The sequence below is a fragment of the Silene latifolia genome, chromosome 2 (genome assembly GCF_048544455.1).
Source record: "Silene latifolia isolate original U9 population chromosome 2, ASM4854445v1, whole genome shotgun sequence".
NCBI classification, from domain to species: domain Eukaryota; kingdom Viridiplantae; phylum Streptophyta; class Magnoliopsida; order Caryophyllales; family Caryophyllaceae; genus Silene; species Silene latifolia.
In genome coordinates, this window is record NC_133527.1 from 91,771,708 (window position 1) to 91,915,886 (window position 144,179).

Genomic DNA, 144,179 nt, shown 5'->3' on the forward strand with positions numbered 1-144,179 from the left:
ACATGCAAAAACTCTTATATTCTCTCAATCTCTCTAAAACAAGTTTTTAGATTTACAAGCATTTGTTCATCCATTCTAATATCACAACAAGATTACTAGTGTAGTAATAGTAATAATATTAGAATCATTTTAAGGATACTAGTTTATTAATCTAGTTAATTAGTATACTAGTTTAAGGGACAAGTCTTGGGTGCAATGTAAGGAGGATCTCTACTTTGGGATTTTTGGAGGATCATCCAACACATTAAGCTCAAGAACAAGTGTAGTAAGGTGACCTTACTTGTGCCCATATTTTCGAACCAACCAACAATGTAAGGGACATTTTTTTTGTTATAAATCTCTTATTTTGTTATGCATGCACTAGATCAAAAGAACAAATAATTAAGAAGTTATATAGTTCACTATTAGAGGAGTCTAATAAGAAGTAAGTAAACCTAACACATACACATAACAACATTAAGCAACTCACAATTATATAACTCTGACCACCAGCGGTAGGGGTGACATATTTATTCAAACTTACAATTTTCTCTTTGATGTCCTTATCATATTCAGTTTCCGTCTTTCCATCTTAGGAGTGTGACCTTCCACCCAAGCGTCGTGACGACTGAATTTTCCAAGCTTTACCTACAATTCATTCATCACATTGATATCCTCTCAAAATATGTATGATACTATGAACATATATAACATCCGACTAAAACACCTAATAGCCTAATACTATAAGAATTATGTACTTATAAGTTTTTTCTTAATCAATCTATAACCACCTCAGGAGCCGTAAAAGATGGTCTTTTTCTTTGAAATGTTCCCCTTGTTCCTCTCGGTCATAGCCTTCATCAAATAAATTGTATCAAGAAACGTAAGCATGACCATAATTATACTTATTATTATTATTATTAAGTTACCTTAAACTTGTCAGACTGCCTATAAGCGATATAGCTATCCCAATGGTCTTGACTGACATACGGATACTTCTTTGTTGGTGGGTTCTTGTTCATCTCCCCGGTTTCCTTGCTCAACAAGTGCTTCTCAGCAATCTTTAACTTCCAAGAACTAAGGGCTTCATCTGTCTTTTTTTTTAGATACTTATCATAATTTTCGGGGACAACGTAAGGTAACTGCATATATGATGAGCATAGTTGGTACAAGTGTTTCAGCTAAAACACATATCAAGTAATAACTTAATTTCAGCTAAAACATTTATTATTGTATATACATACCTTTATTCTGTTTATTAGCATGGTGTTCTGTATTTTACTCAGTTCACTGATACACGGCGTACCGAGAGGGACATACTGTCTTACACAACAACCAATCCAACTCGCAAAATACCCGACATTCTCACCATATGTCTGGCCCTTATCTTTATCCCACTGTAAAGGATTAGGTATCTTGAATTTATTGCTTCTAGGGAAACCCTGTGGCGCTTTCGACCCGCAGTGTGTTGCAAATTATTCTCATCACCTGAGTCGTCGCCTGACGCATTTCCATCGTTTCTTTTCCTCTTTTGGACCATATCTAAAGGAGAAATTAATAAACAAATAATAACAATGCATACTTATAATAACAAATAAATCACTAGAGAGGAGGGTTTATTACTTCCTTAAAAAGGAGAATCCCGATTGATCTGGCGGCGGCAATGACGATGATGACGATGACTGCGACGGCGATAACATAGGCTGGTGGTTGAGGGAAAGCTCAGTGTTTGAGGATACTATGTGGGGGAGGGGAAGCTCAGAGTATATATGTGTGAATAATACAACACTTGCACGACCTTGTTTAATGGAAAGTAATAAACACGGTATAAGAAAAACCGTTGTATTTTGTTTCCAAACAGACAACGGTTTTGTTTAAAACCGTAATTTATTAGTATTATCTACAACGGGTTAGAAATAACCGTTGTCTTAAAGATTTTCATTTTGTTTGATTTTCCTACCAAGAAATAAAGCATCATTTTTATATACATAACAACGGCCTGAACCGTTATAACTGTATACTTCCTGAACAACGGTTAAGGCATAATTGTTTTATTTTATATTTCATTTTGTTTGATTTTACCGCCAAGAAATAAAGCATCATTTGGTTAATTCCAACTAATTACAATATGTTTCTCAAAAAATCTTGCTTATTTCCATTAATTTAAAGGATTATAAGTTTACACATAAAGAGTACAAACTACCACCATACATAATAAACTTGGTAAATAACAATTAGAAGAAGAAATTTGACAATTAACTTAAGCTATGCCTCATTATTTTTGAGTTCTACGATATCCAAGATTAACTTCTTGCATTCTTCTTTTGCCTTCAATAATTCACTGTCATTTCCCCGCTTCGATTCTTCAATTTGATGTAGTATACTTCTCACTTGAGTAGTCTCGATACCCATGCTCTTTTTCTCATTCACTAACCTGTTTATAACCTTCCTCTGCCACTCAGTTTTTGGTTCATCAACCCACTTGAAGTAATTGTATCCACGCATTTTAGTCTCGGGATTATAGAATTTGAAAGTAAGAAACTATATTCCCGGATTTTGCAAAGTCCAAGAAGTCCGCAATGCTGCCGGAACTGATCAATTATATGTCCCTGTTGAAATAGAGGAAGAAGAAGAGTTACCACTTGACATAATTTGTGTAATAAGAGAGAGAGAGAGAGAGAGAGAGAGAGAGAGAGAGAAAAGGTTATTTAAAATAATGTTATTCAGCAATTGCATAATTTAACACGGTTTGCATAAGAACCGTTGTAATTATCTTATTAATGTCTTCCAATTTCCATTTATTTTTAGAGGTGTTTATATTCTAACATGGTTCTTATGCACTACCGTTGTCATTATATTATATGTTATTGTTTCATGTATTCGTTTGTTCGCAAGTTATTTAAAATCTATGTTAATTAACATTTGCATGTAATAAAGAGTAGAACAATATATTAAAACGAGCATATTATACAATGGCGAAAAAAAAAACAGTACAACAAGGGAAAAAAAAAGAAACACAATAAAAAATAAAAAGCCACAAAAACAAACAGCTAACTAATTAGTAAATTAATTAAACACCCTAACAAGAGTTTGGCTAGGAGGTGGGTACTGAGGATAAACTTGATTATCAATCAACCTTACTACATCGGCGTCAAGACGGTGATCAAAATGAGGCACTTCTTCGTCTTCCCATGATTTTGGTATATTAATAAAAATGTACGGTATGAACTTTCTCATCAGATGAGCGTCCTCAGTGGTGGCAACCCATAAGTAAGGCCCAGCGTGTACATAACGATCCTTAGGGTCGTCGCCATAATAGTCACTTTTTCCCCTTTGATGGTCACGTGATGCATACCTTGCAGCGAGTTGTTTTGCTTGGCGAAAATCGTCAAGACCATCCCCTCGAAACACGATCAGAGCATATTCAAGAAACCCACGACCAGAAATCCAAGCCGAGTGGATTGCCCTAACATTTGAAAACCCATTCTCAATGAGGATGTCCCTCAATGGGTTAAGAGATTTAGAAGCTGGCTTCCCAGCAGCATCGCGTATGACTGGGATATTGTGAATTATGCACGTAATCGGGTTGATATAGCGGGTTACCGATTACTGAGGAGGTGCGACTGTGGATGATGAAGATGACGACATTCTTTTAATTATGATGTATGTATATGTAGATTATTTAAAAAGTGAAGTAGAAAGGTTAGTAATAATAAAGGGATTCTTATTGTTACTGCAAATGTGATGCTATTTGTAGTATAATAAAGCTATAATTAATTAGATTAATTTCATCCATACGTTCCATTCAAACTTGTATTAATTGTGCATGCATGCATGGGGTGAATAATGGTCAAACAACCAATAATAATAGGGCATGCATTGGTTAAACTACAAACTTTTCAGTTTTCACAGTGGATCTGAGGATTGGGGTTCAACACCAGGGCGTCGCGCTATGTTGCGGCTTTCAATCATCGCTGAATTCTGATGATTGTGGGTCAACATCGGGGTGGCACCCTATGTTCTGGCTCTCACTCATTGCTGAATTCTGATGATTCGGGGTTATCATCGGGGCGATGCACTGTGTCACAATTCCTGATCGTCATGTCGTCCGAAGTTTGCCAGACACTTTTTCCTTTTTGGTTACGGAGTAGGAAAGAGGGTTTATCGTCATGGTAACCACCTCTGCTTCCATTGTTACTCCTTTTCTTTTCATGTTGTTCCCTTTCTTTTCTGGTTAGAAGGATATGGAGTTCTTAGTTCGGTAGGTGGCGGATAGCCCCAATTCATTGTTTTAGGCCAGTTTCTTTATGATAAATACTTGTACAGGATCCTGTTTGTATGGTTAGTCGTTTGTATCAAATGTGTGTTGATGTATTTTGCGTGAGGCGGTCTGTATATATGTGTTTTTGGTTTGTAGTTTGTTTTTGTTTGGTTTTTTTGTGTTGTGTTTCGGAGAAGCACGGTCAACAGCTGATTCCCCAATTGCTTCGACATTTGTTCCTGCATTGTTAGTGTAGAAAATAGGCAACAAGTAGCACATACGCGTATACGTAAATTTGCAAGTTATTTGCTGAAAACCGAAAATACCCACGATGAATCGAAGTTAAAATTGAAATTGTTTGGTAAAAATAGTTTTGAAAATTCCGCGACAAAACGTCACATTTGGATTTTTCAAATGGAATTGTTTTGAAATTTTGAGAAGAATTAATTCGTGTTTGAATTAAATCGCATCGAATTTTGCCAAAATTGATTTGAAACTCCAAAATTAAAACTCAAACCGCCATGGATGAATTTCAAAAGAGATTTTGTAAGTGTGTTAATTTTGATTTTTGCGAGAGCAAGACTCGAACTTGCAAAAGCGTTTTTGCGAAAAATTGATGCCATGTTATCAATGATGCGGAAATGCGAAAATTTTTCGAAATTTTCGACTGACATGGAAAAGCTATGTCGCAGATCGGGGGGACTAGCCCTGCCCCCCTAAAAAGAAAGAATAGAAAAACCCGTATGTTTAAAGCTGCGTTTATGAAAACCGTGTCGGATTTCGTAAAATGCGAATCCAAGGAAATGTGAGTGTGAGAAAACACAAAAATTTTTGGGTAAGCCTAAAGAGGCGCGAGCCCTAAGGTGAGAAAAGAGAGGTGTTAGAAAGAAGCACAACTTGAGAAGGACGAGTCAAGGTGCGGATTTTTAGAAGCAGCCCAAAGAGGCGCGAGTCCCCGGGCGATGCAAGGGACCTCCTTCTTTTTGCGGAAAAAAGGTGTTCATTGTTTTATATAAATAGTGATGTTTGTGCTTCATTGTTTCATCACCCAAAACACGAAAAACAACTATACGAAAACCTTCTCTTCTTCTTCTTCAACAAAAATAATTCATGGATACTTTCGAAAATAGGTTCCGACATTGGTGTCGGGATTTATCGCCTCCCGAGAAGTATCAACTTATTGTAATGGGAGTTGGTCAATTGTTAGTGCTTCGTGAAGTCAAGGTGCAATCCTCATTCCTTGATGCATGCTCTCGCTTTTGGGATGCGAAACATCATGTTTTCGTTTTCCCGAAAGGTGAAATTTACCCTCTTGCCGAAGAGGTGCGTGCTATTGAAGGATGGCCAAGTTGTACTTCGGTGCTTCCTCCTACTCGGTTGTGCTATAACGAGAAGTTTTGTTCCATGCTAGGCTTGCCGACGAGCCAAGTGAACTTCTTTCTTGCTCCTCATGGTGTTGATATGTTGTCTCTTATCAAAATCTTTTCCGATCGCTTGGATGCTAATATTTCGGAGGTGGCTAGGAGAAGGGTCTTGCCTTTTGCCTAGCGCATGCTTGCCTCCTTGTTGATGCTTTGAATAAGGAGGGGCCAAGATGGTATGGTAGCATGACCGTTGTTCATGTTGTCGAGCAAATGGAGCATGGGTAGGATCCATCTTGGCTAGTGCTCGGTGAGACTGTTCAAGCTTTGGATAAGAAAGGCTCTTGTGGAGAAGTCCCTTCCTTTGGGTCCCCAAGGATCCTCCAAATATTGGTTATGGAGAGGCTAAGGTATGTTGAACCTCCGGTTGATGCTTCTTCTTACTCCTTTCGTCATCTTACCATGAGGAAGAAGTTTTATGCGGATAGATTTGCGTCCATCGAGGCCTATTGGACCTCCAAATTGGTGGAGGAGAGTGGTCATTATATCCGTTGGGTAGTGTTGTGGTGGCACTTGAGGTCCTTTACGGGGTTTCCTTCTCCGGCCGCTTGTTCTTGCTCTTTGATGGTTGTGGGCTTGAATGTTGCTTCCTTCATCTATCCGGAAAGGGTTGTGAGGCAAATGGGCTGTCAACAAAAGGTGCCCGGTCAAGAAACACTCGTCCAAGATAGTGTTTTTCGAAACTTCGAGCTTGTGGAGGCTTTTGAGAGGTGGTGGGCCAATGGGCCAACTTGAGAGGTGCCAAACCCCGCTTCAACGACATGGCTGACTCCCGCTTATGTTAAATGGTCAAGATCTCAAACCTTAGAGAAAAGGTCAAAGTTCCGCAGAGATGAAGTTACCGACTTGAAGTATAGGGAGGTTAGCAAGGCATACCGCGCCAATTATGACAACTTTGGCGATGATGTTAACCCAGATGTGATGAGGCCACCGAAGAAGAGGAGCTTGGGTCCCAAGGAGGCGTTGGGCCCGGCTTGGGCCGAGTATTGTGGTGTAAGAGCCCGGGTGCCATTGCCTTTGTAGATCTGTTGAGGATCCGTTTCGAGGAGGAAGCCTGTAATACCCGCCCTTTTAGGGACCCGTTGACCGACCTTTTGGAGCAGGTGAAGGTTCTTGGGAATGCGTACCAGAGATGCCTAGTGTCTTGTTAGGATATGAGGATGAGTGGTACTCGATAGAGTAGAGGTTACTCGATCGAGTAGCTTGGATACTCGATCGAGTAGGGGCCACTCGATCGAGTAGGTTGGTTACTCAATCGAGTAGCGTCATTACAGCGAGGGTTTATAATCGTGTTTTGTTAAAACCGCAAATCATTTCTGCCTCCTTCCTTCAGACATATATGTCGCCTCCCTCCTTTCCCTTCACCAAATATCTTCCATGGGAGCCTTTGAGGATGCTAGTGCCTTGAGGATGAGTTGCTTGAGTCGAGTAGCGGTCTTAACGCCGTTGTGAGATGCGTAGGTATGTCATCATCATCATCGTCTTTGTCTTTGTTGTTCCTTGTAGGGTTGTAGTGGTAGTAATAGACTTTTATGCTGTTTGTATAGGGGTTACGTTCTTGGTTGATGTCTTGTGGTTGATCGAGGAATTGCTGCGGTTGCCTTAAAGGTAGGTTCGCCTACTCAGTTTCTGTTGGTTGTCTAGTGTGTCGGTTGTCGTATCGTTAATGTATCGTTGTTGTGATCGTGTGGGTGATTCTGTATGGTAATTGGTTGGTGTGTGCTGTTTCATTGGTTGTTGTTATAGTGCAGCTGTCTGTGATTGATAGTCTTTGGTTCTTGAGGTGCGTCCTCGCCTGAGTGGAGTCACTTGCGGGAGTGGCTTCACGCGCTAGTTTCGCCCTCCGTGGAACCCGCCACGGGAGGGGATGTGCACATTAATGGGATAGGGTTATCGCTCAGTATGATGAGCGGGGCTTAGGTGGGAACGGCTTCGGTCCCCTAGTGGCAGGGCTGGTCCAGTGGACATTCGGTGACGGTGATTGGTTGGAGGGGGTGTGACTGATGTGTGTCTTAGCTGTGTTGTAATATATTTGATGTGACCATAATTAGCGCATATTTAGCCCCCGAATTAGCCTTGTTCCCATGCTTTTTAGTGCATATTTGGGTCATTTATTGTCTTTAGTTCTTTGTTTTGCATATTCTTTGAGATTTTGACCCCTTGGTAGGAAAGTAATAAGAATCTTGCATTTTCATGGCAAAACGAGACTAAATTGATTGAATTTAATGACCAATCATCAAGGAGAGACAAGATTAGAAGGCCTTTGTACATATTATAGTAGTTGGGCAATGACGAGAAAGGATCCTTGCATCCCCGAGGAAATCCCCAAGGATTTTACGAAGAAAAGGGAAGAAAAGAAGAAGAAGCAAGACTGAGGAGCAATCCGTGCGGATTGTCCTGAATCCGCCCGTCCTCCACAGCACAATTCGTGCGTCTTCCTTCAAAGACGCCCGGGCAGCAAGCCCAGAAGACACCCGGATTCCCTTGAAGACGCCCGGGCAGAGGCTCCTGAATCCGCCCGTCCCGTGCCTAAGACGCACAGATTCCAGTCCAGCACAAATCCGTTTCTTCAAGCTTTAAAGAAAGAAGCCCTTCCTTCGAAAAATACCGGCGTCTCCCTGCTCAATCTAAAAAGTGTAATTACTAGTTTAACCCTTAGTTAACCCTAATGCATCCACCTAATTTCCAGTATAAATACCCCATTAGTCTAATTAGAAGAGCAAGTTCTTCTTATCAATTATTAGAGTAGTTAATATCAATCGAATCTCTCTTTAGTATTGTAATCAACAATTAATCAAGTTTTAATACAAGTTTTATTTCCTTAATCTCTCTTTTGTTCATCCTTTATTTTGGGTAATTGAAGATTATTTGGGTTATTATTGGGAGATTGACAACCTCTCAATCAAGCACAAGTACTTCTTTTATTCTTTGCTTTATTAATGGAATCATTAGTAGGTATAATTCTCTTAATCCCTTTTTAATTATTGTTAATTACTTTTATTTATTCATCATGTTTCCTTTTGTTGGTATGATTGACAACCTTGCTAGCATGATCAACATGATAATGAGTGAGTAGTGACCTAGCTAGGGTTAATGGGTAATTAGGGGAAACCAACATGGGGAATGATTCATGCTTAAATTAATATGCTTTCATGGTTTATTTGCTTGCTTGTTTTGATCTCAACTCATGCACATGTTATGTTTGATGAAATGTGAGCCTATGAATCCTTGCATTTTTTACCCATCACCTATCTTTTCAATGAGACTTGTAAGATATAAACCAACTCGAGTCTCATTAGACCATGCATGTTGTTGAGTAGGAAAGACTAAGTCGACTTGTAGGTGTTGTACAACCTAATCGATTCGGCTCCGGGACCCAAACTTTCCTAGGATTGTAAGATATAACCCAACTCAATCCGTCACAACAATAATTGCTTGCTTTTAATTTGAGAACATGTTTGTATGATCAATTCCCATGATTCCTCTATGACCCCATGATACCCTAGTGCTTTTTATCAATTGTTTACAACCCTTTCACTTCATCTTGCTTATTTATTTTCATTGCTATTTAGTTAGTGACCTTCTACATCAACCCAAATTGTGACACCCCTAAGACACCACTAGTTTCAATAGAAATCTCATCTCAATTCCCGTCCCTTGGGATCCGACCTTTACTTGCCTCTTTACTAATTGTAGAGTTGTTTGTGAAGTTATAAATTGTGTTTGATTGGATGTGTGACGACCAACTCTTGTCCTATCAAAATGGCGCCGTTGACGGGGACGGTGTTAACTTGATTTAGATTTTCTTATATTGTTATTAGTTGTGTCTTTCTTTGCCTTGGGGAAGTAAAACTCCTCAAGCTTTGTTCTAATTGTTTTCAAGTTGTTCGATATTTTGCAAGATGGACCTTATAGATTGTTTTGTAGAGGACCACTTAAGTATACCTTTCTTCAAAGATCCCATGCAAGCATTGGAAGCCTTGGAAACAAGTGAGGCTAAAAATATGTATTGGGAGATCTTTTTGAGGCCGCTCTAGCTAACAAAGAACTTACTCATGCACAATCCGTATTGGTGCATAACATCCTTGTGGAAGCCTGTCAACCCATAGAAAATGAGCAATCCATCCTAGAAGATATTTTACAAGCTCAAGAGCAAGAGGAACCCATCATGGAATTTGAATATGATGAGGATGATGAGAATGAAGAACAAGTTGAATATGCTATGAGAATGGAATGTCTAATGAAGATGGAGCAAATTCTCAATGAAACTCCAAAGGAGGAAAGTGAGGTACAAACTCCTACTTTAAAACCCCTTCCCCCAAATTTGAAATATGCTTACCTTGATGAATCAAAGACCAAACCCGTGATTGTTAATGATAGACTTGATGAGAACCAATTGGGAAAATTGCTTGATGTGTTGAAACAACATGAGAAGGCTATAGGTTATAGTCTAAATGACCTTAAGGGGATAAGTCCCAACTTTTGCATGCATAGAATTCATCTAGAGGAAGACCATAGACCTACTATTCAACCCCAAAGAAGATTGAACCCCCACATACAAGAAGTTGTCAAAGGAGAAGTTATGAAATTACTTGATGCGGGAATCATATATCCCATATCGGACTCTTTGTGGGTTAGCCCCGTCCAAGTGGTACCTAAGAAAGGAGGTACCACGGTAGTGACAAATGAAAAAAATGAACTAATACCCACAAGAATGATCACCGGTTGGCGTATGTGTATTGACTATCGAAAATTAAACTCCGCAACAAGAAAGGATCATTTCCTCTACCATTCATTGACCAAATGCTTGAGAGGTTAGCCTCCAACAAATTCTTTTGTTACCTTGACGGGTATTCGGGATTCTTCCAAATCCCTATACACCCGGATGACCAACATAAGACCACCTTCACATGCCCTTATGGTACCTTTGCATATAGGAGGATGCCTTTTGGTTTATGTAATGCCCCTGCCACTTTCCAAAGATGCATGATGAGTGTCTTCTCCGATTACTTAGAGACCATAATGGAAGTTTTTATGGATGATTTTAGTGTTTATGGAAAGGACTTTGACTCATGTTTGCATAATCTTTCTCTTGTATTGCAAAAATGTGAAGATGTTAGTCTTGTTTTAAATTGGGAAAAGAGTCACTTCATGGTCAATGAAGGAATTGTTTTGGGTCATTTAATTTTGGAAAAGGGCATCGAGGTCGATAAAGCTAAAGTTGAGGTGATAGAGAAACTCCCACCTCCCGTGAATGTTAGAGGGGTGAGAAGTTTTCTCGGTCACGCGGGTTTCTATCGCCGTTTCATAACGGATTTTTCAAAAATAGCAAAACCCCTCAGTCACCTTTTGCTTAAAGATGCCCAATTCCAATTCACTGATGAGTGTGTTAAAGCCTTTAATAGAATCAAGGAAGCACTAATCTCGGCACCAATCATCCAACCTCCAAATTGGGAACTACCGTTCGAGATTATGTGTGATGCTAGCAACTACGCCGTTGGAGCGGTTCTTGGCCAACGGGTCGGGAGAGCTCTTCACGCCATCTATTATATAAGCAAGACTCTCGACTCCTCCCAAGTGAATTATGATACCACCGAGAAGGAGTTTCTTGCCATTATCTACGCTTTGGACAAATTCCGTTCCTACTTGCTTGGGTCCAAAGTGATTGTATTTTCAGATCACCGTGCTCTCCGACACCTCTTGATAAAGAAGGAGGCAAAACCAAGATTGTTGAGATGGATTTTGCTTTTTCAAGAATTTGACTTAGAAATAAGAGACAAGAAAGGAGCCGAGAATGTAGTGGCGGATCATTTGTCAAGGATCCGGTTTCATGATGAAAACGGAGAAACCCCGATCAATGACTCATTTCCCGACGATATTTTGATGGCCATTCAAACACAACTCGAAAGGCACATCACCCCATGGTTTGACGATTATGCTAATTATATTGTTGGAAAAGTACTCCCTCCAAATTTGAATCACAACCAAAGGAAGAGATTCCTATTCGAAGTGAAGAGGTACTTTTGGGACGACCCAAACCTCTACAAAGAATGTAGTGATGGGCTCTACCAGAGATGCATCCCTCAATGGGAAGTCCAAGGAATCTTGGAAGGATGTCACTCATCACCCTACGGTGGGCACCATGGAGCAAGGAGGACCGTTGCAAAAATTCTTCAATCGGGCTTCTATTGGCCTACAATGTTTCAAGATACAAGAGAATTCATCATTCATTGCGATGCTTGTCAAAGAACGGGGAATATCTCTTGGAGGAACGAAATGCCACAAAGGGGCATTCTAGAGGTGGAGATCTTCGATGTTTGGGGAATCGACTAACAAGGTCCCTTTGTGACATCCAATGGGAATAAGTACATCCTTGTGGCCGTAGACTACGTCTCAAAGTGGGTGGAGGCAATTGCCACTCCAAATGATGATGAAAAAACGGTCACCAAGCTCTTCAAGAAGATAATCTTCCCAAGATTTGGAGTTCCTAGAGCAATCATAAGTGATGGAGGAACGCATTTCCATGAGAAGAAACTTGCGTCTCTTTTGACCAAATATGGTGTTCAACATAGAACCGGCTTGGGATATCATCCTCAAACAAGCGGTCAAGTTGAAGTTTCAAATAGAGAGATCAAACAAATCCTTGAGAAAGTTGTGAACAAGACTCGGAAAGATTGGAGCACAAAGCTTGATGGTGCTCTTTGGGCTTATAGGGCGGCCTATAAGACTCCCATAGGAGCCTCCTCTTACAAGCTTGTTTATGTAAAAGCATGTCATTTGCCAATTGAATTGGAGTACAAAGCTTTTTGGGCAATCCGAGCACTTAATCTTGATCTCAAATTGAGTGGTCAAAAGAGGATGATTCAAATTCAAGAGTTGGAGGAATTCCGACTACAATCCTATGAAAATGCAAAGATTTACAAGGAAAGAACGAAATTACTCCATGACAAGAGAATTAGACAAAAGGCCATGCACAAAGGGGACAAAGTCCTTCTATTCAATTCCCGCTACCGACTTTTTCCGGGAAAGTTGAACTCTAGATGGATGGGTCCCTATGTGATAACCGAAGTTGGAAAATATGGAGATTTTGAACTCAAGGCGGAAGAAAAAAGCAAGTTCAAAGTCAATGGTCAAAGATTGAAGCCATACTATGAAGGAGCGTTCATTGGAGAGGTCGAGGTCACCTACCTCGGGCCTTCTCATCCTTGAAAGAACCATCAAAGGGAGAGTTTGGTGGAGTCCTCCCTAAACCACCACCTGTAAATATACTAACCCTCTAACTTGTATTTATAATTTTATTGCACTTCTTTTAATAATAAGCATGAGCTCTTTTCATGAGGGTAAGTGAGGGAGGGTCACTAACGAATTTTTATGAAGGAAGGAACCAATTTTCAAGTGTGGGGTAGCATATAGGAGAGGAAACAAAGTCAAAGGAAGAATTCACAGCTTGAACACGTGCGTGTTCCCTGGAATCCGGTCGTCTTGCCAGAATCCGGGCGGCCTGAGGAGAATCCGTCCGTCCTGCTAAGCTGAGAATTTGAAGATTTTGGGACTGAAGGAGAATCCGAGAGTCTCAGAAGGGAAGACGCCCGTCCTAAAGAAACCGGCCGGGTTTGCAGAAAGACGCCCGACTTTCTACCTGTGCATTTCAAGAAAAATCCCTGGAAAGGAATCCGCCCGTCTTCAGAAGAAGACGCCCGTCCCGATAAGAAAGAATTCGAGCGTCTCATGCTCGGGCCGCCCGTCTTTGTGGCGTCATATTTTTGGAAATTTAGCTGTGACAGAATCCGGCCGTCTTACCCTGAATCCGCCCGTCCCGAGAAGCCTGAATCCGAGCGTCTTCTGCTCGAATCCGCCGTCTTCCCTCTCTGATTTGACCCGTCTTTTCTTAATTAAAATTACACCCCACCACACATTTAGTGACACATCACCCTTCCTTCCTCTTGCATTATAAAACCGACCTCCTTATGACTCCCAAGCATATCCAAATCACTCTTAAACCCCCACAAAATCAAAAAGCCCCAATTTTCTAGGGTTTCCAAAGGCAACACTCAATCAACAAGGAGCATCTTTATTCCTTCACAAATCAAAAGAATCCAGCTCTATAATCAAGGAATGGAACCAAGGAGATCCTCTTTTAGGAATAAGAGGAGACCAAGGATGAGGGGAAGATCTTCTACCTCCCATGTCAACACATTAAGAAGGGAGCATGAAGAGATTGTAGATCTTACAAGGCTTGATGACTTCTCAAATGTGGAATTTGTCAATGATGTGCAAAGATTAGTCTTCCACCGGCTTCTAAGTAAGAACATTCTTCCCACTAAGTTTTTATATCATGATACCTTGAGGAAACTTGGGATTTATCACCAAGTGGAAGCTCTCTTTGAAGTATTTGGTCTCTCCACCCTTTTCCATATGTATGAGCAAACTTATCGATCTCTTGTGCTTGAGTTTTTGAGCTTTTTGAAGATTACAACCTTGAACAAAACAATTTGCATAGAGTTTAGGTTGGAAAATGTCCCAAGAATGATGACCCTTGTAGAATTCGCAAATGTGCTTGGGCTCAATGTTACGCTTAACCGAACATCGAAGCCAAAGAAATACAGTGTTGAGCCTTTGTGGAGGGCCATGACCGGCCGGGACTTCATACACAACAAGGAATGTCTTGCTTTTCATATTCAAAATCTAATCATAAGGGTCACTTACCGGTTCCTCTCGGGCACCCTCTTTGCTCGCCGAGATCCGGCAATCGTAAACCAATTAGACCTTATGTTTATGGAATCCTACCTCAATATTCAAGGAAGAAGTGCGTACCACTTCAATGCACCGCTAGTGTTACTCGAGAAATGGGCAAAGTTTAGGAATGGTGATGATGACGGGATGAAACACATTGTGAATGGAGGACTCATTACTAGGCTTGCAAGGCATTTTAATCCGAGATTCAACGAGAATAATGAGTATGCTCCACTTTCAGGAAACACGAGGATAAATGAAGATCTTCTTCTCATTCATCATCATTGGATAACCCTTGAGAGGGTTGATAAGCGGATCAAGTGGTTAACGAAAGGAAGCGATTCGATATATCTATCAATGACCGGCCTTCCACGAATTTCCCCGAGAAGAGGACCTTTGTCTCCAATCCCATCCTACCTCATCCCTCCAAACCCAACCCAACCAAGACAAGCACCACCTCCAAATCCCCAACAACAACAACAAGAGCAACAATCTCGAGATGAAAAGATCAAAGTGCCTCTCTACCCATTTCCTTATCAACCGTATAACCATCCCAACCCCTTCATCCTTCCCCGTGACTACTTTGTCACGGGAATTCTACAATATTTGCACTTCCGCCAATACGAAACTAACGTGGACATTTACTATGCACTCTATCCTCAATACCACGATATGGTTCAAAAGGGAAATATTAGTGAGGAAGGAGCATTTCCCTCATGGGCTCAAATGGACCTACTCTTCCCCAATTCGGAGAGGGCAAATGAAGGAGCAAACAGGAGACAAGAGGAGGGAAGCAACAACTCTTGCGGAGGGGACACGGTGGAGCTTGAAAGTGAAGAAGACGAGTTCATGGACCCAAGTATGAGTGATGCATCGAAGGAGATATGGGATAGCGATCTAGAAGGAGATGATGCCGACCTCTAGAGGATTACTTCATAGCTAGGTGGAGCGGGCGAGAGGCACCCACCTAAGTTTAAGTGAAGTTCCCTCATCTCATCTCTTTAATTTTTCAAGTTTCATGAATAGAAGTTTGTGTTTTGTTAACTTGTATATTTATTTATCTTGATCATTGTTAGAGTAGTCCTAGCACCATTGAAGACTAACACCTCGGCCCCATTGAGGTGTTCTCATTTTATTGTTCCCACCTTTCAAAATCAAAAATGACAAAATTAGTTTCATGCATTGCATAGTGTGTGCATGAACTACACCCAACCTTAGGACATTAGCAATAATGTCTAGATCGGTTTGGGGAAGTTAATGCATACACAACGGGAGGTAATCTAAATTATCATCTTCGTCATAAACAAAAACCATGCATCATGTAGTGTAGATTAGTGTAGCTTGAATTTAGTGTAGAAATCATGCATCATGTTTGCATAATTTCCCATCATTTTGGCCATTGAGGACAATGCCCATATTACTGTGGGTATGGGGAATTCTAACTTAACTTTTATTCAAAAATCCAAAAAAAAAAAATTGAAAAATTTCGAAAAACCATAAAAATTTGAAAATTGAAAAACCCAAAAACATATTTATTTCCTTTTTAGTGTAGTCATGTATTATTGTATATATGTGTTTGTTCTATCCTTGTTCACATTGATTGACTACGCCACATCCGAGACATGAGGATCATGAAGACTGCATGGTATGATCTTTCCAATCTCCTTTTTCCTCTTTATGTTAATGACTATGTGGCTTTATTTTGATTGATGCGGTATAACAATGTGAACTTAGGACTTGCATTTAGTTTATATGTCATATTAGTTGATAGAATCACTTGCATTAGGATGTATATAATAGTTGCATCATGACATATAGTTGCATTTAGATGAAATATTTTGAAAAGTGCCGAATTGAGAACTTTGACAAGAGCAACTAAACCATTACAAATACTTTTTCAACTTAAGACTTGCCTACTAGAATAGTTGTAAAACACCCTAGGTTGTGTCATACTAGTGTCTTTTGACCCATGACCCAAAGCCTAGTCAAAAGTTTGCATGTGAGTCACCTATTCCAACCCCGTGATGCGATGTGGACTTGGTTTACTTGTCTAGGTGACCTTGATTGACCTTGTGGTAAGGCAACCCAAAAATACTTTTCTATCAATAAGTTTGAAATGCTCATTTCGAAAATTTTGTTATGTGGAAGTAATTTATTGCTAAGGAAACCTCAAATGTTATGAAATGTTGAGAAATTTTAGTTTTTTTGATGGAGGCGTACCACTTCGATGTGCTTTGGAGAGGGATCCATTGAATTGGGCCCCCACACGGTTGTGAATTCAACCGCCCAGAGACAGAGTGACTATCACCCCGAAAAGCTATTGTCTAGAGGTTAACCGGTTGCCTAATAAGCGATTGGCGAAAGCAAAGGACATTAGCCCGGAAGGGACAAACCCCATCTCTAATTTTTGAAATGTGAAAGTTGAATGAGGTCAAATTTTGAATACTAGTAATATCCACCCTTTGTTTATAACGATTTGAGCATTTCATTCCCAAAAAGCCTTTTTGTCAAGCCACTTTGTCGAGCTTGGGACGATCCATGACCATTACTTTTGTAGAGAATTCGAGACTTGTCATGTCATATGCTACTAGCATCATAGGGATCATCATTCCACCACCATCCGATCCCTCTTGACGAAAGCATTTGGGAATTGAGGACGAAAGTAGTCTAGTTTAACATCATTTGGAGGTGATTTAGTGCCATCCTCTTGGCCTTAGTAATTTGTTGAACTAGTATTTGTGAAGGATTATATGCTCTTAAAATTGTTCTCTCTTAGTTGCCTCCGCCACTAGATGAGGAAGTGGCTATTCCTTTTGTAGATGCATCCATTATTTGATTTTGTGTGCTTAATGTTTGGATGTGTCGCCATTCTGGCAAGACCCACCTTGCCTTGCAAGAAGGTATCCTACCTCATGGTTGTCTTGTTGTGAGTTGAAGGGGCGGAGTGAGACCCGCTAATTATCTCATATCGGCTATGTTATTAGGATAGTTTAAATAATGGTCCTAGTCTTTACCACCTCTTTACTCGGGACGAGCAAAGGTTCGGTTTGGGGATATTTGATGTGACCATAATTAGCGCATATTTAGCCCCCGAATTAGCCTTGTTCCCATGCTTTTTAGTGCATATTTGGGTCATTTATTGTCTTTACTTCTTTGTTTTGCATATTCTTTGAGATTTTGATCCCTTGGTAGGAAAGGAGTAAGAATCTTGCATTTTCATGGCAAAACGAGACTAAATTGATTGAATTCAACGACCAAGCATCAAGGAGAGACAAGATTAGAAGGCCTTTGTACATATTATAGTAGTTGGGCAATGACGATAAAGGATCCTTGCATCCCCGAGGAAATCCCCAAGGATTTTACGAAGAAAAGGGAAGAAAAGAAGAAGAAGCAAGACTGAGGAGCAATCCGTGCGGATTGTCCTGACTCCGCCCGTTCTCCACAGCACAATCCGTGCGTCTTCCTTCAAAGACGCTCGGGCAGCAAGCCCAGAAGATGCCCGGATTCCCTTGAAGACGCCCGGGCAGAGGCTCCTGAATCCGCCCGTTCCGTGCCTAAGACGCACGGATTCCAGTCCAGCACAAATCCGTTTCTTCAAGCTTCAAAGAAAGAAGCCCTTCCTTTGAAAAATACCGGCGTCTCCCTGCTCAATCTAAAAAGTGTAATTACTAGTTTAGCCCTTAGTTAACCCTAATGCATCAACCTAATTTCCACTATAAATACCCCATTAGTCTAATTAGAAGAGCATGTTCTTCTTATCAATTATTAGAGTAGTTAATATCAATCCAATCTCTCTTTAGTATTGTAATCAACAATTAATTAAGTTTTAATACAAGTTTTATTTCCTTAATCTCTCTTTTGTTCATCCTTTATTTTGGGTAATTGAAGATTATTTGGGTTATTATTGGGAGATTGACAACCTCTCAATCAAGCATCAAGTACTTCTTTTATTCTTTGCTTTATTATTGGAATCATTAATAGGTATAATTCTCTTAATCCCTTTTTAATTATTGTTAATTACTTTCATTTATTCATCATGTTTCCTTTTGTTGGTATGATTGACAACCTTGCTAGCATGATCAACATGATAATGAGTCAGTAGTGACCTAGCTAGGGTTAATGGGTAATTAGGGGAAACCAACATGGGGAATGATTCATGCTTAAATTAATATGCTTTCATGGTTTATTTGCTTGCTTGTTTTGATCTCAACTCATGCACATGTTATGTTTGATGAAATGTGAGCCTATGAATCCTTGCATTTTTTACCCATCACCTATCTTTTCAATGAGACTTGTAAGACATAAACCAACTCGAGTCTCATTAGACCATGCATGTTGTTAAGTAGGAAAGACTAAGTCGACTTGTAGGTGTTGTACAATTTAATCGATTCGGCTCCGGGACCCAAACTTTCCTAGGATTGTAAGATATAACCCAACTCAATCCATCACAACAATAATTGCTTGCTTAAAATTTGAGAACATGTTTGTATGATCAATTCCCATGATTCCCCTATGACCCCATGATACCCTAGTGCTTTTGATCAATTGTTTACAACCCTTTCAATTCATCTTGCTTATTTATTTTCATTGCTATTTAGTTAGTGACCTTCTACATCAACCCAAATTGTGACACCCCTAAGACACCACTAGTTTCAATAGAAATCTCATCTCAATTCCCGTCCCTTGGGATCCGACCTTTACTTGCCTCTTTACTAATTGTAGAGTTGTTTGTGAAGTTATAAATTGTGTTTGATTGGATGTGTGACGACCAACTCTTGTCCTATCAATATTGGTAGTTGATTGTTATGTCTTGCCTCAGTTACTGACCTTGTTTGGTTTGTCTTTGTTTGTTTTGTTGTGTCTGCCGTGATCCCTTATGGTGAGCAGTCAATCTTAACAGATGTTGTCTTTGATCGTAGCTGGGGTTCTGGCAGGGATGATGATGCGTGTCTTTTATATAAGGTTTTTACCTCATTTTCACACGCATTTCTGTACTTTTTATGTAGCATCTAGCTACAAATACCCCCGAATGTTCTACTTTGGTTTGTTTTATGTAATTTGCAGGAATTGACCAAAGAGGAGCTAAATCGAGCCTAAATCCGTCCCATTTGCATGCATTTATGGAGAATGAGGAGCCGGAGTTTGGAAATCTAACACTTGGAAGACGCGTGAGCTGGATTCGGGAAGTGTTTCAAAGTCTAGCGTGCCTAATTAGCTCGATCGAATAGTTAACTACTCGATCGAATGCTTTATATACTCAAGATTGATCGATCGAGCAGTTTAAGGAGTCAATCGAGGAGATTTTGCATGAAGTGCTCGATCGAGTGGTTTATTACCACTCGATCGAGTGGTTTGGTGTTCATTTGCTCGATCGAGTAGTTTATTTCTACTCGATCGAGTGGTTTGTCCTGCTTTAGTTAATTCCCGCCTAATTATTTTATGGGCTTTTGTAATTAGTCCATGGATTAGGTTTTAGGATGGATTTTTTGTATAAGATAGAGGAGAGGGACTACGTTACTGCTCTCTCTTCGGACGTTCGTTTTACTCTACCTAAGACTACTGTTCTTGGATTTTTGTTCTTCCTTTACACTTTGCTACTCGGATTTGGTTTTGCGATTGGTATTACTATTCTACTTTTATCTTTAATCTTATTTATTGCTTAAATTCCTTCCCTCTTTTAATTGTTATCATAATTGCTTTAATTCAGTCCTTATTATTTCTATCGTCATGTTTAGTTTTAATTATCTATTTGTCATTATTGTTAATTTGATGGTAATGAGTAGCTAATTCTCCCCCTGCTAAGACTATAGGGGATCCATAATCATGAGGGAATAGTAGCCGATTTATTGGGTTAATGCGGGTATAATCACTGTTGTTTAAATGTTGCAATTAATTGTATCTGTCTGATTGTGTCGACGTGATTAGACATTTATACCTTAGTGATCCTTGACCTGGACCGAAAGGTTGGAAAAGGCAAGACTAGTAGCGAGCAATAGGGTATTTTAGTGAGGGCGAAAGCTAAGCTATTTACGCTCTAGGGTGAATTAAGGACCGAAAGGTGACATTCGTTACCCCTTAGACCGTATTTGCATTGACCTGAGACCTAGATTACTTGACTGAATAATTATGGTGAACCGACTGTCTTAGCTGTTTCTCCTTATCTGATTAATACCTTCCTCTTATTTTCTCTTCCTTATTCTTATTAGTTTAGAACATCACATTTAAAACCCCCCATTTGGTTACCTTGACGGACTTAGATTAAGCTATAATTTCCTACCTCTCTGTGGATTCGACCCGACTTCCCTAGCTATATTAGTTAGAGCCAGTTGGTATTTTGACAGGTACGCGACAGACGTGTCAAATTTTGGCGCCGTTGCCGGGGAGGTGGCGTAATTTTGTTGCTTTAATTAAGTTTGTCTCTCGTCTCAAGGAACTTATTCCTTGGGGTTGATCTCATTTCTGCAAAGTTTCGATTAGTTTTGCAGGTTAGTTGCTGCTTTAAAAGTTTATTTGCCAGGATGCCTACGATTACGGAGCATATAGAGCCATGTGGTAGATGTGGCACGGAAGGGCATGACCCTATCTTGTGCATGGAAAGTGTGGAGCGCGTTCTTGCCTATCAGAAATACAAGTAGGGAGTTCCTTTCTCTCAGCTGTATGAAGAAATAAAGAATGTCTCTACCCCTTCCACGGCAGCCCCGCGACCGGTTTCTCCTTCTACAATTGAAGAAATTGCCGAATTAAAATCTATCGTGATGAGCATATCACTGCAATCTGAAACGGTCATATCGGAGTTGAAAGAACAAGTCGCGCAGTTAACACTCGTGAAAGACCAAGCCAAGCTTCTACCAACATGCAATCCAGTCAGTGCAATGAATTTTCAAGATGGCCTTACTCACGAAGAAGACGGGGTTTTGATAGCTGAAGATACCTTAGAAGACGATATGGATGAATTCTTAGCCGAATTACTTGCTGCGTGTGCTGAAGACACTCGATCGAGTGATTTATCTACTCGATCGAGTGAATTAATTCATCCTATCACTCGATCGAGTGAAATTACAGGTCGAACGAGTAGTGCAGAATCTGATGTTGGTCGATCGAGTGATATTCTTACTCGATCGAGTAAGTTTGCTGAAGAAATCACTCGATCGAGTGATAAAACCGGTCGATCGAGTGAAACAGAAGAAGAGAATGGTCGATCGAGTGATTTAAGTGCTCGATCGAGTACTTTAAGTGGCGGAGATCTATTTTGCTATCTAAAGCCGCTACCGTGTCATCTTCCCCTGCTGTGGAGACGTCACGCATTGATAAGGGTAAAGGAAAAGTTGCGGGTTCGCTCATAGCTACCAGAGTACCCTTTCCAGGTCGTCTGAAGGACGCAAAGATCGAACAATGATGCTGATAAGTTTGTGGACATCGTGAAGAACCTCCAGGTAACCGTCCCTTTTTCCGAACTTGTTACTCAGGTACCTACTTACGCTAAGTTTATGAAAGACATTGTGACGCGTAAGAGAAATTTAAGCGAGTTTGAGAAGATTTCGTTTATGGAAGAGTCTAGTAATTTGCTTTTAAATAAGGGTCCACCTAAAATGAAAGACCCGGGCAGCTTTTCTATTACTTGTATTATAGGCAAGATGGTTATTGATAAGGCCCTTTGCGATTTAGGTGCCAGTGTCAGTGTCATGCCCCTTCTTGTCTGCAAGAAACTGAACATGAGTCATTTTAAAGTGACTAACATTACCCTATAGATGGCTGATAGATCTATTAGGAAGCCCTTAGGTGTCTTAGAAGACGTGCCTGTGAAAATAGGCAAGCTCTTTATCCCAGTAGATTTCATTGTTTTAGATATAGATGAGGACACCCGGACCCAAATTATCTTAGGAAGACCAATCCTTTGTACAGCTGGGGCTGTCATTGATGTCAGACAAGGGCGTTTGACTCTTGCAGTAGGGGATGACGCGATCACTTTCAGAGTTTCAGTCTGCCTAGTACTTTGGCTCGACCAATGATAGAGGATACTTGCTATTCGGTTGATATTATTGATGAGTCAATTTATGACTTCTGGTCGGGTTCTTTTATGAAGGACCCACTAGAAGCTCTTATGCTTTTTGATGAGTTTGCAGGTAGCCCAGACGACGATGACGCTGTGTTGGAATTGCTTGTTGATGATTTAGATGAGCATGAGGGAGAGCAAGTGGAACAAATGATTAACACTCTTTGCTCCATTGAGGTAAAGGTACCGAAACGTAAGCCTCTCCCATCTCATCTTAAATATGTTTTCTTAGACGATACAGAGCAATATCCAGTCATTGTTAGTGCTAAGCTTAATGATGATCAGCTGACCTCTTTGTTAGTCAGTACTTGAAAAAAACAGAAAGCACTTTGGGTTATTCACGGACGATATCAAAGGGATTAGTCCCGATATCTGTATGCACGGGATAGAGCCGAGGAAGATCACAAACCTTGCGAGACGGGTCCGCGCCGCCGAACCAGAAGATGCAGGATGTTATGATGGCTGAGGTAATGAAGCTGCTAGATGCAGGTATTATTTATTCTGTCGGTAATTCTAAATGGGTGAGTCCAGTACAGGTGGTCCCGAAGAAAGGAGGGACAACTGTAGTTAAGAATGATAAGGATGAATTAATACCTACTCGAGTAGTGACTGGTTGACGGATGTGCATAGATTACAGACAGCTGAATGCCGCCACTAAGAAAGATCACTTTCCCCTTCCTTTTATTGATCAAATGGTAGAAAGGTTAGCTTCTCATAAATTTTTCTGCTATTTAGACGGGTATTCAGGATTCTTTCAGATCCCTATCCACCCAGACGATCAGGCTAAAACTATATTTACTTGTCCTCAGGGCGTTTTTGCTTATCGCAAGATGCCTTTTGGTTTGTGTAATGCCCCTGCCACCTTTCAAAGGTGCATGATGGGGATATTTTCAGAGTATATTGAGTCTATCATGGAAGTTTTTATGGACGATTTTAGTGTATATGGAAGTGATTTTTCTAACGTACGTTAACCTTGAGAAAGTGTTGCGGTAGTATTGAGGTTAACCTTGTGCTGAACTAGGAGAAGTGCCACTTTATGGTCAACGAGGGAGTTGTCTTAGGGCATTTAGTTTCTGATAGGGGAATAGAGGTTGATAAAGCGAAGGTGGAAGTGATTCAGCAATTACCACCTCCTGTTAATGTTAAGGGGGTGAGGAGTTTCTTTAGTCACGCCGGTTTTGATCGCCGGTTTATCAGGGATTTCTCCAAAATTGCTAAACCACTTACACAGTTGCTTCTTAAGGATGCCCCTTTTGTGTTTACTGATGAGTGTCTTTCTGCTTTTAACAGGTTAAAGCAGGCTTTAGTCTCTGCGCCGATCATACAGCCTCCCGACTGGGACTTGCCGTTTGAGATTATGTGTGATGCGAGCGACTATGCACTAGGAGCGGTGCTAGGCCAAAGGAAAGACAAATCTTTGAACGCGATTTACTATGCGAGCCGAACTCTGGATGAGGCTCAAGTGAAGTACACTACCACTGAGAAAGAGCTGTTAGCTGTATTTTATGCCTTAGAGAAGTTTCGTACTTATTTAGTTGGGTCAGAAGTCACTGTTTTTACTAACCATGCAGCTTTGAGGCATCTCCTTGCTAAGAAGGAGGCTAAACCACGGCTATTGAGATGGATACTCCTTCTTCAGGAGTTTGATTTGCAGATTAAGGATAAGAAAGGAGATGAGAACGTTGTAGCTGATCACCTGTCGCGACTAATGCGATAAGAAGGGGAAGATTCTCTACCTATAGATGATTCTTTTCCTGATGATACTTTAATTGCTGTTATATCGTCTATTGTTAACCAAGAACCTTGGTATGCACATATAGCTAACTTCGTTGTCAGTGGCAAGCTAGCGCCTGACCTTTCTCATCAGCAGAGGAAGCGTTTTACGTATAACGCTAAGCGATATACGGGATGATCCTTAATTGTTTAAGGAATGTGTAGACGGTCTTTACAGACGGTGTATTCCGCATTGGGAGGCCAAAGTAGTCCTGGAAGGCTGTCACTCCTCTTCATATGGTGGTCACCACGGTCCATCGCGCACCGTGGCTAAGGTACTTCAGTCTGGTTTTTACTGGCCTTCTTTGTTTGCTGACGCTAGGTCTTTTGTTTCAGCTTGTGATGCTTGCCAACAATCAGGGAACATTTCAAAGAGACATGAGATGCCACAAAACGGCATCTTAGAGGTTGAGGTCTTCGATGTCTGGGGCATTGTTCCAAGGACCGTTCCCATCCAGTAAAGGTAACAGGTATATCTTAGTAGCTGTAGACTATGTATCAAAATGGGTTGAGGCAATTGCCTCACCTCATTGTGATGCCAAGACCGTGATAAAGATGTTTAAAAAGATCATATTCCCCCGATTTGGTGTCCCTAGGGTCGTCATTAGTGATGGGGGAATGCATTTTAAAGAAAAGAAACTCACTTCTATTCTGTCTAAAGTTGGTGTCCAACACCGGCGAGGTTTGGGGTATCATCCCCAAACTAGTGGTCAAAATGAGGTCTCTAACCGCGAGTTGAAAGAGATCTTGTCTAAGGTAGTTTCTAAATAACGGAAAGACTGGAGTCTTAAGTTAGATGACACATTATGGGCTCACAGAACTGCCTTTAAGACACCAATTGGTGCATCCCCTTATAGGCTAGTTTATGGGAAATCGTGTCACTTACCTGTTGAATTGGAATGTAAGGCTTGGTGGGCAATTCGTGAGCTTAATTATGATCCTGAGTTGTGTGGTCAGAATTGTCTTTTGTAGCTAGATGAGTTGGAAGAGTTTAGGCTTAATGCCTATGATAGCTCGCGCATTTACAAAGAAAAGACGAAGAGATGGCATGACAAGGGAATCCTACCTCGTGAGTTTCATGTTGGGCAAAAGATGCTGTTGTTTAATGCCCGATTGAGATTATTCCTTGGCAAGCTGAAGTCCAGGTGGAGTGGTCCTTATACGGTGACAGCTGTTACCAAATTTGGATCCGTGGAGCTCGAAGATTCCGAGGGTCATAGATTCAAGGTGAATGGCCAATATGTGAAGCATTACCACGAGGCGAATGAAGCAGACAATCGCGTTGAAGTCTTGCACTTCGACGAGCTTGACGAGCCAGTTAATTGATGCCAAAAAGGTCGTGCGGGACCTCTTAAACCAGCGCTCTCCGGGAGGCAGCCCGGACTGTTTTATTGTACTTTTGTTGAACCTTTTATTTTTCTTTAGCTTTATGCTGAACTTTAGAAGTTGTTTTACGAACTCCTTATGCTTTTCTAGCTTTGGAATGCATGTTTTGCAGGATCAAGTACTCGATCGAGTGGTTTTATGCTCGATCGAGCACTTTTTGGGGAAGTTTTCACTCGATCGAGTGATAATTGTCCTCGATCGACCAAAGTCAATATCACGCTTACTCGATCGAGTGGTTTTTCACTCGATCGAGTCCTTCCAATTGCCAGTTCACTCGATCGAGCTGTTCCAAGCGCTCGATCAAGGAGTTATGCTTCCCAGCCGCTGTTTTACGTCTATGGAGCTACTGCTTGACTTTCTTTGACCTCCCATGTTCATGGTCGCTGTGGGGAGGTCCCTCTTTATGATGTTTTGTAAGTTTTCCGACTCCACTTCTCATTTTCTTTTCAGTTTCCATTTCTTTCCCTATTCTTGGTACAATGAGGGCATTGTACGGTTTGGTTTGGGGAGGTATGCATCCATATCTGTGTCTGCATGTTTTCTTGCATTTCTGCTTGCACGTTTATTTATTCCCGCATGCATTGTTGCTTTTATTAACAAAAATCATAAAAATTCAAAAAACATTCACGTTTAATTTGAGTCGGAACGTTTGAACTTTGACGCTACATTGAATCTTTACTTGAGCCTTGCATACTCTTGACATTTAGTTGGCGTGATTATGTGCATAATCTACGAGTTTATGTTTTTCTCTTATCTGAACAAATAGACTTGATTCATTATATCGGCAAGCTACATTACATTCTGAGGTTAGAGTGTTATAAACTGGTGACATTCATGACCGGTTTTATTTAGGATGTGAGTAGTACTCTCTTTAAGGCATTTAACATCAATTTGCATAAGCATGAGTCTAGTCTTCTTAACACCTGTATGCATTCGGTTTGTGGATGGTGACACATGTTAGGAGAGGCAGTTCCCTTTACTTCATTCTACCCATGAGCTCCACATAGCCAAATTGCCTTTTTGTTCTTTTAACTACTTTATATAACACTTCCTACCCTAGCCGAGCTAGTGACGAGTAGTTTTTGGAATGTTCTATTGCAAAACTGTTATTTTATCTGATTTCAGAAGATGGTGGAAAAACTGAAGGGAATGAAAGAAAAAGAATTGTTGAAAAAATGAAAAGATGATGAAAAATGAAACAGAAAAGAAAAAAAAAGAGAACGAAAAGAAAAAAAAAGCGAGATAAGAAAAGAAGAGAAAAAAAAAAGAAAATACATCTCGTGTGAAGAAAAATGAGAATTGGATAATGATTTTCACTCCCATGTCTTATTTATATTTTATGGGGAGTTGACGAATTATTGGTGTTTTGAGAGTTTAGTGCATAATTTGTGCACCGTTTCATCTTGCTATATTGAGTACGAAGTTGGGATGCAGTTTATATTTGGGTCCGTTGTTGCTAGCCTGGCTATTAACTCCACATATCCAAATTCATCTTAGCCCCTTCTTACCCATTACCTCACTTACCCAAATGTAAGTCCTTGGCATGTGTCTTGGTCATTAGTATGGTTGGAATGCATATGTACGGTTGTAGAGATTTTATTCATGTTAACTGCATGCATGTTCTTATAGGTCGAGTTAGGTGAGTGTCTCTACTTCTTTCTATCTTTCACATATATATTTACCTTGTGCCTAATTTTGAGTGACGAGCGACCCGTGAGAGTCCGATATATTTTGAGTCTTGCAAGGTCGACCGTTCAGTAAGTTTGAAACATTGATTTAACTCGTTTGCACTTCTCATTTGCCACTTTGTCATTTTGTTGCATTAAATTAGTTCTAGTGGGTGATTTGTAGCTGATGCATTGGTCCCGTTCCACTGTTATTCCTTAGTTGCATTCATATTTGCTTGGGGACAAGCAAAGGTTTGGTTTGGGGAGATTTGATGCGTGTCTTTTATATAAGGTTTTTACCTCATTTTCACACGCATTTCTGTACTTTTTATGTAGCATCTAGCTACAAATACACCCGAATGTTCTACTTTGGTTCGTTTTATGTAATTTGCAGGAATTGACCAAAGAGGAGCTACATCGAGCCTAAATCCGTCCCATTTGCATGCATTTATGGAGAATGAGGAGCCGGAGTTTGGAAATCTAACACTTGGAAGACGCGTGAGCTGGATTCGGGAAGTGTTTCAAAGTCTAGCGTGCCTAATTAGCTCGATCGAATAGTTAACTACTCGATCGAATGCTTTATATACTCAAGATTAATCGATCGAGCAGTTTAAGGAGTCAATCGAGGAGATTTTGCATGAAGTGCTCGATCGAGTGGTTTATTACCACTCGATCGAGTGGTTTGGTGTTCATTTGCTCGATCGAGTAGTTTATTTCTACTCGATCGAGTGGTTTGTCCTGCTTTAGTTAATTCCCGCCTAATTATTTTATGGGCTTTTGTAATTAGTCCATGGATTAGGTTTTAGGATGGATTTTTCGTATAAGATAGAGGAGAGGGACTGCGTTACTGCTCTCTCTTCGGACGTTCGTTTTACTCTACCTAAGACTACTGTTCTTGGATTTTTGTTCTTCCTTTACACTTTGCTACTCGGATTTGGTTTTGCGATTGGTATTACTATTCTACTTTTATCTTTAATCTTATTTATTGCTTAAATTCCTTCCCTCTTTTAATTGTTATCATAATTGTTTTAATTCAGTCCTTATTATTTCTATCGTCATGTTTAGTTTTAATTATCTATTTGTCATTATTGTTAATTTGATGGTAATGAGTAGCTAATTCTCCCCCTGCTAAGATTATAGGGGATCCATAATCATGAGGGAATAGCAGCCGATTTATTGGGTTAATGCGGGTATAATCTCTGTTGTTTAAAAGCTGCAATTAATTGTATCTATCTGATTGAGTCGACGCGATTAGACATTTATACCTTAGTGATCCTTGACCTGGACCGAAAGGTTGGAAAAGGCAATACTAGTAGCGAGCAATAGGGTATTGTAGTGAGGGCGAAAGCTAAGCTATTTACGCTCTAGGGTGAATTAAGGACCGAAAGGTGACATTCGTTACCCCTTAGACCGTATTTGCATTGACCTGAGACCTAGATTACTTGACTGAATGATTATGGTGAACCGTTTGTCTTAGTTGTTTCTCCTTATCTGATTAATTCCTTCCTCTTATTTTCTCTTCCTTATTCTTATTAGTTTAGAACATCACATTTAAAAACCCCCCATTTGGTTACCTTGACGGACTTAGATTAAGCTACAATTTCCTACCTCTCTGTGGATTCGACCCGACTTCCCTAGCTATATTAGTTAGAGCCAGTTGGTATTTTTGACAGGTACGCAACATACGTGTCAGATGAGTCTTCACGAGTAACGTCAAGAAGTAATTATATAGCTTGGACGATTTATCTTTTATTTTAGTAGTTTGGTTGTATTACTTGTAAAATAATTTTAAATGTTCTTGTTTTGACCTTTGATGATTACTTTCCTCGGGCAACCGAGATGGTGATGCCCTTATATGCTAGGGAATGTCTTGTTAAGGCTCCTTGGTATGTGGGGGTGTCACAAAGTGGTATCAGAGAGACGATTATGGAAACTGTAACAAATGAGCCTAATGAATGTTGCGAGTCTAATAAAATGAACCTGGTGTATGTATATTGGGAGCCCCAGCTGATGCTAGATTTTGGGTGAGTAGGCGCCCTCATTCCAAAATCATGGCCCAATTGTGCTTAAGCCAGTCACTGGGTATGGGGATGTTGAGTCGGCAATTATGTGCCTAATGTGTATAGTGGTCATACTAGAATTATCCGTGGTAAGGTTTCTGCTGAAGTTAGCATGTGTGTAATGATTATGTTAGAATCATATATGATAAAGTTCCTAATGGAACTAATATGTGTGTGTGATGCTAATGAGAAACGTGAAAGGTTTTGCGCGATAAAAGTGTGTGAGAAGAAAGTACAAACTTGGGATAGGGTATGGAATGTAGTGATGGCCGTGTTTGCTTCAAATTGTTAGTAATGGTAGTTCTTATAAGAATCTATAAGTTTTATAATGATAATAATAATGATAGTTAAAGAGTTGTGAATATATGATGATAATTATCAAAATAATGATGGATGAATGTGATATATGAATGGTTGAAAGCTTTCGCTTGTGACATGATTAATTTGAGTAGACTAATTTGTTTATGCTGAGACACAGTTGCATTGCTAATAGACTCGGATGATACATGACAATTTAATGTTAAATGAGTGCTTAAAGCAATAAGATTATAAATTCATTAGTGAAGTTATAGACAAAGGATTAAACATGAAACGATATGTTAATGGTATGCGTGAATGTTTAATAGTATAGTAAATCATTTTGTACAATGGTTTCTATAGAATGGAGTGAAATATATCGTGGTTGGGTAAAACCGTTGCGTTACATTTGAATGGTAATAACGTGTTGTGAATGGTTATAGTAACCTGTCACGATTTCCGAATTCGTTTTGGAATCGACACGTGTTGTTGTTTGCAGGAATCTTAGTAAATCTCGTATTTCCGACCGTGTACCCAACCTTACTTGACCGAGTATGAGTGCCTACTAGACCAAGTAGACCTCACTCAATCTAGTTAGGAAGCTATGACGTCGAGGATGTAGGAATTTCCTACGGAAACTCGACCGAATAGCGCCTACTCGAACGAGTAGAGGGCACTAGAGATCGAGTGCCCGACTTACTCGATCGAGTAAGCTAAAGTACAGGAAAGTCCGCGGGTTCATAAACCCTTTTCTTACTCATTCTTCTTAATCTTCCTCATATTTTCGCAAACCCTATCCCCTTTTTCTCTCAAATTCCTTGCCTCTTGATACTTGTGGTGCTTTAATCCATTGATTTCCTTGCTTCTAATTGTTCTTTTACTTCCTATTTGAATAAGGTATGAATTTTCCACCTATTTTTAATGCTTTTAGTCAATTAGAAACAATTAGGGTGATAGAGAAATCTGAAAAGCCGATTTATGTGTGAGAAAATTTGCTTTTAATTGTTGTAATGTGATCTAGATGCTTCCCTTTTATGATTATTGTTGTTATAAAGTAAAAATCGAATTGAAATTGAGCATAAAGTGGCCGAAATTTTTAGGGTTTGATAAATTAAATTGACTATTAGTTGTCTATTACATGTAAAAGGATAAAAATTGAGTAAGGTATGTTGTTTATATCATGTGGGGAGTTGATTTTTGCGATTTTCACCCCAAAACTTGTCTTAAAGCCCCGTCTTAAAAGTGCCCCAAACTGAAATTCGTCTCATATAATTGGAAATTTGGGTTGTACATGAATTTATTTTGAAGATTTAAGTCCTTAAAGTTGTAGTAGTTGAGTTAATTCATGTTATTTATGTCAGAATTGCCACAGCTGTAGAGACTGTCTGAGCTAAAAGGATTTGAAGTTTTACTTGTAATTTGGGAGTTGTTGGTGATAGTGTGTACTTAGATGATTCTTTCATGATTAAATATGTGCACTTTGTACGTTTTGGTGCATATGTTTTGGTGAATTTAAATGGTATGTTGAAACAGATGCTGAGACTAAACTTAGGGACCAGACAAAGAAAGAGGGGTAGGGCTTCCCAGCCCGAAGTTGGGGAGGGGAGTGGACCGGTGGTACCAGCTGTACCAGAGTATCCGTCTGTGGTCTTTGTGGACTACGCTCAACGGGAAAGGTTTGTAGCCTTACAATCCCGTAAGATGAGACCGACTCGCTGTATGGACACGACTCTTTTAGAGGACCTGGGTGTTGAGACGGATGTCCGTCATATCTTTGAGACTTTGGGATTCACCGGGCTATACCGTTTACGGAAGCATTCGTATGCTTTTCTGACCCTTGAGTTCATGAGTTCGTTTAAATACGAGCCGGTGGAGTAGACTGTGCAGTTCCGCCTCATGAACACCAGTTTTGTTTTGACCATGAAACTTTTTGCCTCTCACCTTGGCTTGGCTAGCCTCCTAAGGGATCCCTTCGTGACATACCGTCTGAGTGTGGAGTTTGCCGCCTTATGCCCTATATCACCGGGAAATCAGCTCCCATCTCTAGCAACATGTTGATCAATGATGAGCAACATATCACCTTGAGGATCTTTCTCCGTGCCGTGTCGTGTCTTCTTTACGAGACGTCGGATATGAGCAAGTTTAACTCCCACGAGTTGTTGCTTTTGATGGCGTACCTCAACCCCGAGAGGACTGAGAAACTGACCTTTAATGCTCCCGCTTTGGTATGTGCCAGTCTTGCTTTGATGGCCTCCTCTAGCACTAGGTTTCTGAGTTGTGGTGTTATCACCACCCGTTTAGCTGAGAAGCTAACTTATTTTGAGGCTTCCTCGGAGTACACCCCTCTAGCCACCCCGTTCCCTACCATGGACAGAGATTACTTCCTCGACCTGAAATGGTTGAGAACTTTGGAGGATGGTAGTTTAGCATGGAGGGTGTGGGTAATGAGTTGGATGAAGATACCAGCTCCTGAGAACCTCCCACCGACATAGCCTTTATCTGCGGCAGTGGTAGCTGTCGATTCTGATGAGGAGGAGAATGAGGTGCGTTCTGCGAGGCAAACGTACTTCATCGACCCGGAGATCCTCCGAGTCATGCCTGAGCCGAGGAAGGGGGAGAATGTGAGAGCTGAGGAGGATTGTCCTAGGATAGGGAGAGGGCCACGCCGAGTGCGGGAGAGGATGGCCGAGACACAGCCATAGCCGGCAGCTCCACCACAGCACCCGTTTCCTTGTTACCCTTACCTTGAAACCCCGGAGACACGTGAGAGCTACCTGGCAGAGAGAGTGTCCTCCACCTTGACGCTCCGGAACATGCATGAGATGGCGTATACTCAGGGCATTAGGACCTCGGGACCGAATCTGGTTTGGTGGAGGGGAGTTGGGGATTACAGCGGGGTTTTTCACTCTTACGGGGTGGATGCGTCCACATGGGGGAGCACCTCAGTCATACCCCTACGGCGGTTTGACCCCTTGGTACGTGAGACCAAATGCTGGAGCCAGTGGTGATGCGGGTGTTGGCACATCAGGAGCAGGCTTGTCAGGTGGCGGAGGAGGTGAGGACGAGGTGATGGATGAGCAGCAGCAGCAGGAGTGATACTCCTTTTTCTCTTGTTATGTTTATCGATTGCGTTGGATATTAGTTATTTTGATTCGTACTTATTATATTCGGTTTGTATTGGTAGCCATAAGGCCGTACTTGCTTTTCCTAGACTTGTTTGCAGGATTTGTGGTCGGGTTATCATCCCGACTCACGGTTATGCGATCATATATATATATATATATATATATATATATATATATATGGAATAAGAAGTTACGTATGGAAAGTTTGTTGAGAATATATCATGAGCAATTAGACTTGAAACTCTTATTTACCATAATTAGTGATATAATGTTAAATATCTTTCCCTACTTAACTTCTTATCATGTGCCCTTAGGGCACATGTTAGAAAAACCCATATATATATATATATATATATATATATATATATATATATATATATATATATATATATATATATATATATATATATATAATGTGTTGTGTTAGGGAAGTTTTGGAGTAGCATTTGACCTGTGGCTACTCGACCGAGTGCCACTCACTCGATCGACTAGCTACAGGTGTGACAGTTAGAGGGTATTCTGATCTCGGGCTACTCGATCGAGTAAGGCCATCTCGATCGAGTGCCTAACCCACTCGATCGAGTAGGACTGTTATAGGCATTATTCGAAATTTTAAATTGTTTGCATGCTTTTATTTTTGCATATTTCAATATCTATCATGGTTATTGAAGGTGAGTAACATGTTTGGGTCGATTTAGTAGTTATGCTTGGGTCCGTGCTTGAATTATAAATGACATTTGGTGGGAATAGATGTGACACAAAGGTTTCTTTTATGGCATTCATTTTACATCCTCAACGTCTACAAGCAAGCCTAACTTATTTGTTATCGAAAAGACTTGTTACTTATTTCCTTAAATTTCCATACGTCCATTATACATATTATACGTGTATGTTTTTCATGGTCGTTGATAATCATTCTCATAAAGTAACAGGTGTATATAAGTTAATGTTAGTCGTGATTAGTGAGTAATGTCGACAAGGTGCAAAATGTGTCACGGTATGTGGCAGGAAAAAAAAATGGTCTGATGGTGAATTTCGGGGACGAAGTTCCTTCATAGAGGGGAAGAGTAATGTCGGAAAAGAAAAAGCCGAAATTATAATAATTTTTACTGTATGTTGTAATGTTTTACCGTATGTTTGTAATGTTTTATAATGTCACTGTTATATTATAAGCATGAAGCTATAATTTTTTTAATAGTTTTGATGGCTAATTTGTATGTTTAAGTAATAGTTGAGTAATTTACTGTGAGAAGATAGTCATAAAGTGATAAGGATGTCAAGAACGGTAGCGGAGTTGTGCGATTATGAGTCATGCATTGTGTGAATCTGTAATAGGATCGTTGTGTGACATGTTTTGTGTGGTAGCTTTTGGCCAGTGAAAGTATTGTCTCGTAGCTACGTTAATGCGTGTCTGAGGAGTACGGCGTAGTAGTATAATCGTTAGTCGAGTTGGTCGTGTTGGTGCATGTTGTGAGCTTAGTAATTCGAGTAGTGGTTTGCAGAAGCTTGTGTATGTGGTGTGTGTTGGACAGTGGATGATGATGACATAGTGGATAATGCCTCTAGAGGGTGGTGGACCTGTGTCGGGAGAGCGGGGGTGTCGACCTTGGGTTTCTTGTCGTGTCGTTTGGGGGAGGATGAGTTGAACTTTGGGGACGAAGTTCTTTTTAAGGGGCGAAGACTGTAATACCCGCCCTTTTAGGCACCCGTTGACCGACCTTTGGGAGCAGGTGAAGGTTCTTGGGAATGCGTACCAGAGATGCCTAGTGTCTTGTTAGGATATGAGGATGAGTGGTACTAGATAGAGTAGAGGTTACTCGATCGAGTAGCTTGGATACTCGATCGAGTAGGTTGGTTACTCGATCGAGTAACGTCTTTACAGCGAGGGTTTTTAATCGTGTTTTGTTAAAACCGCAAATCATTTCCGCCTCCTTCCTTCAGACCTATATGTCGCCTCCCTCCTTTCCCTTCACCAAATACCTTCCATGGGAGACTTTGAGGATGCTAGTGCCTTGAGAATGAGTTGCTTGAGTCGGGTAGCGGTATTAACGCCGTTGTGAGATACGTAGGTATGTCATCATCATCATCGTCTTTGTCTTTGTTGTTCCTTTTAGGGTTGTAGTGGTAGTAATAGACTTGTATGCTGTTTGTATAGGGGTTGCGTGCTTGGTTGATGTCTTATGGTTGGTCAAGGAATTGCGTGCTTGGTTGATGTCTTGTTGGTTGTCTAGTGTGGCGGTTGTCGTATCGTTAATGTATCGTTGTTGTGATCGTGTGGCTGATTGTGTATGGTAATTGGTTGGTGTGTGCTGTTTCATTGGTTGTTGTTATAGTGCAGCTTTCTGTGATTGATAGTCTTTGGTTCTCGAGGTGCGTCCTCGGCTGAGTGGAGTCACTTGCGGGAGTGGCTTCACGCCCTAGTTTCGCCCTCCGTGGAAGACGCCACGGGAGGGGATGTGCACATTAATGGGACAGGGTTATCGCTCAGTCCCCCACTGGATGTGCACATTAATGGGACAGGGTTTCGCCCTCCGTGGAAGACGCCACGGGAGGGGATGTGCACATTAATGGGACAGGGTTATCGCTTAGGTGGGAACGGCTGCAGTCCCCCACTGGCAGGGCTGGTCCAGTGGACAGTCGGTGACGGTGATTGGTTGGAGTGGTTGTGACTGGTGTGTGTGCTTCGCTGTGTTGTAATATATTGGTAGTTGATTGTTGTGCCTTGCCTCAGTTACTGACCTTGTTTGGTTTGTCTTTGTTTGTTTTGTTCTGTCTGCCGTGATCCCTTATGGTGAACAGTCAAGCTTAGCAGGTGTTGTCTTTGATGGTAGCTGGGGTCCTGGCAGGGATGAGTCTTCACGAGTAACGTTAAGAAGTAGTTATATAGCTTGGACGAGTTGTATCTTTTATTTTAGTACTTTGGTTGTATCACTTGTAAAATAATTTTAAATGTTATTTTATTGACCTTTGATGATTACTTTCCTCAGGAAACCGAGATGGTGATGCCCTTATATGCTAGGGAAGGTCTTGTTAAGGCTCCTTGGTATATGGGGGTGTCACAAAGCCCGTGCTAGGCGGGATAGTAAGAAGAACAAGGGGAAGATGCATCTCGAAGGCAAAGGCAAGGGTAGAATGGAAGAGTGAAGACCTCCATTACCCGCTTTATTACTATTTTTTATTAGCATTGTGTGTGTTTTTAATATATTGTATTAGTTATGTGTTGTGTGTTTGTGCTAGTATTACTATATATGATGTCTTAGTCGGTGTTCTAGCTTGGCAAGTCGTGGACTTGTTTAGCTTTATTTATTGTCAAGTTTGTAATAATTCATATTATTAATTAAATAAGAGGATTGCTTGTGCTAAAAAATGTTGCGAACATTTGTTGTTTCTCCATCCATCTCGTAAAGGTAATTCGGTTTGAATCACCCTAAACATTGCACATGTGAAGGGGATTTTTGTGGGAAGGGAGAAAGGCCTTTTTTTTATATTGAGGAAAAGGGAATGCTTCCCCTTTTTTCTTGAAATTCGTATGGGTCGTTGTTTTTGTGTGTGGGGGCGGTTGTATCCTTCTCGTGTAAGAGAGGATTGCCTAGGTATTCACCTTAAGCGGTGAAATCAAACCATGCTCGTAGTTCAAGTGTCTTGTTTGAGCAGGGGTGTGTATTTTGTTTGAGAGTTGTGGTTGTATATTTCTTGCGTAAGAAAGGACTGCCTACGTATCCACTTGAAGAGGTAAAATAAAACCATGCTCGTAGTTCAGGTGTCTTGTTTGAGTAGGGATGTGTATTTTTGTTTGGGTGTTGTGGTTGTATCCTTCTTGCGTAAGAAAGGACTGCCTACGTATCTACCTGAAGAGGTGAAATCAAACCATGCTCGTAGTTCAGATCTCTTGTTTGATTGTGCATATGGATGGTGCCTTTGATAGGTCAAAGGCTGCTGGAAACATGGCAAGGTACTGTAACTTAGACTCGATTAAACATGCAATTTCAAATTAGAACATTTTGAGGAATTGACTTGAAAGGGAGATTGCGGTCACTAGTTGTGAAACTAGTATTTCTTGAGTTGGTTGCTAAGGTTCAAGGGTAGTATTTCTTGAGTTGGTCTAGGTTTGTTGGGTTTATGAAGTCCTCCCCGTCTAGGTCACTCAATCTCACTGCGCCCCTGTGGACAGCGGGGGCCCACGGGGGCGCTTGGGAGAGAAGAGAAACAAGCGTTTGCATTTTGTATGGAGTCGCCACCAATTTTTATGGGAAATTGGAACAGTTCGAATACCTCGTGTCAGGTCAAGACACAAAGTAGTGACATGAACACTAAGCAATCGTTACCCTTAGCATTATATGTCTAGAATGACTCTCGTGGATGCCAATGAACACGGGTGTTCACAGATATCTGGAGTAAGGGGTGAAGGTACGTATTAGGAAGCTCTTTTGATCGAACACCTAATCCCGCCCACCTCGATAGCGGCCTCTACTAATGATTAGGGAAGTTATTCGTACTCAATATATCGTCGGCTATATGCATTCAATGCAACATCCAAGTTTTAATCCTAGCATGTGAGAATTAATACTAAGTCGGTGAACAATTAAGTTAGCAAACAATTAGGTCGAAGTAGGATTTAAGTTCAATTACATGTGAGAACATACAAATGACACACGAAATAATGATAAATACAACAAAAGAAAATTACAATAATGAAAATTACAATAATTACATTGGATTAGGCGATTTATGTCGAAAATACCTTTAAAACGGATAATTTGAGAAAAAGAATAAAAGAATAAAGTTACGAACAGATCAGAAGGTGATAATACGATTAATAGTTAATTAAATGTAAACTAATTAAACTAGGTCAAGGCAACAACGGAGTTCAGGGACAGAATTCAACCGAATAAAGCAGCAGAGAGCTGCGTCCTTTGAATAAAGCGCGCGACGCTGCGTCTGTTCATGACCTGAATTCTGGCTGTGAAGCCGGAATTGCGTGTTGTTAATACTCGTTTGTGAATTTAATGATTGATTAAAATATTTACTCGGATGAAAGTGATTAGTAGGTTATGTACGTATGATTAATGGTCATGAAAACAGTAAAACATGGATGAAACGGAATTAAACGAATTAATATAAGATTAATGAGAATTATTAACAAATTAACAAACTAAATCAATTAATTAGGTTAAATAAAACGGATTAATGACGAATATGTGATAGATATGACAAATAACAGATGTAAATATGCCAACGATGAATTCCAGAAACTCAATATTGATGAATTGAATCTCTAAAACCCGATTTGAGTTTAATGACGAAAACCCGCAAATATTGATTACTTGGGATTTAAGTCGAATTTATGATAAATTATGTGCTAATGAAAGATAATTAATATACATGTGAAATATCAGACCATTATGACGAAGAATTAAAGAACAAACAAATAAAAAGTAAACAACGAACGAGTTTACAGAGGACGAAGGAAGAAGAAAGGAAGCGAGAATGCGCGCCCTCACGAAGAGGCGCAGCAGTGCTGCGCTCCTTCGAAGAGAGCGCAGCGATTCTTTGCATCCTTTCTTGACGGTTAGTCTTCTGGAAATCCGTAAAAAAGAGGTTTTAAAGCATGATTTAGAAATCGGTTTTAACGAGGTATTTTCGACATAAACCTTACAATTGTGATACAATAATTAAAATAAAATAAATAAAAGAGAGATTTACACCCTCAGACTTACATGTAAAGAAAGTGCCCTCGTAAGAGGAAAACGATTAGATTAATTAAGTTGATTGATGTGTAGTTGGTCAAGTTGGTCGGTCATGCAAACGAGGCTGGTACTCAGAAGGATCCGAGCTTACGTGGTCGAATGTTCTAGCACGTAGACGCCAAAATGTAAGAACAAAAGTCTAGAATGCAAAGGGAGAAGAGAAGGGCGGACACTCGCGTGAGAAATATGAGGAGCGAAGGCTCCTATTTATACTAATCACGTGAAGGAATTAGGGTTTCGGAGACTCTTTGGAAGTGAATCTCGGAAAGCTATGAAGAAGATACGAAAATTACGCAGAAAAGGGCCTGGGAAGAGGCGCAGCAGTCACTGCGTCTCTTGGAAGAGGCGCAGCACCTGCTGCGTCTGTTCCCAAGTGGTTTCCTCCTGCGGACGAAAGATTTCTGTGTTTAAGTTATGGTAGGACGGAATAATTCGGTTTTCCTTAATATCTTATGTGAATATTACGGGAAATTGTTTACCAAAAGATAAAGATTGTGAAATATGGAATAGAAATATCCGGAACATTCCAGAACATTCTGACTCGGGATTTAACGGTTATCAGAAAATGGAGACGGTTTTAGGCCCGGACTCCAAATATACTCTAATTATTGTCAAAACGACCGTATCGGCACGTAGATGACAACTAAGAGGTAGACATTAATATTTGAGCAATCACTTGACGATAATCTTACGAATTGTCACAAATCGTTCCGCGTACCAAACATGCGGCCCAATCATCACCGGGTGGTTTGCGAGAGGTGCAGAAATGAGGTATCTACAGAGCCCCCACTTTGACTGAGGCTTGGACAAGGCAAAAGTCAAAGTATAGCCATCAGGTCAATCGAAGATTACAACCTGACGACTATGGCGACGCGAGGCGGCTCAAGGGGTCTGAGCCAAGGACCTGTCGTCGGGAACATTTTAGAGTATGTCGACTATCGGGGAGGGTCGTTTAAAGTCCATTAGACTACGTAAGGAGGCTCGCCAGCCATAAGAAGGGATCATACCTGAGACTTCTTCTCGAGATGCTTCCGGAGGTACATGGGAGCTATTGAGCAAAGATCAGGCGTAAGGACTAAATAAGGTGAGCAGCACGACAGATGCGGGAATTGCTGAAAGAAGGCTGCTTGGGTAGTCTTCGAGAAATAATTGCGAGTAGCAGGACACAGGCGGGAACTGCTGAGGAGGAATCTGCTTTGGTAGATGTTAATCTTCATGTCTTGAGAGGGACAGTACGTCTGCTTACTCTCGCTGGAGACATGATTGGGAATTATTCTTCATGTCATGAGAGGGAAAGTGTATCCGCTTACTCTCGTCGGGAAACATAATGAAGGCGTGTCGAATTATGTGAATGAATAAATGCTCGTTGTGACAAGCAAAAGGTCTTGGAAGAAATAAATAATATGCAACAGTCTGCTGCTGGCTTGGAAATGCGGGCCGGAATGAAAGAAAATCGTCAAACGGACCAAAAGGATAAAATAGCATTGGGGAAGAGGCGCACCAAAGATGGGCCCACAACTAACGAACTCATAACGAATTTTTGAAAATTCGTATGGAGGGAACACAAGGAAGAGGCGCAGCAAGAGCTGCGTCTCTTGGAAGAGGCGCAGCGCCTGCTGCGTCTATTCCCCAATGTGTTTCTTCTACGTAAAAACGCGATATCAGAGGCTTACGTTCATTATTATTTCGAAACACAATTTCACATATTCTCTCTCAAATCTTCACCATTTCCGCCAAGGTTTGATCCAAAAGCTTGCATTAATCATGACTAATCAAGGTATGTGTCTCATTCTTGCATTAATCGTCTATATTTGCTCAATTTTGAGTCGAAAAAATTAGGTTTTATGACCCAATTGATCGAAAATTTGGGGCTTTTCCCCCAAATGCATTTGCCTTGTCAAATTGAAATTAGAAATGGATAATTGGTAATATTAGGAACATAACAATGTATTTGTCTTGAATTTTCGTTGAGTTTTGAGCCTTTGAATGAATTTTGAGACGGTTTCACAGCTAAACCGTAAATTGCTTCGAAAATAACCTTAGGACTGCCCATTTGCGATGAAACTTGATATTTAGGATCCTTAAATGATGGGTAAAGTTTCTACCATCTCGGAATTTTGGTTTGTGACGGCTTTTTCAGGACACTTTTCTAGGGTATAATCGCCGTTATAACGAAATGCTGCCGAAATTTCGACTCGAACCTGGAACTTGGCTTCATATTAGGCTTGACTTGACCCAAATTACCACATGAGTGATCAGGTTGGTGAGAATGTGGCCAAAGATGGCGAGAAAAGAGTGATTTCAGGGCTTCCGAAGGCTCGAAAATCCCTTAACCAAGGCTTGTCGTCACGTGATGCGGCCTAAATTTGCTTTAATATTGCAGGTGATGTAGCTTCTACTTCTGGGAGAGCTCCCATGGAGATAGACGTTGCTACTGTCGAGGAGGCTTTAGAGCAGGCCTTCACCGCCGCGGTGATGGCTGCTGGGGACGAGGTCCACGAGGAGGAGGCTGTCGAGGAGGAGGAGGCCCCGAGACGGGCCAACGTTGGGCGAGGAGGTCGTCAGCTGAGAGGAGCTCCTGCGTGGGCTGAGACTTGGGAGAGTAGGCACCTGCTTTGGGCTGCAGAGGGTCACCTGTCCTACAGGACGGTGAAGAGCTTGGTAAATAGGAATTCACTACTCATTACTCATCCTCTTTCATTCATTTGTTCACATCTCTTTCAAATTTCATTAAAAACTAAAGATAGCTTTTGTTTCAAATTACAATAGGAGGTCGGGAACATCAGGTCGTTCTCGGGCTACACGACAGCGATAGAGCACTACGAGCGGCTGTCGGCGGAGGAGCGGGCCATGATCGAGCGCGGAGCGTTCGGTCCTTTGGTGCAGGCCTGGAGGGATATCGCGAAGAGGAAGCTGCGGGCTAACCTTAGCTTGGTACGCGCTTTCTTGGACCGATTCTGGGATACGACTTCCACGTTTCACATGCCTTTCGGTGAGGTGGGAGTCACTCTGGAGGACTACGGCATGATTTCTGGTCTGTCTTGTGGGTCTGAGGAGGTGGAGTGGCCGGAGACTGCTATGAGGGTGGACTCGGTCGAGGCGAGGAGGTTGATCGGCTGGAACTTGTCGCCGAAGGCTGTCACAGTGCCGGGTTTGGTGCCCAGCTCTTACGTTCGAGACTACTTTGCGGGAAAGATCCCGACGCTGGTGACGATTGACGGGAGGGAGACGGCTCCTCCTCCCCGTCATGCCCGAGCGAGGGGCTCGTTTGTGGCTCTGGTGGTTTCTGTCTTCGATTTACCTCGGAGACAAGGGCGAGAGGCTGTCGACGAAGCTTCTTCCCTTTCTTTCTTACCTGAGTTCTCTAGGGCGTTGGGACTGGGTCACTGCTGGTTTTGCGGTCCTCATCCGCTTCATGAGGGCCATGGTTCGTCCGGAGTTGATGGAGAAGGGGACTTCTCCCGGTGCTGTCGGACCTGGACTACTATTGGAGGTATGAACCTTCCTTTAGACCGAAATCAATTCCTTTTCTTATCAAATTACGAAAGATCGTCATTAACTATATTGCTTTGCAAGCGTGGGTGTACTCCTACTTCCCGGGCCTCGCGCCCAAGAGGACGGAGCCGCTGGAGAAGGCAAATCCCGTGGTGAGGGATTGGGTGATGTGCCGGACAAAGAGCAAGCGTTCTTCTCACAGTGTCTACCGGCGGGATGTGAACGCTCTTCAGCTGGACAGCGTAAGTATCTTACTTATATTCATTTGCTTCTTATATTGCCTTTTAATTGATCATAGGAATGATCCTTTGCTTATCTTGTCCCAGTGGGTGCCCAGGCCTTGGGCGGAGTACACTGACACGCCTCCTTTTGTGGCTGAGGTCCTTCGACCTAGGAGCTCGAGCCGACTGCTGTTGAGGACGTCGATGGGTCCTGTGTGGTACTTGGGCCAGCGCTTGGCTCGTCAGTGCTCTCGGGATGTGTTGACGGTTCCCGTCGATCCTCCCAGGACGATGTTCAGGGAGCCTTCTGAGGCAAAGAGGGAGGCGGACTTGGCTGGTGCCAGTGGTGACGCCCTCCTTCTTCCTGGCGAGGACTACTCGGCGTTCCTCTACGGGAGGTTGGCGTATTGGCCGGTAGTGGTGAGCATCTTTTACTCTTCCTCTTGATTTGATTTCCTTTTGAGAACTATGATGAAAGATCACCAATTAACGAGAAATATTTGACTTTGCAGGAGGTCGAGGCGGCGGACATCGAGCCCCCAGAGTACCTCGAGACCCTCGAGTACACTGACGCGACCGGGAGGACGACGATCTCCGAGCTGCGTGACTTTGACGTAGCTGTGATGGATGCTGGCCTAGACGATTGGCAGCATCTGATTCGGAGGATAAATCCTCTAACTTTGCATAACTTCTGTGTAAGAACACATTTGATTGAGTTTGTTCTATTGTTGAGAATTTCTTTTTGGAAACACAGGTTGCGCCGTCTCGGTTTGTGGCGTTGTGGAGGGTGGCCAACCGGCTGCGAGCTACTGCCGTCGAGGCACTTGTCGGCGGTCGAGGTCGTCAGGTATGAACCTTATGCCTATTCCATTTTTGAATTTTGATTTTCCAGCTTTGCTTGAGACGATTGACATGAGCCAATTTTGTTGTTGTTTACAGGGTGACTGCGAGCTGGAGCGAGAGTTGACCCAGTCTCGGGAGGAGACAGCTCGCTGGTTGAGGGGGCTCGAGGTTCGGGACGCCGAGATTGCCGTTCTTGCGGCAAGAGTTGCAGAGCTGGAGGGCGACCAGCAGTAGTTTTGTGTAGCTTTTGTAGACTTGCACATTGATTTTGGACATTTTTGGACTTTGTTTGGGGCGAGAGCCCCCAGTTTGTTGTACATTTCCCTTGTTTGGTGTATATAGGATGGCTTGAGAGCCTTTGCTGCTGGGTTGTGTTGCTTGTATCTGCAGGTTAGCTTTGAACAGGTTTGGTAGATGACGGTTTACGCCGTCATGCTGCCGAAATTTACATAGAAATCACGCGAAACATACATTTGTATATACATATGGCCTCAATTAGCGCAAAACTAGTGACTCGAAAGATGCAAAAATGCAAAAAAATGCAAAAAATTTGCCGGAAATGACCGGACGGTAGGGAGGGTTACCTCTAAAAAAAGAAAAAAACAGAAATCTATAAGTTAGAAATGTAGAAATGAAATTAAGAAATTAATATATAAATGTTGAAAATCGGTAAACCGAAAATTATTTTCTAAAATAAATGAATTAAATGAGAAATTTAAAATGAATTAAAACGAAAATTATTTCCTAAAAATGATGAATTAAAATTATTTCCTAAAATGAGAATGTGTGAGTGCGGTAAAATGGCGAAAATGTCGATGTCGCCTCGAAATGCGTGCCCGCGAAATTAGAAAATCTGAAACATGGTAACCTTCACGTATTTACCAAAATAATAACCCGTAGGAATAGGAAATTATTCGTCATGGAATTAGGAAAGATCCAACGCGGAAAATCACAGAAGGGAAGGGCGAGGAAGAGGCGCAAAGATGAGTGCGTCCCTTTGAAGAGGCGCAGCAGTCTTTGCGCTGTTCCCAAGGTGTTCTGCTCTGACGGATTTTTGGAAACAGAAATTAGTATAAATAGAAACGTCGATGGAGCTTTTATTCACATAATTCTTCCGTCTCTTCTTCGTCTAATTACACAAAATTCTCAAAATAATCTTTTCATCATGAATAATTTGGAGATTCGTTTGAAGGAATGGACCAACGAATTTTCGAACATGGAGAAACATGATATGGGTGCTTATAATTTCGGGTCTTTGTTGAGTTTAAAACTCATCATGGTTGTTAAACCGTTCTTGGATGCTTGTCTTGACTGTTGGGACCCAAAATACCATGTTTTTGCGTTCACTGGAGGTGATATTTGCCCATTTCCTGAAGAAATTGCCGCTATTGGTGGGTGGGACCTTGAACACTTGCCTGCCATTCCTTCCACTTCGCAAGGGTACAAGAGCAAATTTAGAGACTTGCTTGGGTTGACTAGACTTGAGGTGGACCGTCTAGTGACTTCGAAAGGCGTGAGGATGCTGGACCTCATAGATCGATTCATCAACAGGGCCGACCTCACCGTTTCTCATGTTGCTAGGCGGAGAGCATTTGGCTTTTGCTTGTTGCATGTGTATGTCTTCCAAGGGCATGTTGATGAAGACTTGAGAGGTGATCCCCGTCTTCTGGGCCTTGTTGAGCAAATGGAGCTGCGCAGGAGCCCAACTTGCTTATGCTTAGGAGAAATTCTTTTGGGCTTGGATAATAGGAAATCCAACCGTGATCTACCGTATTTGGGAAGCCCCGTCATTCTGCAGGTAAAAGACATTTTCTTCTTTTGTATTTCGTTTTCGTTTTTTTTCTTTTTCTTTTTTTTTGTTTGTTTGTTGTCTAATACCTGCTTTTGGTAGGTTTGGCTTATGGAACGGCTCTGATTGATCGAGCCCCCAGTTCATGTTCTTTCCTATCATGCCCGCTCGATTGCGATGAGAACAAGGTTGTATATGGTGGATTTCACTCGGGTCTGTGATTACTGGAAGAACAAACTGAAGAGCGATGATGGCCCGTTGATTAGGTGGGTCGTACCGTGGTGGCACCTCAAATCCGTCACTGGAGTGTCTTCTTTGGATCCCACTAGGTCCGTGCGCATTCCTTGATTGGAGTTTATGGTGTGCATCTTCCCGGAAAGGCTGATGAGACAAGTTGGGCTGAAACAGAGGATCCCGAAACTTGATACCGTCCCGCAGACTGCTATGACGCTTACTACAGAGAGCTGAAGAGAGTGGGCCATTAAATGGGCCCAAAGAAACATGTGGTTCTTGAATTTCTCCGCTAATGCCTTGTGGGTGTCGGATTTTTATCTGCGATGGAGAAAGGCTACTACTCCGGAAGAGCGCGAGAGATTGAGGAAGCACGAGCCCATTGACTACAAGGTGCGAGGTAGAGAAAGAGAAAGAGAAGCATCTGACAGAGGGAGAAGAAGAAGCCGGGTTTCAAGTTGTTCATCCTTCGAAGAAACCAAAGACTACTCCTGTCGCGGAAATGGTGATTAGCAAGAATGGAAAGTCTAGGCCTCGAGAAAGACCGTTGGTGATTAGGTCTGAAGTGGCGCAAGAGCGTCCGGCTCCAGGTTGTGACAAGAAATATGACAAGAATGACAAGGGCAAGGGGAAGATGGAGGAATAGCCCGAGTCTTTATTTATTATTTGATTATTATTATTATTTATTGTTGTAATAAAAGGTGGGGTTTTTAGAATCCTAGCCTATTCTATTTTTATTATGTAGCGTACTATTATTTTTAGAAAATGGATGAAATAAATGAAAAAAGGTTAAGTGGTTATGAAACCGTTGTGATTTTCTATTTATTATTCTTGTCGAATTTCAAATGCAATGCAAATGTCCTTCTATTTACATTTTAGATATAACGGGTTGAATCCTGTGAAGGATTGCCTACGTATTCACTTAAAAAAATGAAATCAAACCCTTACGCGTAGTTCGAGTTAATGTAAAAGAATAATTGTTCTAAGCAAGAGCTTGTAGTGAACTTAGAAAATAAGCATGAGCTTTTTGCTTACTCTGAAGGTGCAAATTTAGTTTATTTGATGATATGAGGATGACAAATTTGTCAAAATGCAAGAGCACAGTAACATTAGCTTATTTCAGCTTGGCCAGGGGCCGTTTATTTAGTGCCACAAGAGCGACACGTGGGGTTACGCGAGGCGCGTTTTTGTTCCTATTCTAGGCATAGTACCGTTTTAGTTGGTGAAGGTTTGTTGGGTTCCAAAACTCATTCCCATCTAGGTCTGTGATTCTAACCGCACCCCCTGGGAGTATGGATTTGACTAAAAATGGTCCGGCCCAATTAGGTTTGAATTTTCCCCGTGGGTCAACAGGTAGAAGAGCTCTAACCGATTTGAGCACTAAGTCTCCTTCTTTGATGTTTCTTGGCCTAACCCTTTTGTTGAAAGCTCGTTTGATACGTGCTTGATATGTTTGGACATTATGCAAGGCGCGTAACCTACGTTCATCCAGGAGGATGAGTTCTTCATATCTATCCCTCTTCCAATCGGCTTCCGGGATTTGATTTTCTAGTAAAATACGCAAGGATGGTATCTCTAGCTCGACTGGTTGTACAGCTTCCATGCCGTAGGTCAAATAGAAAGGAGTAGCCCCAGTGGGCGTCCTAACAGATGTACGATACCCCCACAAAGCAAAGGGTATCTTGCTTGGCCAATCTCTATAGTTGTCAATCATTTTCTTGAGAATCGTAACAACATTCTTGTTTGCCGCCTCTACCGCGCCGTTAGTCTGTGGTCTATAGGGCGAAGAGCCGTGATTTTTAATCTAGTATTTCGCTAGCAATTGCTCGGTCTCGGCGTGGAAATGTGATCCGTTATCGCTAATGATCTCGTGTGGACAACCATATCGACAGATGATGTTGTTTTGTATGAACTTTGCCACATTTTTAGCTGTAAGACTAGTGTAGGAAGCCGCTTCTGCCCATTTGGTGAAATAGTCAATTGCTACTAGAATGAAACAGTGACCTCCTGTTCCGGCCGGGGTTATCTTCCCGATTATGTCAATTCCCCATGCAGAAAATGGCCAGGGAGACGTCATTGTATAGAGCAATGAAGGAGGAACATGTTGTACATTCCCGAAGATTTGGCAATTGTGGCAATGTCTTACATATTTGATGCAATCGGATTCCATTGTGGTCCAATAATACCCCAAACGTGTGATTTTCTTTGCCATCATGGGCCCACTCATGTCAGGACCGCATTCTCCGTCGTGGACTTCTTCCATCACCTTTCGCGCCTGTGAATGATCAAGGCAACGTAGGATTACACCAAGAGGTGTTATTTTGTATAATTCTCCTTGCATGAGAACGTATTGGGAAGCGAGTAGGCGTATAGCACGTTTTCCCCTCTTGTCCATATCGGGTGGATAGGTACCATTGAGCTTAAAATCCAGGATTGCTTGGAACCAGGGTTCCTGCGCGATCTCTTCTTCATCGGTGATTTGGTGGACATAAGCCGGCTCTGACCGTCGTTCGATGCACAAAGGCATTTCCACCATGTGATCTGGCATATTAATCAAAGATGCGGGTTTCGCAAGAGCATCTGCAAATTGATTTTCTTCTCGAGCTAGGTGTAGGTAGGTTACGTGATCAAAGAATTGAGCGACTTGGTCTATTCTAGCCTGATAAGGTGCGAGGCTTTCGCTTCGAATTTTCCAAGATCCTGTAACTTGGTTGATGATCAGTGATGAATCCCCATGTACTCGGAGGTTTTTAATGCCTATGCTCACTGCCGCTTGTAATCCAATGAGACAAGCTTCGTATTCTGCAACGTTGTTTGTCACCTCGAAGTCGAGTTTGACAGCAATTGGTGTATGCTCGCCTTCAGGAGAAATGAGCAACACTCCTATTCCAAATCCTCTCAAGTTTGATGCTCCATCAAAGTAGAGGTCCCAGGAATCTACATCAGTTTGGAGTATATCCTCGTCTGGAAATGACCAAGTGTCTACCGTTTCTGCGTCATTGATTGGATTTTCTGCGAAGAACTCGGCGACGGCGCGCCCTTTAATAACTTTCTGTGGCACGTATTTGAGGTCGAATTCTGAGAGCATCAGGGTCCATCTTGCTAGGCGTCCGTTGAGGACGGGTTTCTCGAAGAGGTATTTGACTGGATCTATTTTGGAGTATATTTTGACGGAGTAGCTAAGCATGTAATGGCGTAGCTTCTTCGTTGCCCACACAAGAGCGAGGCATGTCTTTTCGAGTTGTGAATATTTGCAATCGTACTCCAGGAACTTCTTACTAAGGTAGTAGATAGCACTTTCTTCACTTCCTACTGTTTGAGCCAGCATGGCACCCATGGCTGTTTCGGTTACTGTGAGATATAAACCAAGAGGTTGATCTCGTTGTGGAGGCATGAGCACTGGTGGTTTAGCCAATATCTCTTTTATTCGGTCAAATGCCTTCTGACAATCGTCGTCCCACATGGTGTGGTCTGTTTTCTTGAGTTTCTTGAAGATAGGCTCACAAATCATTGTAAGTTTCGATATGAATCGACTTATATACTGCACCTTTCCCAAGAATCCTCTGACTTCTTTTTCTGTTTGAGGTTGTGGCATTTCAATCAGAGCTTTGATTTTGGAAGGATCTATTTCTATACCTCTTTGACTAACGACGTATCCCAGGAGTTTGCCAGATGTTACCCCGAATGTGCATTTCTGAAGATTGAGCCTCATGTTGTACTTTCGTAGCCTTGCGAAGAACTTCCGAAGGTTCGCAATATGCCCCTCTCTTTCCTTGGATTTGACAATCATGTCATCTACGTATACCTCAACTTCTTTTTGCATCATGTCATGTAAGAGTGTAGTTGCGGTGCGTTGATATGTAGCTCCGGCGTTGATCAATCCAAACGGCATGACCGTATAACAATAGGTTCCCCATTGAGTGACGAAGGCGGTCTTATGCATATCTTCCATGGCCATTTTGATTTGATTATAACCCGCATATCCATCCATGAAGGATAGTAACGCGTGGTCAGCAGTGTTGTCCACCAATATGTTGATGTGAGGTAGAGGGAAGTCATCTTTTGGACTTGCTTTGTTTAAGTCCCTAAAGTCAACACAAACATGGATTCTCCCATCCTTTTTGGGCACAGGTACTATGTTGGCTACCCAGTCAGAATACTCGGAAACTTTGATGAACCCGGCTTTGAATTGTTTGTCAACTTCTTCTTTAATCTTGAGAGCCCATTTTGTCCTCATTCGTCGAAGCTTCTGTTTCACAGGTTTGAAACCTGGCTTAATCGGAATTCTATGTTCAGCGATATCCCTGTCGATCCCTGGCATGTCTTTGTAGGACCAAGCGAAAACGTCTTTGAATTCGTTTTGGAGGTTTATGAAATCGGCCCTTTCGGTAGAGCTCAAGGTAGTCCCTATCCTAAGTTCTTGGGGTTCTAGTTCGGTTCCTACATTGATGGGTTCGGTATCTTCTATTACAGGTCCCCCTTCCCCTTCCTGTAGTATTTCTTTGGCTATGTAGGGAGGTATTTCGATCGAGTCTGGGTCTTGGTCATCCTCAGTATCATCATAAACAGAATTGCACTCAAGATAACACAAAGAGTAAGCAGAACCTGATTTATTCATATTAAAATTTGAGTATAGTTGAAACAAAGAAGCCAACTGATCCATGGTCAGTGGCGGCAAAGGGACATTGGTTGGGGCATTTCCCGAACTACTGTGACTACTCGAGGCTAAGCTAGGAGAAATAAAGGGAGTAGGGATGACGACAGGAGGAGACTCTCTAATGACTTCTCTAGACTTCGACTCTGACTCCGACTCCGACTAGAACTCATCGTCTTCTGGTTCTCCTTTGAACATCTCTCCTTCTCCAGTGGTGAGCTTGAAGAGTCTTCCTTGATTGTTGGTCCACTTGATCGATTTTCTCCATCCTTTCTGCTGACTTACGTTGGTTTCTGCAGTCCCAAGCGTGGCAATGATCTCATCTATGATGCTTTCGGCGCTTTTGATTAAGGGAAGATCTTGGAGATAGACATCTTCCTCGCTATCTGCCCATATCCCATTAATTACCTCTTCTTTTGAGGAGATAAGATGTGAGCAATCTAAGGTAGATTCGTCAATTGTAATCACTAGAACTCCAAGAGGATTCTGAGTGTTGTTGGGTTTACCTTCCGGCGGTATTGGCAATCGACCATCTTCAATCATGTCTTGAAGCACATTTTTCAACTTGTAGCATTTTTATGTGTCGTGCCCCTTGCCCCTATGGTATTCACAGTACGAGTTCTCGTCCCAGAATTTGGATTTCCTTTCGGGTTCGGGAGTAGGTCCAATGGGTTGGAGTTTGCCTTGCTTCATTAACCCTTTTAGAGCGTTGGAGTACGTGTCCCCAAGATTTGTGAATTTCCTTGGTGGGGTACTTTTCTTGGATGGCTCGAGAAGGTTAACTTCATTGGTTTTGCTAGTAGAGCCGTATGAACGACTTGTTAAACCTTGATATCCTCGACCTACCGTTTTGGACAAGAGTCCTTTACGGATGTCATCTTCAATCCTTGTCCCTAGTACGGTCAAGTCCTTAAAAGTTTTGATGTTTTGGTACCTCAAATGCTTGGCATAGATGGATTTGAGATTATCCACAAACTTCTCCACAAGCGTAGCCTTATCCGGGCGTTCAACCAGTTGGGTACTAGTCTTCCTCCACCTACTTAGGAAGTCGGTGAATCCTTCTTTGTCATTTTGGGTAAGAACCTCTAGAGTACGCATGTTTACTTGGATCTCGGCATTATCCGCATATTGTTTAGAAAACTCGATTGTGGCATCTTCCCAAGTAGCGACCTTCTTGTGATCTAAGGAGTAGAACCATTGCTTTAGGATGGTGTCAAGAGATGAAGGAAAGATCCTTAAGAACATCTCGGGTTTGATGCCTTTGATAGACATATAATCTTTGAAAGCACGGATGTGGTTCAAAGGGTTCTCGTGTCCCTTGAATTTAGGGATATCCGTCATATTGAAGTTGGTTGGCAATTTGGAATTGACGACCTCATACTTGCGATTGTTCTCCCTATAAATGTCATCCCCCTTAAGGTACATCAATTGTTCCTCTAAGTATTGGAGTCTTTTCTCAGCTATAGTCATCCTTATGAGAGGATTTTAATCCTTGGATTCATTATCGGAGTCACCTAGTACTTCACTTTCATGAGGGGGCAACCTTCCCTCTACGGCATAGATACGGCCCTTGATGAGCTCAAGGCGGTCATAGACTTGGTCTTGGGTAACTTGCATTTGGGCTAGCGCGGCTAGGATTCGATCATTACCATCTTGAAGTTGGTGGAGGTTTGTTTCGCTGGATCCAGGCATCTTGAAAACTGGATAAGAGATCGGCGACGAATCAAAACACGATCGACCATTCTAACACACTTGCTAAAAGAAGAAATGTTTTGACTCGTTCAGTGGGTGTGTGCCACTTGTGTTGAGTGAGCTTTGAAGAAAGACAAGGTTTTTGAAAATGTGTGTCCTAGTCAACTATAGTGTAGTTGTAGGAGTGGACTCAAAGTGAGGTTTTGAAATGGGCTTTGTGGCCCGAATTTTGACACGACAAACGGACAGAGTTTTGACTGGATCTTGCGCTAATTGAAGGCCTATTTCGAAATTTTGATTAAGAAAAAAGGGTTTTGATTTTTGAAAAATCGTCATGGTTTTGTTTAGAAATGGTGATCACGTAAGGTACAAACATTTATACAAGCATTATAACGAGATGCTGAGTGCATTTAAAAGGGTTTTGGTTTAAAGGGTGGGTTGCCATACCAAACCATCAAACCCGAAGTCTGTGGAGAGGCTCGTACCAAACAAGAGTAAGGCCGATTCCTAGTCCATTTCCTCAAGTAGTGAAGGCCCTTGATACAAACAAGAGTAAGTACCATGGTATGGATGACGTCAATCGCTATCCATCCTTAGGCCCAAATAAGGATTAGGACCGTTTAGACGGGACGATTGGTCGAATGGGTTGGGTTGGGCCTAGGAAGGCCGAGTGAAACGATCTAGGAAGACCGAGTTATGAAAACCGACAATTGTCTTATACAAACTATTCCCTAACCTTGTTCAAGTTTCACCCTTGAGACACGTAAGTGTATTATCCCCAGCGGAGTCGCCAAACTGTGGACAGCGGGGGCCCACGGGGGCGCTTGGGAGAGAAGAGAAACAAGCGTTTGCATTTTGTATGGAGTCGCAACCAATGTTTATGGGAAATTGGAACCGTTCGAATACCTCGTGTCATGTCAAGACACAAAGTAGTGACATGAACACTAAGCAATCGTTACCCTTAGCATTCTATGTCTAGAATGACTCTCGTGGATGCCAATGAACACGGGTGTTCACAGATATCTGGAGTAAGGGGTGATGGTACGTATTAGGAAGCTCTTTTGATCGAACACCTAATCCCGCCCGCCTCGATAGCGGCCTCTACTAATGATTAGGGAAGTTATTCGTACTCGAAATATCGTCGCCTATATGCATGCAATGCAACATCCAAGTTTTAATCCTAGCATGTGAGAATTAATACTAAGTCGGTGAACAATTAAGTTAGCAAACAATTAGGTCGAAGTAGGATTTAAGTTCAATTACATGTGAGAACATACAAATGACACAATAAATAATGATAAATACAACAAAAGAAAATTACAATAATGAAAATTACAATAATTACATTGGATTAGGCGATTTATGTCGAAAATACCTTTAAAACGGATAATTTGAGAAAAAGAATAAAAGAATAAAGTTACGAACAGATCAGAAGGTGATAATACGATTAATAGTTAATTAAATGTAAACTAATTAAACTAGGTCAAGGCAACAACGGAGTTCAGGGACAGAATTCAACCCGGAACAGGCGCATCAGAGCTGCGTCCTTTGGAATAGGCGCATCAGACGCTGCGTCTGTTCCTGACCTGAATTCTGGATGTGAAGCCGGAATTGCGTGTTGTTAATACTCGTTGGTGAATTTAATGATTGATTAAATTATTTACTCGAATGAAAGTGATTAGTAGGTTATGTACGTATGATTAATGGTCATGAAAACAGTAAAACATGGATGAAACGGAATTAAACGAATTAATATAAGATCAATGAGAATTATTAACAAATTAACAAACTAAATCAATTAATTAGGTTAAATACAATTGATTAATGACGAATATATGATAGATATGACAAATAACAGATGTAAATATGTCAACGATGAATTCCAGAAACTCAATATTGATGAATTGAATCTCTAAAACCCGATTTGAGTTTAATGACGAAAACCCGCAAATATTGATTACTTGGGATTTAAGTCGAATTTATGATGAATTATGTGCTAATGAAAGATAATTAATATACATGTGAAATATCAGACCATTATGACGAAGAATTAAAGAACAAACAAATAAAAAGCAAACAACGAACGAGTTTACGAGGATTAAGGAAGAAGAAGAAAGGAAGCGAGAAATCGCTGCGGCCTCACGAAGAGGCGCAGCAGTATGCGCTCCTTCAAGAGGCGCAGCGATTCTTGCTGCGTCCTTTCTCGACGGTTAGTTTTCTGGAAATCCGTAAAAAAGAGGTTTTAAAGCATGATTTAGAAATCGGTTTTAACGAGGTATTTTTGACATAAACCTTACAATTGTGATACAATAATTAAAATTTAATAAATAAAAGAGAGATTTACACCCTCAGACTTACATGTTGACGAAACGAGAAGGACTAAGATATCGATTAGTGATGCTCGACGCGAATGCAAAGAAAGTGCCCTCGTAAGATGAAAACGATTAGATTAATTAAGTTGATTGATGTGTAGTTGGTCAAGTTGGTCGGTCATGCAAACGAGGCTGGTACTCAGAAGGATCCGAGCTTACGTGGTCGAATGTTCAAGCACGTAGACGCCAAAAAGTAAGAACAAAAGTCTAGAATGCAAAGGGAGAAGAAAAGGGCGGACACTCGCGTGAGAAATATGAGGAGCGAAGGCTCCTATTTATACTAATCACGTGAAGGAATTAGGGTTTCGGAGACTCTTTGGAAGTGAATCTCGGAAAGATATGAAGAAGATACGAAAATTACGCAGAAAAGGGCCTGGGAAGAGGCGCATCAGTCACTGCGTCTCTTGGAAGAGGCGCAGCACCTGCTGCGTCTCTTCCCAAGTGGTTTCCTCCTGCGGAAGAAAGATTTCCGTGTTTAAGTTATGGTAGGACGGAATAATTCGGTTTTCCTTAATATCTTATGTGAATATTACGGGAAATTGTTTACCAAAAGATAAAGATTGTGAAATATGGAATAGAAATATCCGGAACATTCCAGAACATTCTGACTCGGGATTTAACGGTTATCAGAAAATGGAGACGGTTTTAGGCCCGGACTCCAAATGTACTCTAATTACTGTCAAAACGACCGTATCGGCACGTAGATGACAACTAAGAGGTAAACATTAATATTTGAGCAATCACTTGACGATAATCTTACGAATTGTCACAAATCGTTCCGCGTACCAAACATGCGGCCCAATCATCACCGGGTGGTTTGCGAGAGGTGCAGAAATGAGGTATCTACATCCCCGTATAAGGATTTTCTTGACCAGGTATGGCCCTGCCCAATTGTGTTTGAATTTTCCCCTCGGATCGACGGGCAACGGTGCTCGAACCGACTTGAGGACTAAGTCGCTTTCTTTTATGTTTTTGGGTTTGACTTTTTTGTTGAATGTCCGTTGTATACGTCGTTGGTATAGCTGGACGTGGTGCAACGCGTTGACTCGCCATTAATCTAGGAGTGTGAGTTGCTCGAACCTTCGACGGGTCCATTCCGCCTCAGGGACTTGACTTTCTAGTAGGATGTGTAGAGATGGGACTTCCAACTTCACTGGATGTACTGCCTCCATACCGTATGCTAGTTAAAAGGGTGTTGCTCCTGTTGGTGTTCGAATGGACATTCGATATCCCAGAGTGCGAATGTGAGTTTGCTCGGTCAATCGCGGTACTTATCCATCTTTTTTTATGATGGTGACAAGTGTTTTGCTTGATGCCTCTACCGCTCCGTTGGTTTGGGGAGGATAGGAGGAAGAGCGGTGTTGTTTAATTTTGTATTTGTCCAACAATGCTTGCGTTCGGCCCGGAAGTGGGAGCCTTGGTCGCTAATGATTTCATGGGGTACCCCATACCCACAAATGATGTTGTCGTGGATGAACTTGGCCAGTTGTCTGGCAGTCAAGACTGCATAGGATTGTGCTTCTACCCATTTGGTGAAGTAGTCGATTGCGATGAGGATAAAGCAATGTCCTTTGGTACCTATCGGGTTGACTTTGCCAATGATGTCGATGCCCCAGGTCGAGAAAGGCCATGGTGATGCCATGGAGTATAAAAGGGATGGTAGTATGTGTTGTATGTTGGCAAAGATTTGGTAGTTATGGCAATGTTTGACATAGTTTCTGCAATCAGCGTCCATGGTGGTCCAGTAGTAGCTTAACCGCATGATTATTCGGGCTAGCATCATTGCGCTCATGTGAGGGCTACATTCTCCATCGTGGACCTCTTCCATGACTTTCTTGGGTTTGTTGTGGTCAATCCAAAGGAGAAGAATCCCCTGGGGTGTTCTTTTGTATAGTTGCTCTTGGTTTATCACAAATTGTGATGCAAGTAAACGGATGGCTCTTTGTCCTCTTGTATTAGAGTTAGGAGGGAATTCGTTTTTGGTTTTGTAGTTGAGGATGGCTTGGTACCAAGGTTCTACATGGTTTTTCCTCGTCGTTGTTTATGGCACAGATGTGAGCTGGCTCACTACTCTTTTTGACACATAAGTGTTAGGTTCATAAACCCCTATTAGACTCATCTAATACATTTTATGAGATTATTCATTTTTATACTCATATGGATCTAGTTGCATGCATAACTAAATGATCAAAAATAAGGAGAAAATCACATTTCTTACATTGTTAATGGTTCAAATTTTTGGGGCACAAGTAAGGTCTCGTACCTTCACTTGTTCTTGAGCTCAATACATTTGGAATGATCCTCCATGATCTTCAAGTCTCAAGTATAGAGACACTCCTCCTAGTTCCACACAAGACTAACCCAAACACTAATACAATTACTAACTAGATAATATGTATTAGTAACCTTAAATATTAATTCTAATATTTTTATTGATACGTGCAATTTATATAGTCTTTTTAGCCTCTTATTACACGCATTTCTATGTCATTTTCATTGCTTTGTATTGCAAAAAGCCCCGAATCGGCTACTTTGGTTTGTTTTGTCTCGTTTGCAGGAATGGACCTTAAAGTAGTCGAATCGTACCTTGTTCAGTCCTCTTTTGCATGCATTTTAAGGAGATGAAGATTTAGAGCAGAATGCCGTACCTCGGGAAGCGTGAAAAAGGTCCTTGGAAGCTAACCAATGGTGTTCGAGATGTTTTCAGTGGCAAGTCACTCGATCGAGGGTTGTATTGGAAGCTTTCAATTGAAGGCCAAGTTTGTTCGATCGAAGGGAATGGCTGAAGAATCACTCGATCGAGAGGAATGAAATGCCTCGATCGAGCGACTAGTTTATTTAGTCAGGATTTATATCCCGTGTTTAGGTTTATTTTAGTTAATAAATGCTTTCCTATATAAGGGAAGACGTCATTAGGTTAATTGTCACATCTTATCATACTACTCTACACTTAATTACTCTTCTAATTACTCCTGGAACTTGTTCTCTGCCTCCTTAATTTTTCCGGATCTAAGCTTTGTAATCTTTCCATTCTCTTTAATCTCAATTTAATTCCTTGTCTGCTCTTAATTATTGCACTCTTATTTAATTATTTTGTTTATTAGTTTATGATTCATTCCTTTAATCTCTTTATCATGTCTATCATTAGCATATTCAATATTGTTGTTGTTATTATCTTCAATAACATGAGTAGCTAAACTCCCTTATGTTAGGATTAGGGGAGCCATGGTAGTGAAGTGACGATGTTGTGAATAGGCTAGACGATTGATTGTGAGAACTGTGTTATTAGCAATATAACTGTAATAAGTTTAGTTGAGTGCACGCTTCTAAACCCTTGAATCTGGTTAAATTCAGTCCTATATCGGAAGATTGGAATGAACAGACCTGTTATGAACAGTAGACTACCCTAATGAGGACGGAAGTTAAGTTAGTTGTAATCTAGGGTGGATAGCGGACCGGAAGGACCTTTCCTTTGCCCTTCTCACAGTAGATCGTCTGAACTATTTACGACTGAGTTCGTGAACTACCATGGTGAACCAAATTCCTGACATATCTCTCTTTATCTGATCACACGCTTTGTTTTTCTTGCTTTACTGTTCTTTCCTTTGCTTCTCTTACCTTAAACCTTTATTAGTGTAGAAACCAACTAAAAACCCCCGTTTGTTACTAGACAGACGTAATTAGCAGATAGATACATTAGCCTCCCTGTGGAGATTGACCCTACTTCCGCTAAATTCTGTTAGTCGTCTTAGGTATTATTTTTGGTACTAAAACGACGGTATCAAATTTTGGCGCCGTTGCCGGGGAGGCAATTAGCCTATTTATCTGTTTTTTTTCGTTTATCTCTCAGTCTCAGGGAATTTTTAAATTCCTTGAGACAGTTCTTATTTATTTTCTCTAGTGTTATTTATGCCCAGGTCTAACAGGTCAGAGTTGGCAGCTGATCCTGAACCGGAGTGGACCTTTCGCTATAGACAAAGACTGCTGAGAAAGATTCAAAAGGAAGGCTTGAGTAGTTTTGAGCCCGAGCTAGAACATTTCTTATTTGCAGAAGACCCGTCTTTTGAAGAAGACAAATCTATTTCTGCCGTTAGTCCTATGAAAATGCCTAATATTGCGATCCATTCGGAGCCTACAACTGCTTCAATCCCTAAAGGTTTCAATCTTGCAACCGAGGATGGGAACACATTTGACATTCGGCCTTCTTACATCAACTTGGTCGAAAGAAATATGTTTCGCGGAGTAGCTGGGGAGGATCCGCGAAAACATATGGAGGTGTTCACAGACTATTGTTCTACCATTCCCGCCACTAAGGGAGTGACCCAGGACAAGATTAAGGAAGTTTTATTTCCTTTCTCTTTAACTGATGGAGCCAGAGATTGGCTGACTGGCCTTGATAGAGCTATAGCAGGAATTAAAAATTAGGAGACCTTGGCTCTCACTTTCTACAAAAGGTATTTTCCTCCACAAAGAACTAATCAGTTCAGAGGAAAAATCACAAGTTTCAAGCAAACACCGGATGAAAACTTATATGAAGCGTGGAACCGGTTCAAGAAGATGGTACGGTTTGTCTCACATCTCGGTTTCGAGTCGTGGTACCTATGCAACCAGTTTTATAATGGGTTGTATGACGACCACCGTGCTATTTTGGATGTTGCATCAAATGGTCGATTTCAGAAGAATATAGATGATGACAAAGGATGGGGAATTATTGAGGAGATGGCTACCCATTGTGCTGAGTATGGGAACCCAAGAGGAGGAATAAGAACAGTTTCTTCTATTGATAGTGCACTTGTGTCTCAGCTGGAAGCCATGAATGCCCATTTTGATAAGCTGGAGTTGCAGAATGCTGGCAATCAACAGACGGTTCACTTGTTGACCATACAAGAAACCATCTCATGTGAGAGGTGTGGAAGCAATGATGGTCACACTACTGTTGACTGTCTAACTGAGAAGGAGCAGGTGCTTGCCTTTCATCAATACATGCAAGGTCAGAGTGGACTCCATCCTAATTTGAGATGGACTAGTAAGAATGTTTTGAATCCTACACTCCCACCGCAACATCAACAACCTTACATTCCGCCTCACAAAGCTCAACAAGGCTTTCAAAAGCCTCCATCCTTTCCACCACCACAACAAGGTGCTTCCTCCAGTAGTGTAAGTGAAATGGCAGAGTTGAAGTCAATGATTCTGTCATTGACAATTCAGTTGCAGAAGAGTGACCAACAAAAAGATGCATCTATAAAGTCACTTGAGTCTCAAATAGCGCAACTTGCCACTAATCAATCTTCAAGGAAGCCGGGTCATTTACCATCTTAACCTGACAAGAACCAACATGAGACGGTGAATCTGATAAAATTTAGGAGCGGTCTTTCCTACGAAGGACCTAAATTGTCGACTAATGAAGACAAATAAGACCCGAAAATTACTGTTATAATTCGTGAACAGTCGTCACTGGACGAAAGTATGCTAAACCTGAAGAAAATCCTCGATCTACTCATTTCAGGTGGTCGATCGAGAGGAAATGTTGAGGAAATTACTCAATCGAGTGAAATAGCTGTTCGATCGAGTAATGCTGAAAAGGATGACTTCGATCGAGTAAAGGAAAGTCTTCGATCGAAGGATATTGCTGATGAAAGTGCTCGATCGAAGGGAAAAAGAGGTCGATCAAGTAAGAATGATGGTGATCATGTTGAAACTTTGGCAGAAAGAAATAATGGCTTGGAAATTCCTATCACGGTCCCTTTTTTGATGCGATTGCAGAACAAGAAGGTCGAACAACAGTTCGGGAAATTTGCTGATATTTTAAAGAGCCTTCATGTCAACGTTCCTTTCGCCGAACTGCTTACCTAGGTACCCTCTTACATGAAGTTTATGAAAGAAATATTAACGCGTAAGAGGCATATTAGTGATCATGAAACGGTAGCTTTGACTGACATAGGGTCCGCCATAATTCAGAATAAGACTCCACCCAAATAATCTGACTCGGGTAGCTTTTCTATTCCATGCCATATAGGGACTCATTTAATTGATAATGCGCTATGTGACTTAGGAGCTAGCGTAAGTGTCTTACCATTATCTCTCGGTAAGAGACTTGGTTTGACCAAATTTCACTATACTAACATGACCGTGCAGATGGCCGACCGTACTATATCATGGCCACTAGGTGTCTTAGAGGACATACCTATAAAGATCGGGAGATTTTATATTCCCGTTGATTTTGTGGTCTTAGACATACCCGAAGATTCTTACACTCCTATTATATTAGGACGACCATTCTTATTTACTGCTCGCGCGGTAATTGATGTCGGGGGGAAGACCCTTACTTTTCAGGTAGGTGATGAGGAGCTGACCTTCTATAAGTCCAAAGCTTATAGGGCCCCTATGCAAGTTCAACGTTGCAATGCCTTACCCTCTATAGACACAGACACAATTTCTCCAGTTGATGATATTGAGTTTTGTGCTGCTATATTGACACCTCCGCCTCAGACTGAGAGCAATATGGATGAACATTCTGTTGTTTCCTTTGACGCAGGTACAAACAGGGTGGATATGGGAGATTCTGTCAGTCAAGGTACAGAGAAAGTCAAGCTAAGTGATGGGAACGCTGCAAGTGACACTGCCAAAAAGAATTACAAAGGGAAGAAGAAAGTGAAGGCGTATGTGGATGCAAACTATTCTTCTTCAATCAGTTCAAGTTCAAGCTTATGGCGATCCAAGAGGACGGTCCGCGATGCTGAAGGGACCTCCTCCAGTCATAAGCCCTCTTTTGGGCTGTAACAGTGTTTTGGAAGATAAGCGGGAAATGTCCCGCTGTAAAACATTGTAATTTAAATTTCCGTTAGACAATTTTTTTTTGTGTTTAGGCTTTTAGACAATAGCGTAGTTAGTTTTAGCATAAGACCGAATATAGACTGCGTATTTTTGTGAACTAGTATCTGTGGGAAGCATTTTTCTGTGTTTTTTATGCAGGTTATGGGAAGATACACTGCATTGGGATGCGTGCCAAAGCATTACAACTCGATCGAGCACTTTTTGTACTCGATCGAGAGAAATGCTCAGGAAAAGGATTCGATCGAAAGGGTTGCTGTCCTCGATCGAAGGGTCCAAAATGGGAAGTTCTCGATCGAGAGATGCTTTACTCGATCGAGCATATTGGAGGAGAAAGCTCTCGATCGAGTGGTTTCAAATCACTTGATCGAGTGCCAGATGCTTATAACACGCAGGAAGTCTCTTTCTTCCTTTTCTATTTTGATTATACTCCTTCATGTTCCTTTTATTGCGATAAACTAAATTAAATCCCCCCAAACCTCTATTTTTCTTCCCGTTTACCAAATTAGTCACCCACATTGTGTTCTTTGCCTAATTTTCGACAAAACCCCTCTACTTTCCTCTTCAAATTCATGCTCATTACGGTTTAATTAGGGTTTTAATGTTTGAGAAAATCGGGTCTCAATCCGATTATTTTGTTGATTTTTAATGATTCTTTTGCATCTATTAGTGGGTAGTCGTCAAGTAAGTCCTCCCCTTTGCTTTTTATTGTTTAATTTGACTGTTATTTGACCTTAATTAGGGCTTAGGGTTTCAAAATTTTCGACTTAGGGGAAAGTCGTGTTATCTTTGTTTTATTGATTGATAAAGGGACTTATTTGCATCATATGATGGATAGTAGTACCGTACCCTCTTCCAGTTCTACTGCTAGTCCGTCTGTTTCTGAGACGGTGGTCCCTGCTGCTGCCACCGTCACTAGTTTTGTTTCTACTGCTGCTGCTATCACTACAGCTTCTGTCCCTTCCGCGGTGTCGACCCCTGCTGCATCGACACCCACTATCACAGCTGCTTCTTCGTCCGCGTTGGTACATCGACCAGTCACAAGCCACGCTCCTGGACTGGCCGCTTCTGCTTTGGGTGCTGCTGGACGAGGTTGGGGATGAGGACGAGGTGCTCCTACTACTACTGCAGGATGCACTGCTGCCAGGTTCGTGGCAGACGACTCCTTGGAATCGCTTCCCGAGTTCCCTTAGGTACGTTTCGTGAACTCGCTTCATCGTAAACGTTTTAAAAATTTAATGCGATGTGACATTACTTCCACTAAGTTTTTGTGTCGGACTTAACTTGAGAAATTGGGGATTTACGAGCTTGTTGCTGAATTGTTAAATGGGACGGGGATGACTGGGTTGACCACCATGAGTGCACTGACTTACGAGCAGCTGACCCTTGAATTTTTCGGCTCTTTTACTTTCTCAACTAGTGTATATGCTACTGACCCGGAGAGTTCTTGTGTCTCCTTTAGACTATTTAACAAGACCACCACTTGGACCTTAGCTGAGTTTGGGAGGAGGTTAGGTTTGTCTTCTCACGGCCATCAGGACCCTCCTCGGAAGGTCCTGCGCTTACTTTTGCCTACTTTAGCACAGGCTCCCTATGACCAGCGGAAGCTGGTTCACGTTCAACATCCCCCGACCCGTTGAAGGAAAAGTAGATCTATATACTTAACATATTCATATATGTTTAATTTAATTTGTCATAAAATTAACTAATGATCTTATGCATGCAAACACTTAAACAAAATAAAGAAGAAACATCCATTCTTACATTGGATTTTCGGTTTAAATGGGCACAAGAGAGATCACCTTTCTCTCTTGTTCTTGTGCTTTTCTTAGTGGAAGAACTAAGATCCAAGTATAGGATCTCTCCCAAAACTTTATACCCAAAGCTTACTCTTAATAAAATTAATACTATGAATACTAGATAATATTAATTTTGTAGAAAAATGACCCAAAATAATTTGGTTTTAATCTCCCAAAACCGGTTGAGAGAGGAGAGAAGAGGAAGTATTTTTATCTTTCTAAAATTCTTAATTTTTGATGAATGAATGATACAACAACAACTAAAATGTTATGTATATGATAATGAATAATATATGGAAAAAACCACTTGTTTTTCCTTGAAGAAAAACCGGACAAGAGGAGGGGGGAGGGGAGCCAATGCATGCACTTATTTGTCTTCACAATGCACAATAGGGTTGCATGGCTAGATTAGTAGGTAATCATCATGCCCTCCACTAATACAATCAACATAATATTAGCTTAATCTTCCTCTAATTTTCGGCACATTAGATAACATGGATTCCATATTATTTTTGTCAATTTGTCAATATGTTACATGTCACATGTCACATAAAATTGCTATGTATTTTTAACATATGAAAAATCAACGTATTAAAAAATACGTCATATACAAAAATCGACTTAGTAATTCATAATTACTTGTACGAAAATATTTTACCAATTATAAATCACAACAATTTGTATTTATAATAATTCATTCAATTTCAATTGTTTCCTTAAACAATAATTTCATCTGAGTAAAGATGCAATTCGATTACTCAGACCGTATCTCATTTAATTAAATTCCAATGCGATACGTAAATTTTACTTCCAAAATCGTCCGTCGATTTTCAAGTAATTTAATTAACTCGTAACATTATACGATTAATTAAATGATCAATTAAGAGTGTTGCCCTATAGGTATGACCTAGGGGATCAATCGATCACCACCGCACGCACGACGAATGTCAAACTCTAGTCATCCAATCATTACCGATATATGTTGATCATTTGACAGTAAAAATTACTTCCCAATTGTATTCTTTATAATGAGATTTAAACATGTGATCATCATGATCAACAGTCGTGATCGCATTATTGTCGGAGGACACATATTCCAACAATCTCCCACTTGTCCTCGACAAGTGTGCGTCACCAATTCCCTTGTCCTATTACTATCTCCCACTCAATGCAAGGTGTCTTTCAGGTCGTACTTGCAAGTGATCATATCGAGAGTGGTTTCCTCGATCTGGAGAATAATTGATTGACCGGATTTATCCACCATGGATACATTCCGAGCGTGGCCACGCATTTCCAGTTCATTACTCCTTGAGTGGCCCTGAGATATTGTTATAACCCTGACTAGGGGTGGACAATTTCTATCGCACTCATTCCCTTCGACTAGCCACAGCCATCATAACCCAAAATATGCCCATTTGACCCCATTTACGAAGGTCGTAGTAACACAAATCAAAGCTAATCTGAAACTGTGCCATCTTAGGCGAATAGTCTTTAGTCAAAAGAATCGACTCATTTGAATACTATAGCAGCTCTCGCCACGACCACGCTATATAAATTTGCCAGAACTCTATAAGCGGTCATTAGGCCCGACAAAAAGTTCCTAACAGTCTGCCTATGTGATCGACTAGTCATCTCACATGACTCTATGGCACTTGAACTTGCCATGAATCGCATCACACTCTAGTCACTTCGAGACGTCACCTCATATAAGTGACTATGGGCAAATACAATGTTAATCCATGTTCACTTTAACGGGGTTCAATTGTCTCTACAACCCGTTTGGATATAACAATGTATAAGGTGAGTTAATAATAACTCAAACGACAAATATCGACATCAGACTCGGGTAGTCAATACCATATTACAACCTTGTGATGCATATCGTAAGTGTAAACACTTATTGATTGCAATAGAAGTTTAACATGCCATGTGTCCATGTGTTCAAACTTCTTATACTTGCATTTTCCTTTACATTCATGTTTTCTCTCATAGCATGAATCTTACCAAGTACACATCAAGGTTCCCGACCTTGGTTTCTGTTCTTTATCTTGAAAGAACTTCCTTATCGATTATCACATAACGAACGAATTTGTGGTGAACGATATAACTTGTACTGATCAAGTCGACTTGTAGGTGTTGTACAATCTAATCGATTCGGCTCCGGGACTCAAACTTTCCTAGGATTGTAAGATATAACCCAACTCAATCCATTACAACAATAATTGCTTGCTTATAATTTGAGAACATGTTTGTATGATCATATCCCATGATTACCCTATGATCCCATGACACCCTAGTGCCTTTAATCAATTGTTTACACCCCTTTTTAATTCATCTTGGTTGTTTATTTTCATTGTTATTCTAGTTTAGTAACCTTCTACATCAACCCAATTTGTGACACCCCTTAGACACCACTAGTTACAATAGAAATCTCATTTCAACTCCCGTCCCTTGGGATCTGACCTTTACTTGCCTCTTTACTAATTGTAGAGTTGCTTGTTAAGCTATAAATTGTGTTTTGATTCGACCGTGACCAACGACCACATCTTAATTTGTGAACACTTAGCGGAGTCGCATCAAAAATGGCGTCGTTGCCGGGGACGGTGTTTGTTTGACTTAGATTTCCTTTTTGTTATTAGTTGTGTCTTTCTTCGCCTTGAGGAAGTAAAACTCCTCAAGGTTTGTTCTAATTGTTTTTGAGTTGTTTGATATTTTGCATGTCTAGAAGGTTACAAGGTGATTTGTTACCTTTTGACCGTGAAATCGAAAGAACCTTGACGAACAATAGGAGACTTGTTAGGAGGAATTTGAGAGGTGTTAGTGAAGTTGTTCAACCCACTAGTGAGTTTGTCAATCCTTTCGCAATAGGAGGAGAAGAAAACCCATTACACAATACCCCACAAAATCCACCTACAATGCCAAAATTCTCGTCACACTCCGTACCCACCGAGGAGAATATACCAAATGGTACTCCTACACCGCAACATCTCACCGGAAATTTTATTGCCAAGTCCGCCTTCATCCAACTAGTTGAGAGGAGCCAATTCGGGGGAATGCCTAGTGAGGACCCTCATTCTCATATGGAAACCTTTTGCGATTATTGTGATGCTATCTCTCAAACGGGCGTGACTCAAGACCAAATTAGATGGGTCTTATTTCCTTTTTCCTTAATCGGCACCGCAAAGCAATGGTTGAAGGGCCTTGATAAGGCCACCCTTGGAATAGATTCTTGGAAGAAGTTAGCTCTAGCTTTCTACAAAAAATTCTACCCACCGGAAAAGACCAACATGCTAAGAGCTCAAATTACGGGTTTTAAGCAAAGGGATGAAGAGTCTTTGTATGAAGCTTGGGAGCGGTTTAAAGGTATTTGTCGCTCATGTCCTCACCATGGACTTAGCGAATGGTTTTTGGTACAACAATTTTGGAATGGTTTATATGAAGATTCTAGGAACATTCTCAATATGGGATCGAATGGAATGTTCACCGAAGTTGATGACAATCAAACATGGAACAAGATTGAGGAAATGGCGGTCCATAACTCACAATATAGTACACCTCGCAAGGCTACTAGAGGAGGAAGGCATGAAGTGGACTCCGTTACTCAATTGGGTGCTCAACTTAGTGCTCACATTGACACAATCAACTTGAAGTTTAAACAAGCTATGGCTAGACTTGAGGAAAACTCAAAATCATCGAAGCATCATGTTAATGCCATGACGGCATCCTCATCAATCCCAAGTGGGATATGTGAGAATTGTGGAACTTTGGGTCATGACCCAAGTGAGTGTAGGGGAACAACCGAACAAATTAATGGTTTCCAAGCTTACAAAAGTGGTACCCCTTATTCCAACTTTTACAATGAAAACACCATTTTCCATCCAAATCTCTCATACAAAAGCCAAAATGTTCAAAACCCTCAAACAACATACACTCCACCACCCATGAGAAACCAAAATCAAAGACCCTTTTACAATCAAAACTAAGGTTACCAAAATCAAAATCCATACAATCACCAAAATGACCAAGGTTTTGATGTCCAAAAAGCGGTCCTCCAAATGCAAAAGAACCAACAAGAATTTTTCACCCAAATGCAAAAAGATAGCCAAGCAAAGGAAACCACCATCAACAACATTCTAGCTCACACCAAGATGTTGGAAACACAATTGACTCAACTAGCATCTTCAAGCTCACAAAGACAAAAGGGGCAATTACCACCTCAAAGTAATCCCCCTAGACATGAAACGGTTAGTGCCATTCACTTGAGAAGTGATACAAGGTATGAAGCACCAAAGAAGCAAGTTGAGGATGAAGTTGTGGAAGCTAGTGAAAAGAAAGAAATTGTGCAAAACTCCAAAGATGGAGAATCATCAAAAGAAGAAAGTTCAAAGAAAAATGAAGACAAGGCCAAAGAGAAGGAGCCCATTGTGATTAGACTTCCTTTTCCAAGTCGTCAAGCCAAGCCCAAATTTGATGATCAACTTGGAAAGTTCATGGAAATTATGAAGAATTTAGAAGTCTCAATTCCTTTCACGGAATTAATAAATCACGTTCCGGCCTATGCGAAGTACATGAAAGATATCCTCACAAAGAAGAATTCGATCCGGAAACTTGAGACTATCGCCTTCACTAAGGTGAGTAGTGCAATACTTCAAGGGAGTTCACCTCCAAAGTTAAAGGATCCGGGAAGCTTCTCAATACCGTGTACCATTGGCGACACGACGATCAACAAAGCCTTATGTGATCTAGGGGCTAGTGTGAGTGTCATGCCATACTCGGTAAGTAAAAGGTTGGGGATGGGAGAGCTTAAATGCACCAACATCACACTCCAAATGGCCGATAGATCAACGAAGACACCGTTAGGGATATGGGAAGATGTCCCCGTGCGAATTGGGAAGTTTTTCATCCCGGTGGACTTTGTCATTGTTGATATGGAGGAAGATTCCAACATTCCAATCATCCTAGGAAGACCTTTCCTACACACCGCCGGTGCGGTGCTTGATGTGAAACATGGTGAGCTCACTCTAGAAGTGGGAGATGAAAGCATAACTTTTAATCTTGATAAGACCATGAGAGCTCCTCATTTGCATGAGCCATGTTTCATGATTGATCATTATAGCCGAAAAGATGAAAGGAAGAAATCGGAACTCCAATGGAAGAAGAAAGTTGAAGATGCTCCATTCAAAGAGCAAGTAAATTGTGACAAGGAGAGCTTGCAAAGCTCATCAAAATCAACCAAGGAAGAAGAAGATGGCCTCATTGGCCAAGAGAAGAAATTGGGAGAGTTGACTCCATCTAAGCAAGAGATTTTCAATGATCAACTCAATGAAGTTTGTGGTCTTGGGGACGACGAATTTGAAGGGATTTTTAATCCCTACTTTGGGCATGCCATCGATCATGATCAACAACAAGGGCCACGGTCTATTGAGGACCTCTACCATAATAATGAACAAGCTTTTGATTACTTCTTCAAGGTGTTGAGCAACATCAACAACACCTTGAACATGCCCCCTTGACATCTCATCAAGAATGAGAGTTTGGTGGAGTCCTCCCTAAACCACCACTTGTAAATATTTCTAACTCCCTAACTTGCATTTCAATTCTTGTATTGCATTTTTGTCATCTTTGGATTTTTATTTACTTTGATCAAAATAATTGTTATGTAAGAGAGAAGTGAGGGAGGGACTAACAATTTCAATTGATGTGTAGTGCTTTACCTTAGTGTGGGGATGGCAATTGCCTAGGCTATCCATGCCTTAGTAGTGCCCCCACAATGAAGAACACAAGACTTGAAGAAAGAAAGGAAGAATGATAAAGGGAATGCGCTGTGCACGGGTGGAACTGAATCCGTGTACACAGGGGAAGAATCCGAGCGGATTCCCAAGAATCCGCCCGTCTTACGCAATCCGAGCGTCCTGCAGAAAAGACGCCCGTCCTGAACTGAGCTGAATTTTGAATTTTCTTGACTGTTAAAGAATCCGAGCGGATTCCCAAGAATCCGCCCGTCTCGAAAAATCCGTCCGTCCAGGGAAAAAGACGTCCGTCTTTGCAACTGAGGAAAACAAGCAAATTTCTCTGGACAGAAATCCGCCCGTCTTTGAAGAAATCCGCCCGTCCCGTGTTCAGCGAATCCGAGCGGATTGTACCAAATCCGCCCGTCTTTAGGCGAGTTTTTGCAAAGGTAGAAGAAGCAGAATCCGCACGGATTGAGCCTAATCCGCACGGATTGCCCCTGCAGTTTTGAAATTTTCGGCCTCTTTAAAACCCCTCCCACCTTCATTCATTCATTCATCAATAAACACTACCCACAACATCAAAACCCTCATCCTCTCCATCATAAAAACAAAAACCCTCAACAACATTCACCAAAAACAAATCAAACCATCCTTCCAACAACAAATTAATCACTCCTTCTTCAACAAAAATCAAAACCAAGAACAAAATCTTCAACCTTTGAGTCGATTTTTGTTTTCATAAAGGCAAAGCCTTTCACCTTCAAATCGATTTGGGCATACTACAAATTGAAGATTTTTCACTCTTTTCTTGGTTAGTTCATCAATGGCAAGGACTAAGGGTGCAACAAAGGCACCAAAGGCTAAGGCACTCTCACAAAGGCAAAAGGCTCTTCAAACAAAGAAAGCTTTGGCTATGGTGGTAGCAACACCAAACTTGGAAGTGCAACAACAACAACAACCATCTATGGGAGCAACAACACCTTCTACTCCGGTAATTAATCAACTTTTGCATTATCCGGAGGTAACTTTTATTTCCGATACCCATAGAAATACCTTTGTCAAGTTTGCTATGAAATCTATTCAATCCACCAAATTCATATGTGAAGATACCTTGGAAAAATTGGGTGTTCTTGAACAAACAAAAGCCTTTTTCAAAGCCATGGGGTTGAAGAAATTGTTTGAAACAAAGGAATTGACATACCCCTCCCTTGTCTTGGAATTTTTAAGTTCTTTGAAAGTCACCAAAGTTGAGAATAGAGAAAATCTCGAGTTTCGTCTAGCTAATGTTAGTAGACGCATTACCTTTACGGAATTAGGTGAAATTTTGGGTCTTAGTGATGAATCGAGTTATCTTAAGCATTATGGAAAGTATGACCCCGAGCCTCTTTGGGAGGCAATCTCCGGGAAGAAATTTGAGGATTTTCATGCATGTCGTGCTCTTTTGGTCCATCATCCGGGCATAAGAGTATGGCACAAGGTTGTGGGAAATACCATAATTGCTAGGAAAGACACCAATCATTTCACAAGACTTGATTTTATTCTCCTTGAATCGGCTTTGAATATCGGAAGAATTCACACCAAGCCTTACAATTCTTTGAGGCTATTGGTTGATAGATGGCTCAATGTTGATAGTGGGAAGAAGGGCACTACCGTTATTGTCAATGGCGGCCTAGTCACGGTCCTAGCTAAGCACTTTGATCCTAATTTCAATAAGGATAAGAAGTACAAAGCAAAGGAAGGTGGCCATCTTATTGATATGCATATTATGATTCACAAGTTCAAGTGGGTTGCTCAAAACCCCCTTGACACTAAGTATGGATGGCTAACTAGTGAAGCTAGATCGTTCAAAGATTTGTCGCCTAAGCGTCCACCGAACCAATTATCTACTTCCCCTTTCCGAAGAAGCCGAGTATATCATTCAACAACAAAAGGGTGATCTTGAAACCCCCTCATCTTCCATTGTCATACCACCTTACCCCTTTGAGTATGAAGAGTTCAAACCGGAAGGAATTGAAATTGGGAAAGACTATGTGACTCTTCTCATGCAAACAATGCACAAGCAAGCCTATGAAGATCGGAAAAATGCTTATTTGGCTCAATATCCACCCCTCCTACATTTAGCTAGGCAAGGACTCCTTGATCCATCTTGTCCTTTGCCTAGTTGGGCGGATAGAGAAGTCTTATTTCCGGGTGCATCTAGGGACGTGGTGGCAGACAATGAGGTTGTTGGAAATGATGAAGAAGTTGATGATAATATTGAGGAAGAAGCAAGTGAAGAAGAAAGGGATGGTGAAGATGATGATGAGCAAGATGAGGAAGAAAGTGAAGAAGCAAATGACAAGGAAAGTGGCAATGTGACCACTTCTCATGAGGGAAGTGGTGATGATGATAGCATGATGGAAGATTAGCAAGCCTTGGAGACTCCTACACTCCCATGGTTTGTCTATATATCTCTTTGTATTTTATTTCATTTTGATCATTGTTGGAGAAGTCCTAGCAACATCAAAGGACTTACACCTCGGTACCATTGAGGTGTTCTTATTTTATTGTTCCCATTTGTAAAATCCAAAATAACAAATTAGTTTCATGCATAGCATAGTGTGTGCATGAACTATACCCATCCTTGGACATTAGCAATAGTGTCTCACTCGGTTTGGGGAAGTTAATGCATACGCAATGGGAGGTAATCTAAATTATCCTCTCCATCATAACAAAAACCATGCATCATGTAGTGTAGCTTAGTATAGATTGCATTTAGTATAGAAATCATGCATCATCTTTGCATAATTTCCATCATTTTGGCCATTGAGGACAATGCCCATATTAGTGTGGGGATGGGAATTCTAACATTTAACTCTTATTCAAAAACCCATAAAAATTGAAAAATTTCAAAAATCATAAAAATTGAAAAAATTGAAAACCCAAAAACAAGTTCATTTCGTTTTTATATATTGTCTTGTATATATTGTGTTTGTTTTATCCTTCTTCACATTGATTGACTACGCCACATCCGAGACATGAGGATATTGAAGACCGCATGATATGATCTTTCCAATCTCCTTTTTCCTCTTTATATTAATGACTATGTGGCTTTATTTTGATTGATGCGGTATAACAATGTGAATTTAGGACTTGCATTTAGTTTATATGGCATATTAGTTGGTAGAATCATATGCATTAGGATGTTTATATGCTAGTTGCATCATGGCATGTAGTTACATGTTAGAAAAATTTTGCGAAACCGTCTACTTGGAAAGCTTGACAAGTGTATATAAGCCCTAGTAGATGTCTTTTGTTCTTAAGACTTTGCTTGTTAGAATGCTTGTAAAACACCCTAGGATGTGTCATGCTAGTATCCTTTGACCCATGGTTTAAGGCCGAGTCAAGAGTACCTTGTGGTGTGATAACTCCTTGGCTACCGTTTATTCCAAGGTGACCCTTGAAACCATGCATCCATCCATCATTCATCCATGTTCTACCATATTTTTGTCAACAAAAGGGAATGGGCACAAAAACAAATCAATTTGAGTTCAATGAAATGAAAAGTGAAAGAAAGTTTGCAAAAAAGCATCAAATGAAAGAGGAGCAAAAATAGAACTCCTAAGCTTCAAATACAAGGCACCCTCGTTACTAATTGGGGTGACTTTGAAAATGTTCAAAAAGAAATGCAAAAAAAAGTTGTCAAGTATTGAAATGCCAAAAATCAAAAAGAAATGGCAAAGAAAGTGTTCTCAAATGTCAAATGCCACAAGAAATTGGGGGGAAAAACAAAAACAAAAGCAAACTCCCAAAAGTGAAACTCAAATATCTATTGATCCCTTTATCCATCATATCCATTTTTGTGCATGGTAGAGAGGGGACGACCCTTCTTCTTGTCTAGGCAAGAGGAGGAATTCCGCGATCCTCCAGTGTTTCTAACACCATATGGAGTCTACTCTTGACAAAAGCATTTAACGATTGAGGACAAAGGTACCCTAGCTTGACACAACTTGGAGGTGATTTATTGGTATCCTTCTAGGCTTAGTAGTTTGAACAAATTGCATCTATGAAGGATTGTGTACCCTTGAATTGCTTCCCTTGTAGATAATTTCCGCCACTTAGATGAGGAAAGTGGCTATTCTTTTTGTAGATGCATCCATTTTGTGTTTTTGTGTGCTTAATGTTTGGATGTGTCGCCATTTTGGCAAGACCCACCTTTCCTTGCAAGAAGGCATCCTACCTCATGGTTGTCTTGTTGTGAGTTGAAGGGGCGGAGTGAGACCCGCTAATTGTCTCATATCGGCTATATTATTAGGATAGGTTAGTATTGGTCCTAGTCTTTGTCACCTCTTTACTCGGGACGAGCAAAGGTTCGGTTTGGGGATATTTGATGTGACCATAATTGGCGCATATTTAGCCTCCGAATTAGCCTTGTTTCCATGCTTTTTAGTGCTTATTTGGGTCATTTCTTATCTTTAGTTCTTTGTTTTGCATATTCTTTGAGATTTTGATCCCTTGGTAGGAAAGGAGTAAGAATCTTGCATTTTCATGGCAAAACGAGACTAAATTGATCGAATTCAATGACCAAGCATCAAGGAGAGACAAGATTAGAAGGCCTTTGTACATATCATAGTAGAAGAGCAATGTTGAGGAAAGATCCTTGAGTCCCCAAGGAAATCCCCAAGGAATTTATGAAGAAAAGGGAAGAAACTAAGAAGTTACTATGCTGACTGACAATCCGAGCGGATTGTCAGCAATCCGTCCGTCCAGCCCGTGCACAATCCGAGCGTCCCGTGCCTGAATCCGCTCGGATTCCCCCTTAACAATCCGTCCGGATTCCCCAGAATCCGCTCGGATTCCACCGCCCAAATTCGTCCGTCCCGACCTTATTCCGCCTGGATTTCTTCACAGCAAGGATTGTCTTCTTCAAGCTACGAAAAGAGAAGCCCTTCTCTCAGAAAATACCGGGTCCTCCTTGATCAACTTAAAAAGTGTAATTACTAGTTTAGCCCTTATTTAACCCTAATGCATCCTCCCTAATTTTCACTATAAATACCCCATTAGGCTAATTAGAGGGCATGTTCTTCTTATCAATAATTAGTGTAGTTAATATCAATCAAATCTCTCTTCAATATTGTAATCAAGTATTAATCAAGTTTTAATCCAAGTTCTAGTTCTTTAATCTCTCTTTTGTTCATCCTTTATTTTGGGTAATTGAAGATTATTTGGGTTATTATTGGGAGATTGACAACCTCTCAATCTAGCAATCAAGTACTTCTATTATTCTTGCTTTATTATTGGAATCATTAGTAGGTATAATCTCTTAATCCCTTTTTAATTATTGTTAATTAATTTCATTTATTCATCATGTTTCATATTGTTGGTATGATTGACAACCTTGCTAGCATGATCAACATGATAATGAGTGAGTAGTCTCTTAGCTAGGGTTAATGGGTGATTAGGGGAAACCAACATGGGGAATGATTCATGCTTAAATTAATATGCTTTCATGTTTTATTTGCTTGCTTGTTTTGATCTCAACTCATGCACATGTTATATTTGATGAAATGCTAAGCCTATGAATCCTTGCATTTACTATCATCTTCTATCTTTTCAATGAGACTTGTAAGATATAACCCAACTCGAGTCTCATTAGACCATGCATGTTGTTGAGTAGGGAAGATTAAGTCGACTTGTAGGTGTTGTACAATCTAATCGATTCGGCTCCGGGACCCAAACTTTCCTAGGATTGTAAGATATAACCCAACTCAATCCATCACAACAATAATTGCTTGCTTATAATTTGAGAACATGTTTGTATGATCATATCCCATGATTCCCCTATGATCCCATGACACCCTAGTGCCTTTAATCAATTGTTTACACCCCTTTTTAATTCATCTTGCTTGTTTATTTTCATTGTTATTCTAGTTTAGTAACCTTCTACATCAACCCAATTTGTGACACCCCTTAGACACCACTAGTTACAATAGAAATCTCATTTCAACTCCCGTCCCTTGGGATCCGACCTTTACTTGCCTCTTTACTAATTGTAGAGTTGCTTGTTAAGCTATAAATTGTGTTTTGATTCGACCGTGACCAACGACCACATCTTAATTTGTGAACACTTAGCGGAGTCGCATCAAGAGTCTTGCAACAATTTGTCAAGATGATTGACCTAGTACTTCTCACAAGTCCTCGTATATTAGGAAAGATTACTTTTGAGCAACTTCTTATTCAACTAAGTATCTTTGCAAAACTTCTTATTTCTCTTTCTAGTTTGAAAGGTTTAGGATTCTCATAAATCCTTACATGTGTTGGGATTTTCATTAATATGTGCAACCTCTTGACACATATAAGAGCATTCTGACAAACACTGAAATCGCTCATGGGATTCTCCTCGACAATTCATGACGTTTCTATTATGGCTTACCAATGATCCATCATGCTCTTATGCATATGATTCATAATTGGACATGTGCATGATTATTCTAATGGCGGAAACATTAGTCACTAATAATCATGAGATCAACCGTTCTAAGGTTCAATGAACGACCATGACTGCTAATGGTAATTCCATTTTCATTTACATGAATAACCTATGTGAATGTTGATTCGACGTGTATCTCTTAATACTTATCCAACATCCCTTGATGTAATTGGATTCATCATAGTCCATTTTCATCCAGAATTGAAAACTCAAATCTTCCTCTATGAAGGAAGATATTAGCTCGTCATTCTTCAATGAGTGATGAGTTATAACCTTTTACAAGATGACTGCTCCCACTAAATTCCATGTCTTCACATGATAATTTCCTAACTCCCACTCAATTCCACATGTTTCGAAATTGACTTCTCAGTCGAAACTTTTCAAGAATTGAATATAAATTGCATTGCCAAGTTATTAAGATAGAACCATATATGTTCCCATCATATCCTTTCAAAATACCTATTTTGAAGTGGTCTCATCTTAACCTTATGGAAAGAGATTTTAATCTCTAACTCACACATATTATAATGATGTGTAGCAATGTCATTATTTAGATATAAGTAATATCTAAAACGCACCCTTCGAAATACCCTTTTCGGAAGGTGGTGTAACCATCTCATTTCCATAATGAGGTTAAGAAATGACATTTGCGTGGTTAATGCTTAACTTAGCTATTGAGGATATCGGTATATCAATCCTTGCAACTTGTTAATAACTTAGTAAGTTACTTTGATTCATTTAGTCTCTTAAATAAATCTCAAGGTTGAAACTATTGGTCAAAATTTTCCTAAACTTAGTCAAAAACCTTGTTAAGACTTTACATTAGTCATTTTTCTTCCAAAACTTTCTTTTGGTCTCCTCGTGTAGTTATCTTGAGAATATACTCTTATGATTACTTCACTTCGTCTCTTTAGTCATATAGAACTTACTTGAGACCATAGATCTCATCTATTCGGTATACTATATAAATAGATATACCTTCATTCAAATCATTCTTTCTTACGTAGATCTTCATTTACACAAGTACACAAATTTATCTTGTCTCGTGTATTGTGTCCTCATTTTTCTCCCACTCTATCTTTAGAATAAATACACTATAGATTCAAAGATAGCATATGAGACACAAATAATGATGTTGAAGTTATAATGAGAACTATCTCATAGATTGACTAATAGTTTTAGATTTCATATGTGTACTTGGTGATTGACATACCTTTAAGAGACTTCGTAGGCTCAAGGTTACTTTGTAAATGATCATACACAAGCCTTAAGCATGTGGACATATAATGAATCCCGTCATTATATTTGTCTATTAGATCACTTTAAGTTATATGTTTCTAAGAACAAGCATTTAAACATGGATTTTAGAACAAAAGGATAAAATGATAAAACGGGTGACATGGGTTGCAAACCAAGTCACCATAATCCAAAATACAACCAGTTATCCAAATACCTTTCCATGTCGAACACGGAAACTTAAGGTTCTAAAAATCCAAAACATAATTTAAAATAAGACAATAAAAAGCAAAGCTCCATGAAAGTTATTTCTAGTTCCTTGATGGTTTCTTAAGCTTGCTTTTCTTTTCCTTTGTCTTTGCTTGGTGGAGGCCCTATTTACAATAAAAAGGGAGATACATTATGTAACACCCCCGTTTATTTAAGGGCCTGAACTAGGACTCCTCAGATAAATGACGGTGTTACCATCTCGGTTTCCCGAGGTAGTGAATAACAAATAAAACTCCAAGGCAATTTATAAAATATTTTAACTCAATTATTACAAATTCTCTTTTTAAATTAAATTACAAAAACTGACATAAATAAAAGTGAAGTCTTCTAGATGATGATCTAGCACTAAGTCGTCTGATCCAATGTCTCACGCCCATCCAGCTCCCGTCCTATCTCTTAAACCTGTCAAGTCTGCTCCCCATAAAACGGTTCATCACAGGTGTTCACGAATACACAGGGTCAACCACGAAGTTGAGTAGGGAAAACGATAAAACAATAAAATATGATATGCATGATACTCCGCCACCTCCATCTCCATCTCAACTCATCACACACATCCCATATCTCCTTTCTCATATCTCATAACCCGGACAACCCAGCCATACCGATCCCCGGTAGACTATATATATATCGACCGTAGCCGATCTGCCAGCTCGCAGCTGAGGACACCAGGGCAAGTCCTGCAGAACCCGCCTGGGCCTTATCACAATCCACATCGTATCTCAACATCGTCACTCCTACACCATCCTCCAACTCCAATGCATATGACATGCTCAACAGTAATAATGCAACACAATGTGTATATTAATGAATGAATCATGCCAGCTATCAAAATATTGAAATAATATACTCAACACTAACAGTTCAGTCAACCCCACCTCATTACATGCAACACAACATCAAACACAACCACGAACAAGTCAACGATCTCAGCTTGGTCATATGAAACATAAACAAGTCAACTCGATTCAGTAATACGATAAGGAGTCAAGTGTGTTTCCCCTACCTCAAAGTGCCAGCAAATCCAACTAGGCAGTCAAGCAGTCTAGAAATAAGGCAATGAATTTGATTATCGATCCTTCACGAATCCGTCACCTAAAACAATTATAATATTTATTATTAACTACTAAATATAGAATTTCCCAAAATAGAAACTTTCCCGAAATAGTAACTTTCCACTTTAATCAGTCCCGACTCAAAACCCGACTTGAAGTATTTACCCGACTCGGGAATTAAATTAAGTAACTACTATGATAGATAAAATATTGAACGAATTAAACATTTTAAGAAAACCCGACTCAAACATAAAACAATTCAACAACCCGACTTAAACCCGTCTTTCATTAATTAAATAACTCGGAATTAAATTAATTAGTTAAACATACGACCCATTAACGAATTATAACGATTAACTATGGAAACCCGTCTCAAAAACAACTCGAATAACCCGTCATCACCCCCGTCCCTTCACACACGCTCACCCGCCACCACAGGCCACCACGTGGCCGTGACAACCACCAGCCCCAACACCCACTCTGACCCAGCCACCAGCAACCACCCCTACTGGGGTCGACCCTCGCCGGCGAGGTGAACCACGGCCGTCAACTGGCCTGGTTCAACCCCGAGCCTCACCAAACGCCCTATGTTCTCCTCCTGCAACCACCGCAACTGTTACCCAACCCCTGCCATACCACCACCTGTCTACTCGCCGCCATCCCACGAACCCAGACGACATGGCGCCACCGTCTCGACCTCCCCCTAGTCCACGGTGGCGCCACCCCAATTCTAATCGCCTAAACTCGCCTGAAAACGCACCTGTAACCCGTGTGTCTACCCCTGTCGACAACACCTCCTGCCGCCATTTGCACCACCCAAAACCACCCTAACAACCACCACTACACTCGTCACCTGCTACCCATATCCCCTACCCCGTCAACAACCACCATAAACGCTCTTATCAGATACGAAACAACCACCAAAAACCCCGACATAACAATGAAAACAGAAAAGGGTTTGGAGTGCTTACCTTGCCCACCACCACCACGGCCACCACGGCCACCCACGACCGTCGACACTAGTCCCTAGCCCTTCCTTGCTTTGCTGTCAACACTCACGGCCACACCCTCTCCCTCTCTATGCGTGAATACTGGTGTTTGGTGTTGGTGAAGGAGGGAGGCGGGTTGAGGTGAGGGGTGTGTATGGTTAGGGTAAAATTAGGTTAAAAACTTAGGTTAAACAATCAAGTTAGAAGGTAAATGGGTCATGGGTATGGGTAACGTGATATGGGTCATGGGTAGGCTATCGTTCAGTTAAGCCCGTCTCAACAAGTTTACGAGTAACTTGGTCTTACGATATCAACGCGACTAAACAATTAACTCGACTCAACTATTATCCCGACATAATTAGTAAAATAATATATATAGTAATTAATATATAATAATATCCGTTTAATTAATTATATTATATAAAATACGGGGTATTACAGTCTTCCCCCCTTAAAATGAACTTCGTCCCGAAGTTCGTTCCACTACCAAACAGATTTTCTAGCACAAGGATTCATGGACTCAAGCGGTTGAAACGGAATGTTACATTCTACCCTCCTAAAAGAAAGTTACGTCCCGGAACTTACTTCATGCAACCAATCACCACTCATAAACTCATGCAAACTATCGAGCACCATAACAAAGCGTTTTAATTACACAACATAGAGAACTCATCTTTATGGGTACCACGCAACGAAACATCAGCGAAACATCAGCTTGAACAAACTACGATCTACAACTTGATCAAAACCACAATCTATACACAAGTGGAACATAAACCTTAAGATTTTACAATCCTACCCAACTAAAAACATGGTTACGTCCTCGTAACCTCTTCTCAACTTTCATATTCCAATATAACAAAACACTGTCAACAACATGTAATCAGAAAGGAACTCATGACCAAAAAAATTGCACAGTAACATTAAAGTTGAAAACAAGGTTTTATTATGAAATTAACTGATTGTCAACAAGTAACGCTTATTACTTAGTTCATGCTTGACTTAAAACACAACATCGTACCAAAAGAACAACAAGAAGGAACCAAAGGTTTACACGGTTTCACAACAGACCGATCATGGTGTTACTAGCCCTAACCTAACGGTCCTTAGGTCGCGCTTCCTCTGTTTCGTGACTTCTATGTCATTCCCTTTCTCGGTTCACCTCTTCCCCGAAGTCTGGCATGGGTGGTTCAGTCGTACTTTCGGCATCAGGTACATTAGCGTAAAATTCGCGTCTCAGGTAGCCTGCTATGAAGTCAAAGGTATGCTCGGGCGGGTATTTGGCCCCGCCGCAGTAATTGGGGTCACGGAAAAGCCTCAGGCAATGGGTGGTCAACTCTCTCATATAAAATCGTTTGCTGTCCTTTAGTATGCCAGAGTCAGGAATAGAATCGATAAGGGTATACGCTCTTAACTGAGTATTAGTTAAATACTCAGGGTGCCCATTATGGCCATACATGTCCATGGCAGTGCAAATTCTCTCGCAATGTTCATTAAAGTCAGCATCAAGTGACATGTAACAGTCTTGCGGGTGTACATTGTAGGGATCCATCCTACAAAATGGGAAATTAACAAATTAAGACACAAGGGTGTTAAGACAAAGGATTCATCCTCGAGGTTTAAGTGTGCGAAAGTTACAAAACAAGTTTCCAGGGTAACTGTTGTAATATGGTCAACTCAAGATCATCACAATTCGCATTATCTACCAGAGAACAATCATTTTAGAAATATCAATTGCAAGAATACACGTAAACCAGCATACAATCTACATTGACCCCACCAAATTCCACTCCCAAGTCAAAACCGTTACCAATTCCGAATAATTGAAAAATCTGCTACTAATAACTCACCAGGAGTATTAAAATGTGCGGTACATGAGCATTACTTAAACACCTCGAAACCATAGAAAACATAACACGTAATCAAAACCTTTTTACTCATCAGACATACAACACGAATTGGCCCACTTGTTTGATATAAATTCTGAAACATATTCGCTAATAAAAGTAACAACATATGATCCATGCCAACGCAACACTACTTCCTTATCACACATGTGTTTGACATCATAGCAACCATATCGTTCAATTGTGTCCGGCAACTTAGTACCACTCATTTTCAGCAAAACAACCGATATCGCATAATTAGTTTAACATACATTCACCATCGAATACTTTGTAGAATTCTAGCTATAGTAAAAGATTAGCAACTTGGAAACTTCACTGATTTGCATGACTTAAATACTTAGGCAACCCGTAGACTCAATTAAATGTAACTATAACGACTATCATTTAAACCAATGCATATCATGTGAATCATCAAAGGGTTATCCTATTATAATTGTCAACATAGTTATCATAACAATCTTCATGTTAATATAATTGATAGTAACGACACGAGAATGTGAATATGCCAATTGTCGTGTTATATCAAACAGTTTCCTTTATATCATACCCATGCATTTGCAAGAATCCCTTTAGTGCTTTACGACATTGTAATAACGAACATATTCAATAACAAAAATAGCAACACTGTTTATTATCATGTTATAGGTTTTAGGTTCGACTGAAATAATTTAATACGATGAAGGCAATAAGTATAACTATAGGCGCACAGACTCACATAAAGGACTTTAGGACTCCGATGACATCCTACATGTGGGAACACTTAGACATAACCATTACTACCGTTCCTGTGTAAAATATTTAACATCATTATTGTAAATATTCATGCGAGTACATTAGGACATTTAACGCCATCAAATTTACCAAGATATGATAATATGGTTTTATGTTTATGTATACCCAACCACTATACGAATAAGATGCACACCCAGAGACATTACATCATGCCAAATGTATACAAAGTATGCAAACAACTGGACTCGTATAAACATTTCACCCTCGATTCAGAATCATATTAAGCTATCCAATTTTACTCATGCTATCATGCCAACAATGTTGTCAACTAAGTTTTAATTGTATCACTTGTTAAGATATATATAACTACTGAACATGCGTGCTACTATCATCATGTAAAACATTATAATTTCACATCACTAAGGCTCATTAATTAACCAAACAACTGTATGGAGACTTAACATAGAACGTACATTTTACAGGTCATGATTCACGTTGTAACTTTCAAAATCACGAATAAACAGCCGTCCAACGAAAACTTAAGTTATATTACTTTTCATAACATACAGAGAGTTAATAGTTCGTGATAAAAAGAAGGAGGTCGAAAGTTCAAGAATTCAATTTCTAAAGAATTTTACAACTCAGTTGGTCCAAACAAGTATGTGACAGCAATTGGTCCGAAACTTGGGTCAGTTTGCAAGGCTTACCATTTAATATAGAGACATCAAGAATTTGCGTGGCTTATCAATTTGAAAACGTGTGCGAAACCTCTAGTCAATGGAGTTGGAATTATGCAAAAATCATTTACACAATTTAAATGAGGATTTTTACAAAAACGTTGGTCAAAACATCACTGCACAGGAACTTCCCGACCACAGCCCACTAAAACATTTATTACTCTTAATCCGTATACCCTATAAGCATGAAACCAACGCCAAAAGAACACTAACTCACGAGGCTATTTCTCATAAAATTTTCATCCGTAGAAAATTAACAGGAAGGAAATGACAGCAAGATCAATTACAGAGCAAAACCAAACAAAACGGATTTCAACACTAAATCATTCATTTTCCATGTTCCAAGCTCTTACAACCATACTATCGATACTAACTCATCCTAACTTAAATCTCACACTTTTGTATTTACGTAAACATCTATCCCATAGAAGTCCCTTCGCCTCCCGACCTACCCCTTACATCTAATCACGATTGCTACGACTAGAGACAAGCAATTCAATGGTGTCTCTCTTTACTATCACGATACTATACTAGCATGGCTTTGGGGATCACATAACCACATATTACCAGACATAACAGCACTATCAACACGTCATTCACATCCATCCAGATAATATCATAAATTCGCAATTATTCTCACGCTCACGATTACCACAATCCAACGCTTCATTGATTATCCATCCAGATAAATATCAAAATTTCAGCACTAGGTCTCAAGGTATACATCCACTCGCTTATATCCAAGGTTTTCCTTCTAACTACCCCATTCACTCGTTTTCTCTTGGGTTGCCTGGTTCAAAACTGAGAGGGCAAAAGAGCACGCATTAAGGGCGCCTTCTTAACCGCACTGTGAGCTCCTAACAGTTTATTCCCAGGGGTTCATTTTATTTAGACACATCCTACGTTCATTAGGTTCATTGGTTTAGGCCTGAGGATCGTTCGCTCTGATACCACTTTGTAACACCCCCGTTTATTTAAGGGCCTGAACTAGGACTCCTCAGATAAATGACGGTGTTACCATCTCGGTTTCCCGAGGTAGTGAATAACAAATAAAACTCCAAGGCAATTTATAAAATATTTTAACTCAATTATTACAAATTCTCTTTTTAAATTAAATTACAAAAACTGACATAAATAAAAGTGAAGTCTTCTAGATGATGATCTAGCACTAAGTCGTCTGATCCAATGTCTCACGCCCATCCAGCTCCCGTCCTATCTCTTAAACCTGTCAAGTCTGCTCCCCATAAAACGGTTCATCACAGGTGTTCACGAATACACAGGGTCAACCACGAAGTTGAGTAGGGAAAACGATAAAACAATAAAATATGATATGCATGATACTCCGCCACCTCCATCTCCATCTCAACTCATCACACACATCCCATATCTCCTTTCTCATATCTCATAACCCGGACAACCCAGCCATACCGATCCCCAGAGACTATATATATATCGACCGTAGCCGATCTCGCCACTCATTGTTGAGGACACCAGGGCAAGTCCTGCAGAACCCGCCTGGGCCTTATCACAATCCACATCGTATCTCAACATCGTCACTCCTACACCATCCTCCAACTCCAATGCATATGACATGCTCAACAAGAATAATGCAACACAATGTGTATATTAATGAATGAATCATGCCAAATATCAAAATATTGAAATAATATACTCAACACTAACAGTTCAGTCAACCCCACCTCATTACATGCAACACAACATCAAACACAACCACGAACAAGTCAACGATCTCAGCTTGGTCATATGAAACATAAACAAGTCAACTCGATTCAATAATACGATAAGGAGTCAAGTGTGTTTCCCCTACCTCAAAGTGCCAAAAAAATCCAACTAGGCAAACAAGCGATCTAGAAATAAGGCAATGAATTTGATTATCGATCCTTCACGAATCCGTCACCTAAAACAATTATAATATTTATTATTAACTACTAAATATAGAATTTCCCAAAATAGAAACTTTCCCGAAATAGTAACTTTCCACTTTAATCAGTCCCGACTCAAAACCCGACTTGAAGTATTTACCCGACTCGGGAATTAAATTAAGTAACTACTATGATAGATAAAATATTGAACGAATTAAACATTTTAAGAAAACCCGACTCAAACATAAAACAATTCAACAACCCGACTTAAACCCGTCTTTCATTAATTAAATAACTCGGAATTAAATTAATTAGTTAAACATACGACCCATTAACGAATTATAACGATTAACTATGGAAACCCGTCTCAAAAACAACTCGAATAACCCGTCATCACCCCCGTCCCTTCACACACGCTCACCCGCCACCACAGGCCACCACGTGGCCGTGACAACCACCAGCCCCAACACCCACTCTGACCCAGCCACCAGCAACCACCCCTACTGGGGTCGACCCTCGCCGGCGAGGTGAACCACGGCCGTCAACTGGCCTGGTTCAACCCCGAGCCTCACCAAACGCCCTATGTTCTCCTCCTGCAACCACCGCAACTGTTACCCAACCCCTGCCATACCACCACCTGTCTACTCGCCGCCATCCCACGAACCCAGACGACATGGCGCCACCGTCTCGACCTCCCCCTAGTCCACGGTGGCGCCACCCCAATTCTAATCGCCTAAACTCGCCTGAAAACGCACCTGTAACCCGTGTGTCTACCCCTGTCGACAACACCTCCTGCCGCCATTTGCACCACCCAAAACCACCCTAACAACCACCACTACACTCGTCACCTGCTACCCATATCCCCTACCCCGTCAACAACCACCATAAACGCTCTTATCAGATACGAAACAACCACCAAAAACCCCGACATAACAATGAAAACAGAAAAGGGTTTGGAGTGCTTACCTTGCAGCCACCACCACGGCCACCACGGCCACCCACGACCGTCGACACTAGTCCCTAGCCCTTCCTTGCTTTGCTGTCAACACTCACGGCCACACCCTCTCCCTCTCTATGCGTGAATACTGGTGTTTGGTGTTGGTGAAGGAGGGAGGCGGGTTGAGGTGAGGGGTGTGTATGGTTAGGGTAAAATTAGGTTAAAAACTTAGGTTAAACAATCAAGTTAGAAGGTAAATGGGTCATGGGTATGGGTAACGTGATATGGGTCATGGGTAGGCTATCGTTCAGTTAAGCCCGTCTCAACAAGTTTACGAGTAACTTGGTCTTACGATATCAACGCGACTAAACAATTAACTCGACTCAACTATTATCCCGACATAATTAGTAAAATAATATATATAGTAATTAATATATAATAATATCCGTTTAATTAATTATATTATATAAAATACGGGGTATTACACATTATCACAACTTTGTATCATAATACCATAGTTGAATTAGAAACATAAAAGAAAGGATAGTCATTTACCTACTGGAGTAATCTTTCCAGCCTTAATATCACCAAGGTATTTGGAACAATTTCTTTTCCAATGTCCCATACCATTACAATAATGGCATTTATCAAGAGGACCCTTCTTGATTTTTGAAGTGCTAGCTTCACAAGTCCTAGCTTTGGTGAAAGTGGGAGCTTGCTTCTTACCCTTCCTCCCATTCTTCTTGAACTTCCCCTTACTCTTAGTGCTTATGTTAAGCACATCCTTTGGGGGGTTCACATTTAACCCCATGTCCCTCTCGGCTTGCACAAGTGACTTGTGCAATTTTTCAAAAGACACATCCTTGTCTTGCATGTTAAAATTCACCCGGAATTGAACATACGCTTTGACTTTGGACAAGGAGTGCAGAATCCTATCTACAATGAGTTCTTTGGGGATTTCAACTTTTTGAATTTTCAAGGTCTCGGCAAGCTCCATAAGTTTGAGCACATGAGGGCTAACCTTTTGGCCCTCTTTGAAGTGGAGATCAAAGAATGCCGCGGCCGCCTCATATTGGACGATCCGCGGAGTTTGTGAAAACATTGTCACAAGCTTTGAGTAAATCTCATTAGCATTGCCCATTTTAAAGGCTCTCCTTTGGAGATCCGCCTCCATTGCAAATATTAAGACATTTTTCATTGCGGCGGACTCCTTTTGGTAAGCCTCATATGCTTCCCTAGTGGCGGCGGTCGACCTAGTAGTAGGTTCGGGTGGAGAGGTCTCGGTAAGGTAACGAAGCTTGTCGTCACTTTGGGCGGCTAATTTGAGTTGGGCATCCCAATCGGAGAAATTTGACCCATTCTTTTCAAGTTTACATCGATCCATGAAGGATCGGAGCCATGATGTATTAGCGAGAGGTGTGGCGTTAGGGGTTGGTGTTGCCATTTGTTATGAGGAAAAAGAAGTGGTCTACAAAACAAAATAGAAGGAGTAAAACAAATGTCGTTTTAACAATAATACTCGTAAAAATTATAATTTAAACAAGTTTTATGCATTTTTCTAGTGATCTCTACCCAACTAGATAAATGATTCCAAGACCCAAATTCATATTAATTTGGGCACGGTGTGGCCGATACATCCCTTATTAATATAACTCGGTGGATTAACGCTTTAATCGATTCTACTTTTAGAACTCTTGGTCAATAACATTACATTAACATTTATCTTTAGCCCAAAACACATTCAACAAGGGGACGATGTGGCCGATAAAACCCTTATCGAAAAACTTTTGTTGAGTTCAATCCAAATTTCGAATAAATGTGTCCATGATCCAAACCCATATTAACTTAGGCACGGTGTGGCCGATTCATCCCTTATCAACATGAATTCGGTGGATAAACATTTATCACCCACTTCCCCTACGTAACAAGGTTTGTACCCCGGTGTGGCCGAGTGCACTCCCTCGCGAAATAGGTTTTCATGGTTTCTACTATTTGGTTAGGCTATGTCTCAATTAATTGTTTTAGCGAGAGGTCATGTCAATTTATTATCTATCACGTTTTAAGTGAACTAAAGCAGTGAACTACGATAATTTTAATTGACACGGTCGATAAACTCGATGAAAGAAGATGCATGTTTTAGTTATGGCGATTTAGCGATGCATGTGACATATAAATAAAATGCAAAACATAAAAATAAATCCTAGTATGGCCTTCCTAAAAATAGAAAAACTATTTAACTATTACATATACAGAAACCAACTCCATTGGTCCCTTGAACTTCGGTTGTGGCACGCATCTTGAGGTAACACCGTCTTTATGTATCGCCATCTTGAAGAAATTCGTCTTTGGGAACTCCGAAATGAATAAAATTACATAATTTCCTATTATACATTCGTAACTAAAATAAAAATAAATCTATTAAAATTACAAAACGGTGATACGAGATCACAATAAAATTACAACCGAATCGATATTCCCATACATTTCGGGAAATACCAATTAAAATCTATGGCCATACTAAGTAAAAATTACATAATTCAAAAATTACATAAATTAAATTATGACGATCATAAAGAAAATGCAGCATTATAATATGTATGAACATGCCCAATTTTATGCTAAATCGCCTTTAAATAGCCAATATCGTATATTACTCGGTTTTTACGGTTTTGCGTGATTTCAACATTTTATAATCACAAAAATTTCATAAATTCATATTTATGCATAAGTTAATTACCCTAACCTCTTAGGACTCAAAATTTAGTCTTCACTAATTATTTGACCATAATTAACTCATATTTCTAAAATTGTTCATTAATGGAACAAAAATTACAAAAATAAGCTATAAACTTCAAAAAATCACAAAATTTCAAATAAATTTGAAATTTGAAATTTAAACTCATGAACATTCTGGAAAAATACGATGACACTCATAATGTTCAAAAACTTAGGTTAAAAATTTCGAAATTTATCCGGAAAAACAATGTTGCGGTTTATCGGTTTTAACAAAAAATAATCATAAAAACATGAGAAAAATTATATTCATCAACTTTACAATTTTAGATCTGAAAAAGATAATAAAATGCAACATATGATGTTTTTCTTTAGTCATAGAGTATGTTTTATCAATATTTCACTAATAAAGTCACTATTCATGCTATTTTTCTTCAAAACTCCATAAATCATGCAAAAAGACTTCACTATAGCCTATTATTTTACACACATCGTGTAAACTTTCATGTGACAACATACTAAATTTCTATGACCAGATTCGAAATTTATCTCATATTAACCTATTTTTCACCTAAATCCCAATTTAATAATGAAAAATTCATTTTTCGAGCATAAGAAGTCCAAAAATTATGAAAATTTACAGGTTATCTCAAAATAATATATGCGACAACATTTCCAAAAATCACTTGAAAATACGAAGTATAGCTAATTTTAGTCCGAAAATGACATTTTTACTCATAAAATCATATTTTAATGCCATTATTGTATAATATGAACAATAAAAATCCGTAAATTAACCAAAATATCCTAAAAACATTTTAGGACCAGAAATTTTAACATGCATAAATTAATTTCGTGATATATCATAATAACACAAATTATACAAGTTTTATATGTTAATCTTTATAAGTCGAAAAAACTTTTACCCGATTTGCATGCAAACAACCATGGCTCATGATACCGATTGAAGGAAAAGTAGATCTATAAACTTAACATATTCATATATGTTTAATTTAATTTGTCATAATATTAACTAATGATCTTATGCATGCAAACACTTAAACAAAATAAAGAAGAAACATCCATTCTTACATTGGATTTTCGGTTTAAATGGGCACAAGAGAGATCACCTTTCTCTCTTGTTCTTGTGCTTTCCTTAGTGGAAGAACTAAGTTCCAAGTATAGGATCTCTCCCAAAACTTTATACCCAAAGCTTACTCTTAATAAAATTAATACTATGAATACTAGATAATATTAATTTTGTAGAAAAATGACCCAAAATAATTTGGTTTTAATCTCCCAAAACCGGTTGAGAGAGGAGAGAAGAGGAAGTATTTTTATCTTTCTAAAATTCTTAATTTCTGATGAATGAATGATACAACAACAACTAAAATGTTATGTATATGATAATGAATAATATATGGCAAAAACCACTTGTTTTTCCTTGAAGAAAAACCGGACAAGAGGAGGGGGGAGGGGAGCCAATGCATGCACTTATTTGTCTTCATAATGCACAATAGGGTTGCATGGCTAGATTAGTAGGTAATCATCATGCCCTCCACTAATACAATCAACATAATATTAGCTTAATCTTCCTCTAATTTTCGGCACATTAGATAACATGGATTCCATATTAATTTTGTCAATTTGTCAATATGTTACATGTCACATGTCACATAAAATTGCTATGTATTTTTAACATATTAAAAATCAACGTATTAAAAAATACGTCATATACAAAAATCGACTTAGTAATTCATAATTACTTGTACCAAAATATTTTACCAATTATAAATCACAACAATTTGTATTTATAATAATTCATTCAATATCAATTGTTTCCTTAAACAATAATTTCATCTGAGTAAAGATGCAATTCGATTACTCAGACCGTATCTCATTTAATTAAATTCCAATGCGATACGTAAATTTTACTTCCAAAATCGTCCGTCAATTTTCAATTAATTTAATTAACTCGTAACGTTATACGATTAATTAAATGATCAATTAAGAGTGTTGCCCTATAGGTATGACCTAGGGGATCAACTCGATCACCACCGTCCGCACGACGAAATGTCAAACTCTAGTCACCAATCATTACCGATATATGTTGATCGATTGACAAAAAATTACTTCCCAATTGTATTCTTTATAATGAGATTTAAACATGTGATCATAATGATCAACAGTCGTGATCGCATTATTGTCGGAGGACACATATTCCAACAATCTCCCACTTGTCCTCGACAAGTGTGCGTCATCAATTCTCTTGTCCTATTACTATCTCCCACTCAATGCAAGGTGTCTTTCAGGTCGTACTTGCAAGTGATCATATCGAGAGTGGTTTCCTCGATCTGGAGAATAACTGATTGACCGGATTTATCCACCATGGATACATTCCGAGCGTGGCCACGCATTTCCAGTTCATTACTCCTCGAGTGGCCCTGAGATATTGTTATAACCCTGACTAGGGGTGGACAATTCCTATCGCACTCATTCCCTTCGACTAGCCACAGCCATCATAACTTAAAATATGCCCATTTGACCCCATTTACGAAGGTCGTAGTAACACAAATCAAAGTTAATCTGAAACTGTGCCATCTTAGGCAAATAGTCTTTAGTCAAAAGAATCGACTCATTTTAATACTATAGCAGCTCTCGCCACGACCAGGCTATCTAAATTTGCCAGAACTCTATAAGCGGTCATTAGGCCCGACAAAAAGTTCCTAACAGTTTGCCTATGTGATCGACTAGTCATCTCTCATGACTCTATGGCACTTGAACTTGCCATGAATCGCATCACACTCTAGTCACTTCGAGACGTCACCTCATATAAGTGACTATGGGCAAATATAATGTTAATCCATGTTCACTTTAACGGGGTTCAATTGTCACTACAACCCGTTTGGATATAACAATGTATAAGGTGAGTTAATAATAACTCAAACGACAAATGTCGACATCACACTCGGGTAGTCAATACCATATTACAACCTTGTGATGCATATCGTAAGTGTAAACAGTTATTGATTGCAATAGAAGTTTAACATGCCATGTGTCCATGTGTTCAAATTTGTTATACTTGCATTTTCCTTTACATTCATGTTTTCTCTCATAGCATGAATCTTACCAAGTGCACATCAAGGTTCCCGACCTTGGTTTCTGTTCTTTATCTTGAAAGAACTTCCTTATCGATTATCACATAACGAACGAATTTGTGGTGAACGATATAACTTGTACTGATCAAGTGCTCCATTCACACACAATGCACTAGGTATATGTTTTGCAGAGTCTTGCAACAATTTGTCAAGATGATTGACCTAGTACTTCTCACAAGTCCTCGTATATTAGGAAAGATTAGTTTTGAGCAACTTCTTATTCAACTAAGTATCTTTCCAAAACTTCTTATTTCTCTTTCTAGCTTGAAAGGTTTGGGATTCTCATAAATCCTTACATGTGTTCGGATTTTCATTAATATGTGCAACCTCTTGACACATATAAGAGCATTCTGACAAACACTGAAATCGCTCATGGGATTCTCCTCGAGAATTCATGACGTTTCTATTATGGCTTACCAATGATCCATCATGCTCTTATGCATATGATTCATAATTGGACATGTGCATGATTATTCTAATGGCGGAAACATTAGTCACTAATAATCATGAGATCAACCGTTCTAAGGTTCAATGAAAGACCATGACTGCTAATGGTAATTCCATTTTCATTTACATGAATAACCTATGTGAATGTTGATTCGACGTGTCTCTCTTAATACTTATCCAACATCCCTTGATGTAATTGGATTCATCATAGTCCATTTTCATCCAGAATTGAAAACTCAAATCTTCCTCTATGAAGGAAGATATTAGCTCATCATTCTTCAATGAGTGATGAGTTATAAACTTTTACAAGATGATTGCTCCCACTAAATTCCATGTCTTCACATGATAATTTCCTAACTCCCACTCAATTCCACATGTTTCAAAATTGACTTCTCAATCGAAACTTTTCAAGAATTGAATATAAATTGCATTGCCAAGTTATTAAGATAGAACCATATATGTTCCCATCATATCCTTTCAAAATACCTACTTTGAAGTGGTCTCATCTTAACCTTATGGAAAGATATTTTAATCTCTTACTCACACATATTATAATGATGTGTAGCAATGTCACTATTTAGATATAAGTAATATCTAAAACGCACCCTTCGAAATACCCTTTTCGGAAGGTGGTGTAACCATCTCATTTCCATAATGAGGTTAAGAAATGACATTTGCGTGGTTAATGCTTAACTTAGCTATTGAGGATATCGGTATATCAATCCTTCCAACTTGTTAATAACTTAGTAAGTTACTTTGATTCATTTAGGCTCTTAAATAAATCTCAAGGTTGAAACTATTGGTCAAAATTTTCATAAACTTAGTCAAAAACCTTGTTAAGACTTTACATTAGTCATTTTTCTTCGAAAACTTTCTTTTGGTCTCCTCGTGTAGTTATCTTGAGAATATACTCTTATGATTACTTCACTTGGTCTCTTTAGTAATATAGAACTTACTTGAGACCATAGATCTCATCTATTCGGTATACTATATAAATAAATATACCTTCATTCAAATCATTCTTTCTTACGTAGATCTTCATTTACACAAGTACACAAATTTATCTTGTCTCGTGTGTTGTGTCCTCATTTTTCTCCCACTCTATCTTTAGAATAAATACACTATAGATTCAAAGATAGCATATGAGACACAAATAATGATGTTGAAGTTATAAGGAGAGCTATCTCATAGATTGACTAATAGTTTTAGATTTCATATGTGTACTTGGTGATTGACATACCTTTAAGAGACTTCGTAGACTCAAGGTTACTTTGTAAATGATCAAACACAAGCCTTAAGCATGTGGACATATAATGAATCCCATCATTATATTTGTCTATTAGATCACTTTAAGTTATATGTTTCTAAGAACAAGCATTTAAACATGGATTTTAGAACAAAAGGATAAAATGATAAAACGGGTGACTTGGGTTGCAAACCAAATCACCATAATCCAAAATACAACCAGTTATCCAAATACCTTTCCATGTCGAACACGGAAACTTAAGGTTCTAAAAATCCAAAACATAATTTAAAATAAGACAATAAAAAGCAAAGCTCCATGAAAGCTATTCCTAGCTCCTTGATGGTTTCTTAAGCTTGCTTTTCTTTTCCTTTGTCTTTGCTTGGTGGAGGCCCTATTTACAATAAAAAGGGAGATACATTATCACAACTTTGTATCATAATACCATAGTTGAATTAGAAACATAAAAGAAAGGGTAGTCATTTACCTACTGGAGTAATCTTTCCAGCCTTAATATCACCAAGGTATTTGGAACAATTTCTTTTCCAATGTCCCATACCATTACAATAATGGCATTTATCAAGAGGACCCTTCTTGATTTTTGAAGTGCTAGCTTCACAAGTCCTAGCTTTGGTGAAAGTGGGAGCTTGCTTCTTACCCTTCCTCCCATTCTACTTGAACTTCCCCTTACTCTTAGTGCTTATGTTAAGCACATCCTTTGGGGGGTTCACATTTAACCCCATGTCCCTCTCGGCTTGCACAAGTAACTTGTGCAATTCTTCAAGAGACACATCCTTGTCTTGCATGTTAAAATTCACCCGGAATTGAACATACTCTTTGATTTTGGACAAGGAGTGTAGAATCCTATCTACAATGAGTTCTTTGGGGATTTCAACTTTTTGAATTTTCAAGGTCTCGACAAGCTCCATAAGTTTGAGCACATGAGGGCTAACCTTTTGGCCCTCTTTGAAGTCGAGATCAAAGAATGTCGCGGCCGCCTCATATTGGACGATCCGCGGAGTTTGTGAAAACATTGCCACAAGCTTGGAGTAAATCTCATTAGCATTGCCCATTTTAAAGGCTCTCCTTTGGAGATCCGCCTCCATTGCAAATATTAAGACATTTTTCATTGCGGCGGACTCCTTTTGGTAAGCCTCATATGCTTCCCTAGTGGCGGCGGTCGACCTAGTAGTGTTCGGGTGGAGAGGCCTCGGTAAGGTAACGAAGCTTGTCGTCACCTTGGGCGGCTAATTTGAGTTGGGCATCCCAATCGGAGAAATTTGACCCATTCTATTCAAGTTTACATCGATCCATGAAGGATCGGAGCCATGATGTATTAGCGAGAGGTGTGGCGTTAGGGGTTGGTGTTGCCATTTGTTATGAGGAAAAAGAAGTGGTCTACAAAACAAAATAGAAGGAGTAAAACAAATGTCGTTTTAACAATAATACTCGTAAAAATTATAATTTAAACAAGTTTTATGCATTTTTCTAGTGATCTCTACCCAACTAGATAAATGATTCCAAGACCCAAATTCATATTAATTTGGGCATGGTGTGGCCGATACATCCCTTATTAATATAACTCGGTGGATTAACGCTTTAATCGATTCTACTTTTAGAACTCTTGGTCAATAACATTACATTAACATTTATCTTTAGCCCAAAACACATTCAACAAGGGGACGGTGTGGCCGATAAAACCCTTATCGAAAAACTTTTGTTGAGTTCAATCCAAATTTCGAATAAATGTGTCCATGATCCAAACCCATATTAACTCAGGCACGGTGTGGCCGATTAATCCCTTATCAACATGAATTCGGTGGATAAAAATTTATCACCCACTTCCCCTACGTAACAAGGTTTGTACCCCGGTGTGGCCGAGTGCACACCCTCGCGAAATAGGTTTTCATGGTTTCTACTATTTGGTTAGGCTATGTCTCAATTAATTGTTTTAGCGAGAGGTCATGTCAATTTATTATCAATCACGTTTTAAGTGAACTAAAGCGGTGAACTACGATAATTTTAATTGACACGGTCGATAAACTCGATGTAAGAAGATGCATGTTTTAGTTATGGCGATTTAGCGATTCATGTGACATATAAATAAAATGCAAAACATAAAAATAAATCCTAGTATGGCCTTCCTAAAAATAGAAAAACTATTTAACTATTACATATTCGGAAACCAACTCCATTGGTCCCTTGAACTTCGGTTGTGGCACGCATCTCGAGGTAACACCGTCTTTATGTATCGCCATCTTGAAGAAATCCGTCTTTGGGAACTCCGAAATGAATAAAATTACATAATAAATTACATAATTTCCTATTATACATTTGTAACTAAAATAAAAATAAATCTTTTAAAATTACAAAACGGTGATACGAGATCACAATAAAATTACAACCGAATTGATATTCCCATACATTTCGGGAAATACCAATTAAAATCTAAGGCCATACTAAGTAAAAATTACATAATTCAAAAATTACATAAATTAAATTATGACAATCATAAAGAAAATGCAGCATTATAATATGTATGAACATGCCCAATTTTATGCTAAATCGCCTTTAAATAGCCAATATCGTATATTACTCGTTTTTTACGGTTTTGCGTGATTTCAACATTTTATAATCACAAAAATTTCATAAATTCATATTTATGCATAAGTTAACTACCCTAACCTCTTAGGACTCAAAATTTAGTCTTCACTAATTATTTGACCATAATTAACTCATATTTCTAAAATTGTTCATTAATGGACCAAAAATTACAAAAATAAGCTATAAACTTCAAAAAATCACAAAATTTCAAATAAATTCAAAATTTGAAATTTAAACTCATGAACATTCTGGAAAAATACCATGACACTCTTAATGTTTAAAAACATAGGTTAAAAATTTCGAAATTTATCCGGAAAAACAATGTTGCGGTTTATCGGTTTTAACAAAAAATAATCATAAAAACATGAGAAAAATTATATTCATCAACTTTTCAATTTTAGATCTGAAAAAGATAATAAAATGCAACATATGATGTTTTTCTTTAGTCATAGAGTATGTTTTATCAATATTTCACTAATAAAGTGACTATTCATGCTATTTTTCTTCAAAAATCCATAAATCATGCAAAAAGACTTCACTATAGCCTATTATTTTACACACACAGTGTAAAATTTCATGTGACAACATACTAAATTTCTATGACCAGATTCGAAATTTATCTCATATTAACCTATTTTTCACCTAAATCCGAATTTAATAATGAAAAATCCATTTTTCGAGCAAAAGAAGTCCAAAAATTATGAACATTTACAGGTTATCTCAAAATAATATATGTGACAACATATCCAAAAATCACTGGAAAATATGAAGTATAGCTAATTTTAGTCCGAAAATGACATTTTTACTCATAAAATCATATTTTAATGCCATTATTGTATAATATGAACAATAAAAATCCGTAAATTAACCAAAATATCCTAAAAACATTTTAGGACCAGAAATTTTAACATGCATAAATTAATTTCGTGATATATCATAATAACACAAATTATACAAGTTTTATATGTTAATCTTTATAACTCGGAAAAACTTTTAACCGATTTGCATGCAAACAACCATGGCTCATAATACCGATTGAAGGAAAAGTAGATCTATATACTTAACATATTCATATATGTTTAATTTAATTTGTCATAAAATTAACTAATGATCTTATTCATGCAAACACTTAAACAAAATAAAGAAGAAACATCCATTCTTACATTGGATTTTCGGTTTAAATGGGTACAAGAGAGATCACCTTTCTCTCTTGTTCTTGTGCTTTCCTTAGTGGAAGAACTAAGATCCAAGTATAGGATCTCTCCCAAAGCTTTATACCCAAAGCTTACTCTTAATAAAATTAATACTATGAATACTAGATAATATTAATTTTGTAGAAAAATGACCCAAAATAATTTGGTTTTAATCTCCCAAAACTAGTTGAGAGAGGAGAGAAGAGGAAGTATTTTTATCTTTCTAAAATTCTTAATTTTTGATGAATGAATGATACAACAACAACTAAAATGTTATGTATATGATAATGAATAATATATGGCAAAAACCACTTGTTTTTCCTTGAAGAAAAACCGGACAAGAGGAGGGGGAGGGGAGCCATTGCATGCACTTATTTGTCTTCACAATGCACAATAGGGTTGCATGGCTATATTAGTAGGTAATCATCATGCCCTCCACTAATACAATCAACATAATATTAGCTTAATCTTCCTCTAATTTTCGGCACATTAGATAACATGGATTCCATATTATTTTTGTCAATTGTCAATATGTTACATGTCACATAAAATTGCTATGTATTTTTAACATATTAAAAATCATCGTATTAAAAAATACGTCATATACAAAAATCGACTTAGTAATTCATAATTACTTGTACCAAAATATTTTACCAATTATAAATCACAACAATTTGTATTTATAACAATTCATTCAATTTCAATTGTTTCCTTAAACAATAATTTCATCTGATTAAACAAGCAATTCGATTACTCAGACCGTATCTCATTTAATTAAATTCCAATGCGATACGTAAATTTTACTTCCAAAACCGTCCGTCAATTTTCAAGTAATTTAATTAACTCGTAACGTTATACGATTAATTAAATGATCAATTAAGAGTGTTGCCCTATAGGTATGACCTAGGGGATCAACTGATCACCACCGTCGCACTACAGTAATGTCAAACTCTAGTCAGCCAATCATTACCGATATATGTTGATCAGTTGACAGTAAAAATTACTTCCCAATTGTATTCTTTATCATGAGATTTAAACATGTGATCATCATGATCAACAGTCGTGATCGCATTATTGTCGGAGGACACATATTCCAACACCCGTTACTTTCTCCGTCTCCTTGCAGGGACGATCTTTGGCCGTAAGGAGCCTAACAACATTAACAATGTTGAGTTGTCTATTTTAGGGGGCTATCTGAACATTGATAGCGCTGGCCCTTCGTTTTTAACATTGTTTACTTGACAGCTCAGCATTTTAATACAGTTGGGCAGAAGACGACGGGCACGATTTCCTGTGGAGGCATAGCCTCTTACCTCGCCCGTACTCTCTTCACTGACTTTCCTCGAGGCTTGACACATATAGATAGGTATGCGGACTTAGATATTAGCGCCATGCTAGCGATGTTTTGGTTAGCTAAGGATTGGCGGACCTGGAAGATCTGTGGTTCTGAGTCCGTTACCTTACCGTTTCTCGACCTACCCTGCCTTTCACCTTTTACCACTGTGACGGGTAGGTTGCCTCAACCTTTACCTTCCTACCACCTCACACTTGCTCCTTCCACTACTTCCGCTTCTAAGAAGCAGAAGCGACCTGAGACTGGAGAAGGGTCCACACCGACTTAGGCTGGGCAGACATCCACGCCCACGCCTACACCGACCCCTATCCCTACTCCTTCTGTCCCACAGCCGGTTCTACCGACTAATTTTGTTCCTCCTACTCCCTTTGTGGCGCCCTTGAGTTCTGCAGTCGAGTGGCTCGTATAGAGCGAGACCAGGCTTTTGCCTTGTTCGCTCTGTACGAGTACCACATGAGGAGAGGACGTCCCGTTCTATACGGCTGTCCACACCCTTCTTTCTACCGGTACCCGGCGGAGGGGTACCCACAGCCAGAGAGCGAGGCGGACACAGCCGAGAAGGAGGAGAGATCACGAGATGAGGAGGGTAGGAGACGAGAGCAGGAGCGAGATCCTGACTACACGGTGGTAGATGAGTAGGAGGAGGTTGACGAGTACCTGCTGGTCTACTCACTTCCCCAGTTTTCTGGCTGGTTTGGGGAAGTTCGTTCCTTTTGTATGTATTTTTGCTTTTCTTTATTTTTCATCTCCTTTATTTATTTATTGTTTAATTCATTTATTGGCTGTAATTACTGTTGGAGCTTGTGTCCTCCACAAATTAGTGTGATAACATTTGTAAATCTCTTACAGGTTCACAAGGGTATACTTCGTATATTATCAGTTGATTAACGATTACCTAATAACGGTTGGCTTGCTAGAAAGTTTGACGTTATAATCATACAGATGGCGGTGATCAACTGGTCCCTAAAGGTCACACCTAAAGGATGTGTTTGAGAGATTTGGTTATGGAAATGTAATCACATTGATGCCTTATATGACTAAACAGTTAGTCAATGTGTTGATGAGACGATTATTTAATGCCGATTAAATAATATTAGCTGAGACGAATTAACTGCCAACTCGTAAATTGAATATAATATGTTATATTTAATTAATGTATATAATGTTAAGCTTGGACGAATTAATATGTTAATTCGTAACTAAATGTAATCGGTTATATTTAATTAACAAGATGAATGTGTCATAGTGGTAATAGTAAGGGTACTCAAACCAAGAGGTTATGGGATCGATCCTCACTAAATGACAATTTATAAATAATACATTTTATACATTTTGCATACTACCAAAATAAGAAGATTTAATCTCCTTATTTTGGGTAAGTACAAAATCCGAAAAAAAGAGAAATTTATCTCTCTTTATTTTCGGTCATGTGGGCCGAATTAGGGGATATACTATCTCCATTTTACCTTCTCTTTTTCTGTTTATTAAGAGATAGGAGAGATCATTTTCAACCCTAACTCTAACCTAGCCTCCATCTCATCAAAAGAAAAACAAAAAACCTAAAAATTAATCAGTTAATTTGTGGTCGGTTCTAGAAAAATCAAAGGGCATTTCTCATATCGTCTTGGGTGCAACTGATAGGAGAATATCATTGCAATATTGTTCATAGGCCATAAAAGCTAGGACCGAAGGTTATTTCTTAATCCTTTACGTTTTGTTTATGCAATTTAGTTTTATGACTCGTAATCATCACTTTATAATTCGTTATAATCCTTAAAATTAAAGGATGCATACAGATAAATCCCACAAGTGGTATCAGAGCCAAGGCCACGAATTTTATTTTGATGATTTTCATAAAATTTGATTAAACAATTTTTAGGGTTTCGAAAAAAAAAAGTAAAAGAAAAAAAAAACCCCACGGCTGAATTTTTTTTTTATGCCGATTAAAAAAATTTTTTTGCAACCGGTTTTTTTTTGTTCTTGTTTTGATGATTTAATTTCCATTTTGATTTTTCATATTGTTGTTTTAATCAGTTAGAATGATTATATGAAGAATTGGTAGATGTTTTGATTTAATGCAGATTAAGTTAGAATGTAAATGGGAATTGTCATGTTGATGATATAAAAATTTGTTTTTGCTATATAGTTTTTGGCATATACGGTTAATCATGTTTCATTAATTCATATGCTAATTTTGTTAATAGCAACAATAAACGATTTTTGTTCATCAATGTCATGTTTTTGCAATTAGGGCATAATGCCGAATTGATAAAAAAAATTTGGGGCTGTTTTTTTTTATTTTTTTTTTCAGCCGAATCACAAAAATAATTAGGGTTTCGGTTTTTTTTATTGTTTAGGTTTCCAGCCGTGAAAAAAAAAATTAATAATTCCTGTTTCTGTTATTGTTCACGTTCAGCAGAATTAAAAAAAAAAAATTTGTTTTTTTTCGGTTTTTGAAGAAAAACCGAGAAAACTTTTTTTTGGGTTGTTTGTTTATGCCGAGAGTTTTTTTTTTGAAGGAAAAAAAAATTTTCTGGTTTTTTCTTTGTTGTTTTTGGCCTAGAATGATTATACATTAAATTTATAATGTATGATAATTATTGTGAAGCGGTTCATAATTCATAGATACCTAATTATTTTAAAGCAGTTTAAAATATTGATGAATTAAATTCATATTACAAGTTTAATATGAATTAAGATTAAATTTAATGTGATTAATTGAGGAATTGTCACTTAATTTAATCAATTAAATAGGTGGTTTGGATAAAATTAATCTACATAATTAAAGAATTATGTCTTGTATGTTTAATTTTTTTTAGTTGATGCATTTTATTTAGTTGAATAAATCGTTGAATGGTTTTAGTTACGTATTTTTGCAATCGGTTGTAATTTGTAATACTTAGTGTCGCCTTAGTTAATTATGTTTTCGTAATGAAGGAAACATAATTTTTATGTAATTATGAGATCTCGAATCTCCTTTATTTTTCTTTAGTTTTTGGGTTTTGGAATTAGAATGTAATAAATAGGTTTATTATGTAAATTTATTTATTGTAATTTTCAAAGAAGACTAAAGATGGAGATTGGAGCTCACTCTCGCTACATGGATCAAGATGGAACATCGAGACAAGCTTCTTGGGTCCAAGGATGGATTCCAAATTTGTATTTAATGTTCATTTTGATAGGATAGGCCACACTAGGACCTTTTTATTTTTTTTTACGTTTTTCATTCCTATTGCCTTTCATTCACATGATAGTTTATGCATCATTTTCCACCTAAAACCAAACCACCTACTACTAAAATGCATGAAAATTGATACATATAGGTTGTATGTTAGTTTTCATAGACATACAGATGTCACACGTTTATTAAGCCATCACCTTAGTTTATTCATTCACGAATGCTAGATATTAGTTCACTTAAAATGAATTAAAATAATGTTGATGGGATCTTCCTCTAAAACCGGAAATTGAGACTAGTCTTTATAAGTGCAAACAACTATGAATCCCTTCTTCGTCGATAGACATAATATGACCCCTTCTACGTTGGGTAAGTAGTGTGTGTTGACTTAGTTTATCTCAACATTATAGTCCGAAGAGTTTCTCGTGATTATGATGGACTAAAGATAGAATTTACAGAAATTTATCGACCAAGAATTCTAACAGTAGAATTAGCCAGAAGGTTGGCTTATCAATTTACAGATAATTGAGTCTTGGGATCATTTATATAATTCTTGAGGAAGGTCAATTGTATAAATGCTTGAGTCTTCGCGTTATGACATTAGATCATTAGACTTAAAAACAAAACGATGGACATGCTTATTAATTTTATTCTTCTTTTCGCAGTGTAGAACACGATTATTTTTAATAATTTTACGACAAATGGCCGGAAATAACGAAATTCCAATGCCAAGTGCCACACTTGGACGCGAGTCCTGGCTGAAACTTTTTATGGACAACATGAATCAGTACACGCGACTGAAGAATGATGGGTCCAACTTTGCGGATCGGGAGGCAAAGACTACGGAATGCGCCATTGCCGACGGTAAGCTCAAGTACTTAATCAACCAATACCGGTAAAACCTGCACCCCAATGCGGGAGTTAACGAGTCACTTGCTTATAGTGATTTCGTTATGGAAGCGGGTGCGATAAAGAACGTACTCATCTTTGCAATGGAAACCAATTTGCAGAGACGCTTCATTGCCCAAGGTGCGAACAAGATTTTCACCACGCTCACTAACGAGTTCTCAAAAGCCTTGAGGATCGTTACTTATGAGCATACCTGTCGCTTCTTTGATGCGAAACTCCAAAAGGGCCAACCGGTTAGCCCACACATTCTTAACATGATTGAGAATGTCCAGAAGTTGGAGGCACTTGATTGCAAAATCAGTGAGAGCATTGTCATTGACCGAATGCTTCATTCTCTTCACGATGGTTTTGCCCTTTTCAGGGCGAACTACTACATGAATGACTTGAAAAATAGTCCTCATGAGCTACACTCCCTTCTCGTACAGACCGAAAAGGATATGAAATTGAGTGGGAGCATGAAGCAGGATGTTCTCACGATTTCCAACAAGGGTAAAGGTAAGGGCAAAGCTCCAGGCGACCTAACTGTAGGTAAGCCAAAATTCAAGAAGCCAGGAAACGGTAAGAGTGAGCCTGGTGACACTAGTGGCTCACAGGGCAAGGCAAAGAGCAAGGGTGGTGACATTGAGTGCCACCATTGTCACAAGACTAGACATTGGAGGAGGAACTATCTCGTCTACTGTGAGGACATTAAAGCAGGCCGCGTCATTCCTGTTGGTATGTCATCCTATATTCATATGATTGAGATTAACTATGCAAGTTTCGGAACTTGGGTACTTGATCTTTGTTGTGGTTCTCATCTGTGTAATTATTTGCAGGACCTAAAGAACATCATACCTCTCGAAAAAGGTGATGTGGACCTGCGAGTCGGGAATGGAGCACGAGTTGCTGCAGTCTCGAAGGGAACATATGTAATCCAACTCCCTAGTGGTTTTGAGTTATTTTTATATAACTGTTACTATGTACCCAGTTTATCTAAGAACATTATTTCTATTTCCGTACTCGAGATAGACGGTTTTGCATTTTCAATAAAGGATAATAGTTGTATGTTATTTTTAATGAAATGATTTATGGCAAAGCAGTTTCCATGAATGGAATTTACATCTTAGATAAAACCACGGAAGTATTACACGTGAATAATAAGAAATTAAAGGTTGTTGACAAAGATCAAACCTATCTATGGCATTGTCGAATGGGACACATAAATGAGAAACGTGTAAAGAAACTCGTCGATAATGGGACTATTCCCGCATTCGAATTTTCTACATATGGCACGTCTGAATCATGTCTCATAGGAAAAATGACTCGAATTTCCTTCAAAGGTGTTGGAATGCGCGCTAGTGACCTATTAGGACTCATACATAGAGATGTTTGTGGACCTATGTCAATTACCGCTAGTGATGGCTATAGATATTTTCACTTTCACGGATGATTTGAGTAGATACGGATATGTCTACTTAATGAAGCATAAAAGTGAGTCCTTTGAGAAATTCAAGGAATACCAGAACAGGGTTGAAAACCAATTGGGTAGAAAGGTTAAAGCAATCTGTTCAGATCGGGGTGGCGAATATGTTTCAAATGAGTTTGATCAACGCCTTAAAGACTGTGGAATCGTTTTGCAGTTAACTCCACCTGGAACACCTCATTTGAATGGTGTGTCCGAACGGAGAAATCGCACCTTACTTGATATGGTTCGATCCATGATGAGTCACACGGTAGTGCCTGATTCATTATGGGGTTTTGCTCTTTTGTCAGCTGCTCTTATACTTAACCGATGTCCGACTAAAGTTGTCGACAAGACTCCATATGAAATGTGGAAGGGAACGGTCCCTAACTTGTCCTTTATTCGGGTTTGGGGCTGCGAGGCTTATGTCAAGTGGAGACACGAGGATAAGATCGGCCCGCGATCGGTCAAGACATACTTTATAGGTTATCCAAACGTAATATTTGGTCATTACTTCTATTCGCCTACCGAACATCGAGTTTTTGTTGCGGCTAGTGCGACGTTCTTAGAGAAAGAATTTCTCGAGAACAAGATAAGTAATAGAACCTTCGAGCTGTCGGAGATTCCAGAACCAACAACCAAGGAATAGATGGAGGAAGTTGTTCCTCCAACTGATGATACGGTGAATATTCCTGAGGAACCTAGGAGGTCGGGTAGAGTCTATAATCCTCCGGACAGATACATTGGTATGGTCGAGGATAATGACGTTTTGCTCCTAGAGAGTAATGAACCCGCTACCTATAAAGGTGCTATGGCTTGTTCGGACTCAAAGCTATGGCTCGAAGCCATGCAATCCGAGATGGACCTCCATGTATGATAATGACGTATAGGATCTAGTTGATTTACCTAATAAGGTAAAACCTCTACAGTGCAAATGGCTTTATAAAATAAAGCGTTCTTTAGACGCCCAACCAGATACCTATAAGGCACGACTAGTGGCAAAAGGTTTCACTCAAGTGCACGGATTGCATTATGATGAGATTTTTGCACCTGTAGTCATGCTACGTTCCAGTCGGATAATCTTAGCGATTGCCGCATTTCATGACTATGAAATTTGGCAAATGGATGTGAAAACCGCCTTCTTAAACGGTTATTTGGAGGAAGAGTTGTACATGGTGCAACTCGAAGGTTTCATAGATCCTGAACATCCTAAGAAAGTATGCAAGCTTAAGCGTTCCATTTATGGACTTAAGCAAGCTTCTCGGAGTTGGAATCATCGTTTCGACCAGGTGATAAAAGAGTATGGTTTCACTCGATCGGTCGAGGAACCATGCTTATATATCAAGTCGAGTGGGAGCAAGATTGTATTCTTGATATTCTATGTCGATGACATACTCCTGATTGGGAATGACATTCCTCTCCTATCTTCGGTTAAACAATGGTTGAAGAACCATTTCCAGATGAAAGATCTGGGTGAGGTACAACGCATTTTGGGAATCCGTATCTACCGAGATAGATCACGACGGACGTTATCAGTTAGTTAGGAGTCTTATTTGGATAAGATTCTTGAGAAGTTCAGCATGACCAACTCCAAGAAGGGGAACCTTCCGATGACATCTGGGATGCAGTTGAGCAAGTCTCAGACACCCACGACGCCTGAAGGGATTGAGCACATGAGTCGTGTTCCTTATGCATCTACAATAGAATCAATCATGTATGCCATGATATGCACACGTCTAGACGTGGCATATGAATTGAGTATGATGAGTCGGTACCAAAAGAATCTATGTACCTACGGAGGACTAAGGATAGGGTATTGACTTATGGAGGCGACACTAAGCTATGCGCAATCGGTTACGCAGATGCTAGCTTCCAAACGGATCGAGATGATTCAAAATCCCAGTCCGGGTTCGTCTTCACTCTTAATGGTGCTGAGGTAAGCTGGAAGAGTTCCAGATAGAGTGTTGTAGCAGATTCTACTACTGAATCGTTGAATTATGATAAGCATGTAGGGCACGCTATTTCCATTGGAATTAAACGTGTTCCTGAGTTGTAGTAGTTGATTATGGATTTGATACATTATCTTTTTCATATACTATTTATAACTTCATCGTTTTATTATAATATTTTGTTTTTCATGTGGATTGTACTGACAACATTGAACGCCACAAAGTGAACTGAATTACATTATATTTGTTTTGGTCTGTAATTGCTTACAAGAGCTGATAACTCTGGCTATTACATTGTGCAGTCGATTGATGGTGGGTTCAACGAGCCATAAGTCAAACGGTTGACTGATCGATCACAGATGCGAGATTATAACGATACCTCGTAGGACAAATTTTTGTGACAACGTAATGGAGTCCTAAATGTTTAAAAACATTCGGTGCCAGGTCGTGGATAAGAAATCCATTGTATTCCTAGAGTCGATTCTTTTTTACTATCGACTGTCTCTTGAGATTAAGGCAGTTTTTGGGTGACTTTGGTTTCTTTCTCATGGTCTGCCGTAACTGGAGGCTAAGTAGATTTTTTCTAGGTCATTTCATACTGTGCTTACATCTGCAGGATTCGAGTTGTGGAAAATATCCAACCCTTATCAGGTATAGTTATTTCTCAGGGCCACTCGAGGAGTTGTAACTGAAATGCATGGCCATGCTCGAATGATGATTCGTTTATCAGTTAAGTTACTCTCTAGTCGGCGAAACCACTCTTGATACAGATCACTTGTAAAATACGACCTTTGTAAATACAGATTTTGCAAATTGTTTTACATTGAGTGGGAGAAATTTTAGGATATGAGAATTGGTTATCGCACATACACATGTGAGGACAAGTGGGAGTTTGTTGGAGCTTGTGTCCTCCACAAATTAGTGTGATAACATTTGTAAATCTCTTACAGGTTCACAAGGGTATACTTCGTATATTAGCAGTTGATTAACGATTACCTAATAACGGTTGGCTTGCTAGAAAGTTTGACGTTATTATCATACAGATGGCGGTGATCAACTGGTCCCTAAAGGTCACACCTAAAGGATGTGTTTGAGAGATGTGGTTATGGAAATGTAATCACATTGATGCCTTATATGACTAAACAGTTAGTCAATGTGTTGATGAGACGATTATTTAATGCCGATTAAATAATATTAGCTGAGACGAATTAACTGTCAATTCGTAAATTGAATATAATATGTTATATTTAATTAATGTATATAATGTTAAGCATGGACGAATTAATATGTTAATTCGTAATTAAATGTAATCGGTTATATTTAATCAACAAGATGAATGTGTCATAGTGGTAATAGTAAGGGTACTCAAACCAAGAGGTTATGAGATCGATCCTCACTAAATGACCATTTATAAATAATACATTTTATACATTTTGCATACTACCAAAATAAGAAGATTTAATCTCCTTATTTTGGGTAAGTACAAAATCCGAAAAAAAGAGAAATTTATCTCTCTTTATTTTCGGTAATGTGGGCCGAATTAGGGGATATAATATCTCCATTTTACCTTCTCTTTTTCGGTTTATTAAGAGATAAGAGAGATCATTTTCAACCCTAATTCTAACCTAGCCTCCATCTCATCAAAAGAAAAACACAAAACCTAAAAATTAATCAGTTAATTTGTGGATCGATTCTAGTAAAATCAAAGGGCATTTCTCATATCGTCTTGGGTGCAACTGATAGGAGAATATCATTGCGATATTGTTCATAGGCCATAAAAGCTAGGACCGAAGGTTATTTCTTAATCCTTTACGTTTTGTTTATGCAATTTAGTTTTATGACTCGTAATCATCACTTTATAATTCGTTATAATCCTTAAAATTAAAGGGTTGCATACAGATAAATCCCACAATTAGCCCGTTCCCCGTATATATACTGCTGGTGTATGCTGGAGGACAACGGGGGGCGTTGTCCGTTTTGGTTTGGGGAGGGTATTGCATCCTTTGAGTCTGCATTTGCATTTTTTTTTTGCATTCACATTTATTTTTCTGCTTGCATCATATTTTTAATTTCAAAATCAAAAATCAAAAAAATCAAAAAAATAAATAGAAAAATTTGAAAAATATCACGTTTCATTTTGCCTATAGGTCGAGTCGGAACGGTAGATTTCTGTGATGATTTTGCACTGTAACTTGTCGTTTCACTTATGCCTTGCACCGGATTAGCAGTTATTAGCTTTCTCATGCGCATAGTCTACGAGTTAATGTTAAAATACAGCTGATCATATAGACTTGACCTGAAAAATTGGCAAACTACTTTAAAATTTCTAAGTTATTAGAGCCGTATAGCTGGTGTCATTCATGACCAGTTCATGTAGGAATTGAGAGTAGTATACTCCTTGCATAACATATTCACCATTTTTCACTTTTATGACATTCGATTACTTTTTGGTTGCATACATTCGGGTTTGTGGTCAGTGTCACATGCAGGGAGGCGCTTGCAAATTTTTCCCTTTCTTCTATTTTCACCCATTTAGCTCCACATTAGCCAAACTTAGCCTTTTGATCCATTAACTACACCCAAATTAAGCCTGCCTGTCAAGCTAGTTTAGTGTATTTTTGTGGTATATTTCTCATTGATGCGAGTTTGTTCGTTCTAATTCATATGGAGTTGGTAGAAAAGAAAAGAAAGGAGTATTTATTGAAAAGAGGTTGTGAAAAAATGAAACGAAAAAAAACAAAAGAAAAGATGTGGCAGGAAAATGATAAAAGCATGGAAAAGAAAAAAAAAGAAAGAAAAAGAATAGACCGTGTAAAAAGGGAAGTTTGTGACGGTCTTACTCCTATGTTTTTATTTATATCATTTAAGGAGTTGTTTTTGGTTAGTGAGTTTTGTGCCAGAGAAGGGCACCTGTGCTTAACTTTCTAGTCGGCTGAGAATTGGATGTTCTTATATGGTACTGTTTAGGTGCTATCTTGACGCTGTACCTCCACATATCCCATAACTGTTTTTCCTTTTCTTACCCGTTGCCTCACTTTTCTATGACATTTGTAAGCCCTCGGCTGTGACGAACACTGTTTGGTTGAAATGTATATATGATGATTAGAATCGTCTATCATTTTTGTTGCATGCATGTTTATGTGTGTCGTAATTTAGGTGAGTGACTGATTTCTCTTCTTCTCTTATACATTTATACATACCCTTTGCTTCATGAGAGAAGAGTGACCCGTGAGAGTCCGATTTTAAAGGTCTTGCAAGGTCGACAAGTCAGCTTATTTATAGACATCACGTAACTCGTTTGCGCTTGACTGTTGTAGCTATAATTGTTAGTTTTGATTGCATTAAATGGTTTAAGTGGACAAGTTATAGCTAGCTCTAAGTTTTCTTATCCGTTCCATTAGTTTGCATCTAGTTTACTCGAGGACGAGTAAAAGTTCGGTTTGGGGAGATTTGATGCATGCAATTTATATAGTCTTTTTAGCCTCTTACTGCACGCATTTCTATGTCATTTTCATTGCTTTGTATTGCAAAATGCCCCGAATCGGCTACTTTGGTTTGTTTTGTCTCGTTTGCAGGAATGGACCTTAAAGTAGTGGAATCGTACCTTGTTCAGTCCTCTTTTGCATGCATTTTAAGGAGATGAAGATTTGGAGCAGAATGTCGTAACTCGGGAAGCGTGAAGGAGGTCCTTAGAAGCTAACCAATGCTGTTCGAGCTGTTTTCAGTGGCAAGTCACTCGATCGAGGTTTTCTGTGATCGATCGAGTGGTTTTGGCAGAGCTAGGAGTTCGATCGAGTCCCTGCTGTACTCGATCGAAGAGGGTTGTTTTGGAAGCTTTCGATTGAAGGCCAAGTTTGTTCGATCGAAGGGAATGGCTGAAGAATCACTCGATCGAGAGGAATGAAATGCTTCGATCGAGTGACGAGTTTATTTACTCGGGATTTTTATTCCGTGTTTAGGTTTATTTTAGTTAATAAACGCTTCCCTATATAAGGGAAGACGTCATTAGGTTAATTATAACATCTTATCATACTACTCTATACTTAATTACTCATCTAATTACTGCTGGAACTGCTTCTCTGCCTCCTTAATTTTTTCAGATCTAAGCTTTGCAATCTTTCCTTTCTCTTTAATCTCAATTTAATTCCTTGTTTGCTCTTAATTATTGCTCTCTTGTTTAATTGTTTTGTTTATTAGTTTATGATTCATTACTTTAATCTCTTTATCATGTCTATCATTAGCATATTCAAAATTGTTGTTGTTATTATCTTCAATAGCATGAGTAGCTAAACTCCCTTATGTTAGGATTAGGGGAGCCATGGTAGAGAATTGACGATGTTGTGAATGGGCTAGACGATTGATTGTGAGAACTGTGTCATTAGCAATATAACTGTAATAAGTTTAGTTGAGTACCGCTTCTAAACCCTTTAATTTGGTTAAATTCAATCCTAGAACGGAAGATTGGAATGAACAGACCTGTTATGAACAGTTGACTACCCTAATGAGGATGGAAGTTAAGTTAGTTGTAATCTAGGGTGGATAGCGGACCGGAAGGACCTTTCCCTTGCGCTTCTCACAGTAGATCGTCTGAACTGTTTGTGACTGAGTTAGTGAACTGCCATGGTGAACCGAATTCCTGACATATCTCTCTTTATCTGATCACACGCTTTGTTTTTCTTGCTTTACTGCTCTTTCCTTTGCTTCTCTTACCTTAAACCTTTATTAATGTAGAAACCAACTAAAAACCCACATTTGTTACTAGACAGACGTAATTAGCAGATAGATACATTAGCCTCCGTGTGGCGATCGACCATACTTCCGCTAACTTCTGTTAGTTGTCTTAGGTAATATTTTTGGTATTAAAACGACGATATCAATTATTATTGCTACTCTAGTAATATTATTGCAATATTAGGATTTAGACAAGTTTTATGTAGAGAGAAAAAGATGATCATGAAAATTGGAATAAGAATAATGTAAAAATGAGAACCTCCCCCCTTTTAGCATAGGGCAACCGGTTTTTCATGGGTAAGGGTGAGTAGTCTTTTTCTTTTTGCCTTCTCAAAGCCATAGGTAGGGATCTAGCATCCTTAAGTAATTATAGTGTTTCTATTTTTTTAACATTAAAAACAATCACTATCAACACTCTAAAATACCCACTAAAACCGGTGCACATGACTTAAAATGGACTCCATATTATCTTTTGTAATTTGTCATTTGTAATATGTTGTGACATATGACATATAACATGTCATTAGACATAATAATACATATTTAACAAATTAAATATCATTATATATTAAATAAATTATATTTAACAAATTAACAAGTAATTCACAATTACATGTATATAAGATGGGCCACATTAAGTCTAGTTAATATAATCTACAACATCTTGTAATTATAACTAACCAATTACTCTTATCTCAAATGTTTCATAAAATTTAATCAATTTTAGTAATATAACAAATTAATTCGTAAAATTGAATCTTATTTAATCACATTAAAATAAGATATATAATTCTCACTTTATAAATAAATTTGTTCAATTAAAGGATTTAATTAATCTGTATCAATATACGATTAATTAACTTTACAGTTTCGGAATCGTCCTATAGGTGTGACCTTAAGGGATCAACTGATCACCACCGTCAAACGACAGTAATGTCAAACTCTAGTTAGCCAATCATTACCGATTAATGTTGATCAGTTGACTATATAATTGAATCATGTCTTATGTATTCTTATTATGAGATTTAATAATGTGATCGCACTATTGTTGAGGACACATACTCCAACAATCTCCCACTTGTCCGAGACAAGTGTGCGTCACCAATTCTCTTGTCCTATTACAATCTCCCACTCAATGCAAGGTGTCTTGCAGGTCGTACTTGCATTTGATCATATATTGAGTGGTTTCCTCGATCTGGAGAGTAACTGTCTGACCGAAATTATCTACCGTAGATACCTTCCGAGCGTGGCCACGCATTTTCAGTTCACTACTCATCGAGTGGCCGTGAGATTTAAGAAAACCCTGACAAGGGGGTGGACAATTCCTATCGCATTGTTCCCTTTGAATAGCCACAGCTCATCATGACCCAAAAGATGCCCATTTGACCTCAGTTACGAAAATCGTAGAGCATAAATCAAAGTCACTCAGAAACTGTGCCACCTTGGGCGAACAGTCTCTAGTCAAAGAATTGACTCTAAAAAATACTATAGTAGCTCTCGCCACGACCAGGCTTTATAAAAATTTCCAGAACTCTATAAGCGGTCACTGCCCGACAGAGTGTCCCATACAGTCTGCCTATGTGATCGACTAGTCATCCCATATGACTCTATGGAACTTGAACTTGCCATCAATCTCATCACACTCTAGTCACTTCTAGACGTCACCTCATATAAGCAACTTGGGGCAATAGTATGTTAATCCAGTTCACTTTAATAGGGTTCAACGTTGTCGTTACAACCTATTTGGATATAATAAAGTAATAAAAGAGTTTTTTAATAAAACTCAAACGATGAATGCATTATCACATATGTAAAATTGATTCCATATCAATTACTACATAATCTATAATCCATACATAATATTGTATGTAATTGCACATTTCAACTCAATTGAAATTACATGACTTATCATGTTAAGCCTATGAAAAGGCTTTTGGTTAGCAAGTCTCAGCAACACCTTGCACTCTTCCTAACCTTACAATATACTATTTCCCATTGTTATGTATAATCTTTACTGTAAAAACCTTTGGAGTACGTGTCTAGATCCAATCTAGATATAGGCTCTCGTGCCTTAAATAACTCCCACTGTCCTCACAGTGTGTAGGGATAGGACATTCGGTTATTGGAACGAACTACCATAGTTCCTCCAATTCATAAACCCGAATCCTAATATCATACCTTCCTTCTTGCATATCTCATTATTGCAAGTGTACTCAATTTCCGTTGCGTATATCTCATTGTTCAACTGCCTAGGATGTTTCTAGCAGATATCCTCCTTAAATAATATATCCAAGATGGTTCTCTAACCATCCTTATGTGTTTAGAATATGGTTTTTGTGTAACTCCTTGCACATAAATCCATCTCATTTCTAAATGCTTAGCTTCATCTCTATAGTACTTCCTGAGTACTAACTAATGAACTATGTGGCTATATAGAGACTTCTCTCAAAGATTCGATTTATAACTTCTCGTCATCCTCCAAGTATACAAAGTTTAAGAATGGTGATACATCTTAGCGTAATGAATTAATCCCGCAACGGAAGCATGTGGATTCAATTTCTACTTGTTCAATACTTTTGAACTTGTCAAGATTCTTATTAACATAAGAATATTCATTTAACGCTAATATCCTCTTAGAACTATCTTTATAGGTCTGAATACCTTAGAGATGTTGGTCGTGGATTACTATTCGGTTACTTGTCGTTAGGAGGACCTAGACCAAAACACAAGGGACGGGAATTGAGATGAGATTTCTATTGCAATTAGTAAAGAGGCAAGTAAAGGTCGGATCCCAAGGGACGGGAATTGAGATGAGATTTCTATTGCAACTAGTGGTGTCTTAAGGGTGTCACAATTGGGGTTGAAGTAGAAGATCACTAAACTAAATAGCAATGAAAGTAAACAAGCAAGATGAATTAAAAGGGATGTAAACAATTGATAAAAGGCACTAGGGTGTCATGGGGTCATATGGGATTCATGGGAATTGATCATACAAACATATTCTCAAGTTATAAGCAAGCAATTATTGTTGTGATGGATCGAGTTGGTTTATATCTTACAATCCTAGGAAAGTTTGGGTCCCGGAGCCGAATCGATTAGATTGTACAACACCTACAAGTCGACTTAATCTTCCCTACTCAACAATATGCATGGTCTAATGAGACTCGAGTTGGTTTATGTCTTACAAGTCTCATTGAAAAGATAGGTGATGGGTAAAAAAATGCAAGGATTCATAGGCTCACATTTCATCAAACATAACATGTGCATAAGTTGAGATCACAACAAGCAAGCAAATAAACTATGAAATCATATTAATTTAAGCATGAATCATCCCCCATGTTGTATTCCCCTAATTACCCATTAACCCTAGCTATGGTAACTACTCACTCATTATCGTGTTGAACATGCTAGAAAGGTTGTCAATCATACCAACAAAGTGAAACATGATGAATAAATGAAAGTGATTAACAATAATTAAAGAGGGATTAAGAGAATTATACCTACTAATGATTCCAATAATAAAGCAAAGAATAAAAGAAGTACTTGATGCTTGATTGAGAGGTTGTCAATCTCCCAATAATAACCCAAATAATCTTCAATTACCCAAAATAAAGGATGAACAAGAGAGAGATTAAGGAAATAAAACTTGTATTAAAACTTGATTAATTGTTGATTACAAGATTAAAGAGAGATTTGATTGATATTAACTACTCTAAAGATTGCTAAGAAGAACATGCTCTTCTAATTAGACTAATGAGATATTTATAGTGGGGATTAGGTGTATGAATTAGGGTTAACTAAGGGCTTAAATGACGATTAAGTCCCTTGTTGAGGAAACGCCGGTCTCTTTTGGAAGACTACGGTCTCTAGGGAGACTCCGGTCTTTAGAAAAAGATGTGCAACCTTCCTTGAAGCTTGAAGAAGACGAAATGGGACTGTCTGGGAATCCGGGCGTCTTTAGCACGGGACGGGCGGATTTGGCGGTCTCTGTCCGGGCGTCCAGGTGGTGAAGACGGGCGTCTTCTGGAGCTTTTGCCCGGGCGTCTTGGGGGTGAAGACGCACGGATTGTGGAGTGAAGACGGGCGTCTTCTAGACAATCCACACGGATTGTTAGGCAGTCTTGTTTCTTCTTCTTTTCTTCCTTTTCTTCATAAAATCCTTGGGGATTTCCTCGGGGATGCAAGGATCTTTTCTCATCATTGCCCATCTACTATAATATGTACAAAGGCCTTCTAATCTTGTCTCTTCTTGATGCTTGGTCATTGAATTCAATCAATTTAGCCTCATTTTGCCATGAAAATGCAAGGTTTGCACTCCTTTCCTACCAAGGGATCAAACCTCAAAGAATATGCAAAACAAAGAACTAAAGACAATAAATAACCCAAATATGCACTAAAAAGCATGGGAACAAGGCTAATTCGGGGACTAAATATGCTCTAATTATGGTCACATCAAATATCCCCAAACCGAACCTTTGCTCGTCTCGAGTAAAGAGGTGATAAAGACTAGGACCATTATTTAAACTAACCTAATAACATAGCCGATATGAGACAATTAGCGGGTCTTACTCCGCCCCTTCAACTCACAACAAGACAACCATGAGGTAGGAAGCCTTCTTGCAAGGCAAGGTGAGTCTTGCCAATGTGGCGACACATCCAAACATTAAGCACACAAAATCAAATAATAGATGCATCTACAAAAGAATAGCCACTTTCCTCATCTAAGTGGCGAAAATTATCTACAAGGGAAGCAATTCAAGGGTACACACTCTTTCATAGATGCAATTTCTTCAAACTACTAAGCCTAGAAGGATACCAATAAATCACCTCCAAGTTGTGTCAAGCTAGGGTACCTTTGTGCTCAATCGTTAAATGCTTTTGTCAAGAGTAGACTCCCTATGGTGTTAGAAACACTGGAGGATCGCGGAATTCCCCCCCTTGCCTAGACAAGAAGAAGGGTCGTCCCCCTCTACAATGCACAAAAATGGATACGATGGATAAAGGGATCAATAGATATTTGAGTTTCACTTTGGGAGTTTGCTTTTGTTTTTGTTTTGCCCCCCAATTTCTTGTGGCATTTGACATTCGAGAACACTTTCTTTTGCCATTTCTTTTGATTTTTGGCATTTCAACACTTGACAACTTTTTGCATTTCTTTTTGAACATTTTCAAAGTCACCCCATATGTAGTGAGGGTGCCTTATATTTGAAGCATAGGAGTTCTATTTTTGCTCCTCTTTTCTTTTGATGCATTTTGCAAACTTTCTTTCACTTTTCATTTCATTTCTTGAACTCAAATTTGAACAATTTCTTTTTGTGCCCATTCCCTGTGATGACAAAATATGGTAGAACATGGATGAATGATGGTTGCATGCTTTCAAGGGTCACCTTGGAATAAACGGTAGCCAAGGAGTTATCACACCACAAGGTACTCTTGACTAGGCCTTAATCCATGGGTCAAAGGACACTAGCATGACACATCCTAGGGTGTTTTACAAGTATTCTAACAAGTAAAGTCTTAAGAAGAAAAAGCATTTACTAGGGCCTATATACACTTGTCAAACTTCCCAAGTAGACGTTTTCACAAAATTTTCTAACATGCAAACTACATGCCATGATGCAACTAGCATATAAACATCCTAATGCAAATGATTCTACCAACTAATATGACATATAAACTAAATGTAAGTCCTAAGTTCACATTCTTATACCGCATCAATCAAAATAAAGCCACATAGTCATTAACATAAAGAGGAAAAAGGAGATTGGAAAGATCATACCATGCGGTCTTCAATATCCTCATGTCTCGGATGTGGCGTAGTCGATCAATGTGAACAAGGATAAAACAAACACAATATATACAACAATATATATACATGACTACACTACAAAGGAAATGAACTTGTTTTTGGTTTTTCAATTTTTCAAATTTTTATGGTTTTTCAAAAAAAAATTTGATTTTTTTGGATTTTTGAATAAAAGTTAAGTTAGAATTCCCCATCCCCACACTAATATGGGCATTAAATCATGCAAGCATGATGCCTGAATTCTACTCTAAATGCAAGCTACACTAATCTACACTACATGATGCATGGGTTTTTGTTTATGACGGAGAGCGTAATTTAGATTACCTCCCATTGCGTATGCATGTACTTCCCCAAACCGAGTTAGACATTATTTCTAATGTCCTAAAGTTAGGGTAGTTCATGCACACAAGGTGCAATGCATGAAACTAAATTTGTCATTTTAGATTTTCAAAAGTGGGAACAATGAAATAAGAACACCTCAATGAGGTCGAGGTGTTAGTCCTCGATGTTGCTAGGACTCTCCAACCATGACAGAGTCAAATAATGTACAAGTTAACAAAACTAAAAATTCTTTCAAGAAAATTAAAACTAAAGAGAGGAGATGAGGAAACTTCACTTAAACTTGAGATGGGTGCCTCACGCCCGCTCCATTTAGCTATGTAGAGATCCTCTAGAGATCGCCATCACCTCCCTCTTGATCACTATCCCATATTTCTTTTGATGCATCACTTGTATTCGGTTCCATGAACTCGTCCTCTTCACTATCAAGCTCCACCGTATCCCCTCCGCAAGAATTGTTGCTCCCTTCCTCTTGTCGCCCGTTTGCTCCTTCATTTGCCTTCTCCGAATTGGGGAAAAGTAGATCCATTTGTGCCCAAGAGGGAAATTATCCCTCCTCACTAATCTTTCCCCTATGAATCATATCATGGTATTAAGGATGGAGTGCATAATAATTGTCCACGGTAGCTTCATATTGTCGGAAGTGCAAATCTTGTACAATTCCCGTGACAAAGTCATCACGGGGAACGATAAATGAGTTGGGATGGTTGTACGGTTGATAAGGAAATGGGTAGGGAGGCACTTTGATTTTCTCATCTTGAGATTGTTGCTCTTGTTGTTGGGGATTTGGAGGTGGTGGTGCTTGTCTTGCTTGGTTCGGGATGAGGTAGGATGGGATTGGTGACAAAGGTCCTCTTCTTGGAGAGATTCTTGGTAGTTCGATCATTGGTAGGTAGATTGGGTCGCTTCCTTTTGTAATCCACTTGACCCTTTTTTCAAACCCCTCAAGGGTTATCCAATGATGATGAATAAGAAGAAGATCTTCGTTTATCCTTGTATTTCCGGAAAGAGGAGCATACTCATTACTCTCATTGAATTTCGGGTTGAAATGCTTTGCAAGCTTTGTAATGAGCCCTCCATTTACAATGTGTTTCATCCCATCATCATCACCGTTCCTAAACTTTGCCCATTTTTCGAGTAGCACAATAGGCGCGTTGAAGTGGTACCCACCCCTTCATTTAATATTGAGGTAAGACTCCATGAACACAAGATCGAGTTGATTCACAATTGCCGGGTCTCGGCGAGCAAGTAGAGTGCCGGAAAGGAACCGGTAAGTGAGTCTCAAAATAGGATTTTGAATGTGGAAAGAGAGACACTCCTTGGTGTGTATGAAATCTCGGCCGGTCATGGCTCTCCATAGGGGTTCAACACTATATTTCTTTGGTTTCGATGTCCGGGTAGGCGAGACATCAAGACCAAGCACATTTGCAAATTCCACTAGAGTCATCATTCTTGAAACATTCTCCAACCTAAACTCTATGCATATCGTTCTATTCAAGATTGTTATTCTCAAAAAGCTCAAAAATTCGAGCACAAGGGGTCGGTAAGTTTGCTCATACATGTGAAAAAGGGTGGAGAGACCAAATATTTCAAAGAGAGCTTCCACTTGGTGATAAACCCCATGTTTCCTTAAAGTATTATGACATAAAAACCTAGTAGGGAGAATGTTCTTACTGAGAAGCCGGTGGAAAACTAGTCTTTGCACATCATTGACGAATTCGACATTTGAGAAGTCATCAAGCCTTTTAAGATCCACAATTTCTTCATGCTCCCTTCTTAAGGTGTTGATGTGGGAGGTAGAAGAACTTCCTCTTACCCTTGGTCTTCTTCTTTCCCTAAAGGAAGATCCCCTTGGTGGCATTCTTGATTGTTGAGTAGGAATTTTTGGATTTGTTAAAGTATAAAGATGCTCTTTGTAGATTGAATGTTGCTTTTGAAACCCTAGAAAATTGGAGGTTTTTGATTTTGTGGGGTAAAAGAGTGATTGGGATATGCTTTGGAGTCATAAGGAGGTGGGTTTTTATAATACAAGTGGAAGGAAGGGTGATGTGTCACAAATTGTGTGGTGGGGTGTAATAAAGTAGGAAAAATCGTGTTTAATTCACCGCAGGGAGACGAGCGGATTCGAGCATGAGACGCTCGGATTCAAGCATCTCGAGACGAGCGGATTTGTGGGAAGATGCCCAGATTCTATCACAGCTAACTTTCCAAAAATATGACGCCGCCAAGATGGGCGTCTCGACCCCAAGACGCTCGGATTCTTCTGAAAGGAGACGGGTGTCTTTTCCCAAAGACGGGCGGATTCTGAGACAGTAACCTTTCTTGTTTTTCATAGGTAGAAAGACAGGCGTCTTTCTGCAAAGACGGGCGGATTCCTCAGGACTAGCGTCTTCTCTTCCAGGATGCTCGGATTCTTCGGCAGTCCCAAAATTTGAATTTCACAGCCTAAAAGGACGGACAGATTCTGCCTAAAACGCCCTGATTGCAAGAGGACGGGCGGATTCCAGGGAAGACGCTTGGGTTCCTTGCTACGAATTTTTCTTTGTTTTCCTTGACTTTGACAAATGCTTCCCCACACTTGAAGATTGGTTCCTTCCTTCATTCAAAATTCGTTAGTGCCCCTCCCTCACTTACTCTCATGGAAAGAGTTTATGTTTATAATTAATGGAATGCAATAAAATTATAAATACAATTTAGAGGGTTAGTGTATTTACAAGCGTGGTTTAGGGAGGACTCCACCAAACTCTCCCTTTGATGGTTCTTTCAAGGATGAGAAGGCCCGAGGTAGGTGACCTCGACCTCTCCAATAAACGCTCCCTCATAGTATGGCTTCAACCTTTGACCATTGACTTTGAACTTGCTTCCATCTTCCGTCTTGATTTTAAAATCCCCATATTTTCCAACTTCGGTTATTACATAGGGACCCATCCATCTAGAGTTCAACTTTCCCGGAAAGAGTCGGTAGCGGGAATTGAATAGAAGGACTTTATCCTCTTTGTGCAAGGCTTTTTGTTTAATCCTCTTGTCATGGAGCAATTTCGTCCTTTCATTGTAAATCTTGGCATTCTCATAGGATTGTAGTCGGAATTCCTCCAACTCTTGAATTTGAATCATCCTCTTTTGACCACTCAATTTGAGATCAAGGTTAAGTGCTCGGATTGCCCAAAAAGCTTTGTACTCCAATTCGATTGGCAAGTGACACGCTTTTCCATAGATAAGCTTGTAAGGGGAGGCTCCTATGGGAGTCTTATAGGCCATCCTATAAGCCCAAAGAGCGTCATCAAGCTTTGTGCTCCAATCTTTTCGGGTCTTGTTCACAACTTTCTCAAGGATTTGCTTGATCTCTCTATTTGAAACTTCAACTTGACCGCTTGTTTGAGGATGATATCCCAAGCCGGTTCTATATTGAACACCATATTTGGTCAAAAGAGATGCGAGTTTCTTTTCATGAAAATGCGTTCCTCCATCACTTATGATTGCTCTAGGAACTCCAAATCTTGGGAAGATTATTTTCTTGAAGAGTTTGGTGACCGTTTTTGCATCATCATTTGGAGTGGCAATTGCCTCCACCCACTTTGAGACGTAGTCTAAGGCCACAAGGATGTACTTATTCCCATTGGATGTCACAAACTGACCTTGGTAGTCGATCCCACAAACATCGAAGATCTCCACCTCTAGAATGCCCCTTTGTGGCATTTCGTTCCTCCAAGAGATATTCCCCATTCTTTGACAAGCATCACAATGAATGATGAATTCCCTTGTGTCTTGAAACATTGTGGGCCAATATAAGCCCGATTGAAGAATTTTTGCAATGGTCCTCCTTGCTCCATGGTGCCCACCGTAGGGTGATGAGTAACACCCTTCCAAGATTCCTTGGACTTCCCATTGAGGGATGCATCTCCGGTAGAGCCCATCACTACACTCCTTGAAGAGGTTTGGGTCATCCCAAAAGTACCTCTTTACTTCGAATAGGAACCTCTTTCTTTGGTTGTGGTTTAAATTTGGAGGGAGTACTCTTCCAACAATATAGTTGGCATAATCGGCAAACCATGGGGTGATGTTCCTTTCAAGTTGTGTTTGAATGGCCATCAAGATATCGTCGGGAAATGAGTCATTGATCGGTGTTTCTCCATGTTCATCATGAAACCGGATCCTTGACAAGTGATCCGCCACTACATTTTCGGCTCCTTTCTTGTCTCTTATTTCCAAGTCAAATTCTTGAAGAAGCAAAATCCATCTCAACAACCTTGGTTTTGCCTCCTTCTTTATCAAGAGATGTCGGAGAGCACGGTGATCCGAAAAGACAATCACCTTGGATCCAAGTAAGTACGAACGGAATTTTTCTAAAGCATAGACAATAGCAAGAAGCTCTTTTTCGGTGGTATCATAGTTCACTTGGGAGGGATCAAGAGTCTTACTTATATAATATATGGCATGAAGAGCTCTTCCTACCCGTTGGCCAAGAACTGCTCCAATGGCGTAGTTACTAGCATCACACATAATCTCGAATGGTAGTTCCCAATTTGGAGGTTGAATGATTGGTGCCGAGATTAGTGCTTCCTTGATTCTATTAAAGGCTTCAACACACTCATCAATGAAATGGAATTGGGCATCTTTAAGCAAGAGTTGAGTGAGGGGTTTCGCTATTTTTGAAAAATCTTTTATGAAACGGCGATAAAAACCCGCGTGACCGAGAAAACTTCTCACCCCTCTAACATTCACGGGAGGTGGGAGTTTCTCTATTACCTCAACTTTAGCTTTATCGACCTCGATGCCCTTTTCCGAAATTAAATGACCCAAAACTATTCCTTCATTGACCATGAAGTGACACTTTTCCCAATTTAAAACAAGACTAACATCTTCACATTTTTGCAATACAAGAGAAAGATTATGCAAACATGAGTCAAAGTCCTTTCCATAAATGCTAAAATCATCCATAAAAACTTCCATTATGGTCTCTAGGTAGTCGGAGAAGACACTCATCATGCATCTTTGGAAAGTGGCGGGGGCATTACATAAACCAAAAGGCATCCTCCTATATGCAAAAATACCATAAGGGCATGTGAAAGTGGTCTTATGTTGGTCGTCCGGGTGTGTGGGGATTTGAAAGAATCCCGAATACCCGTCATGGTAACAAAAGAATTTGTTGGAGGCTAACCTCTCAAACATTTGGTCAATGAATGGTAGGGAATATGATCCTTTCTCGTTGCGGAGTTCAATTTTCGATAGTCAATGCACATACGCCAACCGGTGATCTTCCTTGTTGGTATTAGCTCATTCTTTTCGTTTGTCACAACCATGATACCTCCTTTCTTGGGTACCACTTGAACGGGGCTAACCCACAAGGAATCCGATATGGGATATATGATTCCCACATCAAGTAATTTCATAAACTCTCCTTTGACAACTTCTTGCATGTGGGGGTTCAATCTTCTTTGAGGTTGAATGGTAGGTCTATGGTCCTCCTCTAGATGAATTCTATGCATGCAAAAGTTGGGACTTATACCCTTAAGGTCATCTAGACTATAACCTATAGCCTTCTCATGTTGTTTCTGTTGGGAAATGTGTCCTCAACAATAGTGCGATCACATGATTTAAGTATCATTATTAAATCTCATTTCAAGAATACGGAAGGGATGATACATTACATATATAGTCAACTGGTCCACACATATCGGTAATGATTGGCTGGCTAGAGTTTGACATTACTGTCGTGCGACGGTGGTGATCAGTTGATCCCTTGAGGTCACACCTAAAGGACGATTCCCTTAATTAAAAAGGTTAATTAATTGTATACCGATACAGATTAATTAATTCCTTAAAAATTGAACAAATTCAATTTGTGAGAGAGAATATTGATATCTTATTGTAATGGGATTAAATAAGATTTATTTTAGTAAATAAAATGCTTTATTACTAAAATTGTTTATTGTTTGAGAAACAATAAAGATAAGAATGAATGGTTGATTATAATTACAAGACATTGTGAATTATAATTATATGACCCATTTTATTTACGTGATCAAGTATCACTAGTCAATTTGTTGAAAGTAACCTAATTAATTCATAAAATGATATTTATGTGATAAATATGCATTAAATTAATTAATAACATGTATCATACTACATGTGACATATTGTGTGACAAATGACAAATTGACAAAATAAAATGGTAGTCCATTTTAAGTATATGGACCGAAATTGGAGGGTGTGTTAGTGGATTTTGGTTGTTTTATTTTATTTGATAAAATAAACATAATGATGCCTACCTACTACTAGTCTTACACCTCTTACACACCTACTATTTTTGAGAAGAGTAAAAGGAAAAGAAATGATGCCAATTTTGGCTCTTCCAACCGTGACACTCCCCCTCTATTGTGGGTTGTTGGTTATTTTATTTTCCTTACACACACATTCATATGATGATAATTCATTCTTACAAAACATACAAAAAGGTTCATGCTTTTCTCTCTTCTCTCTCTTTAATCTTCATCAAAAAATGAGATTTTAATCCAAATTTGTTCAAAAGATTACTAAAATTATCAAAGTAATATATGAGTATTAGTAATCAAATTTAAGGTAAACCACAATATAAACATCTAGTACATGTTAGTTTGTGGGATTAAGGGATTGTCTTGGGTGCTACTAATTGGAGAATCTCTACTTTGGGATTTTTGTATGTTCATCCATTATTGGAAAGCTCAAGAACAAGAGAGAAAGGTGATCTCTCTTGTGCCAATAAACCGAAAATCCATATGTAAGAATAATGCTTCTTCCTTATTTTGTTTTAAAGTTTGCATGCATAAGATCAATCTTTAATTTTATGACAAATTAAATTATAACATATATGAGTATGTTAGTATATATAGATCTACTTTTCCTTCAATTGGTATCAAGAGCCACGGTTGTTTGCATGCAAATCGGTTAAAAGTTTTTCCGAGTTATAAGAATAACATATAAAATTTGTAAAATTTGTGTTATTATGAGATATCACGAAATTAATCCATGCATGTTAATATTTCTGGTCCTAAAATGTTTTAGGGTATTTTGGTTAATTTTACGGATTTTTATTGTTCATATAATACAATAATGGCATTTAAATATGATTTTATGAGTAAAAATGTCATTTTCGGTCTAAAATTAGCTATACTTCGAATTTTCAGTTGATTATTGGATATGTTGTCACATATATTATTTTGAGATAACCTGTAAATTTTCATAATTTTTGGACTTGTTATGCTCGAAAAATGGATTTTTCACTATTAAATTTGGATTTAAGTGAAAAATAGGTTAATATGAGTTAAATTTCGAATCTGGTCATAGAAAATTAATATATTGTCACATGTAATTTTACAAGATGTGTGTAAAATAATTGGCAATAAAGAAGTCTTTTTGCATGATTTATGGATTTTTGAAGAAAAATAGCATAAATAGTGACATTATTAGTGTAAAATTAATAAAAACATAATCTATGACTTAGGAAAAATGACTAATATTGCATTTTATTATCTTTTTCAGATCTAAAATTGAAAAGTTAATGAATATAATTTTTCTATGTTTTATGATTATTTGATTAAAAAGCCGATAAACCGCAACATTGTTTTTCCGGAAAAATTTCGAAATTTTTAACCTAAGATTTTGAACATTATGAGTGTCATGGTATTTTTCCAGAATGTTCATGAGTTTAAATTTCAAATTTTGAATTTATTTGAAATTTTGTGATTTATTTGAAGTTTATAGCTTATTTTTGTTTTTTTAGTCCATTAATGAACAATTTTATAAATATGAGTTAATTTTGGTCAAATTATTAGTGAAGACTAAATTTTGAGTCCTTAGAGGTTAGGGTAATTAACTTATGCATAAATATGAATTTATGTAATTTTTTGTGATTATAAAATGTTGAAATCACGCAAATCCGTAAAAACCGAGTAATATACGATATTGGCTAATTAAAGGCGATTTAGCATAAAATTGAGCATGCTCATACATATTATAATGCTGCATTTTTCTTTATGATTGTCATAATTTTAATTTATGTAATTTTGAATTATGTAATTTTACTTAGTATGGCCTTAGATTTTAATTGGTATTTCCCGAAATGTATGGGAATATCGATTCGGTTGTAATTTTATTGTGATCTCGTATCACCGTTTTGTAATTTAATAGATTTATTTTATTTTAGTTACAAATGTATAATAGGAAATTATGTAATTTGTTATGTAATTTAATTTATCTCGGAGTTCCCAAAGACGGATTTCTTCAAGAATGGCGATACATAAAGACGGTGTTACCTCGAGATGCGTGCCACAACCGAAGTTCAAGGGACCAATGGAGTTGGTTTCCGAATATGTAATAGTTAAATAGTTTTTCTATTTTAGGAAAGGCCATACTAGGATTTATTTATTTTTATGCTTGCATTTTATTTTATGTTGCATGCATCGCTAAATCGCCATAACTAAAACATGCATTATCATTTTATCGAGTTTATCGACCGTGTCAATTATAATTATCGTAGTTCACCGCTTTAGTTCACTTAAAACGTGATAGATAATAAATTGACATGACCTCTCGCTAAAATAAACAATTGAGACTTAGCCTTACCAAATAGTAGAAACCATGAAAACCTATTTCGCGAGGGAGTGCACTCGGCCCTACCGGGGTACAAACCTTGTTACGTATGGGAAGTGGGTGATGAATGTTGATCCACCGAATTCATGTTGATAAGGGATGAATCGGCCCTACCGTGCCCAAGTTGATGTGGATTTGGATCATGGACACATTTATTCGAAATTTGGGTTGAACTCAACAAAAGTTTTTGATAAGGGATGAATCGGCCCTACCGTGCCCAAGTTAATATGAATTTGGATCTTGGAATCATTTATCATAGTTGGGTAGAGGTCACTATGTAAATGCTTTACTTGTTATTTACAAGTATTAATGAAACGATAAATGTTAAGTTTTCCACTATTCCGTTGTTATATTGTTCTATTTCTTTACCACAATTCATATACAATATCATTTCGATTCAAAACTCCATTAAAACATCGTAACTAAAGACAATATGAATTTGCTTCTAAAACCTCATATGAACCATTGCTAAGGATCTCTTGTAAAGAGTATAGATTAAAGTTAGTCATTATCAAACAGGTTTTTGATTCTAGACTAACATATCTACTTACAATGGATTGTTTTTCATGTACTTAAATGAATTAAGTACCTTGAAGCGATAAATTGTTTTGGAAATTAGTTTTGTCCAGAATTCGTAATTGACCAAAATAACGCAACCACTTCAATGAAAGTTTTAAGACTAAAACGAACAAATGAAGAGTGATCTTCGTGAATTCAATTTTGCTTCTCAAAGCAAAGACTCATTGAAATAAGTGGGAGCATTCTCTTAAACTGTTAAGATGAGGACGAGGTTCAAGAAGTAAATGGAATTGATATAAGGTAATGTTAAGGGGTAAAGTTGTTGAGAATGACGATACTAAACCTATCAATCCCGACCGATAAAGTTTCCATTGTCTTAAATGTTGGACACGAGAAAGGAAACTACCCCAAATTATTGAAGAATCAACAAGTTAGTTGTGGGACATCTAATGGGACCTTCTTCGTTAAATGTTTATTTGATTAAACACAAATTTTTCTAGTATTACTTCGTCAATATTAGAAACCGGTCGTGGTTTTCATCATTATGTTTGATACATAGGATGATTAGAATATGACGACTAGCAACAATGAAGTCAAGAGATAGAGTCATTGTGTACTAAATCTAGTTTTCGGGTTTGGAGTTGTACTTAATTGTGACTATTAAGTACATAAACTCTAAATAAGAATACAATTTGTTATAGATACAAAAGAGGTTTCACTTTTGTGACCCTATACACCATGATTTGATGTATGGCTAGCCCATCATCAAGGTGATTATATTCTAAACCAAACTAGAATAATATATCATGAAGATGATGCAAGACTCAAATTGGTAACCCAAGATTAAACCTTAAAATTTTGGAATAATGAACGCAAAGAGTTAACGAGTACTCTTGAAACCATTAGATTGTTAATGGTATATGCGTATATTGTATTCAAAGCAAGATGTCTCGTGCCTTTTGGTTGAAAAGGAGATCGAGGTTATAAATCATTGATCCATAATAGGTTGATCATTCTCTTTTACCAACGATTTAAGTTGACGCTAGTGTGTTCACTTAATAAGGTAAATAGAGAAATCTTTGAAGAAGTTCAAGAGTTCAAGGAATCACGATTTAGTCGTGATGGGATTATCAAAGTGAAGACTTTGATATAAGCCAAAGGAAATGTGATATAGTATCACAAGTTAATCTCTCTTAGCACGCATTATGAAATAATGTGTGGATGGATAAGAAATCAAACGCTATTTGATATGGTTTGGACTTCAATCAAGTTACTTGATCCTTTTGGGGATTTTATCATTTTTGTCTAAATTATTTTTCCACTAAATCGAATCATATGAGATATGAAATGGTAAGGGTACCATGGTTGTATGTTTTTCACAAGAAACAAATGCTCATTTTTCCCTTGCAATTATCACGAGCACGACGGGTTTGCGGCTCATGAAGCTGTCTTTCTAAAATACAAGTTTATTTTCAGAAGACGGAGTGGGAGAAATTATTCAAGAGCCACAAAGAATGCCACAGAGAATGTTATGTCGCAAGAAACTGGTCTTTCTTGGCTACATGAGACGTTTTGTGTAAGACATTATACATTGTTTCTTTAAAACCTAGGAGGTTAAATTCGTCACTTGTTAAAGATGATGAATTCATGATACTCTTAAGAAAGTAAAGAGCTTATAACTTACAAAAGAAATTGTTTGATTTAAGTTGATTACTTCTAGAAAGTAATGAACATATGACTTAAATAACAGTGTTTAAAGTCACAACTCAATACAAGGCTTAGAGCCATGAAAATCCGAAACAAAAGGGCTTGATTAGTGACAAAGGGTCTTGCACTAATAAAGAGATATTTCAATGCAAGATTAGTTGCAAAGGGTTTTGCACTAATTGAAATGATTAAGTCTATTTGGATCTTCTTAGGGATTGTGTTTCATTATGAGGATATGCATACAGTAAGTGAATCTAAAACCCACTTCTTCAATAGAAGGAATGTATTCAATACATGTCATAAGTTTTATAGATTCTTGCAATCCTAAGATAATGTGAAACTTAAGAGAGAATCTTAAGTAGGACATCAATGAGTTGGAATCAACATTTTGATCATGTGATAAAACATTTCTCGATAAGTCGAGAAGTTGTGTTTATACATGGAGTTTAGTGGGAGTTACGGAATTTTTAATTAGTCCGATATGTGGATGACATATTGATCATTGAGAATAATTTAAGACTTTTGGAGTATTATAATACATCTTGAATATCCGGATTTATGAAGATAAATCCACATGATATTAGCGTCAGTAAGAAGTCTTATGTTGATAAGATTCATGACTAGTTCAATTAAATTGAACATATTTGATTGATTTCATTTGCTTCCGCTGCCGAATCAATTAAAAAGAAATGATGTATAACACTTCATATGCTTTGAGTATGATGAATTGTTTTCAAAAATCGAATTTAAGTAATCTTTACCATGTAAGCTATAAAGATTACCCTTAAGTGCTTGCAGAAGCATTAAGGAAGTAAAGCAAAGTGTTTATGATGCAATATTGTGTAAGGGTGTTACACAAGTGACAATTGAGATTGCGCATGGTTTCCGACAAAACCATAATCAAAACACATTAGGATGGTTAAGATACCATTGTGGCAATGTTAATTAAGAAGTAGATTTTCTAGAATCGTTCTAGGCAATAAAGAACAATGAGAGATTTATAACGGAAATTGAGTACACTTGCGATCATGAGATGTGCAAGAAGGATGAGTCCCGCACACTGTGAAAACAGTGGGAGCTATTCTTAGGCTAGAGGGCCTATGTCTTGATTGGATCTCGACACGTACTCAGAAAGTTTTGTAATGCAAATGTATACATTACAAAGGAAAACGAGTATGTAGTAAGGTTGAGTAAGGTACAAGAAGTTGATAAAACCTACTAACCAAAGCCTTCTCATAGGCTTAACATGATGAGTCATGTCATTTCAATTAAATTGAGATGAATAACTACATAAAAGATCAAATTAGATTATAGAATATGAAGTAGTAATCAAGCATTGACTATTCATATGTGATAATCGCATTTGTCGTTTGAGTTTTACTTTAAAACTCTTCTTTTATACTTTGTTACATCCAAACGGGTTGTAGAGACAACATTGAACCCCGTTAAAGTGAACACGGATTAGCATTGTATTCGCCCATAGTCACTTGTATGAGGTGACGTCTCGAAGTGACTAGAGTGTGATGCGATTGATGGCAAGTTCAAGTGTCATAGAGTCATGTGAGATGAGTAGTCGATCACATAGGCAGACTGTTAGGAACACTTTGTCGGGCAGAGACCGCTTATAGAGTTCTGGCAAATTTATAAAGCCTGGTCGTGGCGAGAGCTACTATAGTATTCTAATGAGTCGATTCTTTTGACTAAAGACTGATCACCTAAGATGGCACGATTTCGATTAACTTTGATTTGTGTTACTACGACCTTCGTAAATGGGGTCAAATGGGCATATTTTGGGTTATGATGGTTGTGGCTAGTCGAAGGGAATAAGTGCAATAGGAATTGTCCACCCCCTTGTCAAAGTTAAAACAATATCTCAGGGCCACTCGAGGAGTAATGAACTGGAAATGCGTGGCCACGCTCGGCAGGTATCCATGGTGGATAAATTCCGGTCAATCAGTTATTCTCCAGATCGAGGAAACCACTCTCGATATGATCTCTTGCAAGTACGACCCAAAAGACACCTTACATTGAGTGGGAGATAGTAATAGGACAAGAGAATTGGTGACGCACACTTGTCGAGGACAAGTGGGAGATTGTTGGGAAATGTGTCCTCAACAATAGTGCGATCACATGATTTAAATATCATTATTAAATCTCATTTCAAGAATACGGAAGGGATGATACATTACATATATAGTCAACTGGTCCACACATATCGGTAATGATTGGCTGGCTAGAGTTTGACATTACTGTCGTGCGACGGTGGTGATCAGTTGATCCCTTGAGGTCACACCTAAAGGACGATTCCCTTAATTAAAAAGGTTAATTAATTGTATACCGTCTGATTAATTAATTCCTTAAAAATTGAACAAATTCAATTTGTGAGAGAGAATATTGATATCTTATTGTAATGGGATTAAATAAGATTTATTTTAGTAAATAAAATGCTTTATTACTAAAATTGTTTATTGTTTGAGAAACAATAAAGATAAGAATGAATGGTTGATTATAATTACAAGACATTGTGAATTATAATTATATGACCCATTTTATTTACGTGATCAAGTATCACTAGTCAATTTGTTGAAAGTAACTTAATTAATTCATAAAATGATATTTATGTGATAAATATGCATTAAATTAATTAATAACATGTATCATACTACATGTGACATATTGTGTGACAAATGACAAATTGACAAAATAAAATGGTAGTCCATTTTAAGTATATGGACCGAAAATGGAGGGTGTGTTAGTGGGTTTTGGTTGTTTTATTTTATTTGATAAAATAAACATAATGATGCCTACCTACTACTAGTCTTACACCTCTTACACACCTACTATTTTTGAGAAGAGTAAAAGGAAAAGAAATGATGCCAATTTTGGCTCTTCCAACCGTGACACTCCCCCTCTATTGTGGGTTGTTGGTTATTTTATTTTCCTTACACACACATTCATATGATGATAATTCATTCTTACAAAACATGCAAAAAGGTTCATGCTTTTCTCTCTTCTCTCTCTTTAATCTTCATCAAAAAAAATGAGATTTTAATCCAAATTTGTTCAAAAGATTACTAAAATTATTAAAGTAATATATGAGTATTAGTAATCAAATTTAAGGTAAACCACAATATAAACATCTAGTACATGTTAGTTTGTGGGATTAAGGGATTGTCTTGGGTGCTACTAATTGGAGAATCTCTACTTTGGTATTTTTGTATGTTCATCCATTATTGGAAAGCTCAAGAACAAGAGAGAAAGGTGATCTCTCTTGTGCCCATAAACCGAAAATCCATATGTAAGAATAATGCTTCTTCCTTATTTTGTTTTAAAGTTTGCATGCATAAGATCAATCTTTAATTTTATGACAAATTAAATTATAACATATATGAGTATGTTAGTATATATAGATCTACTTTTCCTTCAGTTTCAACACATCAAGCAATTTTCCCAATTGGTTCTCATCAAGTCTATCATTAACAATCACGGGTTTGGTCTTTGATTCATCAAGGTAAGCATATTTCAAATTTAGGGGAAGGGGTTTTAGAGTAGGGATTTGTACCTCACTTTCCTCCTTTGGAGTTTCATTGAGAATTTGCTCCATCTCCATTAGACATTCCATTCTCATGGCATATTCAACTTGTTCTACATTCTCATCAATCTCGCCGCCTTCGAATTCCATGACGAATTCCTCTTGCTCTTGAGCTTGTAAGATGTCTTCTAGGATATATTGCTCATCTTCTATAGGTTGACATGCTTCCACAAGGATGTTATGTACCAATTCGGATTGTGCACGAGTAAGTTCTTTGTTAGCTAGAGCGGCCTCAAAAAGATCTACCTCCAATTCCCAATACATATTTTAGCCTCACTTGCTTCCAAGGCTTCCAATGCTCGCATGGGATCTTTGAAGAAAGGTATACTTAAGTGGTCCTCTACAAAACAATCTATAAGGTCCATCTTGCAAAATATAAAACAACTCGAAAATGATTAGAACAAACCTTGAGGAGTTTTACTTCCCCAAGGCAAAGAAAGACACGACTAATAACAATACAAGAAAATTTAAATCAAGTTAACACTGTCCCCGGCAACGAGACCATTTTTGGTCGTGGATTAATATTCGGTTACTTGTCGTTAGGAGCACCTAGACCAAAACACAATTTATAACTTCACAAACAACTCTACAGTTAGTAAAGAGGCAAGTAAAGGTCGGATCCCATGGGACGGGAATTGAGATGAGATTTCAATTGCAACTAGTGGTGTCTTAAGGGTGTCACAATTGGGGTTGAAGTAGAAGATCACTAAACTAAATAGCAATGAAAGTATACAAGCAAGATGAATTAAAAGGGATGTAAACAATTGATAAAAGGCACTAGGGTGTCATGGGGTCATAGGGGATTCATGGGAATTGATCATACAAACATATTCTCAAGTTATAAGCAAGCAATTATTGTTGTGATAGATCGAGTTGGTTTATATCTTACAATCCTATGAAAGTTTGGGTCCCGGAGCCGAATCGATTAGATTGTGCAACACCTACAAGTCGACTTAATCTTCCCTACTCAACAATATGCATGGTCTAATGAGACTCGAGTTGGTTTATGTCTTACAAGTCTCATTGAAAAGATAGGTGATGGGTAAAAAAAATGCAATGATTCATAGGCTCACATTTCATCAAACATAACATGTGTATAAGTTGAGATCACAACAAGCAAGCAAATAAACTATGAAAGCATATTAATTTAAGCATGAATCATCCCCCATGTTGGTTTCCCCTAATTACCCATTAACCCTAGCTAAGGTAACTACTCACTCATTATCATGTTGAACATGCTAGCAAGGTTGTCAATCATACCAACAAAGTGAAACATGATGAATAAATGAAAGTGATTAACAATAATTAAAGAGGGATTAAGAGAATTATACCTACTAATGATTCCAATAATAAAGCAAAGAATAAAAGAAGTACTTGATGCTTGATTGAGAGGTTGTCAATCTCCCAATAATAACCCAAATAATCTTCAATTACCCAAAATAAAGGATGAACAAGAGATAGATTAAGGAAATAAAACTTGTATTAAAACTTGATTAATTGTTGATTACAAGATTAAAGAGAGATTTGATTGATATTAACTACTCTAAAGATTGCTAAGAAGAACATGCTCTTCTAATTAGACTAATGGGGTATTTATAGTGGGGATTAGGTGTATGAATTAGGGTTAACTAAGGGCTTAAATGACGATTAAGTCCCTTGTTGAGGAAACGCCGGTCTCTTTTGGAAGACTCCGGTCTCTAGGGAGACTCCGGTCTTTAGAAAAAGATGTGCATCCTTCCTTGAAGCTTGAATAAGACGAAATGGGACTGTCTGGGAATCCGGGCGTCTTTAGCACGGGACGGGCGGATTTTGCGGTCTCTGCCCGGGCGTCCTGGTGGTGAAGACGGGCGTCTTCTAGAGCTTTTGCCCGGGCGTCTTGGGGGTGAAGACACACGGATTGTGGAGTGAAGACAGCCGTCTTCTAGACAATCCGCACGGATTGTTAGGCAGTCTTGTTTCTTCTTCTTTTCTTCCTTTTTATTCATAAAATCCTTGGGGATTTCCTCGGGGATGCAAGGATCTTTTCTCATCATTGCCCATCTACTATAGTATGTACAAAGGCCTTCTAATCTTGTCTCTTCTTGATGCTTGGTCATTGAATTCAATCAATTTAGACTCATTTTGCCATGAAAATACAAGGTTTGCACTCCTTTCCTACCAAGGGATCAAAACCTCAAAGAATATGCAAAACAAAGAACTAAAGACAATAAATGACCCAAATATGCACTAAAAAGCATGGGAACAAGGCTAATTCGGGGACTAAATATGCTCTAATTATGGTCACATAACATGTATTATTCTTCTCCTAAGTCTTCCATCATTCACAATGATCAATATGTCCCTTACATATAAGACTAGTAACACCACATTACTCCCACTAAACTCCATGTATAAACAGAACTACTTGACAATTCGAGAAAAGTTTATCACATGATCAAAACATACAATTCAACTCCTTAACTTTTAATTAAGATTTATTCTTAAGTTCATATCCTACCTTAGGATAGTTGCGATTTACAAAACTCATGAAGATGATTTTTAATATCCAACTGTCAAATTATATCTAAATTCAATGAGGCGTTGTTGTTGCGTGCAAAACCCTTTGTCGCCAATCAACCAAGCTAAATAAACATCTTCATGTTTATGCTCACTTCGGACTATTGTAGAGTTGAGACCAGATAAAGCATCTTCATAAGTTTCAGGATTTTTACTTCCAAAAATAACATGACTCCTGTCCACTTAGGTTTCGAATCAATAATTACCGATTTTGACCAAGAAGGAACATCTTCCTACGTCTTATTCTCAGTTTGTGGCTCCTAAACATTTTCTCCTACTCTGTCTTTAAGAAATAATCCTCTTTTCTTTAAAAGCCAGCATCACGAGCCACAAACTTGTTGTTCTCGTGATAGTTGGGTTAGAAAGCCACATGCCTAAGTTACAACTTAGGTACCATGCCTAATCATATCATATATGAATTGTACTTTGTTGCTTTAACTATGTTTTATTTTAATGGAATAAATAAATACTAAACAAATTGTGATAGAAACTGCTTCCAACTTTATAGTAAAGATTCAATCATATCGTATAGGATTATTTCTCACTTTCTAACACACCTTATCTAATATTATGTATTTATGAAGGTGAACTTGTGATACCATATCACACTCTTTTAGGTGCAAGTAAAAGTTTTCACTTTATTGTTCCCCACCTTAACAAAGTACTAATACTTTGGTTTTATAATCTCTAGGTTTTGATACTTTTAAAACATTCATTGAACTTATTCAAAGAATTTCTCTTCTTACCTCATTAAGTAGATACCATGTATCTACCTAGTTCGTTGGTAAAAGAGATGAAGAAGTAATCACCTTTTCTGATTGAAATTGTATTCGACCATACACTTTAAAGTGTAAATAGGGCGAATATCTTGCACTATTCATAATCCTTTTCAAGGAAAAATCATGAATTGTCTTGCTTTGAATACAACATTTGCACACACCAAGAGATTTCCAATCAATGGTTTGGGACACTAGTCAAAACTAGTTTCTAAATGCGAATTTCAATCGAGAATTGAGAAATAATAGGGGTCACCAACTTGAGTCTTGTAAATATGACATTTTATTTTTACTTTGAATATAATTAACTTGATTTGTATGGTCTCACCATAAACTTAATCGTGGTATGTAAGAGCACAACGCTTGTTTTAATTGCATAATGGTAAAACCCTTAACCTTTTGTGCAAAACTCAAATTATATTCTTATTTTGACATATTGTACATTATAACAGTTATTGAGGTACATTTCTAAATACAAAACTAAAATGAGTACACTACAACATTCATATGTTCATGGATGAAATGGCAACTACCCTAGATCTATTCATGCAAATATATGAACTTATTCTTACTAATCGTCACACGATAATGCCAAATATTATTATTAAATCCACAATTGTGTATCAAATACTCATGATGTGGTATTTGGCAAGAATGCAATGTCAATGTCATAGATTTTCAGGAAGGAATATGTTGGAGTCACACGACCAACTTCCTTGATCTTTACTTATTGGGGTTTGTATCTATTTTAGTGTCTACCACCTTCTCTTTCGAGCCTAGTTCTATTCTTAACAATTAAGACAGGTACTTGCTTTTTATTGCTCCCACTGACTTCAAGAATTTATACCTGATGAAGACTTATCTTCATATAAATTCCTAGTTAATCCTTCACAAGGATGAACTCTATTGAGGTATTTGGTTAATCCAAATTTCTAACAAATCAATTTACCAATTTAACATTGTCATATTCTTAACAACTTAAGTACTTGATGACAAGTGTTAAGGTTGAGCAATAAGACTTTTGAACCGTGGATGCATAGAAGATATTATCAAAATATATTTTGACTAATCATTACCCTTAGTGTAATTTCTTCACAAGAAATCATATATAGGTATGTTTAGGATTTTAAGATGCTAATCTTATATTTACATAGGACAATTCCTATCGAGTTCTATGGAATAGAACGATTCCTATGGAGCTAGTCCACAACCTATGATACGGTTCATATTTAGAAAGAGATTCTTTGTCGTTAGCAATAGTGGTTTAGCGGAGACTCGTGTTACAATTGAATGAGTAGGAGTAATGAAATAGAACAACATTAAAAACAACGAAATAGTGGGAAAATCAAACATTCATCGTTATACCTAAAACATCTTAGTATGTTTTAGCATTTATATAATGACCTCCACCCAATTATATAAATGATTCCGAGACCCAAATTCATATTAAATCTTGGATGTGAGCCTACGGGCCCTCTACACCTCTTGCTAATATAATCTTGGTGAGTTAACCCTTTTAACCGATTCTACAATTAGAACTCTCGGTCGATGAATTTACGTTAAGTTCATCTTTAGCCCGAACCTATTAGGACAACGGTCCCTCTAATACTTTCGTTGAGATCAACCAAATTTCGAAGTGTAATAACTATTTATTACCCCACTTACCCAACGTCAAAGAAGGCACCCTGGTATAATATTTCAATACCGTATTGTACCCCTAATGAAATGGGATTCATGAGTTCCTACTATTTGGTAAGGCCAAGTCTCAATATTTTAAAATGTGTGAGGTCGAGTCAATTTATTATCTATCAAATTTAAGTGAACTAAATTGTTGAACTAAAGATAACTATAATTGACACGGTCGAATACTCGATATGATATGCATCTGTTGTTTATAGCAATTTGGCAATGCATGCAACATATAATGAAAAATGCATAAGCAATAAATAAATTTCCTAGTATTGCCTTCCTAAAAAAGAAAATCTAATATTCTATTTACAAATTCAGAAACCAACTCCTTTGGTCCCTTGAACTTCATGTGACATACGGCTCCCAAGGAAAACACCGTCTTCACCGAAACTCATTTCCGAATGGCTCCGTCTTTAGGAAACTCCAGAATTACAAAATAATAATAAAAATAAATGGCTATTCCTATTATACATTTGTAATAAAAATTTAAATCTATTAAATTACAAAACAGTGGTGTGAAATCACATTAAAATTAGCCGGTGGTAAGCATCCTCGAGTCGGGTGATCCTTCCCGAGAGACTGGCTACAACTTCCTCGACTTGCTGAAACATGTCGAGTATGGACGCAGCGCTGAATACGAAAATCCTATCCCGGGTGTCTTTGTCTAAGGCATTGATCTCATCCTCAATAGGCAACATGAGATACGAGCAATCCAGAGTTGGTTCGTCCTCCGAAATGGCGTGAATCCCTAAAGGGTTTGTTTTGTTATTTGGTTTTGTTGGCGGAGGTAGAGGTAGCTCTCCCTTCTCGATCAAGTCTTAAATGGCGTGCTTTAGCGTGAAGCAAGTTTCAAGGAAATGGCCTTTGCCTTGGTGATATTGGCAATAGGCGTTAGGGTTCTAAAAGCGGGTTCTCCTTACTTCAGGCGTGTCCGGAGTGGGCCCGATTGGTTCTAGTTTCCCTTGGTCCATGAGCCTTTTTAGGGCGCTAGCAGAGGTCGATCCCAAGTTGGTGAATGTCCTTTAGGGACGAGACCCAGTTGATGTAGACCCCTGATAGCCTCTACTCGTGGTTTTGGCCAGAACGCCCTTGCGTAGGTCATCTTCGATACGGGTCCCGAGGATCTGCAGATCGTGGAAGGTTTTGATGTTCTGATACCTTAGGAGGTTAGCATAAATGGGACGGAGGTTGTTGATAAATTTCTCCACCAAGGTTGATTCACTTGGTTTGCTGACAAATTGGGTGCTCATCCTCCTCCAACGGGTTTGGAATTCGGTGAATCCCTCTTTGTGATTTTGGGTTAGGACCTCAAGGGTGCAAGTGTTAGCTTGAATTTCGATGTGGTCAGCGTATTGCTTTGCGAATTCAACGACGACTTCGTCCCAAGTGGTGATGCTCTTTGGGTCCAAGGAATAGTACCATTGACGGGGAATTGATTCCAAGGACGATGGAAAAATCCGGGTAAAGAGTTCTCGTTTGACCCCTTTGATGGACATGTAATCCTTGAAGCCCCGGATATGATTGAGTGGGTCCTTGATGTGGCTCATGATTTCGCACATTTAGTCCCCTAATCAACCTATTTTTGCATACTAAAATAGCATTTTATAGCCATTTTATCCATCAATTGCTTTCTAGGAAAAAGATAATGAGGCAGAATTCCCGTCTCTCGCGCATATTTGGAAGTTTGTTGATGATCTTGGATGGACTAGTATGAAGAGGAGGCAAGAATGATGACCAAGAATAATAGGAATGAGAGTATATGAAGGCATCATAGGCGTAAAAGCAAGGGAAGAAGGCCTGACACTCAACCCGCTCGAGTCGAAGGTAACCCGCTCGAGTTGACCCTCAACCCGCTCGAGCCGAGGTCAACCTGCTCGAGTTTGTGCCTAGAACTGCCTCCCACAGATCCTGTTGAGAAGTGCAAGGCTTCTTCGACACTTCAGCATACTATTTCCTAATCTAACCTTGCTTAACCTAATGTTGTACCCACTATATATACTCCATTTGTAATAATCAAGAGATTAAGCTTTCTTAGATTAGATTAAGCTCTCTTTAGGAGTAGATTAGAATAGATTAATATTTAATCATTCCACAAATTGCACTTTAATCTTTCCTTAATTATTGTTTAAGAACTCTTATTGGGTAATTGAAGATTATTGTATTATTATTTGGAGAATTGACAACTCTTCATCAATCAATCAAGTTAACTTCTATTATTCTTTCCTTTCCATTTGTTCATCTTAAGATTGGTATAATTTATGTACTCTTTACTTAATTATTGCTTATTGTTTTACTCTTCCATCATGTTTATACTTGTTAAGATGATTCACACCATTGTTAAGATGTTTTCAATGATAATGAGTGAGTAGTTCCCTAACTAGGGATTAGTTGTTGGAATATGTGTCCTCCGACAATAATGCGATCACGACTGTTGATCATGATGATTACACTAGTCACTAGCCATGCAAGCCTATTGTTCATTGTGAAGAACAATTTTTCCATGCATTGGCTCCCCTAAAGCCCTCCTCTTACACGGTTTTGAGAAGACAAAACTCATGATGGTTTTTCCATAATTTTTACCTAATAATATACAAAAGGTTGTAAAAATATTATTCATTCATTCACTCATCCAAAATACAATTTCTAGAGAGAACTAAATCCTCCTCTTCTTCTCTCTAAAAACCGAAATATTTAAGAGTTTATAAATATTTTTGGTTCAATTTTCTACTAATTAATATTATACTAGTTCTTGTAATATTAATTAAATTAAGAGAAAGCTTTGGGTATTAATCCTAAGGAGAGATCCTATACTTGGATCTTTGTTCTTCCATAAGGGAAAGCTCAAGAACAAGAAGAGAAAGGTGATCTCTCTTGTGCCCATTAAGCCGAAATCATCAATGTAAGGACATGATTTCTCCTCTATTTTTATATTGTTTGCATGCATAAAATCCACATTTAATTTTATGATAAATTAATTTCGACATATATGAGTATGTTAGTATGTATGTGAATCTACATTTCCTTCAATCGGTATCATGAGCCACGGTTGTTTGCATGCAAATCGGTTAAAAGTTTTTCCGAGTTATAAGAATAACAAATAAAACTTGTAAAATTTGTGTTATTATGAGATATCACGAAATCCATCCTTGCATGTTAATATTTCTGGTCCTAAAATGCTTTAGGATATTTTGGTTAATTTTTCGGATTTTATTGTTCATAATTTACAATAATGGCATTTAAATGTGATTTTATGAGTAAAAATGTCATTTTTGGTCTAAAATTAGCTATACATCGAATTTTCACTTGGTTTTTGGATATGTTGTCACATATATTATTTTGAGATAACCTGTAATTTTTCATAATTTTTGGACTTGTTATGCTCGAAAAATGAATTTTTCATTATTAAATTCGGATTTAAGTGAAAAATAGGTTAATATGAGTTAAATTTCAAATATGGTCATAGAAAATTAATATGTTGTCACATGCAATTTTACAAGATGTGTGTAAAATAATTGGCTATAAAGAAGTCTTTTTGCATGATTTATGAATTTTTGAAGAAAAATAGCATAAATAGTGACATTATTAGTGGAAAATTAATAAAACATAATCTATGACTTAGGAAAAATGTCTAATGTTGCATTTTATTATTTTTCCAGATCTAAAATTGAAAAGTTAATGAAAATAATTTTTCCATGTTTTTATGATTACTTTATTAAAATCGATAAACCGCAACATTGTTTTTCCGGAAAAATTTCGAAATTTTTAACCTAAGATTTTGAACATTATGAGTGAAGCTAGAACATCCAAAGTCAAGAAGGGTCCTCGTGATAAATGCCATTATTGTAATGGCATGGGACATTGGAAAAGAAATTGTTCCAAATACCTTGGTGATATCAACGCTGGAAAGATCACTCCAGTAGGTAAATGACTAACCTTCTTTTATGTTTCTAATTCAACTATGGTATTATGATGCAAAGTTGTGATAATGTATCTCCCTTTTTATTGTAAATAGGGCCTCCACCAAGCAAAGACAAGGGAAAAGAAAAACAAGCATGAGAAACCATGGAGAAGCTAAGGATAGCTTTTATGGAGCTTTGTTTTTCATTGTCTTATTTTAAGATTATGTTTTGGATTTTAGAACTTTAAGTTTCCGTGTTCGACATGGAAAGGCATTTTGGATAATGAGTTGTATCTTGGATGATGGTGACTTGGTTTGCAACCCAAGTCACCCGTTTTATCATTTATCCTTTTAATGTTCTAAATTTCATCTTTAAAATGCTTGCGTTTTGAAACATAAGATTATTCACTTAAAGGTGATCTAATAGACAATTATAATGACGGGTTTCATTATATGTCCACATGCTTAAGGCGTGTGTATGATCATTTATAAAGAGATTTTGAGTCTATGAACTCTCTTAAAGGAATGTCAACCACCAAGTACACATATGAAATCATTAACAATTAGTCAACCTATGAGGTAGTTCTCCTTATACTTCAACATCATTAATTTGTGTCTCATATGCTATCTTTGAATGTTTAGTGTATTTATTCTAAAGATAGAGTGGGAGGAAAATGAGGACACAACACACAAGGCAAGATAAAATTGTGTACTTGTGTATATGAAGATCTACACAAGAAAGAATGATTTGAATAAAGGTGTATCTATTTACATAATATGCCGAATAGATGAGATCTATGGTCTCAAGTTAGTTCTATATGACTAAAGAGACCAAGTGTAGTAAACATAAGAGAATATTCTCATGATAACTACACGAGGAGACCAAAAGAAAGTTTTGGAAGAAAAATGACTAATGCAAAGTCTTAACAAGTTTTTGACTAAGTTTATGAAACATTTGACCAATAGTTTCAACCTTGAGATTTACTTAAGAGCCTAAATTAATCATAGTAACATACTAGTTATGATCGAGTTGCAAAGATTGATATACCGATATCTTCAATGGCCAAAGTTTTAACCACGCAAATGTCATTGTTTAACCTCACTATGAAATGGTTAAACCTCCTTCCAAAAGGGTATTTGCGAAGGATGTATTCTAGATATTGTTTATATTTGAAAATGACATTACTACACATCATTACGACATGAGTGTGTTGGAGATTTAAAATCTCTTTCCGTAAGGTTAAGATAAGACCACTTCAAAATAGGAATTTTGAAAGGATATGATGGGAACATATATGGTTTTATCCTAATAACTTGGCAATGCAATTTATATTTCAATTCTTAATAACATTTTTGATTGAGAAGTCAATTTCGAAATATGTAGAATTGAGTGGGAGTTTAGCAAATTCTCATGTGAAGACATGGAATTTAGTGGGAGCTATCATCCTTTGAATGTTTACAACTCATCACTCATTAAAGAATGACGAGCTAATACCTTCTTTCATAAAGAAGCTTTTGGGTTTTTCAATTCTGGATGAAAATGGACAATGATGAATCCAATTACATCAAGGGATGTCGGATTAGTATTAAGAGATACACATCGTATCAACATTCACATAGTTTATTCATGTAGATGAAAATGGAATTGCCATTAGCAGTCATGGTCGTTCATTGAACCTATGAACGGTTGATCTCATGATTATTAGCTACTAATGTTTCCGCCATTAGAATAATCATGCACATGTCCAATTATGAATCATATGCATCAGAGCATGATGATCATTGGTAGGCCATAATAGAAACATCATGAATTCTCAAGTAGAATCCGATGAGCAATTTCGGTGTTTGACGGAATACTCTATTATGTGATAAGAGGTTGCACATATTATAGAAAGTCCGAGCACATGTAAGGATTTATGAGAATCTCAATTCTTTCAAGCCTAGAAAGAGAAATGAGAAGTTTTTGGAAAGATGCTTGGTTGAATAAGAGGTTATTCAAGATAATCTTTCCTAGTTAAGCTAGGACTTGTGAGAAGTACTAAGCTCATAATCTTGACAAATTGTTACAAGATTCTACAAAACATATACCTAGTGCATTGTGTGTGGATGGAATACTTGATCAGTACAAGTTAATATTATTCATCACAAATTCGTTCGTTATGTGATAATCGATAAGAAAGTTCTTTCAAGTTAAAGTCAAGTAATCGATGTCAAGTTGGATTTAATGTTGATTTGCATGCAAGACGGAAATTAAACATCCATTTACCGAGTTAGGTTTACGGTGTATAACGTGATCCATTTGTCTTAGAAAGGTGTTTTGTAAAATGGGAGCTCGTTGTTAGGATCATATACCTATTATTAGACTCTTCTAATGTAGATCTAATTAACTTGTTAATAATAAATCTCATGGATCTAGTTGCATGCATGATAAAGTAATAAAAATAAGGAGAAAATCAATTTCCTTACATTGTATAGACCGGAATTTTGGGCACCAAGTTAGGACTTCTTCCTAACTTGGATCTTGAGCTTAATATGTTAGGATGATTTTCCAAAAAATCTTCAAGTTCCAAGTGTAGGAACACTCCAATCGGTTGCACCCAAGACATTCTCATAACACCAATTCATATACTAACTAGGTATTATGAATTAGTAACCTTAAATTTGGATCTAATATAATTTTATTACTACTATAGTTACTTTTTGGTCTTATTAGATCTAGAACAAATATTATGCATAATTTTTTTTTTTGGTAAAATGTAAGTATATATATCAAAAAAGACTTCACCATACAATGAAGACTAGACAACACCAAAACGGTATAAGGACTAGTTCCATATTACACAGGCCGACCCAGTTGTAACCAACAAATCAGCCCAACAAAACCCACAAAAAACCTGATACATTTTCATCAGTGATTGTTGTGTAAAATCCTAGCCTAACTTTATCTTCCATATCCTTTCTCCCCTCTTCCTTCTTTACCTGATCAAACAAATCAGAAACACTAGCCATCAAATGACCCGTCTCAGGAGTCCATTGAGCCAAATCTCCTGCCTCTTGTGTATTTTCCTTCTTTCCAAACCTCGTAATCTCAAGTTCAGGTCACCAATGATTGATCTCGCGAGATGAATTGGTCGAATGAGGACTGATTCATATTTGCTGCGATTTCTCTGGTACCATATGTGATAAATGCATGCATTAAGAGTGGCGTTAAGAATCCCTCTCTGTACCTGCGATCCGTTCCTCCCCAGTCTACAATTAATCAGATTTGAAGTAGGCAAGGTGATTCCAAGCCAGTTTCCAACATGCATAATAGTGAACCTGCTATAGCTACAGTCGAAGAACAAATGCTCCAGAGTTTCTGAAGCTCCTCCACAAATACAACAGGTACTATCTGTAACACCCCCTCATACCAAGGTGCCTTACCAGGACCACCCTACCATGAAAGTGTGTTACCATCTCGGTTGCCCGAGGTTAGTACATACCAAAAGCGTCTGAACTGAGCACATTTATTAAAGTACTGTAAAGCATAAAGTTTACAACATCCCAAATCCAAATACTGGTTTAACAAAATACAACTCCAAAGTTTAACTATAAAAGAAATCCAATCTAAGACTCAGACGGTGATGCTATGACTGGTGATGGCGATACTCCCAAGACAGTCCCCAAGCTCACACTAACAATACCTGTGAAGCTTGCTCACCATCCCCGCATGGATCACCGCAGATTCCACAAATAACACGGGGTCAGTATTACTCAAACATTAAGACAAACAAACGGAGAAATCAACTGATCATCGCCAATTCCCAATCCTCCATTCTCACACAAGAATCGACTACACACCAAGTGTGTAGCCCCCCAGATTACCCATCGCAACAGTAATCCTCACCGCCGATGGGGTGACCGCAGCCGATCCCACCTAGTCCAGCTCCTCAACGAGCGACAACAATCCTTGTCCCTTAATGTGCACATCCCCTCCCGTGGCGGGTTCCACAGAGGGCGAACTAGGGTGTGAAGCCACTCCTGCAAGTGACTCCACCACAATCAATCATATGATATCACAGCCATCTCAACACCCTCACACCAACATGATCACAACAATCTTCACACTCCGATGATCAACAGATAACAATAATCACAACAAGCATGTCTTACAAGAACAATAAACTGAGTAGGAAACCCTACCTTAGAAATCAACAGTGGGAAAGAACTCGAACACTCAGAAAGGCTCCTCTACGAAGTCTTCTCCTATAACATAATCACATTAGACAATTACACATTGCACAACCCCCATAATCCCAATTCCGTAATTATACAGTAACCCCAACGAATACAAATAACGTAGAATAAAACTTACCAACAGTAGAATGAGGATTTGTGCGCAAGGACTCCAAAGGTTTCACAAACAACAAGGCTATGGGATGATTAGGGAGTGATTAGGGAGAGATTAGGGTTAACGTAGAAATGATGAAGTTGAAATGATGTTTTGAAAACTGACGCGCGATATAAAATAATTTTAAACACTCCTTAATCAAACCGTCAAAATAATACTCGCCAGACCGAATACTCAGTCGAGTAAAGTTATACTCGGCCGAGTATCCTCTACTCGGTCGAGTATTCACTATTCTCGGCCGAGTATTCATCGGCAGAACCAAAACAACACACAACAGCAGCACTACTCGGCCGAGTAGGCTCTACTCGGTCGAGTAGTCACCAAAGAAAATCCGTAGTGTTACAATCTTCCCCCCTTAAAAAGAACTTCGTCCCGAAGTTCACACTCTACTATAAAACAGAGCACTACACTACGCCACGAGACTATACTAACCACATATAACAACACCAAGGAACTATACAAGTCACCACAAAAATCATTACCCCGACTCAAAGCAAAACAACAAACAAAATAAAACACAACCGTGACCATCTCCTACCCCCCAAAAAAGACAACGGTTACGTCCCCGTAACCAAAGATACCTGATAAAAAAAGGTTAGGAAAACGTTCTCGTATAGCTTCCTCGGGTTCCCATGTGGCTTCCTCCACATTATGATTAGACCAAAGGACCTTGAGTAAGACCGTCTCACCATTCCGGGTCTTACGAACCTTGCGATCAAGAATCTCCTTAGGAATCTCGGCGTAGGACAAGGACTCATCAAGCTCGATGTTCTCCATTTCAAGGATATGCGACGGGTCGCTCACATACTTCTGAAGTTGAGATACATGAAAAACATTGTGTACTCTATCCAAAGCTGGTGGTAACGCTAACCTGTAGGCCACTTCACCAACACGGTCCAAAATCTCATAAGGACCTATAAACTTTTGGCTTAGCTTACCCTTTTTCCCAAACCTCATAATACC

General features: G+C 38.8%; 1 non-coding gene across 1 annotated transcript; it reads right to left on the reverse strand.

Moving 5' to 3' along the window:
• Nucleotides 1-65,716: 65,716 nt before the first annotated feature.
• LOC141644540 (small nucleolar RNA R71) lies at nt 65,717-65,823 on the reverse strand. The gene has a single exon (XR_012544153.1). It is a non-coding gene; the product is annotated as a small nucleolar RNA R71 (small nucleolar RNA).
• Between the last annotated feature and the right edge of the window lie 78,356 nt (nt 65,824-144,179).